The 143,823-nt window shown below is 41.6% G+C and overlaps 7 protein-coding genes across 11 annotated transcripts in view; 2 read left to right on the top strand and 5 right to left on the bottom strand.

The window, feature by feature from the left end:
• Positions 1–49,700, bottom strand: part of LOC135504168 (diacylglycerol kinase alpha-like) — a 50,190-nt gene extending 490 nt beyond the window's left edge. Inside the window, exons 1-24 of the mRNA XM_064922507.1 lie at positions 49,436–49,700; positions 43,759–43,845; positions 43,359–43,435; positions 37,283–37,415; positions 37,001–37,075; positions 36,837–36,886; positions 35,023–35,097; positions 34,751–34,867; positions 30,879–30,996; positions 30,421–30,509; positions 30,126–30,245; positions 24,107–24,205; positions 23,750–23,836; positions 21,819–21,892; positions 21,636–21,710; positions 16,635–16,720; positions 15,581–15,670; positions 12,973–13,133; positions 12,716–12,780; positions 12,503–12,593; positions 4,768–4,957; positions 4,442–4,559; positions 2,955–3,015; positions 1–2,748 (exon numbers count right to left, since the gene is read on the bottom strand). The exon at positions 1–2,748 is cut by the window's left edge and continues 490 nt beyond it. Coding sequence (XP_064778579.1) covers positions 2,671–2,748; positions 2,955–3,015; positions 4,442–4,559; positions 4,768–4,957; positions 12,503–12,593; positions 12,716–12,780; positions 12,973–13,133; positions 15,581–15,670; positions 16,635–16,720; positions 21,636–21,710; positions 21,819–21,892; positions 23,750–23,836; positions 24,107–24,205; positions 30,126–30,245; positions 30,421–30,509; positions 30,879–30,996; positions 34,751–34,867; positions 35,023–35,097; positions 36,837–36,886; positions 37,001–37,075; positions 37,283–37,415; positions 43,359–43,435; positions 43,759–43,834 — 2,205 coding nt within the window. The 5' untranslated portion in view covers positions 43,835–43,845; positions 49,436–49,700 and the 3' untranslated portion in view covers positions 1–2,670. The remainder of the gene's footprint in view (positions 2,749–2,954; positions 3,016–4,441; positions 4,560–4,767; positions 4,958–12,502; positions 12,594–12,715; positions 12,781–12,972; positions 13,134–15,580; positions 15,671–16,634; positions 16,721–21,635; positions 21,711–21,818; positions 21,893–23,749; positions 23,837–24,106; positions 24,206–30,125; positions 30,246–30,420; positions 30,510–30,878; positions 30,997–34,750; positions 34,868–35,022; positions 35,098–36,836; positions 36,887–37,000; positions 37,076–37,282; positions 37,416–43,358; positions 43,436–43,758; positions 43,846–49,435) is intronic.
• A 1,692-nt stretch (positions 49,701–51,392) lies between these two features.
• Positions 51,393–60,829, bottom strand: LOC135504167 (E3 ubiquitin-protein ligase NRDP1-like). 4 transcript variants are annotated; one of them, XM_064922506.1, is made up of 8 exons: positions 60,362–60,829; positions 56,253–56,328; positions 55,864–55,979; positions 55,406–55,677; positions 55,067–55,202; positions 53,163–53,266; positions 52,661–52,929; positions 51,393–51,883 (listed from the first exon to the last, which is right to left on the bottom strand). In XM_064922506.1, exons 3-8 carry the CDS (start codon positions 55,951–55,953, stop codon positions 51,831–51,833), a joined length of 924 nt encoding a protein of 307 aa, XP_064778578.1. In that variant the 5' UTR covers positions 55,954–55,979; positions 56,253–56,328; positions 60,362–60,829; the 3' UTR covers positions 51,393–51,830. The 4 variants fall into 4 exon arrangements, with proteins under 4 accessions (XP_064778578.1, XP_064778574.1, XP_064778577.1 ...); XM_064922502.1 differs by having other exon boundaries at positions 51,393–52,929; positions 60,362–60,828; XM_064922505.1 differs by having other exon boundaries at positions 51,393–52,929; positions 56,262–56,328; positions 60,362–60,828.
• Positions 60,830–62,690: 1,861 nt separating this feature from the next.
• On the top strand, positions 62,691–75,378 carry LOC135504164 (zinc transporter ZIP5-like). The gene is made up of 10 exons (XM_064922499.1): positions 62,691–62,818; positions 63,027–63,210; positions 65,365–65,618; positions 66,510–66,699; positions 67,016–67,193; positions 67,381–67,550; positions 67,710–67,838; positions 72,448–72,730; positions 73,378–73,568; positions 74,463–75,378. The coding sequence occupies exons 2-10, from the start codon at positions 63,028–63,030 to the stop codon at positions 74,610–74,612; spliced, it is 1,728 nt and encodes a 575-aa protein (XP_064778571.1). The 5' UTR covers positions 62,691–62,818; position 63,027; the 3' UTR covers positions 74,613–75,378.
• Positions 75,379–75,443: 65 nt separating this feature from the next.
• On the bottom strand, positions 75,444–97,246 carry LOC135504163 (serine/threonine-protein phosphatase 6 regulatory ankyrin repeat subunit C-like). Of its 2 annotated transcripts, none has more exons than XM_064922497.1 (26): positions 97,026–97,246; positions 96,647–96,733; positions 96,108–96,186; positions 95,803–95,873; positions 95,480–95,680; positions 94,046–94,133; positions 93,732–93,874; positions 91,226–91,438; positions 90,907–90,985; positions 90,609–90,806; positions 89,694–89,811; positions 89,512–89,580; positions 89,193–89,333; positions 89,032–89,094; positions 88,772–88,883; positions 88,580–88,651; positions 88,232–88,433; positions 87,964–88,051; positions 87,618–87,735; positions 87,210–87,429; positions 87,001–87,088; positions 86,406–86,489; positions 86,077–86,243; positions 85,808–85,890; positions 85,481–85,655; positions 75,444–85,299 (listed from the first exon to the last, which is right to left on the bottom strand). In XM_064922497.1, the coding sequence occupies exons 1-26, from the start codon at positions 97,050–97,052 to the stop codon at positions 85,034–85,036; spliced, it is 3,252 nt and encodes a 1,083-aa protein (XP_064778569.1). In that variant the 5' UTR covers positions 97,053–97,246; the 3' UTR covers positions 75,444–85,033. The 2 variants fall into 2 exon arrangements, with proteins under 2 accessions (XP_064778569.1, XP_064778570.1); XM_064922498.1 differs by having other exon boundaries at positions 86,077–86,222.
• Positions 97,247–97,465: 219 nt separating this feature from the next.
• LOC135504166 (coenzyme Q-binding protein COQ10 homolog A, mitochondrial-like) lies at positions 97,466–109,816 on the top strand. The gene is made up of 5 exons (XM_064922501.1): positions 97,466–97,989; positions 98,665–98,817; positions 99,214–99,406; positions 99,669–99,770; positions 99,989–109,816. The coding sequence occupies exons 1-5, from the start codon at positions 97,859–97,861 to the stop codon at positions 100,154–100,156; spliced, it is 747 nt and encodes a 248-aa protein (XP_064778573.1). The 5' UTR covers positions 97,466–97,858; the 3' UTR covers positions 100,157–109,816.
• Positions 109,817–110,971: 1,155 nt separating this feature from the next.
• On the bottom strand, positions 110,972–132,505 carry LOC135504165 (citrate synthase, mitochondrial-like). Its single transcript, XM_064922500.1, has 11 exons — positions 132,321–132,505; positions 122,929–122,976; positions 122,495–122,602; positions 121,185–121,250; positions 119,477–119,608; positions 116,579–116,767; positions 115,663–115,865; positions 115,076–115,205; positions 114,810–114,911; positions 114,444–114,653; positions 110,972–114,149 (listed from the first exon to the last, which is right to left on the bottom strand). The coding sequence occupies exons 1-11, from the start codon at positions 132,375–132,377 to the stop codon at positions 113,976–113,978; spliced, it is 1,419 nt and encodes a 472-aa protein (XP_064778572.1). The 5' UTR covers positions 132,378–132,505; the 3' UTR covers positions 110,972–113,975.
• Positions 132,506–133,744: 1,239 nt separating this feature from the next.
• Positions 133,745–143,823, bottom strand: part of LOC135504162 (inactive dipeptidyl peptidase 10-like) — a 34,737-nt gene continuing 24,658 nt past the window's right edge. The window contains exons 11-25 of the mRNA XM_064922496.1: positions 143,467–143,590; positions 142,885–142,926; positions 142,655–142,759; positions 140,976–141,067; positions 139,123–139,170; positions 137,778–137,896; positions 137,588–137,635; positions 137,268–137,366; positions 136,270–136,336; positions 135,845–136,039; positions 135,688–135,742; positions 135,445–135,544; positions 135,295–135,353; positions 135,127–135,199; positions 133,745–134,983 (exon numbers count right to left, since the gene is read on the bottom strand). Of these exons, the coding sequence (XP_064778568.1) occupies positions 134,769–134,983; positions 135,127–135,199; positions 135,295–135,353; positions 135,445–135,544; positions 135,688–135,742; positions 135,845–136,039; positions 136,270–136,336; positions 137,268–137,366; positions 137,588–137,635; positions 137,778–137,896; positions 139,123–139,170; positions 140,976–141,067; positions 142,655–142,759; positions 142,885–142,926; positions 143,467–143,590 (1,441 nt within the window). The 3' untranslated portion in view covers positions 133,745–134,768. The remainder of the gene's footprint in view (positions 134,984–135,126; positions 135,200–135,294; positions 135,354–135,444; positions 135,545–135,687; positions 135,743–135,844; positions 136,040–136,269; positions 136,337–137,267; positions 137,367–137,587; positions 137,636–137,777; positions 137,897–139,122; positions 139,171–140,975; positions 141,068–142,654; positions 142,760–142,884; positions 142,927–143,466; positions 143,591–143,823) is intronic.

Genomic DNA, 143,823 nt, shown 5'->3' with positions numbered 1-143,823 from the left:
CATCAACGCTATGAAATAACATATATGGAATCATGTAGTAACCAAAAATGTGTTAAACAAATCCAAATGTATTGTATATTTGAGATTCTTCAAAGTAGCCACCCTTTGCCTTGATGACAGCTTTTCACACTCTTGGCATTCTCTCAACCAGCTTCATGAGGTAGTCACCTGGAATGCATTTCAATGAACAGGTGAGCCTTGTTAAAAGTGAATTTGTGGATTTTGTTTCCTTCTTAAATATGTTTGAGCCAAATCAGTTGTGTTGTGACAAGGTAGGGGTGGTATACAGAAGATAGCCCTATTTGGTAAAAGACCAAGTCCATATTATGACAAGAACAGCTCAAATAAGCAAAGAGAAAAGACAGTCCATCATTACTTTAAGACATGAAGGTCAGTCAATATGGAACATTTCAAGAACTTTGAAAGTTTCTTCAAGTGCAGTCACAAAAAACATACAATTCTATAATGAAACTGGCTCTCATGAGGACCGCCACAGGAAAGGAAGACCCAGAGTTACCTCTGCTGCAGAGGATAAGTTCATTAGAGTTACCAGCCGTAGAAATGGGCAATTAACTGCACCTCAGATTGCACCACAGAGTTCAAGTTCAAGACACATCTCAACATCAACTATTCAGAGGAGACTGTGTGAATCAGTTCTTCCTGGTCAAATTGCTGCAAATAAACCACTACTAAAGGACACCAATAAGAAGAGACTTGCTTGGGCCAAGAACCATTAGACCGGTGGATATCTGTCCTTTGGTCTGATGAGTCCAAATTTGTGATCTTTGGTTCCCGACCACCATGTCTTTGTGAGACGCAGAGTAGGTTAACGGATGATCTCCGCATGGCGGAGGTGTGATGGTGCTTTGCTGGTGACACATAGTCCATCTGTAAATAGCCCACCCAATCTACCTACCTCATCCCCATACCGTCTTTTTGTTTTATTTACTTTTCTGCTATTTTGCACACCAGTATCTCTACTTGCACATCATCATCTGCTCATTTATCACTCCATTGTTAATCTGCTAAATTGTAATTATTCGCTCCTATGGCCTATTTATTGCCTACCTCCTCATTCTTTTTGCACACACTGTATATAGACTCTTTTTTTCCTACTGTTCATTGACTTGTTTATTGTGTTACTGGCTTGTTTATTGTTTACTCCATGTGTAACTCTATTGTTGTCTGTGTCACTGTCACACCCTGACCATAGAGAGCCCTTATTTTCTATGGTAGAGTAGGTCAGGGCGTGACTGGGGGGTTAGTCTAGTTTATATTTTCTATGTGGTATTCTAGTTTCGTTTTCTATGTTGGTGATTGGTATGATTCCCAATTAGAGGCAGCTGGTAATCGTCTCTAATTGTGGATCATATTTAAGTAGCATTTTTCCCACCTGTATTTTATGGTATATTGTTTTGAGTAAGTGCACGTAGCATCTCTGTAGTCACGGTTTGTTGTTTGTGTTATTGTTTTGCTAAGTTTCACTTTATAATAAATTATGTGGAACTCAACATCCGCTGCGCCTTGGTCCGTCTCGACAAATATTCGTGACAGTCACACTGCTCTGCTTTATCTTGGCCAGGTCACAGTTGTAAATGAGAACTTGTTCTCAACATGTCTACCTGGTTAAATATAGTAAAAAAACACTGTGATTTATTTAGAATTCAAGGCACACTTAACCATGGCTACCACAGCATTCTGCAGCGATACACCATCCCATCGGGTTTACGCTTAGTGGGACTATCATTTGCTTTTCAACAGGACAATGACCCAACACACCTTCAGGTTGTGCAAGGGCTATTTGACAAGAACAAGAGTGCTGCATCAGATGACCTGGCCTCCACAATCCCCCAACCTCAACCCAATTGAGATGGTTTGGGAAGAGTTGGACTGCAGAGTGAAGGAAAAGCAGCCAACAAGTGCTCAGCATATGTGGGAACTCCTTCAAGACTGTTGGAAAAGCCTTCTAGGTGACTACCTCATGAAGCTGGTTGAGAGAATTCAAAGCTGTCATCAAGGCAAAGGTTGGCTACTTTGAAGAATCTAAAATGTATTTAGATTTTACACTTTTTTTGGTTACTATATGATTCCATATGTGTTTTTTCATATTTTTGATGTCTTCACTATTATTCTACAATGTAGAAAATAGTAAAATAAAGAAAAACCCTTGAATGTGAGTAGTTGTGTCCAAACTTTTGACTGGTACCGTATACATTTAAATTATCCTACAAAAATGTAATAACAATGAAGTTAAAATAATCTTGTTGAATAAACATTTAACTCAAACTTTTCAAGCGGCGGATACCAATATCTTAGACTGTGCAACCCAGCAGTCTTTGTCCCCTTGATAACGCATAAGGTGAATTTGGCAAAAAATGATGAAAAAGGCACATAAAACCCACTAAAAGCTCTTAACTTGTTGTCCAGAGTCATATATAAGGCTATCATACAGCTGTAGTTGGCAATGTTTTCATAATATCGTCTTGTATTGAGGCAGAACAAACAAAATAATGTGTTGAACTTTCTTAAAATGTTGGTCAACCTATTTCTCTAAAATATGCATATACCAACTGGTTTCACAAACCAAGCTGCTTCAGTCATTTCACAAATGTAAAATAATAAGCAAGTGCATATAGGTCATGTTACTGCGTGTAGCCAGGGAGCAGGCTTCTACTTTGAGCTGAAGAAGCTGGACCGGCTCTGGGGACCCATCAGCATACTGGCCTGGTTCTTGTGTGTGATGTGAATCTGAAGGGGGAATATGAGTGAAAGGTTGTGTTACTCAAATGACCATGTTATTACCATGTCTACGTACTTGTTACAAACATGTTACCATGTTATATTAACAACATGTTATTAGCATCAAACTCCATGGTCTCTAGCAATAGAACTTGCTTTAAAAACTCTTAAAATGCTCTGTTACACTGAACTCAATCTGGGTTCCTAGCACTCACCGTACAGGGTGGCTGCATCCAGGGCTCTCCGTCTATCTGCATTGGTAAAGGTTTCTTAGTCCTGAGAGATGGACAGAGACATAAGGGAGAACATTTTGTGTTCACAACATCTCAGAATTTTGTAAATACCAGCATACAACTGGGAAAAATATACTTAAATGCCCTTCCAACTGGTAATTATTAGTGGGGAAACTCATCTATCATCCCCATGCTCCGAGTTTCCCACTTGCACCTCTCTGACATCATTTGTCAACAAAAAAAGACAGCAAGCATGGTGGTATCTTCAGCAGTTGTACAAATGATTGATACTCAATTGATTCTGTTTATCTTCTTTCTGATTTAAAAAGTGAAAGCAGCTCTGGATATAGGGCAGGTAGCCTAATGGTGGCAGGTAGACTAGTGGTTAGAGTGTTGGGCCAGTAACTGAAAGGTTGTTGGATCGAATCCCAGAGCTGATACGGTACAAATCTGTTGTTCTGCCCCTGAACAAGGCAGTTAACCCTGGTAGGCTGTCATTATAAATAAGAATGTTCTTAACTGACTTGCCTAGTTAAATACAGGTTAAATAACAAACAATATAATATGTTCAACAGTTAGGGGCAGTTAACCCACTGTTCAACAGTTAGGGGTCACTTAGAATTTTCCTTGATTTTGAAAGAAAAACAACTTTTTTGTCCATTTAAAATAAAATAACATCAAATTGATCAGAAATACAGTTTTTAATGTTGTAAATGAAGAAGAAAGCTATTTATTTATGGCCATTTTGAGCCTGTAATTGAACCCACAAATGCTGATGCTCCAGATACTCAACTAGTCTAAAGAAGGACAGTTTTATTGCTTCTTTAATCAGAACCACAGTTTTTAGCTGTGCTAACATAATTGCAAAAGGGTTTTCTAATGCTCAGTTAGCTAATCCAAGTTGATCATTTTAAAAGGCTAACACAACGTGCCATTGGAACACAGGAGTGATGGTGACTGATAATCCACCTCTGTACCCTTATGTAGATATTACATTAAAAAACGGATGTTTCCAGCTACAATAGTCATTTACAACATTAACAAGGTCTACATTATATTTCTGATCAATTTGCTGTTATTTTAATGGACATTTTTTTAAACTTTTCTTTCAAAAACAAGGACATTTCTAAGTGACTCCAAACTGTTGAACAGTAGTGTGTGTGTGTGTGTGTGTATATATATATATATATATATACTTTTTATGGGCAAAAAAGAGCAAAATAATCTAAACCTTCTCATGACCTACACATTTGATGGAATTTCTCAGTTCAAAACGTGAATAAACCCATCTTGTATTTAAGACTTTACAATGGGTAATTACCACCTTCTCACTTGGTTATGAAGGCAGCTTTAGTAGTGAGGATGGAATATTTTTTTTAAAAGGTGTAAGGTGTACAAATAATCATCCCACATCATACTGTGATATCTTAGCTAGTCTGTACATGTCTCAACATGTCACAAACACTCACCTGATTGTAATCTGTGAGGTTTTTGCTAGTCTTATAGCACTCTTAAGTCCAGTATATATCTGCCCCATCTCCATGGCCCCTTCTAGACCAACCACTTCCAAACGCAGGTCACTGAGGTCTGTCATGGAAGATGGAAACACTGAACATGCAGTTCACACAGAGGCAGTACAGTTTTTAGTCTGAGACTAGCTGTTCAAACCTAGAACAGACCTCTTGAAATGGATACTCTAAAACATCTCACATGATATTCTATACCAGACATGGGCACAACTTTTAACATTTTGAAACCTTGAGCCCTTGGATCAAGCCAAGGGATTTCACTGTACCTTGTCCACTGAATTTCAGGATTTCAGGGTCGACAATAACCTCCGGTATTTCCTGAGGATTCATCAAGGACTTGGATTCACTCTTCTTGGCTTCTCCCCACAGGTTGGATCCACCGTGCATGCTGGGAATGTTGAGGACTGCGATCCCCTCCATAGAAAGGTCACTCAGGTCCAATGGGGTGCCGCAGCACTGTGGGACGTACAACATCAGGCAGACAGTGCAACTTAATGAGATGCCATAATCATTCATTCATACATACATTACATACATTACATTGAAAACCTGAGTTTATTCAGTAGGTCCATTGTGTTTTATTTATTTTTTATTTTACTAGGCAAGTCAGTTAAGAACAAATTCTTATTTTCAATGACGGCCTAGGAACAGTGGGTTAACTGCCTGTTCAGGGGCAGAACAACAGATTTGTACCTTGTCAGCTCGGGGGTTTGAACTTGCAACCTTACAGTTAATAGTCCAACACTCTAACCACTAGGCTACACTGCCGTGTAATGACTGGTCGTAAATATCTGGTGTAGGCTAGGTTCCATTAGGATAGGTCCCGAGTGGAGATGTTCCTCTGCGAGATCCAGGTAAAAATAAGGTGTAGGGAAGGTTCCATAAGGATAGGTCCCGAGTGGAGGTTTTCCTCTGCGAGATCCATGAGGGACAATACAGTGTAGGGTAGGTTCCATATAGGATAGGTCCCTAGTGGGGACATTCCCCTGTGAGATCTGTAAAAGGGATGAAAGTCCCAGCTGCAGTTGACAGTGAGGCAGTAGAGTGTATGTGGATAATGATAAGAAGGCTGCCTATAAATTCTGAAGATAAGCCACATGCATGGCTAAAAGAAAAGCATTAAGATATTCAAACACTGTTTGAGTTACGTGTATTAGCAGTAGCAATAAGGAGAGAGGTTGGTTTATGCCCTATGGGGAGGGGGAACCATGAAAGATTACGTGGAAATAGAAAGACAAGTCTGAATAGTTTGTGTGTGTTATTTGAGGCAACAGACAGCCCTGATTTTCCCGGTAAAGCGGAGCTAGAGGATTTTAATAAAGCCATGGAGGCACTGAAAGAAGTTGTACAAGCATTCTATCAATTCGGCTTGAATATGGGAAAATTGAGCAAACTGGATAAGATTGGTCAGCATTTCCCGGTTGACGGAAAATTCCAATCTGGCAGAAAATTCAGGGAGGCAATTATGACTTGGCACAATGACAACCATAATCAAAGCTCAATATACCAGCGTTTTGATGTCAGCATTATCTCAACAAAAAATACCAACCGATAAACCCGGAATTAGTAGATGTACTCAGCTACAGAAAGACTGGGTACGGGAGTACATTGATAGAATTTGTACTTTGGCCTTGATATCAGATTTGAAACCTGGATGAAAAAGAGCAAGATGCTATGAGAGTGGAATTTAAGTCCGCTCACTTCGCAGACGTGCGAGGGGTTAATACAGCCACAGGGAAAGTCACTAACTATAGTTTCAATGGCCAAGGTAAGAAAGAAACGTAGCGGAAAAACATCAAAGCGTAGGGAGAAAGAGTTCTGTTTTAGATGTGGGGCTGTTGGTCATTGGAAAAAGGATTGTAAAGTGGGAATGGAGCCTGCTGCAATTGGAAGAAATGCTGCCATTTGCATCTTTTTAAAAAGAGCAACAACAAATCCTCCGGAGAGTAGCAGGGCACGAACTTTCACATAGCGGTGTACGGCATCGGTACGATCGATAGTGGTTCATAGAGATTACAGTTCTATGTGAAGGAAGACATATGAGATCACCTCTTACACAACTTTTTAATAGATCCAGGGAACAAATATTGCTGATTCCTTATGATGAGAAATTGGCTACATTTGCCATAAGAAAAAGTATTTTGGGTTGAAGAATCTAGGTGAAATACCAGGGGTGTGGATTCTGAAGAGGTAACAAATTAAAATGATCTGGCCAAACACACCTTGGGAGAACACACCTTGGGAGAACACACCTTGGGAGAACACACCTTGGGAGAACACACCTTGGGAGAACACACCTTGGGAGCTTTTTTTTATCTTAGGAGACATTTTATGTGGTTTTATTATGAAATAGATATACATTTTATGTCATCTTGTTCTGAAATTGATTTCTTGAATGGACGAAAGGGTGGAGGGGTCATGAGGAATTAGCATAGGGGTTACCAAACCTAAAATTAACTTTGCATTGTTTTTGTTCATGAACATTGTGGTGCGGTGGTTATGGAGAATCATGGGGAAAAGAGACCTGTGAATCGTTGGACTCGGTGGCAAGATAAAGTCGTTGTGTCTGAGGGTAGTACATGCTAAATAAAAGATACATAAATGTTGGGGTGGATTAAAACAAATGTTTAATGATTGGAGTAAGGATAGAGGATTTACCATTATCATGTTTGATTTATAATTAATACTTTTGGATTGCTGGTTAAGATGTAGCACAGTGAATGCTTCTTTTCCAGAAGAGGGGGTTTCATTATCTCTCGTTGGAATGTTCCCGGAGACTGTGGTCTTGGGGAGAGCAGTTAGGGATATTTGGCAGTTTTAAGTATAAAAGTATCTGGAGTAAGCGATAAAAGGAGTTCCCAGATACGTAAGGCCTGTTATTTAGTGGGGTCTTTTCAATTTGGTTTTAAATTGGGTATGAAGAATGATGGAAAGATTTAAAATGTTTTTAAATGGTTTCGAAAGGAAAGGGAAAGAAAAGGGAGAGGAAATATTTCATGGTGTCGAATGCCCTGTATACTGACTTTCTGGTGAGGCCTGATCAATCTCACTAGAAATTATCGAAACGGGTGGGATTTAATTATAAATTGAATGAGAAACACCAGTCTCTATTCTATTTTACCATTACCATTACCATTTATGGGATACCATTATTTCCTTATAGAGTTATCAAGAGTTGTAACTCTAAGTTGATTGGTTATTCGAATTAGTTTATTTTTTATTTAACATGTTGTTTTTGAATCACGATGTGAATCATGTGTTCGAAGGGAAAATTACTAGTTCCCTGGTCCTTGGGTAAATATACACATTTACTTTGTTCAGTCTGCATATAGAAAAAAATATATATGTTAATGATGGTTGACTCTTACTCCAAATGGATTGTGATGTGTGTATTGTTGATTTCATTTTTGTCTTTGTTTCGATACAAATGTCACCAGATTGGGTCTACTGGAGTGTTGGGATTCCCCCAAGGGTTAGGGTGCAAAAACCCTGATCTGGTAACTCTTCTGAGAGGTCGTCGGTAAAATGAGGGAGTATAAACTACGTTTGAAAATGGTTTTAACAGTAACAGTATGTTGTTATGCTGTTTGACATTTGTTGTAGAGATGATGTTATTAAGAAATTGGGAATGTAATATTTTGTCATAGTCAATTCTTGTCTGGATTTCCTGAAACAGAACTGTTGTTCTGATCTGTCCTCTCTTGAGGTTATCATGGAAGGTGACGTCAGATGGTGTTTTAATGCATGTAGGAATAATTTGGTCACAAACGGTTTGTGTGAACTGGCTGAAGAAAGAGCAACAAAGGCGTTCAATGCGACAGTGACTTTTAAACACTCCAATCTGAGCCCGAGCCAAACCTGGGTACAGGTGGCAGGAGTGCTGAGACCGCGCATGTGGAGTGAGCATAGAGAGAGAGAACATACACATTTCTCTCATGCTCCTGGGTTGCTGGTGGGAGAAATGGACAAGAAAGAAATGGTGGAAACGGCTCAGATGAGAGACTCATGTATGTGGGAAAAACAAATGTATCTATTTATCTATATCAAAATGACAGGCAAGAGTTACATGTGCCGTTGGGAAGATGAACTGTCATGCTACCTGAAGAAGACATGCTAGAATGATAAGTGCCGGGAAAAGGGTCAAAACACAAGTCTCAACAACAACAGTGAAGAGGCGACTCCGGGATGCTGTCATTCTAGGCAGAGTTGCAAAGAAAAAGCCATATCTCAGACTGGCCAAATAAAATAAAAGACTAAGATGGGCAAAAGAACACAGACACTGGACAGAGAAGGCTTTTTCTTTGCAACTCGGAGCATCCCGGAGTGGCCTCTTCACATATGATGTTGAGACTGGTGTTTTGCGGGTACTATTTAATGAAGCTGCCAGTTGAGGACTTGTGAGGCCTCTGTTTCTCAAACTAGACACTCTAATGTACTTGTCCTCTTGTTCAGTTGTACACCGAGGCCTCCCACTCCTTTTTCTATAATGGTTAGAGCTTGTTTGCGTTGTTCTGTGAAGGGAGTAGGACACGGTGTTGTACGAGATCTTCAGTTTCTTGGCAATTTCTCGCATGGAATAGCCTGACGAGTTTCAAAAGAAAGTACTTTGTGTTTCTGACCATTTCGAGCCTGAAATCGATCCCACAAATGATGATGCTCCAGATACTCAACTAGTCTAAAGAAGGCCAGTTTTATTGCTTTTTAATCAGAACAGTTTTCAGCTGTGCTAACATAATTGCAAAAGGGTTTTCTACTGATCAATTAGCCTTTTAAAATGACACTTGGATTAGCTACCACAGCATGCCATTGGAACACAGGAGTGATGGTTGCTTACATGTTCCTCTGTACGCCTATGTAGATATTCCATTTAAAAATAAATCTGCCGTTTCCAGCTACAATAGTCATTTACTACATTAACAATGTCTACACTGTATTTCTGACCAATTTGATTGTATTTTAATGGACAAAAGCAGTTTCTTTCAAAAACAAGGACATTTCTAAGTGACCCCAAACTTTTGAACGGTAGTATATATATATGTATGTACAGTGGGGAGAACAAGTATTTGATAACCTGCAAAATCGGCAGTGTTTCCTACAAAGCATGTAGAGGTCTGTAATTTTTATCATAGGTACACTTCAACGGTGAGAGACGGAATCTAAAACAAAAATCCAGAAAATCACATTGTATGATTTTTAAGTAATTAATTTGCATTTTATTGCATGACATAAGTATTTGATACATCAGAAAAGCAGAACCTAATATTTGGTAAAGAAACCTTTGTTTGCAATTACAGAGATCATACATTTCCTGTAGTTCTTGACCAGCAGGGATTTTGGCCCACTCCTCCATACAGACCTCCAGATCCTTCAGGTTTCGGGGCTGTCGCTGGGCAATACGGACTTTCAGCTCCCTCCCAAGATTTTCTATTGGGTTCAGGTCTGGAGACTGGCTAGGCCACTCCAGGACCTTGAGATGCTTCTTATGGAGCAACTTCTTAGTTGCCCTGGCTGTGTGTTTCAGGTCATTGTCATGCTGGAAGACCCAGCCACGATCCATCTTCAATGCTCTTACTGAGGGAAGGAGGTTGTTGGCCAAGATCTCGCGATACATGGCCCCATCCATCCTCCCCTCAATACGGTGCAGTTGTCCTGACCCCTTTGCAGAAAAGCATACCCAAATAATGATGTTTCCACCTCCATGCGTCACAGTTGGGGTGGTGTTCTTGGGGTTGTACTCATCCTTCTTCTTCCTCCAAACACGGCGAGTGGAGTTGTGACCAAAAAGCTCTATTTTTGTCTCATCAGACCACATGACCTTCTCCCATTCCTCCTCTGGATCATCCAGATGGTCATTGGCAAACTTCAGACGGGCCTGGACATGCGCTGGCTTGAGCAGGGGGACCTTGCGTGCGCTGCAGGATTTTAATCCATGACGGCGTAGTGTGTTACTAATGGTTTTCTTTGAGACTGTGGACCCAGCTCTCTTCAGGTCATTGACCAGGTTCTGCCGTGTAGTTCTGGGCTGATCCCTCACCTTCCTCGTGATCATTGATGCCCCACAAGGTGAGATCTTGCATGGAGCCCCAGACCGAGGGTCATTGACCGTCATCTTGAACTTCTTCCATTTTCTAATAATTGCGCCAACAGCTGTTGCCTTCTGTTAAGGGATTTTAATCAATAATGACTAATTATGTATACATTTCAATCAGGACTGACTAATGAGAATACTATTATGTTACTGTATAGATTTATGAATTTTCTTTTTATCCTAGTACTGAATATAATGTGTGTAAATATAATCAATAATTAGAACAATGACTGTCTGTTCCTTGGTAGAAATGAATGAACTTTTCGTCAGACTGGCTAGAATGCTTATCGACACAGGAAGACCTTGGCTCATAAATTATATTAAATTGGTGTGGGACGATGTGGGAAGGCCTGAGATACTGCCTTTGCACCAGGGTGAAGAAGAGACGGGACAGTTCGAAAACTAATGACGTCATTTTCAGTTTATAACCTGTGGTAAAATGTTTCATGTTCAGTACTCTCGAGAATAAACGCTGCTGATTGATTTTGAGACTGGTCTCTGTCCATTTTATGCAAATAAGAGTCTTACAAATTCTTAGAAGTGGGCAGAGTGTTTAATTTAATTGGGTATTAAAACATGTAGGAATTTTTTTCCAGTAACACCTTCTCACCAAGCTGCTTGCCTATTGTCCTGTAGCCCATCCCAGCCTTGTGCAGGTCTACAATTTTATCCCTGATGTCCTTACACAGCTCTCTGGTTTTGGCCATTGTGGAGAGGTTGGAGTCTGTTTGATTGAGTGTGTGGACAGGTGTATTTTATACAGGTAACGAGTTCAAACAGGTGCAGTTAATACAGGTAATGATTGGAGAACAGGAGGGCTTCTTAATTAAAGAAAAACTAACAGGTCTGTGAGAGCCAGAATTCTTACTGGTTGGTAGGTGATCAAATACTTATGTCATGCAATAAAATGCTAATTAATTACTTAAAAATCATACAATGTGATTTTCTGGATTTTTGATTTAGATTCCGTCTCTCACAGTTGAAGTGTACCTATGATAAAAAAATCACAGACCTAAGTAGGAAAACCTGCAAAATCGGCAGTTTATCAAATACTTGTTCTCCCCACTGTGTATATATATATATATATATATATACATATATACATACATACATACATACATACACACACACACACACACACACACACACACACACACACACACACACACACACACACACACACACACACACACACACACACACACACACACACACACACACACACACACACACACACACACACACACACACACACACACACACACACCATTAGGGGGAGCCTGTAATAATCCATTTGTTTAGAGATACAAATTATAATCAGTTTTTAATAAAGCAATACAGATTTAAGGTAAGTGTGTTGGAGGCAACTGGCACCCCCTCCAATAGGGCAGCTTGAAAAAAAAGTGCCAACTGTAGCCACTTATTTCCCGAAGCATGACCATCATTAAAATACCACATCTTTACCAAACTTTTATTTTCTTGTGTCAGCAATTGGACATTGTTCTTAGGGGGAGCGAGTTACACCACGTTACCCTATCAAGATATAATTTAGTTGTGTGATGACACTTTGTATTGCCATTTTGAATTGTATTTATCAGACATTTTTGATTATTTTCATGAACATTTCGTAAGAACACTTGGAAATATTATTTAGGCCTATGGATCTTCGTTTATTGTCATAATATGAAGGCCTATAGATTTCTCCTCTTTCACGCATTTCTGGAACTTTGGCTACCAGCTCTGTGCCTTTGTGCACAATCTCCAGATGCTATTTCAGGTTTGATGTGGTGTTTCTAGACAAATATATTCATGCTTGCTGCCTGTGCATAGGTTAAGCAGGGGACACAACACAACTGCCATCTTTCTTTGATTTTCAGTTTCACGATGCAAAGCTGTGTGTTTGCAATCCTCACCTCAATTGTAAGACATTCATTCAGTTTCTTGCATGAAGCAGAGATGGTCTCAGAGGTGGCAAACTCAAAATACCACAACTTGTTCTTCATTCTAGAATATTGAACAACATTCTTGCATTAACTTAGGGTCGTTTACACCATGCACAAAGTCATTACACCTAAAAGTCCCCTCTGAATAACCAGACTCCAGTCCGGTTATTCAAGTTTTCTTACCTGCTATTAAATTTCTGGGGGTGTTTCTCTCTCAGCGTATGAAACCGGTGGGCAATAGAAGCATCCTGTCAACACAGAACAAGTTATAAAAAAGTTGACAAAGCATTCTGGTGTGTGCCATAACTAAGTAGCCTGGACATATCATTTTTTGCTGTCCTGCCAACTCCTATGGTCATTGCCATGTTGACGTGACAATGACCATAGGAATTGGCAAGACAGCACAAACAGATCTGGGACCATGATAGAAGTTCACTCACCACTCCGATGGAGAAGTAGTTGTTGATGATCTCATAAGGCACAGGGTCACCCATCTCCTGGGGATCCTCTAGGATCACCTCTACATTCCATCGGTCCATCAGCACCGGGGTGCTGCCCTCAATCTCCTTCAGGATCCGACACAGATCCGTCCCATCATAACCTATAGGGGAGAGTGGCTCAACTATATTCAGCATCACTCCATCAAGGGAACTTTAGTATTCTTTCTCACATAGATATCTACATATATTTCAGGATGTTCTGTTTCCCTGGAAATAATCAGAATTTATATTAACATAATAGTTTTGAAAATATACTTGTAAAAAAAAAAGAAGTGGTCTCTTTGCACAACTTACCCCAGGTTTGGGATAAGTTCAGCCGCGGGACTGTAAGTTAAGCCGCCTACAAATTTCTGTACTGAATGAAATATTACCACTACATTTTTCAAACCATTTCTATTTTTATTTCCCAAACACAATCACAATTGCTTTTTTGTTGTTTAATAATTTGAAGCATCTTTTAACACACACCTAAAAGACATGCCTAACAAACACTTTGTACTTAAAAAAAACAACATTTTTAACACAGGCCAAGCCCTATTGTTACCTCATTTCTAGCGATAATGCGCTGCATTACACCTGGGAAGAAAACACTTCAATTTGCTCAACTTAAACAAACATTGACTATATTAGCCCACACAGTTACAGTTGAAGTCGGAAGTTTACATACACTTTAGCCAAATATATTTAAACTCAGTTTTTCCACAATTCCTGAGATTTAATCCTAGTCAAAATTCCCTGTTAGGATCACCACTTTATTTTATTTTTTCACTTTATTTTTTTATTTTAAGAATGTGAAATGTCAGAATAATAGTAGAGAGAATCATTTATTTCGGCTTTTATTTCTTTCATCACATTCCCAGTGGGTCAGAAGTTTACTTACACTCAATTAGAATTTGGTATCATTGCCTTTAAATTGTTTAACTTGGGTCAAACGTTTTGGGTAGCCTTCCACAAGCTTCCCACAATAAGTTGTGTGAATTTTGGCCCATTCCTCCTGACAGAGCTGGTGTAACTGAGTCAGGTTTGTAGGCCTCCTTGCACGCAGACACTTTTTCAGTTCTGCCCACACATTTTCTATAGGATTGAGGTCAGGGCTTTGTGATGGCCACTCCAATACCTTGACTTTGTTGTCCTTAAGCCATTTTGTCACAACTTTAGAAGTATGCTTGGGGTCATTGTCCATTTGGAAGACCTATTTGTTACCAAGCTTTAACTTCCTGACTGATGTCTTGAGATGTTGCATCAATATATCCACACAATTTATCTCCCTCATGATGCCATCCATTTTGTGAAGCACCCCCACAACATGATGCTGCCCCCCCCCCATGCATCACAGTTGGGATGGTGTTCTTCGGCTTGCAAGCCTCCTACTTTTTCCTTCAAACATCAAGATGGTCATTATGGCCAAACAGTTCTATTTTTGTTTCATCAGACCAGAGGACATTTCTCCAAAAAGTACAATATTTTTCCCCATGTGCAGTTGTAAATCATAGTCTGGCTTATGTTGATATAGGACTAGGTTTACTAGGGATATAGATACTTTTGTACCTGTTTCCTCCAGCATCTTCACAAGGCCCTTTGCTGTTGTTCTGGGATTGATTTGCACTTTTTGCACCAAAGTAAGTTCATCTCTAGGAGACAGAACGCGTCTCCTTCCTGAGCGGTATGATGGTGCATGGTCCCATGGTGTTTATACTTGCGTACTATTGTTCGTATAGATGAACGTGGTACCTTCAGGCATTTGGAAATTGCTCCGAAGGATGAACCAGACTTGTGGAGGTCTACACATTTTTTTTCTGAGGTCTTGGCAGATTTATTTTGATTTTCCCATGATGTCAAGCAAAGAGGCACTGAGTTTGAAGGTAGGCCTTGAAGTACATCCACAGGTACACCTCCAATTGACTCAAATGATGTCAATTAGCCTATCAGATGCTTCTAAAGCCATTACATAACCTTCTGGAATTTTCCAAGCTGTCTAAAGGCACAGTCAACTTAGTGTATGTAAACCTCTGACCCACTGGAATTGTGATACAGATACATTGCGATAAGTGAAATAATCTGTGTGTAAACAATTGTTGGAAAAATTACTTGTGTCATGCACAAAGTAGATGTCCTAACCGACTTGCCAAAACTATAGTTTGTTAACAAGACAATTGTGGAATGGTTGAATGACTAGTTTTAATGACTTCAACCTTACATGGATGCACTTTCATGCTAGGTTTAGGACCTCATAATGAAGATTACATAAACCCAAACTGATGTATAGAACAATCTTAAAATAATATTATTTGGTTTAGATACGAACATCATGAAACCTCTTACAACATTTTTTTTACCTAACTTGCTTACCACTTTTCCCATGTGGTTTCTTCCTTCACAATGATGACCTTTTCCTAAATATTTAGTTAAATTATACATTTTGTGTATGGATTCCTATAAACAAGGGTGGCTCAACTTACCCCTTTGGCTAAACTTACCCCGTTATACAGGAAATATGATACGTGAACACACAACAGAATGAAAAAAGACAAAAGACAACCCTTCTCACCTCCTCCCCATCTAAGACAACGTGCAAGGTCATTTCCTGTGCCCAGGGGTAACACAGCCACAGGTGGCCGCACTTGAAGATTGGCTTTTTCTGATTGCACCAGAATTGGAGAAAGAGAGATGGTCAGCATTACTCATGTCTAGGTTACTACATGGAATCCATTTCTGTAACATGTTTGATCAGAAAATGAATAGTTTTTACTCATATACTAAAGTTGACTTGTCTATTGGCATGTACACTCAGTGGCCAGTTTATGGTACACCCATCTAGTCCTGGGTCGGATCCCCCTTTGCCTCCAGAACAGCCTGAATTATTTCGGGGCATGACCACTTTCTCCACACCGTTACACTACTGCCAACAGTCAGTATCGTTGACACCAGGCAGGATGGGGCCATGGACCCGTGCTGCTTACACTAAATCCTGACTGCCATCAGCATGACGGAACAGGAACCGGATTCGTCGGACCAGGCAATGTTTTTCCACTACTCAATTGTCCAGTGTTGGTGATCGCGTGCCCACCGGAGCCACTTCTTGTTTTTAGCGGTTAGGATTGGAACATGGTGTGGTCGTCTGCTGCAATAACCCATCTGTGACAAGGCCCGACGAGTTGTGCATTCCGAGATGCTGTTGTGACCCACCGGTTAGCTTGCACGATTCTTACCATTCTCCTTCGACCTCTCATCAATGAGCTGTTTTCTTCCACAGGACTGCCGCTGACGGGATGTTTTTTGTTCATCGCAACATTCTCGGCAAACACTAGACACTGTTGTGCGTGAAAAGGCCCAGAAGGGTGGCCGTTTCTGAGATACTAGAACCGGCACGCCTGGCATCAACAATCATACCACGTTCAAAGTCACTCGTTTTTTCCCATTCTAATGTTCAATCGAACAGTAATTGTATGCCTCGAGGCCTGTCTGCCTGCTTTATTTTGCAAGCCACAGCCACGTGACTCACTGTAGGAGCGAACCATTTTCCTGAACGGGGAGGTGTACCTAATAAACTGTCCACTATGTGTATAGTACATGGTCTACCAATATTGTGGACTGGACCCCACCTATGGCATCAAGTATCCAGCCCACAGTGCCGTCCCCTCCGCAAACCAATATCCTGTAATCCTTCAGATTTCTGAAGAAGCACAGCCTGAAACACAGAGTGTGTATTATGTTGGGGGTGCAGTACAAGATCTAACAGTGACGTTCACTAATGGTTATGACATCTCAGAGAGAAATAAGCCGTTCAAGTTTACTTGAAGTATGAGTGTACAAAGTGGTCAGTCAACAGTGTAAAAAAAAAGAAGAAAGAAGGCGTTATTTATATTTATTATTTCTAAACATAATTTTTAAACCAAAAGTAGAGAAATCTATCAGATATAAAAATGCTGAACAAAGTCTTCCAAACATGGAGATCAACTATGATTAACATCATGGTTGTGATGATAAGTTTATAACAAAAAGGTTAAACATAAAAAGATTAGTGAAGAGAGGATATCGCTAACTAGGATATCGCTAACAGGTCGCTAACTTTATTTTTAGGCCAATATCGGTATAAATGTAATAATTTTACAACTGCGACCTGGCCAACAACACAGAGTTACACATAAATGTACAGTCAATAACACAATAGAAAATATATGTACAGTGTGTGCAAATGTAGAAGAGGAGGGAGGTAAGGCAATAAATAGGCCATAGAGGTGAAAAAAATTCTAATTTAGCATTAACACTGGAGTGATAGATGTGCAGATGACGATATGCAAGTAGAGATACTGGTGTGCAAAAGAGCAAGAGGATAAATAACAATATGAGGATGAGGTAGTTGGGTGTGCTATTTACAGATTGGCTGTGTATAGGTACAGTGATCGGTAAGCTGCTCTGACAGCTGATGCTTAGAGAGGGCGCAAAAGACTCCAGCTTCAGTGATTTTTGCAATTCGTTCAAGTCATTGGCAGCAGAGAACTGGAAGGAAAGGCGGCCAAAGAAAGTGTTGGCTTTGGGGATGGCCAGTGAAATATACCTGCTGGAGCACATGCTACAGGTGGGTGCTGCTATGGTGACCAGTGAGCTGAGATAAGGCGGGGCTTTACCTAGCAAAGTTTTATAGATGACCTGGAGCCAGTGGGTTTGGCGATAAATATGTAGTGAGGACCAGCCAACGAGAGCATACAGGTCGCAGTGGTGGGTAGTATATGGGGCTTTGGTGGCAAAACAGATGGCATTGTGTTAGACTACATCCAGTTTGCTGAGTAGAGTGTTGGAGGCTATTTTGTAAATGACATCGCCAAAGTCAAGGATCGGTAGCATAGTCAGTTTTACGAGGGTATGTTTGGCATCATGAATGAAGGAGGCTTTGTTGTGAAATAGGAAGCCGATTCTAGATTTAATATTGGTTGGAAATGCTTAATATGAGTAACAGTCAAGGCCATGTCAGTCAAGGCCATGCCTTGATTTTCAGGAGAATGACATAGTTTCACTTCTGTTGGGAAGTAGGAGGGAGACCAGCATTTCTCATCTCCACAGCTTTGGCTATTCTATTCTGGACACATCAACATATTTTGACTGTGTTAAACCTGCCGCTGCATCATGTCATTAACAGTCAAGGCCATGTCACTGAAGGCACTGAGTAGGCTGGAGCTGTTGGGCAGCCCTTGGCACATTGACTGTAGTGTTTTCAGCTTCCCATAAGGTGGGAGTGGATGATGATACTTTGCGTTTTCTTTGTGTGAGGTGGGTTTCTGATAGGGGGTCATTATTCTCCAAAATGAGGGAAAACGTTGCACTTATGCCGGGGCCCAACAGTGGTGAAACTGATGAAGCATCAGGTAGTGTCAGTGGGACTGGAGTCACCAAATCAGGAGTAACCGAAGACCCTCCAAGAGATGGAGGAGATGAAGTGATACAATTAATGCAATGCAAAATCCCATATCTAACGTAATAAAACTAAAGTCATGTTTTTAACACAACTCACCCTCAGATTTCACAACAGGGACTGATGTTTCTGTCACAAAGGGGCCGGTGTGTTTACGGACATATTCAATCAATCCCTATACCAGTCTGCTGTTCCCACATGCTTCAAGAGGGCCACCATTGTTCCTGTTCCCAAGAAAGCTAAGGTAACTGAGCTAAACGACTACCGCCCCGTAGCACTCACTTCCGTCATCATGAAGTGCTTTGAGAGACTAGTCAAGGACCATATCACCTCCACCCTACCTGACACCCTAGACCCACTCCAATTTGCTTACCGCCCAAATAGGTCCACAGACGATGCAATCTCAACCACACTGCACACTGCCCTAACCCATCTGGACAAGAGGAATACCTATGTGAGAATGCTGTTCATCGACTACAGCTCGGCATTCAACACCATAGTACCCTCCAAGCTCGTCCTCAAGCTCGAGACCCTGGGTCTCGACCCCGCCCTGTGCAACTGGGTACTGGACTTCCTGACGGGCCGCCCCCAGGTGGTGAGGGTAGGTAACAACATCTCCTCCCCGCTGATCCTCAACACTGGGGCCCCACAAGGGTGCATTCTGAGCCCTCTCCTGTACCCTCTGTTCACCCACGACTGCGTGGTCACGCACGCCTCCAACTCAATCATCAAGTTTGCGGACGACACAACAGTGGTAGGCTTGATTACCAACAACGACGAGACGGCCTACAGGGAGGAGGTGAGGGCCCTCGGAGTGTGGTGTCAGGAAAATAACCTCACACTTAACGTCAACAAAACTAAGGAGATGATTGTGGACTTCAGGAAACAGCAGAGGGAACACCCCCCTATCCACATCGATGGAACAGTAGTGGAGAGGGTAGCAAGTTTTAAGTTCCTCGGCATACACATCACAGACAAACTGAATTGGTCCACTCACACAGACAGCATCGTGAAGAAGGCGCAGCAGCGCCTCTTCAACCTCAGGAGGCTGAAGAAATTTGGCTTGTCACCAAAAGCACTCACAAACTTCTACAGATGCACAATCGAGAGCATCCTGGCGGGCTGTATCACCGCCTGGTACGGCAACTGCTCCGCCCTCAACCGTAAGGCTCTCCAGAGGGTAGTGAGGTCTGCACAACGCATCACCGGGGGCAAACTACCTGCCCTCCAGGACACCTACACCACCCGATGTTACAGGAAGGCCATAAAGATCATCAAGGACATCAACCACCCGAGCCACTGCCTGTTCACCCCGCTATCATCCAGAAGGCGAGGTCAGTACAGGTGCATCAAAGCTGGGACCGAGAGACTGAAAAACAGCTTCTATCTCAAGGCCATCAGACTGTTAAACAGCCACCACTAACATTGAGTGGCTGCTGCCAACACACTGACACTGACTCAACTCCAGCCACTTTAATAATGGGAATTGATGGGAAATTATGTAAATATATCACTAGCCACTTTAAACAATGCTACCTTATATAATGTTACTTACCCTACATTATTCATCTCATATGCATATGCATATACTGTACTCTATATCATCGACTGCATCCTTATGTAATACATGTATCACTAGCCACTTTAACTATGCCACTTTGTTTACATACTCATCTCATATGTATATACTTACTCGATACCATCTACTGTATCTTGCCTATGCTGCTCTGTACCATCACTCATTCATATATCCTTATGTACATATTCTTTATCCCCTTACACTGTGTATGAGACAGTAGTTTAGGAATTGTTAGTTAGATTACTTGTTGGTTATTACTGCATTGTCGGAACTAGAAGCACAAGCATTTCGCTACACTCGCATTAACATCTGGTAACCATGTGTATGTGACAAATAAAATTTGATTTGATTTGATCCCCCTTGCCTGACAACTCACCCTGAATTGAATTCTGCTGCTCTATTGTTACATACATTCAGTCTAAACTGCCAACCTAGAAGTACTTTGACTTTAAAATAAGGGGCATTGTACAAAACATATTCATCAGCAATTGGATCGTAAAATTTAACCAGAGTATAAAAGTTGATAATGCCATCATGTAGGCCGGCTCTGGCCTAACCAATTGTTTTTTAGAAATTCTAGAAATCGTCGGGGGGGAGGCAAATCCAGACTCATCACGGAGAAGAAACATCAGTTGGCTGGAACTACGCCTTTATTACACGGCAATAGCACCCCCAACCCAAAAACATCTTCCCGCGGCCATGGTCGCTTACTGTTCGTCTAGCACCCCCCACTGCATTGATTTTCTGTGTAATGTCAAAAATTTGCTGCCTTTCACCACTCCCTGTATTTACCATGTGCAACATATTTTTGTGGCGCATGACCTCCCTGTTCATCACTTTCCCTTTCGCTGAAATTATTTTTCCGTCTGTGTTTGTCTGCTTTCTTTTGAACATACAGAGCTGCATTGCCTCGCATTTTTGACAGCCTGCGACTGAGCGATATTTGACCAGAATCCATCAAATTTATTGGGGAATTTATTTGTGAAACTTTAACGCGAGATACTGTAGTAAAACTCTTACAACTATTAACTTTTTTCCCAACTGCCACCAGTTTGGCGGAAAAAACAAACATTAACATAGTAAAATGTTTTACAGCTTTGTCACCCTATTTTTTATTTTAAAATGATCTTATTTGATTATTTTATATATATTACACGTGATAAGGCCACAGACAGCCAGAGGTAATTACAGATACCTGTGATCATCTAAAGTACCAACAAAAAAAACACTAAATGTCATCTGCTAAAATTCCCATAAAAAAATGTGAACGTTTACTGGTAAACTTTGAACGTTTCCAGTAATATACCCTCCCTTTGCAACCATTTTATTGGCTTTGATGTTCCAACTATCCCAATACCATTGCATATTCAAGCAGTAAATAAGAGAACTGGTAATGAATTTATATTAAAGCCCAGATACACACACAATAACAAATCTCAGACTTCTCAAAATGTAAAATGTCTTAAATGTAATTTTCGAGATTTAAAGCTGCTAAATACACCCCAGTTGTCCAATTAGTGATGCAGGTAAAACAGAGTGCAGTTTTTCATTTTATACTAATAGTGGTCTATACTTAGATACATCATATGCAGTTATCCATATGGGAAACCTTACCCTGGTCCAGGTCCACCATTGGATAGGTTATACACCTGCCGTGGATTCAGCAAATACTGGAATTTACGCAGAACTCTGAAATGAATAAAATAGGACTTGAAATTGTAAAATAGAAACATTGACATTGTTTATTATTCAACCATAAATGCCCATTTGTGTAGGAGTGTTCACTTGTAGCATCACCTTTCTCCCTGCTTGCCTCCACTTTTAGGGTTCACAAACACTAAAAGAGGATGAGTGTCTGGGACCGGATCAATCTGATCAGAGATAAATAGTTCAAAGATTACAGCAGTTTCACAAATGGATACAATGATATTGTCAGTATATTCAGTCTATATTGTCAGTATATTCAGATGACATATACAGTGGGGCAAAAAAGTATTTAGTCAGCCACCAATTGTGCAAGTTGAAAAAATGAGAGAGGCCTGTAATTTTCATCATAGGTACACTTCAACTATGACAGACGAAATGGAGGAAAAAAAATCCAGAAAATAACATTGTAGGATTTTTCATGAATTTATTTGCAAATTATGGTGGAAAATAAGTATTTGGTCACCTACAAACAAGCAAGATTTCTGGCTCTCACAGACCTGTAACTTCTTCTTTAAGAGGCTCCTCTGTCCTCCACTCGTTACCTGTATTAATGGCACCTGTTAGAACTTGTTATCAGTATAAAATACACCTGTCCACAACCTCAAACAGTCACACTCCAAACTCCACTATGGCCAAGACCAAAGAGCTGTCAAAGGACACCAGAAACAAAATTGTAGACCTGCACCAGGCTGGGAAGACTGAATCTGCAATAGGTAAGCAGCTTGGTTTGAAGAAATCAACTGTGCGAGCAATTATTAGGAAATGGAAGACATACAAGACCACTGATAATCTCCCTCGATCTGGGGCTCCACGCAAAATCTCACCCCGTGGGGTCAAAATGATCACAAGAGCGGTGAGCAAAAATCCCAGAACCACACAGGGGGACCTAGTGAATGACCTGCAGAGAGCTGGGACCGAAGTAACAAAGCCTACCATCAGTAACACACTACGCCGCCAGGGACTCAAATCCTGCAGTGCCAGATGTGTCCCCCTGCTTAAGCCAGTACATGTCCAGGCCCGTCTGAAGTTTGCTAGAGAGCATTTGGATGATCCAGAAGAAGTTTGGGAGAATGTCATATGGTCAGATGAAACCAAAATATAACTTTTTGGTAAAAACTCAACTTGTCGTGTTTGGAGGACAAAGAATGCTGAGTTGCATCCAAAGAACACCATACCTACTGTGAAGCATGGGTGTGGAAACATCATGCTTTGGGGCTGTTTTTCTACAAAGGGACCAGGACGACTGATCCGTGTATAGGAAAGAATGAATGAGGCCATGTATAGTGAGATTTTGAGTGAAAACCTCCTTCCATCAGCAAGGGCATTGAAGATGAAACGTGGCTGGGTCTTTCAGCATGACAATGATCCCAAACACACCGCCCGGGCAACGAAGGAGTGGCTTCGTAAGAAGCATTTCAAGGTCCTGGAGTGGCCTAGCCAGTCTCCAGATCTCAACCCCATAGAAAATCTTTGGAGGGAGTTGAAAGTCCGTGTTGCCCAACAACAGCCCCAAAACATCGCTGCTCTAGAGATCTGCATGGAGGAATGGGCCAAAATACCAGCAACAGTGTGTGAAAACCTTGTGAAGACTTACAGAAAACGCTTGACCTCTGTCATTGCCAACAAAGGGTATATAACAAAGTATTGAGATAAACTTTTGTTATTGACCAAAAACTTATTTTCCACCATAATTTGCAAATAAATTCATTAAAAATCCTACAATGTGATTTTCTGGATTTTTTCTCTCATTTTGTCTGTCATAGTTGAAGTGTACCTATGATGAAAATTACAGGCCTCTCTCATCTTTTTAAGTGGGAGAATTTGCACAATTGGTGGCTGACTAAATACTTTTTGCCCCACTGTAGTCTAAATGGAATATGGCTGTGAGGCACTTCCTAGTGACAGTTCTCTAGACTCTAAACAAGGTAAAATAGTTAGACACGGTTTCTTATTTACTCACACCAATTACTATCCAGCAGTCCTGTAATAGGGAAAGGCCTAGACAGGGTACAAGTACGTACCTGAAGCACCTTTCCGTCAGGAGTGGTGTTGTGGTCACTGTCGCCGGCTGAGCTCGAGGAGCCGTTCTTCATGCTGTTAGGCTTCTCCTGATGGGGTCAAGAGAGAGATGAACAGTCAACTTAGCAAATCCAGAGATCATATAAAACAACAAGCAATAACCGTATAATAGTCAAATACAGATGTATTGTTTCTCAAACTAGACATCTTAGCTATCCTACTATAACCATTGCATGTGAGTGAATGTTGTTAAGAGAATAAAAAAAGTAATTTCACTAAGTTGAGGTTCCTTAAAATATATACTTATGTGAGCTTTATAGTATTAGACACCTGTCATAGGGCAGTAGGTTATCCTGTACCTTCATAACAGGGTAGATGGCCCAAGGGGGGAGGATATGGTCTCTGAGAGTTCCACAGTTACAGTCAGAGGGCTCCTGGGAGGCACAGTCATCATGGCGCTGGAATACAGTAACAGCCAGTGATATCTATTATCAAATTATTCATTTATAAAGCTAACCACATTTGATTTATAAAGCATTTTTATATCAAAGTAGTCACAAAGTGCTGTATTGTTCACAGACGTACAGTACCAGTCAAAAGTTTGGACACACCTACTCATTCAAGGGTTTTTCTTTATATTGACTATTTTCTACATTGTAGAATAATAATGAATCAAATCAAATCACATTTTATTAGTCACATGCGTCGAACACAACAGTGAAATGCTTACTTACGAGCCCCTAACCGACAGTGCAGTTTCAAAGAATACGGATAAGAATAAGAGATAAAAGTAACAGAGTCAATGTGCGGGGCGGGGCGCTGGTTAGTTGAAGTAGTATAAGTCGGAAGTTTACTTACACCTTAGCCAAATACATTTAAACTCCGTTTTTCACAATTCCTGACATTTAATCCTAGTAAAAATTCAATTTTAGGTCAGTTAGGATAACCACTTTTTTTTAAAGAATGTGAAATGTCAGAATAATAGTAGAGAGAATTATTTATTGATTCAACACATTCCTAGAAGTTTACATACACTCAATTAGTATTTGGTAGCATTGCCATTAAATTGTTTAACTTGTGTCAAACGTTTCGGGTAGCCTCCCACAATAAGTTGTGGTGAATTTTGGACCATTCCTCCTGACAGAGCTGGTGTAACTGAGTCAGGTTTGTAGGCCTCCTTGAACGCACACTCTTTTTCAGTTCTGCCCACAAATTTTCTATAGGATTGAGGTCAGGGCTTTGTGATGGCCACTCCAATACCTTTAATTTGTTGCCCTTAGCCATTTTGCCACAACCCTAGAAGTATGCTTGGGGTCATTGTCCATTTGGAAGACCCATTTGCGACCAAGCTTTAACTTCCTGACTGATGTCTTGAGATGTTGCTTCAATATATCCACATAATTTTCCAGCCTCATGATGCCATCCATTTTGTGACGTCAACCAGTCCCTCCTGCAGCAAAGCACCCCCACAACATGATGCTGCCACCCCCATGCTTCACAGTTGGGGTAGTGTTCTTCGGCTTGCAAGCCTCCCCTTGTCCCTCCAAACATAACGATGGTCATTATGGCCAAACAGTTTTATTTTTGTTTCGTCAGACCAGAGGACATTTATCCAAAAAGTGCAGTGGCTGTTTTGGAGCAGTGGCTTCTTCCTTTCTGAGCGGCCTTTCAGGTTATGTCGATATAGGACTCGTTCTACTGTGAATATAGATACTTTGTACTTGTTTACTCCAGCATCTTCATAATGTCCTTTGCTGTTGTTCTGGGATTGATTTTCACTTTTCGCACCAAAGTACGTTCATGTCTAGGAGACAGAAAGGATCTTCTTCCTGATGGCTGCACGGTCCCATGGTGTTTAGACAGATGAACGTGGTACCTTCAGGCATTTGGAAATTGCTCCCAAGGATGAACCAGACTTGTGGAGGTCTACACATTTTTTTCTGAGGTCTTGGCTGATTTATTTTCCCATGATGTCAAGCAAAGAGGCACTGAGTTTGAAGGTAGGCCTTGAAATACATCCACAAATACACCTCCAATTGACTCAAATGATGTCAATTAGCCTATAAGAAGCTTCTAAAGACATGACATAATTTTCTGGAATGTTCCAAGCTGTTTAAAGGCACAGTCAACTTAGTGTATGTAAACTTCTGACCCACTGGAATTGTGATACAGTGAATCATAAATGAAATAATCTGTCTGTACATAATTTTTGGAAAAATTACTTGTCATGCACAAAGTGATGTCCTAACCAACTTCACAAAACATAGTTCGTTAACAAGAAATTTGTGGAGTGGTTGAAAAACGAGTTTTAATGACTCCAACCTAAGTAAACTTCCGACTTCAGCTGTACATGTAGGTATAGTTATTTGAAGTGAGTATGCATAGATGACAACAGAGAGTGACAGTGGCGTGGAGAGGGGAGGGCAATGTGAATAGTCTGGGTAGCCATTTGACTAGACGATCAAGAGTCTTATGGCTTGGGGGTAGAAGCTGTTCAGAAGCCTCTTGGACCTAGACTTGGCGCTCTGGTACCGCTTGCGGTGTGGTAGCAGAGAGAACAGTAAATGACTAGGGTGGCTGGAGTCTTTGACAATTTTCAGGGCCTTCCTCTGACACCGCCTGGCATAGAGGTCCTGGATGGCAGGAAGCTTGGCCCCAGTGATGTACTGGGCCGTTCACACTACCCTCTGTTGTGCCTTGCGGTCAGAGGCCGAGCAGTTGCCATACCAGGCAGTGATGCATCCAGTCAAGATGCTCTCGATGGTGCAGCTGTAGAACCTTTTGAGGATCTGAGGACACATGCCAAATCTTTTCAGTCCCCTGAGGGGGAATAGGTTTTGTCATGCCCGCTTCACGACTGTCATGGTCTGCTTGGACCATTTTAGTTTGTTGGTAATGTGGACACCAAAGAACTTGAAGCTCTCAACCTGCTCCACTGCAGCCCCGTCAATGAGAATGGGGGCGTGCTCAGTCCTCTTTTTCCTGTAGTCCACAATCATCTACTTTGTCTTGACCACGTTGAGGGAGAGGTTGTTGTCCTGGCACCACACGGCCAGGTCTCTGACCTCCTCCCTATAGGCTGTCTCGTTGTTGTCGGTGATCAGGCCTACCACTGTCGGCAAATTTAATGATAGTGTTGGAGTCGTGCCTGGCCTTGCAGTCATGAGTGAACAGGGAGTACAGGATGGGGCAGAGCACACACCCCTGAGTGGCCCCTGTGTTGAGGATCAGCGTGGCGGATGTGTTGCAAAGAGAGGTGTTCAGTCCCAGGGTCCTTAGCTTTTTCATTAGTATTGAGGGCACTATGGTGTTGAACGCGGAGCTTTAGTCAATGAATAGCTTTCTCACATAGGTGTTAATTTTGCCCAGGTGGGAAAGGGCACTGTGGAGTGCAATAGAGACTGCATCATCTGTGGATCTGTTGAGGCGGTATGCAAATTGGAGTGGGTCTAGGGTTTCTGGGATGATGGTGTTGATGTGAGCCATGACCATCCTTTCAAAGCACTTCATGGCTACAGACGTGAGTGCTACGGGTCGGTAGTCATTTAGGCAGGTTACCTTAGTGTTCTTGTCCACAGGCACTATGGTGGTCTGCTTAAAACATGTTGGTATTACAGACTCGGACAGGGAGAGGTTGAATATTTCAGTGAAGACTTGCTAGTTGGCCAGTGCATGCTCGCAGTCCATGTCTTGGTAATCCGTCCGGCCCTACGACCTTGTGAATGTTGACCTGTCTAAAGGGCAGGCAGGGTGGCAGGGTAGTCTAGTGGTTAGAGCATTGGACTAGTAACCGGGAGGTTGTGAGTTCAAACCCCCGAGTTGACAAGGTACAAATCTGTCGTTCTGCCCCTGAACAGGCAGTTAACCCACTAGGCCGTCATTGAAAATAAGAATTTGTTCTTAACTGACTTTCCTGGTAAAATATATATATTTTTAAAAAGGTCTTACTCACACTGGCTGCGGAGAGTGTGATCACTCAGAGCAGGTGTAGTACGACTCGATCTTAGTCCTGTATTGATGCTTGCCTGTTTGATGGTTCGTCGGAGGGCATAGCGGGATTTATTATTAAATTCCGGGTTAGTGTCCGGCTCCTTGAAAGCGGCCGCTCTAGCCTTTAGCTCAGTGCGGATGTTGCCTGTAATCCATGGTTTCTGGTTGGGGTATGTACGTACGGTCACTGTGGGGACGACGTCATCGATGCACTTATTGATGAAGCCAATGGCAGATGTGGTGTACTCCTCAATGCCATTGGAGGAATCCTGGAACATATTCCAGTCTGTACTAGCAAAGCAGTCCTGTAGCTTAGCATCTGCTTCATCTGACCACTTTTTATTGATCTAGTCACTGGTGGTTCCTGCTTTAATCTTTGCTTGTAAGCAGGAATCAGGAGGATAGAATTATGGTAAAATTTGCCAAATGGAGGGCAAGGGAGAGCTATGTATGCATCTCTGTGTGTAGAGTAGTGGAGTATAGGTGGTCCAGAGTTATTTTCCCTCTGGTTGCACATTTAACATGTTGATAGAAATGAGGTAAAACTGACATTAAAACTATGAAATAACACATATGGAATCATTTAGTAAACAAAAAAGTGTTAAAATCTTCAAAGTAGCCACCCTTTGCCTTGATGACAACTTGGCGCAGTCTTGGCATTCTCTCAACCAGCTTCACCTGGAATGCTTTTCCAACAGACTTCAAGGAGTTCCCATATATGCTGAGCACCTGTTGGCTGCTTTTCCTTTACTCTGCGGTCCAACTCATCCCAAACCATCTCAACTGGGTTGAGGTCGGGTGATTGTGGAGTGGAGGCCAGGTAATCTGATGGAGCACTCTATCATTCTCCTTCTTCGTCAAATAGCCCTTTTAAAATATTATTTTAAAAAACAACAATTTAACTAGGCAAGTCAGTTAAGAACAAATTCTTACTTACAATGATGGCCTACCCCGGCCAAACCCAGACGGCACTGGGCCAATTGTGTGCCGACCTATGGGACCCCCAATCACAGCCAGATGTGATTGCAGTCACTGGATTTGAACCAGTGACTGCAGTGCACCTCTTGCACTGAGATGCAGTGCCTTAGACCGCTGCACCGCTCAGGAGCCAACCTGAAGGTGTGTTGGGTAATTGTCCTGTTGAAAAACAAATGATAGTCCCACTAAGCACAAACCAGATGGGATGGCATATTGCTGCAGAATACTGTGGTAGACATGCTGGTGAAGTGTGCCTTGAATTCTAAAGAAATCACAGACAGTGTCACCAGCAAAGCACCGCTACACCTCCTCCTCCATGCTTCACCGTGGGAACCACACATGCAGAGATCATCCGTTCACCTTCTCTGCGTCTCACAAAGACACAGCGGTTGGAACCAAAAATCTCCAATTTGGACTTTCCACCAGTCTAATGTCCATTGCTCGTGTTTCTTGGCTCAAGCAAGTCTCTTCTTATTATTGGTGTCCCTTAGTAGTGGTTTCTTTACAGCAATTCGACCATGAAGGCCTGATTCACGCAGTTTCCTCTGAACAATTGATGTTGAGATGTGTCTTGTTACTTGAACTCTGAAGAATTTATTTGGGCTGCAATTTCTGTGGCTGGTAACTCTAATGAACTTATCCTCTGCAGCAGATGGAACTCTGGGTGTTCCTTTCCTGTGCTGGTCCTCATGAGAGCCAGTTCCATAATAGCACCTAATTTTGTTTTTGCGAGAGCACTTGAAGAAACTTTCAAAGTTCTTGAAATTTTCCGGATAGACTGACTTTCATGTCCTAAAGTAATAATGGATGTTTCTTTTTGCTTATTTGAGCTGTTCTTGCCATAATATGGACTTATGGTATTTTACAAAATAGGGCTATCTTGTGTATACCACCCCTACCTTGTCACAACACTGATGGGCTCAAATGCATTAAGGAAAGAAATCCCACAAATTAACTTTTAACAAGGCACACCTGTTAATTGAAATGCATTCCAGGTGACTACCTCATAAAGCTGGTTGAGAGAATGCCAAGAGTGTGCAAAGCTGTCATCAAGGAAAAGGGTGCTACTTTGAAGAATCTCTAATTTGATTTGTTTAACACTTGTTTGGTTACTACATGATTCCATATGTGTTATTTTATAGTTTTGATGTCTTCACTACTATTCTACAACATAGAAAACAGTAGAAATAAAGAAAAACCCTTGAATGAGTAGGTGTGTCCAAACTTTTGACTGGTACTGTAGATCCAGACGTAGTTCCAGACATAGCTCTTGCAAGACCACTCCATTTACAGATTGAACAACAGATTGTATTATGTAAATATTCTGCGTGGAAGAAAAGACTGTCCTAATAACTTAAAGGGGCCTAACTCTCCCCACCACAGGGCTACTCAGGAGCCCTCCCTCATCACCATGGAGTGGCACCAGACACAGTGTTTGCCCGTCAGCCCGTGATAACTCTTGATCTTCTTCTGACACTTGTCACACTTCCCAGAATCACAGTTCCCACTGACCCAGTCATGGGTTGGAACCTGAGGCAGGAGACACAGGCAGAGTCAGATGCAAGACTGACATACATGCACCGGGACAAAGAGAGTGGCTTAGGAATTCACATTACAACATACACTAAGAATGAGGAGGCATTGGAAATATTAATATAACTGCAAATGCCATTGTAAAATGTTGTTTGAAAAAAAACTCTCTTACTCCCGTGTCTTTCTTAGACTTGACATAGGTCCTTGTACAGGGAGCTGGGTTTCTGTTGGCACAGCGTCCATGGACCGTGTATTTACAACCTTGAAAACAAAGACAAGTAAACAATGCGTTACGTGTCTCCATTGTGTTTTCAACTATTATTGTTATTCTCTCGTTTAATGAATCATGTTAATCAAGACAAGATATACAAGGCTGACAATTAAGTAAACAATAAACACCACCACAACAGTTTTTCCTATGGAAATATGTGGGGATGTCATAGGTCATTATGGTTATCTAATGGTACATGTTGACATCATCTGATTATGAGAATGAGATTCCACTAACTTGCTTTTAATTGTAAGTTCAGGATAGGTGTCTTCCTGGTAATTTTTTGTTGTTGCTTTGAGTGGATTGAGGAAGTTAAATTGTATTTCCCTCTAGTGGTGAGACCAGACAATGACACTCACAGGTGCAGCAAAGCCCCTGTTTCCTCAGTCCTAGCAGCATGCTCTGACACACGTTGCAGTAGACAGGCTTGTTGTAATTTTTCATCCTCCATAGGTGCTGCCCATCCTTCTGAGTCATCTGGGGGTAGATGGTGGGGGAGAAAATTATGGTATAATAAACAAAACATAAAAACGTTGTGCTTTTTTATCTTTTATGTCAAAAACTATTTTGACCATTTCTGCACACTCCTAAAACAAACACTGACTCTAAGGGTAAATGTTGGATCTCATATTTGGAAAACATTATGTAAGCAATGCAACATTGACACACATTTCATTTTAATATTGTCTCATGGTTGGAGATTGGGGCTATTAGTGATGCTGTTAGCAACAAACATAAATCGCCTCTGAGATGACTCTCCTGGAATGACAGTTCAGTGTTGACTTTTACAGTTGGCTTTACAATGGCCTTTGCATGCCATGATCCCATCTATCAAAATATCAGAATTATGCTGACAGGAATCTATGCTGCATAATTAAATGAGGAATGGAATGTACATTTCTACTCAAACATAATAACTTACTCTTTATACTGTAACAATGAATGTTTATGTTCTTCCTTTCCATTGCAGTTGCTACTAATTGATGCAGAGGGTGAGGTTAGATGGAGTTGTGAATGAGAATAATAGATAGGCTTTTCCCCACTTCCTCTAACTCACTCTGGTGGTGCAGAGATAGATGTGTATGTGAAACAGGTAACATTAGCACACATGCATGAGTGAGTCAACAAAAGGGTGGTGCACAGAGGTAAGAGCAGAAGGAGAGCAACATACAGAGTGACAGAAAGAGAGAGAGAGCATGTATGTGTGTGAGTGAGGAAGACAAAAGGGTGGTGCACAGAGGTAAGAGCAGAAGGAGAGCAACATACAGAGTGACAGAAAGAGAGAGAGAGCATGTATGTGTGTGAGTGAGGAAGACAAAAGGGTGGTGCACAGAGGTAAGAGCAGAAGGAGAGCAACATACAGAGTGACAGAAAGAGAGAGAGAGCATGTATGTGTGTGAGTGAGGAAGACAAAAGGGTGGTGCACAGAGGTAAGAGCAGAAGGAGAGCAACATACAGAGTGACAGAAAGAGAGAGAGAGCATGTATGTGTGTGAGTGAGGAAGACAAAAGGGTGGTGCACAGAGGTAAGAGCAGAAGGAGAGCAACATACAGAGTGACAGAAAGAGAGAGAGAGCATGTATGTGTGTGAGTGAGGAAGACAAAAGGGTGGTGCACAGAGGTAAGAGCAGAAGGAGAGCAACATACAGAGTGACAGAAAGAGAGAGAGAGCATGTATGTGTGTGAGTGAGGAAGACAAAAGGGTGGTGCACAGAGGTAAGAGCAGAAGGAGAGCAACATACAGAGTGACAGAAAGAGAGAGAGAGCATGTATGTGTGTGAGTGAGGAAGACAAAAGGAGGAACTGCAGACACCGGCTGAGCATATTTCTAAAGATATTATCATTACAAAGACGCTATAGGAAATGTACTGCGTGATCAAAATATTAAGAACCCCCCCATATCTTTGGGGCATGGAGTCTACAAGGTGTCGAAAGCGTTCCACAGGGATGCTGGCCCATGTTGACTTTCATGGATGTCCTTGGGGTGGTGGACCAATCTTGATACACACAGGAAATTGTTGAGCGTGAAACACCCAGCAGCATTGCAGTTCTTGACACAAACCGGTGCACCTGGTACCTACAGTGCCTTGCGAAAATATTCGGCCCCCTTGATCTTTGCGACCTTTTGCCACATTTCAGGCTTCAACATAAAGATATAAAACTGTATTTTTTTGTGAAGAATCAACAACAAGTGGGACACAATCATGAAGTGGAACAACATTTATTGCATATTTCAAACTTTTTTAACAAATCAAAAACTGAAAAAATTGGGCGTGCAAAATTATTCAGCCCCTTTACTTTCAGTGCAGTAAACTCTCTCCAGAAGTTCAGTGAGGATCTCTGAATGATCCAATGTTGACCTAAATGACTAATGATGATAAATACAATCCACCTGTGTGTAATCAAGTCTCCGTATAAATGCACCTGCACTGTGATAGTCACAGAGGTCCGTTAAAAGCGCAGAGAGCATCATGAAGAACAAGGAACACACCAGGCAGGTCCGAGATACTGTTGTGAAGAAGTTTAAAGCCGGATTTGGATACAAAAGATTTCCCAAGCTTTAAACATCCCGAGGAACACTGTGTAAGCGATAATATTGAAATGGAAGGAGTATCAGACCACTGCAAACCTACCAAGACCTGGCCATCCCTCTAAACTTTCAGCTCATACAAGGTGAAGACTGATCAGAGATGCAGCCAAGAGGCCCATGATCACTCTGGATGAACTGCAGATATCTAAAGCTGAGGTGGGAGACTCTGTCCATAGGACAACAATCAGTCGTATATTGCACAAATCTGGCCTTTATGGAAGAGTGGCAAGAAGACAGCCATTTCTTAAAGATATCCATAAAGATATCCATAAAAAAGTGTTGTTTAAAGTTTGCCACAAGCCACCTGGGAGACACACCAAACATGTGGAAGAAGGTGCTCTGGTCAGATGAAATCAAAATGTAACTTTTTGGCAACAATGCGAAACGTTATGTTTGGCGTAAAAGCAACAAACCTCATCACCCTGAACACACCATACCCACTGTCAAACATGGTGGTGGCAGCATCATGGCTTGGGCCTGCTTTTCTTCAGCAGGGACAGGTAAGATGGTTAAAATTGATGGGAAGATGGATGGAGCCAAATACAGGACCATTCTGGAAGAAAACTAGATGGAGTGTGCCAAAGACTGGGACAGAGATTTGTCTTCCAACAAGACAATGATCCAAAACATAAAGCAAAATCTACAATGGAATGGTTCAAAAATAAACATATCCAGGTGTTAGAATGGCCAAGTCAAAGTCCAGACCTGAATCCAATCGAGAATCTGTGGAAAGAACTGTAAACTGCTGTTCACAAATGCTCTCCATCCAACCTCACTGACCTCGAGCTGTTTTGCAAGGAGGAATGGGAAAAAAATGTCAGTCTCTCGATGTGCAAAACTGATAGAGACATACCCCAAGCGACTTACAGCTGTAATCGCAGCAAAAGGTGGCGCTACAAAGTATTAACTTAAGGGGGCTGAATAATTTTGCACGCCCAATTTTTCAGTTTTTGATTTGTTAAAAAAGTTTGAAATATGCAATAAATGTCGTTCCACTTCATGATTGTGTCCCACTTGTTGTTGATTCTTCACAAAAAAATACAGTTTTATATCTTTCTGTTTGAAGCCTGAAATGTGGCAAAAGGTCGCAAAGTTCAAGGGGGCCGAATACTTTCGCAAGGCACTGTACAACCATACCCAGTTCAACAACACTTAAATGTTTTATCTTGCCCATTCAACCTCTGAATGGCACACATACACAATCCCCCATGTCTCAACTGTCTCAAAAACTCCTTCTTTAACCATCTCCTCCCCTTCATCTACACTGATTGAAGTGGATTTAACTGGTGACATCAATAAAGTATCAGCGCTTTCACCTGGTCAGTCTATACCATAGAAAGAGCAGGTGTCCTTAATGTTTTGTACACTTAGCGTATAACACAAAGAGGATGTATCATGTGTATCCTCCCGGCCTGCACAGGAAACATTTGTTGACGCAATAAAAGGGGAAGGAATGATGGATGGTCCCTTTTCCACCTTCTGCCCCAGTGACATTAGGGTCTTATTCATTTGGGCAAAATATATCAAACCATTTTTGTAACAGCAACCAGCATTTCTTATTGGAAATCCAAGTAGTCCCTCCCTGTTTCTTCCATTTTGTTCCTAATGAACACAACCCAGAAGGGGAACATGGTTCACCCACCTTCAGCCCAAGTAATACCAGCAGAGGAACGTTGTTCATTCCGCCTTCCACCCACTCATCCAGAGAGACCGTGTTACTGCTGTCTGCGTCGATGGCTGTCATCATGTCCTTCAGCACCTGAACAAACCAAAGTGCATTCTAGCTTAGCATCTAAATTAGTATTCTTGGGAGGTTTTGTTCAGCAGATATTTGTAGAATGCTTCATTAAAATATGTATTTTCTCCTCTGATATCAGTAATTGTAAGGGACATCCCACATTTGGCCACACTTACTGGTCTCAGCTCAGACACATCCCAGTCCAGGTAATCTGCAGCATGCATCATCTGAGCAATGATCCGGTCCACCTCCTGTAGGAAGAAGAGTATTAGTTATTCTTATGAGAAGACCTGATATACATTACCAGTCAAAAGTTTGGACACAGCTACTCATTCAAGGGGTTTTCTTTATTTGTACTATTCTCTACATTGTTAAATAATAGTGAAGACATCAAAACTATGAAATAACACACATGGAATCATGTAGCAACCAAAAAAGTGTTAAACAAATGAAAATATATTTTATATTTGAGATTCTTCAAAGTAGCCACCCTATGCCTTGATGACAGCTTTGCACACTCTTGGCATTCTTTCAACCAGCTTCATGAGGTAGACGCCTGGAATGCATTTAAATTAACAGGTGTGCCTTGTTAAAAGTTTATTTGTGGAATTTCTTTCCTTCTTAATGCATTTGAGACAATCAGTTGTGCTGTGACAAGGTAGGGGTGGTATACAGAAGATAGCCTTATTTGGTAAAAGACCAAGTCCATATTATGGCAAGAACAGCTCAAATAAGCAAAGAGAAACGACAGTCCATCATTACTTTAAGACATGAAGGTCAGTCAATCCGGAAAATTTCCAAAACTTTGAAAGTTTCTTCAAGTGCTCTCGCTAAAACCATCAAGCGCTATGATGAAACTGTCTCTCATGAGGACCGCCACAGGAAAGGAAGACCCAGAGTTACATCTGATGCAGAGGATAAGTTCATTAGAGTTACCAGCCTCAGAAATTGCAGCCCAAATAAATTCTTCACAGAGTTCAAGTAACAGACACATCTCAACATCAACTGTTCAGAGGAAATTGCATGAATCAGGCCTTAATGGTCGAATTGCTGCAAAGAAACCACTACTAGAGGACACCAATAAGAAGAAGAGACTTGCTTGGGCCAAGAAACACGACCAATGGACAATAGACCGTTGGAAATCTGTCCTTGAGTCCAAATTGGAGATTTGTGGTTCCAACCACTGTGTCTTTGTGAGACGCAGAGTAGGTGAACGGATGATTTACGCATGTGTGGTTCCCACCGTGAAGCATGGAGGAGGAGGTGTGATGGTGCTTTGCTGGTGACACTGTCTGTGATTTATTTAGAATTCAAGGCACACTTAACCAGCATGGCTACCACAGCATTCTGCAGCGATATGCCATCCCATCTGGTTTGCGCTTAGTGGGACTAAAATTGATTTTTCAACAAGACAGTGACCCAACACACCTCCAGGCTGTATAAGGGCTATTTGACTGCATCAGATGACCAACCCAATTGAGATGGTTTGGGGTGAGTTGGACTACAAAGTGAAGGAAAAGCAGCCAACAAGTGCTCAGCATATATGGGAATTCCTTCAAGACTGTTGGAAAAGAGTTCCAGGTGAAGCTGGTTGAGAGAATGCCAAGCATGTGCAAAGCTGTCATCAAGGCAAAGGATGGCTACTTTGAAGAATCTCAAATATAAAATATATTTTGATTTGTTTAGCACTTTTTTGTTACTACATGATTCCATATGTTATTTAATAGCTTTGATGTCGTCACGATTATTCTACAATGTAGAAAATAGTAAAAATACATAAAAACCCTTGAATGAGTAAGTGTGTCAACTTTTGACTGGTACTGTAAAAATGAAAGGGTATGAGGTGATGTCTCCTGCAACAACAGGCAGTCATTACATGTTATTACATTGTTATTATTTTGAAATGGGTAATGGGGAAACTGGGATAATACCTAGGGGGATGTAGTTATTCTTTGTAGTTCACAAAAAAAAATATTACAAATTGACTTACAGAGCTGTCAAGGACTCCATTGCCATCTCTGTCATACAGTTTGAAAGCAACTGAGGGAAAAATGTGCATATAAAAATCTTGAAAAGGCAATCAAACAAATATCTATACAAATAGACTGCAACAAGAAGCTGCTACTCAGTGGAGAAAATATGATAAAGACTCACACTCCAGCTTGTCTCTGGGCTGGCCATCCTCCAACAGAGAGAAGTAACACGAAACATCCTTCAGAAAGACCTCTTCTAAAGGAGAGGAGGAGGACAAGGAGGGTGAGGAGGATGGTGAAGAGGATACACACAGTATAGCTACATATTCAGGTTCAGTCTGTGGACTTTGATTTAAAAAAACAACACATAGCAATAGTGAAACTGATGACTAAACTATAGACAACAAAATAAGCCAACACATGGTATTCGAGAGGTATTCTACACATGGGCAAATAAACATACTGGCGTTGTCCTGCCCGGCCAGTTGGGTTCCGCTCTGGAAGGAACGGAACAGGCGCTGGCAGAGATCCTTAGGGAAGTCCTCAACCTCCAAATAGGTCTTCAGGAAGAGACGGAAGCCTTCCTCATTGATACACTGGAACAGAAGATGGGATATCAATCAGTAAATTGATGGGAGATGGATGGTTTCTAAAATAGTCATCAAAACAGTCGGATTCAGAGCAGAGTGATTTAGGTGAGAAGACTAATTCCTAGAGCAGGGATCATCAACTACATATTTCCTTAAGCAGATGGTCAGTGGGCCGGAACATAATTACAAATACAGTGCATTCGGAAAGTATTCAGACCCCTTGACTTTTTCCACATTTTGTTACGTTACAGCCTCATTCTAAAACTGATTGAATAAATGTTTTCCATCATCAATCTACACACAATAGCCCACAATGACAAGGCAAAAACAGGTTTAGACATTTTTGCACATTTATTACAAATAAAAAACAGAAATACCTTATTTACATAAGTATTCAGACCCTTTGCTATGAGACTTGAAATGGAGCTCAGGTGCATCATGTTTCCATTGATCTTCTTTGAGATGTTTCTACAACTTGATTGTAGTCCACCTGCGGTAAATTCAATTGACTGGACATTCATTTTAAAAGGAGGACACCTGTCTATATAAGGTCCCACAGTTGACAGCGCATGTCAGAGCAAAATCCAAGCCATGAGGTTGAAGGAATTGTACGTAGAGCTCCGAGACAGGATTGTGTCGAGGCACAGATCTGGCGAAGGGTCCAAAAACATTCTGCAGCATTGAAGGTCCCCAAGAACACAGTGGCCTCAATCATTCTTAAATGGATGAAGTTTGAAACCACCAATACTCTTCCTAGAGCTGGCCGCCCGGCCAAACTGAGCAATCAAGGGAGAAGGGCCTTGGTCAGGGAGGTGACCAAGAACCTGATGGTCACGCTTACATGGCTCCAGAGTCCCTCTTCCTCTGTGGAGATGGGAGAACAGACCAGAAGGTTAACCATCTCTGCAGAACTCCACCAAATCAGGCCTTCATGGTAGAGTGTCCAGACGGAAGCAATTCCTCAGTAGAAGGCACATGACAGCCCGCTTGGAGTTTGCCAAAAGGCACCTAAAGGACTCAGACCATGAGAAACAAGATTCTCTGTTCTGAATAAACCAAGATTGAACTCTTTGGACTGAATGCCAAGCGTCACGTCTGGATGAAACCTGGCACCATCGCTACGGTGAAGCATGGTGGTGGCAGCATCATGCTGCGGGGATGTTTTTCAGCAGCAGAGACTGGGAGACTGGTCAGGATCGAGGGAAAGATGAACAGAGCAAAGTACACAGAGATCATTGATGAAAACCTGCTCCAGAGCGATCAGGACCTCAGACTGGGGCAAAGGTTCACCTTCCAACAGGACAACGACCCTAAACACACAGCCAAGACAACACAGGAGTGGCTTCAGGACAAGTTTCTGAATGTCCATGAGTGGCCCAGCCAGAGCGCGGACCAGATCGAACTGGAGAGACCTGAGAATAGCTGTGCAGTGATGCTCCCCATCCAACCTGGCAGAGCTTGAGAAGACTGGGAGAAACTCCCCAAATACAGGCGTGCCAAGCTTGTAGCGTCATACTCAAGAAGAGTCAAGGCTGTAATCGCTGCCAAAGCTGCTTCAAAGTACTGAGTAAAGGGTCGGAATAAGCATGTAAAAGTGATATATATATATATTTTTTAATACATTTGCAAAAATGTCTACAAACCTGTTTTTGCTTTGTCATTATGGGGTATTGTGTGTAGATTAATGAGAATTTTAAAAAAAGTTTAAAAAATTATTTTTTTTTGAAAAAGGCTGTAACGTAATAATAGTGTTTAACATGATTTTTGAATTACTACCTCCTCTCTGTACCACACACGTACAATTTTCTGTGAGGTCCCTCAGTCGAGCAGTGCTTTCAAACACAGATTCAACCACAAAGACCAGAGAGAAGAAGGGCACTTATTGGTAAATGGGTAAAAAAATACAAATCATATCACTGAGTAGAGCCAAGCAGACACAATCCTAGAGGAAAACCTGGTTCAGTCTGCTTTCCAAAATACACTGGGAAATTCCCCTTTCAGCAGGACAATAACCTAAAAGATCAAATATACTGTACACGGGTTTGCGCCCAGGCTCTGTCGTAACCGGCCGCGACCGGGAGGTCCGTGGGGCGACGCACAATTGGCCTAGCGTCGTCCGGGTTATGGAGGGCTTGGTCGGTAGGGATGTCCTTGTCTCATCGCGCACCAGCGACTCCTGTGGCGGGCCGGGCGCAGTGCACGCTAACCAAGGTTGCCAGGTGCACGGTGTACCCTCCGACACATTGGTGCGGCTGGCTTCCGGGTTGGATGCGCGCTGTGTTAAGAAGCAGTACGGCTGGTTGGGTTGTGTATCGGAGGACGCATGCGTTTCAACCTTCGTCTCTCCCGAGCCCGTACGGGAGTTGTAGCGATGAGACAAGATAGTAACTACAACAATTGGATACCACGAAATTGGGGAGAAAAAAGGGGTAAAATTCACACAAAAAAAAAATATATATATACTGTACACTGGAGTTGCTTACCAAGACGACATTGAATGTTCCTGAGTGGCCTAGTTACAGTTTTTACTGTATGGCAGTAAAATCTATGGCAGAATCTATGGCAAGACTTGAAAATGGATGTCTAGCAATGATCAACAACCAACTTAACAGAGCTTGAAGAATTTAAAAAATAATAATGTGCAAATATTGTACAATCCAGGTGTGCAAAGCTCTTAGACTTCCCCAGAAAGACTAACAGACTAATCGCTGCCAAATGTGATTCTAAAATGTATTGACTCAGGGGTGTGAATACTTATGTAAATAAGATATTTCTGTATTTCATTTTCAATAAATTTGCAAAAAATATATGTTTTTACTTTTTCATTATGGGGTATGGTGTGTAGATGGGTAAGAACAAAATCAATTTAATCCATTTGAATTCAGGCCATAAAAACAAAATGTGGACGTTTTCAAAGGTCAAGTGGTGTGAATACTCTCTGAAGACACTGTATCTCTATTATACGCGGGAATACTTTGGAACAGATTTCCAAAATTAAAATCACTTGGAGTTAATTTGCTGGCGGTTTTACAGTCTTTCATATCCAACCATAAGAAATATATACAGTGCCTTCAGAAAGTATTCATACCCCTTGACTTATTCCGCATTTTTGTTGTGTTACAACCTGAATTCTAAATTGATTAAATGAATTGTTCCCCCTGACCCATTTACACACAATACCTCATAATGACAAAGTGAAAACATGTATTGAACATTTTTGGAAAAGTATTCACACCCCTGAGTCAATACATGTTGTTACAGGTTTTGGTTTTTCCATTTATGTTTTGAGGTTGGACTTTTAGCACGTATAGCATTATAGCACAAAAGACAAAGGACGCACAGATTGGTGACACCTCGTCAGTCGTTATGTGTTACACCTGTGCTGGTTTCCATCTCGTTAGTGGGAAGGTGTTTCACCTGTGTTGGCCCAGGTGCTATTTTAGGAGTAGCTGGCCCAGTGCTCTTGTTGAGCTTGAGAGATGTTGGGAGAGCTAAACTTTATGACTGCTGATGTGTGAGCCAAGTGCAACCTATATACATTTGAAAGAAGCTTATTTTTTGGTTTCCCCTGTTTGTTTTGCTCCATATTCTTTTTACTTGACATCCTAAGTTTTTGTGGGGTTTTCTTTGTCTTTTTGGAGGCAAACCTAGTGGGAATCCATGGTGGGTGTCTTTCAGAACCCCTTATGAGTGGCTTTGGCAACTTTCAGTGGGCACCCATGTGTGTTTCAGAACTCCTTTTTGTTTGGTTGTCAGTGATTTTCTTTGTTCCCTTAGTGACATTTTTTGAGTTTCATGTTCCCACAAGACAGTGTTAGAATCCCCTTTTGGCAGTGACTACGGCTGAGGCTTACTGGGTAAGTTTAAGAGTTTTCCACACCTGGATTGTACAACATTTGTCCATTTTCAAAATTCTTCAAGCTCTGTCAAATTGGATGATCATAGCTTGACAATTATTTAAGTAGTGTCATAGATTTTCAAACAGATTTAAGTCAGAACTAACACTGCCACTGAGGAACATTCACTATCTTCTTGGTATGCAGCTTGTGTAGATGTAGCCTTGTTTTAGGCTATTGTCCTGCTGAAAGGTTAATTACTCTCCCAGTGTCTGGTGGAAAGCAGACTGAACCAGGTTTTCCTCTAGGATTTTGCCTGTGTTTAGCAAAACAATTTATCCAGGAAAAACTCCCCAGTCCTTGATTATAAGCATACCCATAACATGATGCAGCCACCACTATGCTTGAAAAAATGGAGGTACACTGTAATGTTATGTTTGAGGCAAATCAATACTTTGTATTCAGGACAAAGTTAATTGCTTTGCCCCTTTTTTTGCAATATTACTTTAGTGCGGTTGCAAACAGGATGCATGTTTTGGAATATTTTTATTCTACAGCCTTGTTCTCACTGTCAATAGTTTAGTATTGTGGAGTAACTATAATGTTGATCCATCTTCAATTGTCTATCACAGCCATTAAACTAAAGTCCCCATTGGCCTCATGCTGAAATCCCTGAGCAGTGTCCTTTCTCTCCAGTATTGATTCAGGAAGGATGCCTGTATCTTTGTAGCTACTGGGTGTATTGATGCACCATCCAAAGTGTAAATAGTGTTCTATTTGTTTTTTTAACCCATCTACCAATAGGTGCCCTTTGCGAGGCATTGGAAAACCTTCCTGGTCTTTGTTGTTGAATCCGTTTGATTCAGGGACCTTACAGATAATGTGAGGAGTACAGATAAGGTAGTCATTGTAAAATCATGTTGAAGACTTGTTGCACTCTGAGTCCAGTATACATGTGACTTGTTAAGCTACATTTTACTCCTGAACTTATTCAGGTTTTCCATGAAAGGGGGTGAATAGTTATTGACTAGAGACATTTCAGATTAGGTTTTCACCACTTTGACATTATGGGGTATTGTGTGTAGGCCGGGGACAAAAAAAACTTGAATCCATTTTTAAATTAAGGCTGTAACAATGTGGAAAATCCAAGGCATGTGAATCCTTTCTGAAGGCAGCAGGGACTGGAAGACTATTTATAATGTGGGGACAAATAAAATATAGCCAAAGGCTGCCAGTTGGCAAACCCTGTTCTAGATTGTACAATAAGGGGTTTGGTGCATAACTTCCTGAAGTTGTCAGATACCCAATAAAGACCCCATTTCAATAAATTGTGCCACCTGACTTTTTTCTGGAAATATGTAGGGGGACTAATTTGCTTAAGGGCCTCAAATCAGAATTCCCCCTGGAATACTGAACCACAAACCCATTTATGGTTGCGGTTGCTTTTCCCTGGGTGATACTTTATTACTGTGGCAGTTATGTAGTATATGACACCACTATTCAGCCCAACCTCAATGTTAAGGAGACTGGTGTGGAGGAGAGAAGGGGATTAGATAACCACGCCAAAAATGTTCGTCAGATTTTCCACTTCCTTGATAATTACAGTACTTTGAGAGGGTGTGGCTTTGTCATTATCCTTGTTGCAAAATGTATTTTTCTGTAACCCATGGTTGCCCTTAAATTACTGCTAGTCTACCACTTTTATTCCTCTTAGACGGCAATTACCCTAATCAATATTGCCGATATCGGCAATATTGATAACTGTCCAGTTAAAATCCCCTCATGGCTTACTCTGCATGAGGCCAACACATCACACAGACCTTACAGAATTGGCACAACTGAAAAGGTAATTTCTTTTAGCAACTTCAGCTGCTTGTAAATTCATCAATCCCTGAAGCCATGTCTCTTAGAATTGATTGGCTTTATATAGAAGTCACATCTATAAACACGATAAATGTTTGTTAGTGGATTTACTATTAGGAAACCAATTATTTGTTTTTGATGGGGTATCACATGAGCACAAACTAATATGTACCCCGAACATTTAAGATAGACTGAAGCAGACATGAGTTGTGGTGGGGTCAGTATCAACCTGGCCATTGTTTCCTCTCACCTCTCCATGTCTGTGCTGGGCCAGCCTGCCATCTGCATCAAATTCCCTCAGCACATCTTTAACCCTCAGCCTGCAGTCTAGGAGGAGAAGAAACGCACAACAAACATCTGTCGAAGTAATGATTCTAACAATGTGTAATCACAAATGATCAAATTATAGCCGGAAAACTGCATATATTCTACATAGCAACATTCATACATGGCCGGTGACGACATTGAAATTCCGTTCTTAAAATGTTCCTTAACATTGATGTTCAAAATGTCTAAATCCAGAGATCTACCAAGAAAGATAATGTGGGCGCAATGGTGCAACGTTTTGCAGATACTTAGAAATATACAGATATGACAGCGTGTGGGTGTAAATGGAAAGGGGTGCAAGGAAACTGCCAGCCTGTACTCACAGTCAATGTACTGCTGTAGCTGGATGAAGTCAACTGGGTTCAGCTCTTTCAACTCTGTGACTGTGGAGGTGGACATGCTGCCTGCGTCTGCACAAACCGCCAGAGGGCGAGAGGAGGAGGAACACAAGTCGTCAGTCTTCTGTGTGAACGTGAAATGGAGGCGGCTCAGACATCAAACCAGAATTGTAAGCTGAACAGTCCTAGGTAGTAACTCGTGAGGTTTTGTTTAGAAATGTCACAAGACGCTTCAGATCATAACCCCATGCAAACCAGTTAGAAACGGCCTGTTTATACCCACAAGATTTACATCTGCAAATTGGCAAGAACCACAGTTCAACGCCAGATCTGGCTTGCAAATACCCCTCAATACCCTTTAGTCATCTCCAGTCATGATGTTAATAGGGTTGTGAGAAAATGTTTGTCAGAATTCCCACTCCAAAATTACAACAATGAGCAAAAACGATGTAGCCTCATAACTTCTAAGCATAAACGGTTTCAAGCAACACTTCACACCTCTGACCACTGTACTTCAAAGTAAGCTCTAAATAAGCAGTATCAGGCCACAGACACACCAGAGACATACGTCTCAAGAGTATGTCTCCCCAAAGCTTTGTTCTTTGTGTTCTTGAAATGTCTGACCCAGTTTTCCAAATTATACAATTATTTTATTACCCATAATCTCCATTTAAAAATGGGTTACTGTTCCAGTCCCTAATAACACTGCAGGAGTATAGGTCGACCAGTCAGTATATACCTACAGCAGTCAGAAGTCAACAGTCAGTCATGGAGTAGTACTGAAACCTAATTAAACTCCTAAACGCCCACTCCTTTACATGTGACGCGGAACCACTGTCTCTCTCTGTGCCAACAAAAGGGTCACGCCGTCCCAACTCAATTCTCCTCAAAAGGTTAGCAGCGTTGCCTAGCAATTTTGTTCAGGCAGCCAATCAGCTGAGGGAGTAGAGACTTGACAGGAAAGTGCCACTTGTTGAGCAGGTTATTGTTTTTTGTCATGAATCTGGGAGGCAGCTCTGCAGAGGGCACTAGCTAGCACAGACACAAAGTCATAAAATCAGATTTTAAACCTAACCACACTGCTAACCCTAATTGTAAATTAAGACCAAAAGAATGTGTTTTCATTACATTTTTACAATTTATTTTCCTAGGCAAGTCAGTTAAGAACTAATTCTTATTTTCAATGACAGCCTAGGAACAGTGGGTTAACTGCCTGTTCAGGGGCAGAACGACAGATTTGTACCTTGTCAGCTCAGAGATTTGAACTTGCAACCTTTTGGTAACTAGTCCAACTCTCTAACCACTAGGCTACCCTGCCTAACAGACAATTTTGACTTTGCAGCTGGCCTATCTAAGGGGGAAAAAAATCACTCAGTTCTGTCTCTAGGACAAAACTCATGACAAATGTCAACCTGCACTTGTTGATGGAAAAAGTGGAATATGGCAGGCAAGTGCCTTTAAATAAGAATCTTGATAACTACCAACTCCAATGACTAGTTTTATATTGCACATAATGCTACATTTTGGGATTCCTGTTAGGGCCTTAACCATACAATTCAAATAAGTAATCAAATCAGAACTGCTCATTTCTGCTAACGTGAACATAAAAAATACATTTCTAAGAGCATAATAAAGATGTGCTTCTAAACAAGACAAATCTAGTTTTAGGCTACTTCTAGATGTGTACCCTTGCCTGTGGCAATATGGCAGATGGCCATTCTTCATGTCCTTCAAAGAAACATGCTGACATCTGCATGTTTCCATTCCCTCATGTCGGACAGACGGTATACCATCCTTGTCTGCCATTATTTAAGACCGAGCAACCTGGGTAAAATCTGATTCTCGACTTCCTGATCAGATATGACATTTGCATGCAGGATTTTTACACGCAGACTGGAAATTACTACCAGACAGAACAATGTGTACTATATATAAAAAGGCACGTGAAGTCAAAAAAGGGCACCAAACTGGCCTCCCTCATGACCCCAATTCACACATGGTTATAATACACTTGTGCATGTGTTTAAATAGGACAAATATAAGCACCCAGCTAAATGACATCAGGTAGGTTAGCAGACAGAAGGAAGGACATGCTTGGTTGCTATGGAAAGTGTTTCCCTACATCAGCTTTGCTCCATCAGAGCATTGCCACGAGTGACTAACGGGAGGGAGGACAGGGGGAGCCCTCAGCCAAGCCAGCCAGCCAGCCAGCCAGCCAGCCGCTATGAGTCTTCCCCGGCGCTACCACCCTCTCTCCTCCCACGCCACTGTGACTCATCCTGTGAATGGGGGAACCTCTCTAAATCAGGGGTGTTAAACATACGTGTTAAACATCCTGTGAATGGGGGAACCTCTCTCTAAATCAGGGGTGTTAAACATACGTGTTAAACATCCTGTGAATGGGGGAACCTCTCTCTAAATCAGGGGTGTTAAACATCCTGTGAATGGGGGAACCTCTCTCTAAATCAGGGGTGTTAAACATACGTGTTAAACATCCTGTGAATGGGGGAACCTCTCTCTAAATCAGGGGTGTTAAACATCCTGTGAATGGGGGAACCTCTCTCTAAATCAGGGGTGTTAAACATACGTGTTAAACATCCTGTGAATGGGGGAACCTCTCTCTAAATCAGGGGTGTTAAACATCCTGTGAATGGGGGAACCTCTCTAAATCAGGGGTGTTAAACATCCTGTTAAACATCCTGTGAATGGGGAACCTCTCTCTAAATCAGGGGTGTTAAACATCCTGTGAATGGGGGAACCTCTCTCTAAATCAGGGGTGTTAAACATCCTGTGAATGGGGGAACCTCTCTAAATCAGGGGTGTTAAACATCCTGTGAATGGGGGAACCTCTCTCTAAATCAGGGGTGTTAAACATCCTGTGAATGGGGGAACCTCTCTAAATCATAAACATACGTGTTAAACATCCTGTGAATGGGGGAACCTCTCTCTAAATCAGGGGTGTTAAACATCCTGTGAATGGGGGAACCTCTCTCTAAATCAGGGGTGTTAAACATACGTGTTAAACATCCTGTGAATGGGGGAACCTCTCTCTAAATCAGGGGTGTTAAACATCCTGTGAATGGGGGAACCTCTCTCTAAATCAGGGGTGTTAAACATCCTGTGAATGGGGGAACCTCTCTCTAAATCAGGGGTGTTAAACATCCTGTGAATGGGGGAACCTCTCTCTAAATCAGGGGTGTTAAACATACGTGTTAAACATCCTGTGAATGGGGGAACCTCTCTCTAAATCAGGGGTGTTAAACATACGGGGTCTAATCCGGCCCACAGGTGCTTGAGAAGAAGAAAAAAATGACTAAAGGGACAAAATAACTCAAACCAAATAAACTGTAGAAATGATAATGGACCTACAAACAAAGGTGTCCAACTGGGTAATAATCACTCAAATGAAAGCTAGACAGGGAGCATTGAACATTCCAAAATCTATGGTTAGAGGACTATTTTTTTGCACAGGAAATATAACCAATTTTCAGTGCGGCCCTCCAGACCTCATTGAAGACTGAATGCGCCCCCTGGGGCTAAATGAGTTTGATATCCTTGCTCTAAAATGGACCCTTTGCTCAGAAGGTCACTTCTCAAGGTTCATCCAAAATAAAACAAAGCCTATGACATGAGTTTTGCGACATCTTTTAATTATTTTTTTTAATTGAGTGTTGACCGCAGTTGACCACAGAGCTGGAGTGCAACTCCTTGATAACACAGTTTGGATCACTGGAAGTTCACCCATTACCTGGTTAATGACATTTGAGACGTAAACAACAAATGCCAGATGTTAGGCAGGGTTTGTCTGAGTGGAGAGACTTTGGCTCCTATGCATGAATCACACATTTCTGGCAAATGTGGGCGAGGCACAGCTTGTTGCCTTTTTTATTAACCAAACAATGTGTATGACGTAAAAAAAATCCTATTCAGCAGGCTGTGTTGAGTTAGTCCCGTGGAACACTGTGGTGCGTACAATACAGAAAACAACACAAACCCGCCTGGACTTGTGAGGGTGCACCCTTCCCTCCAGTAACCACGCCACTTTCACGCTGAGCATTGGCACATGTTTGGAGGAACGGTTTACTCTTACTGTACTGCCATTGTAAAACCATTGTAATGTACAATCTGTGTATAGGGCAAAGGGAGTAAATTATCAAATGTTTAGATTGTGCGATTGCATGATTGTAAACACACACAATCCCTCTAGAAGCTCTATAGATCCCTATTAGATTAATTTAATTAATTACATTTAAATTCTCTGCAGCAATAGTGTGACCCGCTTCCTGATCCGTCTGTAGAGATGTCTGTTTCCTTACCGACAGGTTGACCTGCCCAGGAATGCCTCTCTCGGTGTTTCCCTGTGATTACTTAGCTGTGCAGGTTAAGTATGACTTTTTCATTAAGAGACGGTCTTTCCCAGAACGAGGATAACATTTCTGTTTTTTGGCAACCAATTTTCCAGTGGGGAGGGAAACCAGGAAATGGTATAGATTTAAAAAGGAACTGATGACCTCACTTGACTTGAATGGAAATGCAAAAACTACACTAGCAATGAAAAATGACCATCTCGTTTCAAATCCCTAAAATGTTCTGGGTAATCTGTTGTTCAAATAATGGAATAGTTATTTGCAGGGTTATCAAGGCACCCTTTAGGCCACATCATGCTAGCAATATGTCCAGCCAGAAATACACTCAAAAGACAAAATTAAAAGTTTCAGAACCATCCCTGTGACTGTTTGTGGTTGCATGACCCAGAAAAATGTAAAATGTTAAAGGAAACCTGGTGAAAGCCCAAAATGTAGTTCAACTCTGATTGCTACTTGCCAACATGTTCTAAATGCATGGCCAGAAGACCTACTTTACCCATAGGTAACTTAATTAAGGAGACACATACCAAGGGAAATAAGCACACAGTGAAGTAAATATATCAGAAGGGACAAACATGTCTTAAATGGTGCACTATGGTTATTGTGTGTTGAGCAATGTGTTGCTTTGTCAGTTGTTTGAATAATACAGTTACTTGCCATCTAAATGATTAAAAGTCAAAAGTTATTTGCAAGGATGTCACATTGCTAATGAAAATCATATAAACCAAAATTGCATTTTCCATCCAGACAGAGCTCCTTGCATCAAGGACCATAGGTCCAACATTGTCTGTAGGCAGTTGTAAAACGTGTCTCCAACCTGTCTGGTCTACAATATTGAGCCATAAGGGTGACAGTTTATCACTATGTAAAACCTTAAACAGTATATTCAATTTATATGCTTATCTCTCCTTCTAGGCTATAAAACATGCCCTATGTTAACTATAGTCTAAAGAGGAGCATGTCTAAAGGTTAGGCTATAGGTTTCAAAGGGGAGAAATATGGGAACAGAAGCTGCAGATATAGCCAATGTATATAGAAACCCTTCATTGGACGTATCAGTAGGATCCCACTCAAAAGTAGCCTGTTTTGCCCAACCAGGGAACCAACTGAGATCCGTTGGGCGAGGCGAGGGATACCGTCTCTCCCATGAAATATGTATCTTACCCAAACTTGGCAGCGGCGCAACGAAATTCACAGGCAATATCTGTATGCAAAGTTGTGAACAAGCATACACGATTCGTTGAACTTCAGGCAGTAGTACTAAATGAGGCTGTTTTGAGCATCAATTAGCCTACCTATATTTCGCGATGGTGAGCGTGGTCTGTCTGTCGTCCTTAAGCGGAGTGTCGTGCCGTCCGTCCGGTAAGATATTTCCTCGGCGAGGATCGAGGCACAATTCAACGTTTTTACACCCAGCAAATCGACGGAAATTGTCTGTGGACGCTGCAAGAAAGGTAGTCTAGCTGTCAGCTTTCATTTACCCAGAGATAACAAGAAAGATTGGCTGACTGCCACGCCCGACTCAGCGATTTCCCCCTCCCTAGCTATTAAAAAAAGAAGCAAAGCACCGCCTCGAACTGTCATCTGCGGGCACTTTGACTAACGCGGGGATGTAGTCTACATTGGGCTTGCCCCATTTTCCCCAGTCTACTCTAGTATATGGATGTGCGTTCTTCTCTTATCGTTTATGTGCCCTAGGCTATAATAGAGCAGCGATGGACAAATTCAGTTGCAATCGATATGACATTTTTCCTACATTTGATTTTCAATGCTCTGTGAGCCTATAGCGAACTACAGTACATCTTCCGCCAAGAAGTCTGGACCAGTTTCGCCTCGTTCACACGGATAGGGTTATTGATTTTTGGTACACCAGAGGTACATTCATTTTCAATGGAACGCTGCGTTTGCCTTACAGCATTGAGTTGCAGAGGCAGTTGCAGTGCGCTCTATGTAGTGCAAACGTTGGATTTATCTCACTGTATGCGCAGACGGCTTGACAGAACTGGTAGCAGAAGGTGACGGTTGAACTTTTGTTATACACATCTAGATTATGCTGCGTGCCATTTTGTGAAATGACACTGTCGGTGTGATCAAGGCGTTTGGCACAGGTGGGTGTGCTGTGTAAAAGAAATAGCAAGCCTCGATCACACCTACAGTGTCATGCGCAAAATGGTACGCAGCATCATCTGGATAGTGTGCAACAAAAGTTCAACATTCACCTTCTGCTACCATTTCTGTCAAGCCATCTACACATACAGTGTAACGAATAACGCCTCGATCACAGACAGTTTTTTGCATTTTGATGCACCAAAAGTACATTCATTTCTAATTGAACACTGCATTTCCTTGCAACATTGCTTGCAGAGGCAGTTGCAGTGCGTTCTCTGTGGTGCTTACATTGGATTTATCGAAAGTATGCGTCAAACTGTAGACCGCTTGACAGAAATGGTAGTAGAAGGGGAATGTTGAAGTGTTATTGCACTTATCCAGGTGCTGCTGCTCACCATTTTGCGCAAAACACCATCGGTGTGATCAAGGCGTAAGTTCGAGAAATCCAATGTATGGACCACACAGAACGCACTATAAAAGCCGCTGCAGTCAAACGTAGCTGGTGTAACAAAATGCAATGACACTGTCAGTGTGCTCGAGACATTAGGCCTATGAGCTCCCAACTGCTTTGTTACATTAGTAGCTTATATTATGGAACATCTATAGATAATCGAATGTGACAGCAGTCCCATAAGTGTGTTGAGGCAATGATGGACTGACAGTAGCCTAATTATTGATTCTGACCCTTTGATGGTGTGAATTTGAGTTTGAATCACTGAACAAACAGTTGTGCATTGTAAAATCCAGTCCAACAGTACAATTATTGACATACAAGTAAAAAGGTGTCTCAATCCATTAGATCATTTAATACCAGATGATGAACCAGAGGATTTTCAGGCACAATAACAGAAGCATGCCCTTTGGCAAATCACATGATATTCCAACCATTCACAACAAAGGCAAAGATTTAAAAGGAAAGGCCTCAATAGAGTATGGGCTGCTGGCAAGAGCTCACTAGACACTGCTGCTGTAGACATGCACAATGTCTGACCATGTGGGTGTTTGTGTGGGTGGACAGAGAGAGCATTGCCAGATAGGCTGCTGCTTAGAGTGCTAATCATCAGAAATCATGATGTATAGAGGCCCTGCATGTAGGAATGACTCAATGGCATAAGAAAAAAGCCATGCAGTACTGTACCATGATGACAATCAAGATCACAATTTTATTTTTTCCTTCATCTTTACCCCACAGCACAAAAGATAAAAGGACACAAAATGACAAAACTCAATCCAAATGTATCTCATTATGGTGAAACTAATGAAGTAGCATTGAAGTTAGATTTCGACATGGTTGTTTTCGACAGCATGTCTTTAGATCAAGTCCCTTGTCACTATCATTCAGTAATTCAAAGCTTTTAGATAAAATAGTTTGGTAAAAATAAGAAATTGTCAATTAATATCAACACAAACAAGCATCAACCATTTATAAAATAAAACAGGTAAAACTACACAATGTTACATTCCAATGGTTTAACGTCAATTGGACCCAACTTCATGTTCACTAAGTACAACGGAAGCAATGAACAATGAGCTTAAATTTTCTAAAATGACAAATGTATTTACATAACACAAAAAACATCTTCAAGCATACTGCTTCTGGTGTGGAGATCCCCGCCCCAGCAGGTCTTCAAAATCTATAAATAAAATGCATGGCACAACAAAAATGTAATAAACGAGAAGCAAAACATCATGGAGTACAATTGTCATGACATGATTAGCAAATAATAATGCTGAAGTGAGCAAAATGTCCAGAGCATTATCCTGAAACACATGGATGCCGACTGACAAAATCCACATAAGTCTAATTACTGTATAACAAGAATAGCTTGAGTGTATTTTTTTTCAATATAATATTTGTATTTACATGATTTTTTGATATGAATTCATTTATACACGGTGTAGGATGGGGGGAACCAGAGCCTAGGAGATCAGGCATAGCTTTTTATTATGCGACTCTCAAACATTCATCTTAGAATATCCTGGGTATTATCAGTTAAGTTCTCTTTTTCCAGGTGTATTTGAAATGTCCTTTTAAGGCAAAGATATGAAATAAGCTCATATGTAAAGTAATACTCTTCTGTTCATTTTAGGAGCCATTGAGATCTTTTCATTTCCCCTACAACCGCTTATCTTTAGAGACAAAAACTGACATATCAACTGTCATTAAGAAATAGACCCATAATTACCATTCAATTGAGAAGGAGTATTTTTTAATTATATTTTTTAGAGATGAGTAATAACTCAAGACTCAAAATGTCCAGTTTGCACTCCTCTCTGCTATGCTAGACCCCCCTGCTCCTAGTGTTGGGTTATTATAAGATCTACTTATAAGATCTCTTCCACTCCATGGGCAAAGATCATGACCAGGCCAGGCTCTAGGATCATGTCCTCTCCCATGTGTTGGTTCTCACAGGCCATCACCACCACCGCCTGTTTCCCAGGGATCCGCTTGGCCACGTAGTTTTCATAGTAGCGCCGGTTCATCTGCCGCGTCTCCAGCGTGGCCAGGCCCTGCGGCCAGTTCCTTTCGTGGGCATTCTCAATCAGCTCGTTAATGATGGACAGAGGACAGCCGCTGTCGATGAGCGAACGCTTGATGACCGCCTGGAGAACTGCATCTGGCGTGGAGATCATCCCGCCCCAGCGCGTCACCCGCACAGGTTGGAGGGAGTTGACCCATCTGTTGGGCAGGTCAGGAACAGGTGAGATGTGGAATAGGATCTTTAGCTCTAAAGCATTGTGACAACAGGCTAATGTAAAAAGGGCTTATTAAATTTGATTTTTAAAGTGAGTTTGAATGATTGTAGCAGTCAAACAATATCCAACATAATAGACTTGAGGCTGAAATTAAGTGCTAAAACTCCTGAAAATATTCTAGAGGAGAAGGCCAAAGGGACAGGAGAGTAAACTCACTCCAGGATCTCGTTGTACTCAATGCTCTCCTCCAGGTTCTGCATGTTGGGGTTTGCACTGCGTATTGCTCTCATGTTTGCTTTTAGCAGCTGGATGTCCCGTTTCTGACAATGGAAGAAACACACACATACCAGATCCCTGAACATTGAGGAACAGAGCACTAATGGATTTGCATACACGTATATCACAGGAGGTTGGTGGAGCCTTAATTGGGGAGGACGGGCTCATGATAAAATAACATATCCCAGATCTGAATGAATGAAATATTCTTATTAAATACTTTTTTCTTTACATAGTTGAATGCGCTGACAACAATCACACAAAAATGATCAATGGAAATCAAATTTATCAACCCATGGAGGTCTGGATTTGGAGTCACACTCAAAATTAAAGTGGAAAGAAAACCACACTACAGGCTATCCAACTTTGATGTAATGTCCTTAAAACAAGTCAAAATGAGGCTCAGTAGTGTGTATGGCTTCCACGTGCCTTTATGACCTCCCTACAACACCTGGGCATGCTCCTGATGAGGTGGCGGATGGTCTCCTGAGGGATCTCCTCCCAGACCTGGACTAAAGCATCCGCCAACTCCTGGACAGTCTGTGGTGCAACGTGGCATTGGTGGATGGAGCGAGACATGATGTCCCAGATGTGCTCAATTGATTCAGGTCTGGGGAACGGGCGGGCCAGTCCATAGCATCAATGCCTTCCTCTTGCAGGAACCGCTGACACACTCCAGCCACATGAGGTCTAGCATTGTCTTGCATTAGGAGGAACCCAGGGCCAACCGCACCAGCATATGGTCTCACAAGGGGTCTGAGGATCTCATCTCGGTACCTAATGGCAGTCCGGCTACCTCTGGCGAGCACATGGAGGGCTATGCGGCCCCCCAAAGAAATGCCACCCCACACCATGACTGACCCACCGCCAAACCGGTCATGCTGGAGGATGTTGCAGGCAGCAGAACGTTCTCCAAGGAGTCTCCAGACTCTGTCATGTCTGTCACATGTGCTCAGTGTGAACCTGCTTTCATCTGTGAAGAGCACAGGGCGCCAGTGGCGAATTTGCCAATCTTGGTGTTCTCTGGCAAATGCCAAACGTCCTGCACGCTGTTGGGCTGTAAGCACAACCCCCACCTGTGAACGTCGGGCCCTCATACCACACTCATGGAGTCTGTTTCTGATCGTTTGAGCAGACGCATGCGCATTTGTGGCCTGCTGGAGGTCATTTTGCAGGGCTCTGGCAGTGCTCCTCCTGCTCCTTCTTGCACAAAGGCGGAGGTAGTGGTCCTGCTGCTGGGTTGTTGCCCTCCTACGGCCTTCTCCACGTCTCCTGATGTACTGGCCCGTCTCCTGGTAGCGCCTCTATGCTCTGGACACTACACTGACAGACACAGCAAACCTTCTTGCCACAGCTCGCATTGATGTGCCATCCTGGATGAGCTGCACTACCTGAGCCACTTGTGTGGGTTGTAGACTCCGTCTCATGCTACCACTAGAGTGAAAGCACCACCAGCATTCAAAAGTGATCAAAACATCAGCCAGGAAGCATAGGAACTGAGAAGTGGTCTGTGGTCACCACCTGCAGAACCACTTCTTTATTGGGGGTGTCTTGCTAATTGCCTATAATTTCCACCTGATGTCTATTCCATTTGCACAACAGCATGTGAAATTTATTGTCAATCAGTGTTGCTTCCTAAGTGGACAGTTTGATTTCACAGAAGTGTGATTGACTTGGAGTTACATTGTTGTTTAAGTGTTCCCTTTATTTTTTGGAGCAGTGTACATCAAACACATGGTTTCCATACCATTCCATTCATGCCGTTCCAGCCATTTATGAGCCGTTCTCCCCTCAGCAGCCTCTACTGGGGTATATGTATGCAACGTGAGAGTGTGTGTGCTTACTTGTTCCCCCAGCTGGTGTTTGTGCTCTGCAGCATTTTTCTCTAGTTCAGAGATCTTGGTCTGCTGCTGCTGTACCACGCCACGTAAGTGCTTGATGCAGTTGTGGTTGCACATCTCATCTTTCGGCATCTCCAGCCTGCGGCGAAATTGTGACATTATGAAATTAAAGCCACTACGTCACTCTAGAGACCACTACAATACTAAATAATAAATACAAGACTAGGTAATGTCACATTCTGCAGTGGTGGTGCGGCATGCCCAGCAACTCAAAAGTCACAGCCATGTTTTCCCATTCTGTCTGGTCTACTCTGCTGTGTAATGTGCTCTAATGTCACCTACCCACAGCCCTCCTCACAGTTGACAGGTCTTTTGGGGTTGTGCTCGCAGTCCTTCAGGTGAGACTGCAGTTGATCTAGCCGCAGTGTGGCTGGGCAGCCGAAGCCAGCGTTGTCACAAGCGATTTGGAGTTTGGAGAGCATGTTGCGCATGATGCGGGGCACAGGCCGGAGGTGAGCCAGTGTCACCACGCTGCGGTCCACAGGACAGATCTGCTGCTGGTTGAACCACTGGGTGATGCAGGCGTTGCAGAAGGCATGTTCACAGTGTGGGGCCTAGACATAGGAGAAAAAGGAGTGAAGATGGGAAAAGGGAAGATGGAAAAATAAGTATATTGTTTGAAATCGGTGAAAGGTCTATATTAAGAACTCAGTGACAACCTGTCTAAATAAAGGATAAATAAAATAAGTCCTTGTAATAGATCTGGTCCAGAGGTATAGGAGGTATAGTAGGCCATTAACCTGCACTGGCTCCTCCAGTACCATGCTGCAGATGGGACACAGCAGGTCTTCATCCACCTCCCCTTGGAACCTGGTGACGTCGTACCCCATGGCACATCACTGATACACACCAATTTCTGCAGAATACAAGGCTAGGTGAGTCAATGCCTGGAGAAAATCCATCTCACCAATGCAAACCTGTCCAGGATTGTTTATGTGATATCTCCAGAAGAAATGCAGCAAAATGAACATACCCACTTTATCCTGTGCAATTAACATAACTTCAAGGTCAAGCCTTGTTACCATATTAAACAACTTCAGCTATATCATCATACTAAACCATTTGGAGTGGCTCAAGCCAGTAGCTTGAGAGAATTAGTGAGAGAACAAAAGAAAAGCAGTAGTAGTACCTCACTCACAAATGGTCCTCATTTCTCCTATTCAGCAGGACTGTTAAAGGTCACATGGAGTGGTTTGGATGGCACACTGTATGGAGAGACAGACTCAATCAGACACATAGCTAAGTCTAACTGGGAAGCAAACTTCCAGGCATTTACTACATTTACTGGACCTTACTTACTGACTTTATTGTCCCCATGGGGAAATTTTGTTGCAGTGTCATGTACACGTATAAAGTGGTGTTTAAATACAAAAAAATTGGCAATACAACTTTCATAAGTTACATACCAATAAAAAACATTTTTTTAATAATTAAAAAAAGACTAGCCTGTGGGCCTTACTGAGTCGATAGGTATATTAGCCCGAGCTATTTAGGAGGGATATCACACCTGGCACAAATTATTGTCTAGTTCTGTTTTTCCCGCTGAGGGGTGCCCTATACCTGCGCCCAGAGGGGAGTAGTTCAAAGTCTGGGTACAGGGGGTGGCTTGGGTCTTATGACAATTACACAGTAATTAGGCCTACACAATATCCTTGGGATTAATCACGACATGCATCTTCATCTTAGCAACAAAGCCTCCTTCACTCACGCCACCACACTTACCCTAGTAAAACTGACAATCCTACCGATCCTAGACGATGTCCTCTCCAAAATAGCTTCCAATACTCTACTCAGCAAACTGGATGCAGTCTAACAGTGACATCCGTTTTGTTACCAAAGCCCCTTATACCACCCACCACTGCGAACTGTATGCTCTTGTCGGCTGGCCCTCGCTACATATTTGTCGCCAGACCCACTTGCTCCAGGTCATCTATAAGTCTATGCTAGGTAAAGTTCCACCTTATCTCAGCTCACTGGTCACGATAACAACACCCACCCGTAGCACGTGCTCCAGCAGGTACAGTGGGGCAAAAAAAGTATTTAGTATTTAGTCAGCCACCAATTGTGCAAGTTCTCCCACTTAAAAAGATGAGAGGCCTGTAATTTATCATAGGTGCACTTCAACTATGACAGACAAAATGAGGGAAAAAAATCCAGAAAATCACATTGTAGGATTTTTAATGAATTTATTTGCAAATTATGGTGGAAAATAAGTATTTGGTCACCTACAAACAAGCAAGATTTCTGGCTCTCACAGACCTGTAACTTCTTCTTTAAGAGGCTCCTCTGTCCTCCACTCGTACTTTTTTGCCCCACTGTATATCTCACTGGTCATCCCCAAAGCCAACACCTCCTTTGACTGCCTTTCCTTCCAGTTCTCTGCTGCCAGTGACTGGAACGAATTGCAAAAATCGATGAAGCTGGAGACTTATATTTCCCTCACTAACTTTAAACCTCAGCTATCTGAGCAGCTAACCGATCTCTGCAGCTGTACATAGTCCATCTGTAAATAGCCCACCCAATCAACCAACCTCATCCCCATATTGTTTTTAATTTACTTTTCTGCTCTTTTGCACACCAGTATCTCTACTTGCACATCATCATCCGCTTATTTATCACTCCAGTGTTAATCTGCAAATTGTAATTATTTAGCTACTATGGCCTATTTATTGCCTACCTTCTCACGCCATTTGCACACACTGCATATAGACTGTCTTTTTTTCTATTGTGTTATTGACTGTACACTTGTTTATTGCATGTGTAACTCTGTGTTGTTGTTTGTGTCGCACTGCTTTGCTTTATCTTGGCCAGGTCGCAGTTGTAAATGAGAACTTGTTCAACTAGCTTACCTGGTTAAATAAAGGTAAAATTAAAAAAGAATTATGCTTCTCAACCCAGGCACAGTGCAGGTACACACATCTGTAATAATGTCACCTGAAGTGCATGACAATGAAATCAATGATTGGTAGATCAGCTGTAAAATAAGTGGGGCACTGCGATAACATCTAGCTAGTATCTAAATATATGGTCTTTCTGGCATACTGAAGATGATGAAACAGGGCATCAGCGTAGTTCGATCTGACTATGGTTTATCTTCTCAAGTGGTGGTTGAGAGTTGAAAGTATGTGGACACCCCTTCAAATTACTGGATTTGGCTATTTTGGGGCGGCAGGGTAGCCTAGTGGTTAGAGCGTTGGACCGAAAGGTTGCAAGTTCAAATCCCCGAGCTTACAAGGTACAAATCTATCGTTCTTGCCACCGAACAGGCAGTTAACCCACTGTTCCTAGGCCGTCATTGAAAATAAGAATTTGTTCTTAACTGACTTGCCTAGTGAAATAAAGGTAAAATACATTTTTAAAAATTAGCCACCTGTTGCTGACAGGTGTATAAAATCGAGCACACAGCCATGCAATCTCAATAGACAAACATTGGCAGTAGAATGGCATTATTGAAGAGCTCAGTGACTTTCAACGTGGCACTGTTATAGGATGCCACCTTTCCAACAAGTCAGTTGGTCAAATTCCTGCCCTGCTAGAGCTGCCCCGGTTAACTGTAAGTGCTGTTATTGTGAAGTGGAAACGTCTAGGAGCAACAACGGCTCAGCCGTGAAGTGGTAGGTCACACAAGCTCACAGAACGGGACAGAGTGCTGAAGTGCGTAAAAATGGTCTGTCCTCAGTTGCAACACTCATTGCTGAGTTCCAAACTGCCTCTGGAAGTAACATCAGCACAATAACTGTTTGTCGGGAGCTTCATGAAATGGGTTTCTATGGCCAAACAGAAGTCACAAGCCCAAGATCACCATACCAAGCATCGCAATGCCAAGCATCAGCTGGAGTGGTGTAAAGCTCTCCGCCAATGGATTTTGGAGCAGTGGAAACCTGTTCTCTGGAGTGATGAATCATGCTTCACAAGCTGGTAGTCTGACAGACAAATCTGGGTTTGGCGGATGCATAGTGCCAAATGCATAGTGCCAACTGTAAAGTTCTGTGGAGGAGGAATAATGGTCTGGGGCTGTTTTATGGTTTGGGCTAGGCCCCTTAGTTCCAGTGAGGGGAAATCTTAACGCTACTGCGTTATTTTCAGAAATGTTATGTACAATGACATCCTAGACAATTCTTTGCTTCCAACTATGTGGCAACAGTTTAGGGAAGGTCCTTTCCTGTTTCAGCATGACAATGGCCCCATGCACAAAGCGAGGTCCATACAGAAATGGTTTGTCGAGATCTGTGTGGAAGAACTTGACTGGCCTGCACAGAGCCCTGACCTTAACCCTAATGAACACTTTTGTGATTAATTGGTACGCTGACTGCGAGCCAGGCCTAATCGCCCAACCTCACTAATGCTCTTGTGGCTGAATGGAAGCAAGTCCCCACAGCAATGTTCTAACATCTAATTGACATCCTTCCCAGAAGAGTGGGAAGGAGAGTATTAATGAGTATTAATGACCATGATTTTGGAATGAGATGTTCCACGAACAGGTGTCCACATACTTTTGGTAATGTAGTGTAGCTACTATAGATGATATACTGTAGTTTAAATCCAATTAGGCTGTTCATTAGGCTATTATGTTTTCCTAGATACAGGTGAAGACTGATCAAGGCATGTGGGGAAAGCTAGAACGACATAACTATAATATTAGATTAAAAAACTACTTCCTAATAGTAGATAAAAATGACAATATTTCTGAAATTGAGAATCTGTTTTACACCCTTGCTGTCTAATCTTTATGCCAACTGTGTAGCTTCCCATTATATGAGTGGAAGCTCGTGTTGTTCAAGCTGACCAGTGACCTATTTTCAGTAACGTTATGGCAGGGGGTGGGTTTGAGGAGTGGTTAAAAAGAGATCCTTTTCGCATATCTAGCTATCTGATATTACAGGGCATTTTACAGACTGTGATAGCCAGCTCAATCTAGCTAGCTAATGTTAGTTGGTTAGCAATCTAACGTCAGCCACTACTAGATATACGAATGCACTGCAGCTTAAATATATTTTTGTTTTACTAGCTAGCTGCTAGTTAGTTAGCAAGTTGCCACCAAGGAGTCAACATTCGTTTTTTTATTTAGAAAATAGCTAACGTTAAACCCAACTAGCTAGTTAATGCTGGCTACCTAGCTAGCACTGCAGCTGACTAGCTAACATTAGCTAGCCAACTGTTGTTGACTTGCTAGCTATATCAGACTGTAACCATTTAAAAAAATATATATAATAATCTGTGATCGGAATGAAAACTTACGTGTTTGAGGCACAAGCAAAATTGCTGCGACAATTTCACACCTCTCTGCTAACTAGGTATAGTAGCCGGTTTAGCAAGCAAGCCACTCCTACATCTCCTCGCGGTGCTATGCAACCAGAGCTTGGGGGTGTCCGAAATTATTGAAATCAAATGACATTAAAACATTTAAAACAGGATAAAAATATTTTCTTTCGTTTTTCTGTTGACATACTTGGGGGGGGGGTCACAAAATCTTCTTTGTAATTCAGCTTTGGATACGGGCCCTCAAGTTTGGGGCCATTCGAGGGGGCTCCATTTTCCTGTGCAAGTGGCAGACTCCTAGAGTCCTCTGGGAGATTACACACAGGGGGACCACTCACTGTCCTCTTTTTTTCAGGGTGTCACTGCCTCTTGTGGGGTCAAGACAAACATCATCTTTTGGCTCCCAAAGGCCATCGATGAACCAGCCAGGAGAGGGTGTCTTCTTCTCGAATGAGGTTTAACGTAGGTTGGCATCCAATAAATGCTGCATTACCGCCACCTACTAGACTGGAGTAAAACTCAATTATACTTTGCTTGAAAAAAATAACGAATAAAAAAAAAAATACACTACCATCAAAAAGAAATACACGTAAAAAAATGTTTTATGCCATACTCCACTATTTAAAATCGATGTATTCCTACTTCAGCCCAACAACCTGAAAGGATGGGACACCACCACTTAACACACCCTGCAACTCTTCTGACATCAAATCTCGCACACCCCAATACCTCTCTGCAGCTGCCACCAAAACCTCTATTTTCTGCGACTTACGTTCCATCCCTGCAGTACAGTTGATAAACATTGCTGTAAATGCCAAAAATCCAATCATACTGAAACATGTATTACTTGTTTTATCCCTATGTACTGGTTCATATATACTACTCACACCACTCCTCTCAGGATCCACCCCCCTTGACCCATCTTCCTCTACTTTCTTCACTGCCTCCGCTTGTGACAACTTCTACTCTAACCCTGGAAACATCAACCTACCTCTCTCGCACAGGATATTTTTGATCCCCAGCCCCAATGGGCACTCCTACAATTAACACATACAACTAATTTCCCCAATGCTACACATTCCTTTGTCCTTCTGCACACTTCTCACTCCTAGGAACCTCCCTTCTACAGACTGCCGCCACATGCCCATAAGCTTGACACCTGTAACAACATAATGTATTCGGCACAAAAGATTGTACAGGATAACGTATTTCCTAACATCACTTTGTCGGGCAAAGACAAAATCAAAATGCAAAAGAACAGACAATGACTGTTCTGTTTCACCAGTCACGCCACCCTGTCTGCATCACTTCAAATGACGAGCATCACAAACACAGAGAATCTTCCCCTATACTTGGTCAGCTTTCAGTTGGTACCTCTCTCTCTCTTAGACCTGCTCTGCCTCTTTTCCTTCCATTCCTCCTCCGAATTCCAAGTATTAGTCTCCTTAGGATAATACTGCACTTCCCCCGACGTACATATTGTTCTTGCCTTCTCAAGGGATGCCATTTAACCGGCTGTCACAATCTCCGTACAATCAGCACAAACGCCTCGGGATGTAGCGCTCAACAGTGCATCCCACTTATAAAGCCCAGGAGAGGGTGTGGTGGCTCTGGGGTTCAAGAGTTCTCTTCTTTGGACTTCTGTTAAAATAAGACTCATAATCTATTACCCCATTAGGCCCACTCATCCCTCTCTTTCATGAATGATTGTGAGATATTACTACTTACCTGTAATGTATTCTTCAACATTTAAAAGGGGCAATCTGTGGTTGAAACAATAAGAAAAGGGTCACCCCACCTCTGTTTTTGGTAAAAAGCTGAGCTGCGGGCCGAGAGACATGTAACCACTCTCAAATTAATAGACAGGGCAATGGATGCAAGGACTGCCCAGCCAATAAATCAAGGTTATAGTTCTAAGTATGTTTTAAGCCTGTGCAGTGTTTGTTTGCATGTACAATGTTTACAAACATTGGAGTAACAAGCTTAGCAACTGCAGCTTGCCCCTTTAAAGTGATAACAATTTGCATAGGGTAGGCCTATCACAAGAAAGGTTGAGAATTCAGCTAATTATCATTTTTGTGGATATTCATTCAATTCAACCCTTTTTAGGCTACATTGTTAGATCCTCCAACTATTATTATACTGGTTGAAGATGTTGCAGTAGCCCAGTTATTGCAACAACTCTGTTCCAGGACATGGATATTAAGAACACTTCTCACGTGCCTTGAGCAGGGCAAACCATCCTGCTGTATTGGAAAAGGTAGGTCAATTGCCTTGAGTAATGCTTTGCGGCCTCCCTTATCTGTTTCATGACTCAGTTAACATGTCGTTATAATATTAACACAGAAAACCAAAAGACAATAACCCCAGGCTCTCCAACCCTCAGATCAGCAGGGCAAGAGAAGATGTACTTCAGGACTGGGAAAAACAACCCGTGTGAGTAGCCTGAAGGCATAATACAATCTGTACGATTTTGTTGTTTCGCGGACTGTGTAAAGTTTGGCAATTTTGTAGCGTTTCGCTGCGTGCTACAATTTGGCAGACTAAATGATAAACAAACTGGAAGCATTAGAAGTTGACTGTTCACGGTACGTGACTTTTGAATAAACTTGCCTCCATATTGCTTTCTGCAAATAATTTCTAGGATGTCACCTCTACTGACGCTCGCAGTATTTGTCTGTCTGCCTCTGCTGGAGTTCGGGACAAGCGCTCGACCATCTCTCAGTGGCACAGTGGAAACGCCATCGAATACGACAGACAGGATATCAAATGGAAGCCGACAAGAGGTATCAACAGCCGAACATTTAGACGAGGCTTTTGAGGAGCAGGTGAGAATATTATGGAAGGCCGTCTATGCCATTAGTTTTGCAAAATTTTCTAATTTGATCATTCCGAATATTTCGAGAGTGCTCTTCTCGACGATTTGATGGCCTGATAAATCCTACCCCCTCTAACCTATATGAACTTTCCTCCAATTCTAAATGTGATGAGTTTACGGCATATTTCAGAGACAAGAGACAACCAACATTAGGCTTAGTATCAGACTTGATTAACGTTTGATTTGTGCCCAAGCCTGCCAGGTAAAGGCACTATGGATTTATTTTCCCTGGTTGACACAGACATGCTCAGGAAAGTAATTTCACTCTTAAACTTTCCTTCTCGATCCAAGCGCCCCCTTTTCAAAACCGTTTTTAATTGCATATCTGAAGAAGTGAAAGCTATTGTTAACTACTCCTTGTTCACAGGCACTTTCCCCACTGCACAAAACGTATATGGTGAAATGCCTTCTGAAGAAATGTATTCTAGATTCTTCAGTTTTTAGAAATCTTCAGCCAATCTCCAAAATTCGGGATAAATTGATTTTCAAACAGTTAAATTATTTATTTTTTTAAATGCCAACTGTATAAAAAAAAAATCCAATCTGGTTTTCGTGCCCACTACAACACAGAAATAGTGGTAAATGATCTTAGAGCCAACACAGACGCCAAACAGCTCTCTGTCCTAGTACTCTTGGATTTAAACGCTGCATTCAACACTGTTGAACATGATGCCCTTCTGGACAGACTGGAGAGGTGGGTTAGCCAATTTCTAAATTGGTTTAGGACCTTTTTAACTGGTCGAGAGTTTTTGTCACCCTTCTTGAACATAACTCAGAGAAAATACATATCACATGACACGTTCCACAATGTTTGATTTTTGGTCCGTTGCTGTTCAGTTGATATGTGTTACCCCTTGACAGCGTTATTAGAAAGCACAACAGATTTTCACTGCTACGCAGATGATACACAACTTTAAAATTTCTGCGTCGCCAGAGGATTTTAGCTCAATAATTTAGACTGTATTAGTGATTTAAATACTTGGATGGCTCACAATTACCTCCAGCTAAATCAAGACAAGGCTGTTGGAGCCAAAGCACAGAGATAATCTGGCCGCACATTTTAATTCACGGGTGATTTAAAGATAAAACACCAAGTAAGAGACCTAGGTGGTGTTTTAGATTCTGAACTAAACTTCGAATCCCACATTAGGAATGTGACCATAATAGCTTTTTACCATCTGAGGAACATTGCCAAGGTGCGGCCGTTTCTTTCTCAGGCTGATACAGAGACTCAATGCTATTATTACAAGCAGGCTTGACTACTGTAATGCTCTCCTGTCTGGTCTACCCAAGAAAGCCATTGATCAACTGCAAAACATACAGAATGCTGCAGCATGGGTAATGACCAAGACCAGACAGAGAGCACACATTACACCGGTTTTAAGGTCTCTGCACTGGCTGCCTGTGAGTTTGAGATGATTCAATTGGTTTTTAAATCAATCCACGTTTGTGCATTAGTAAATATTTTAGCTTTTATTTTCATTGTTAACTTTTTTCCTGTGAAGCACATCGCATGGCATTCCATGTCAAATGTGCTGTATAAATAAAGATTTATTTTTATATTCTCCGGGCATCTCAAATATCTGAATTTGGCCTCAATATATCAGTGATACAACTTAATTTCACAGCGACATTATGGATATCATAGTTGATAAGGTTACAACTTAATTTCACAGCGACATTATGGATATCATAGTTGATAAGGTTACAACTTAATTTCACAACGACTTTATGGATATCATAGTTGATAAGGTTACAACTTAATTTCACAGCGACATTATGGATATCATAGTTGATAAGGTTACAACTTAAACTTTCAGAAGAGACGCTGATGTCAACAAGACACTAAACCTCAATTGCATCGGTAAAAAGGGGTTGCACTAAATTGCATCAGTTGAAAATTAGCTGGCTGGCTAAAACTATCACTTTTACAGTAATATTCATTAATGTGCGCTATCCCTGTAAAACAAAATTGAATAAAGTACAAATATAAAGTAGCCAAGCTATTATAAGTCTCATAATAGCAGTGTTTTAACACTAATGATTATCCTTCTTGCCGACAATTTCAGCTGACAATTTACTCTTGTCAATACCCTTTTTCCAGGTCTACTACTTGCACCGTCTGTTCCATCAGTATGGAGACAACGGGACCTTGAACTATAAGGGCCTTCAGATGTTACTGGGCAGCCTGGGACTAGGGCAGGTCAGTGTGTTGGAGATCAGCCACCAAGGGTTGAGGCACAACCATAACACTCTGACACCCCCTCACCCACAATCTCATGACCATCAAGATCAGGAAACGGACACCCCCAGTCCTAGTAGGCCTATTCAACCACCCCCCTCTGTAAAAGCATCCAGGTGAGACAGATATGGCAACTGATTTGATTCCACGATTGTTAGAGATGTGCAATATACAGTGCCTTCAGAATGTATTCACACCCCTTGACTTTTTCTACATTTAAATTTGATTAGTTGATTATTTTTTTTTGTCACTGGCCTACATACTGTACAATAACCCATAATGTCAAAGTGGAATGTTTTTTTTACATTTTTAATTTTAACTAATTAATACAAAATGAAAGCTGAAATGTCTTGAGTCAAAAAGTATTCAACCCCTGTGTTGTGGCAAGCCTAAATAAGTTCAGGAGTAAAACATTTGCTGAACGAGACACTTAAGTTGCATGGACTCGGTTGTGCAAAAATATTGTTTAGCATGAGTTTTCTACCCCACACATACAATTATCTGTAAGGTCCCTCAGTTGAGCAGTGAAATGAAAACTTGTTCTCAACTAAATAAAGGTGAAATAAAAATTTGAACACATTCAACCACAAAGACCAGGGTGGTTTTCCAATGCTTCAACAAAGAAGGGCACCTATTGGTAGATGGGTAAAAAACAGACATTGAATATCCCTTTGAGCATGGTGAAGTTATTAATTACACTTTGGATGGTGTGACAATAAACCCAGTCTCTACAAAGATACAGGTGTCCTTCCTAACTCATTTTCCAGAGAGGAAGGAAACCGCTCAGGGATTTCACCATATGGTGACTTTAAAACGGTTACAGAGTTTAATGGCTGTGATAGGAGAACTGAGGATGGATCAAGGGGTGTGAATACTTTCTGAAGGCACTGCATGTAGCCACTTTTGAAGTACTGAGGTTTTGGCATTCTAGTGTTCATTAAGCTATGAATAGTTCCACAATGACACCTGAATAAACTGTGCTGCATCTTCTCAACACCCTCTGAAAGAACTCCACAGCCTGGGATATCAGGACTTGCTGGATCTGGGTCTGAAGAGGGCAGCACATTATCCTCTGATCATGTGATTAAAGAAGAAATTCTTCTATGGTCGTCCGCTATTGCACACTCTATTCCTGTCCAAGGAATGTTTGACTCCCTTGTGTCAAATCACCCCACTACGAGGCATCTTCATGGGAATGTGAGTAGTCAATAAATAAATGTTGATCTAGCTAATGTTTTGTGCCAAATGCACAATGTTAACAACTGAATTCTGCTTACTGTTCTTGGCTAAATGTCATCCTCTCAGGTGATGGTTTTTATTCAAATTGGTAAGATAAGGAGGAAGTTAAAGGAAAATGGTGTTCTGTTGTACATGCCTGGCCAATGAATGTTTTGGGTCCCTTTTGTCAAAATAAACCACTCTGAGAGTTAATGAGAGAATCGACTATCAAAACATTCCCCATACATAAACAGTTTCTGTGGACAGTGATGACTTTTAACCCTTTCCTTTTCAGTGTCTGAACGTTACTCAGCTGTTGTGGAATTTCGGTCTGGAAAAGGCATCCCACATCACTCCTGCCCACTTCACCCTCCTGTGCCCAGCTCTGTTGTACCAGATTGAGAGTGGCGTGTGTCTACGCCACCCAGAAACCTATGGTGCGGAGTCAGAAAGGAGTGTGACTTTCCTCAAAGGTGCATTAATGAAACTACCAGCTATGACAGGAAATTATTTATCGATATAGTATGTTTTAAAACTCGTTGCATAACTTTACATTTATGACACCTAAACTTAACATAACCCTGGAAACTACAATACCCTATTGACCAAGCAGAATGAATGCAACATCTAAATGAATACAATATATTGTTTGTTTTGCAGCTCTGGGATGGAGCTCCTTGGCTCTGGTTGTGATCAGCCTGCCGTCTCTGCTGGCTCTGAGCCTGGTACCCCTCCTGCCACCCACCCGCCTCCGTTCCTTCCTCTGCCCAATGACAGCCCTGGCTGTGGGGACGCTGTGTGGAGATGCCTTGCTGCATCTCCTGCCTCACGTAAGTACTCATCCAAACTGTCAAACACTAAATAAATACCGTGCTGCTGTTTCTGTTTAGTCATGGAGGGTGAATTTGTAAAATCTATTAGTAAATGTTGTAAGGTAAAACCTGTTGCTGATAGTGAAAACCGTGTCTTGTTGTATCTGTGTCCTGCAGGCCAAGACTGGGCCACACTCAAACCACTCTGAAGAACAGGACTCTATTCTGAAGGGCCTTTGCGTGCTGGGAGGTTGCTACCTCCTTTTCATCTTTGAGAGCCTTCTAGGACTGAAGACCCATTACAAGGTTAGCTGGATTAAGATAATAAAGGGGCGAGTTTAATGCTGTTGTCACTGTTTTATAATACACTGTGCATAGTATATTGAACAAAAATATAAATGCAACAATTTTAAAGATTTAGCTGAGTTAGTCAATTTAAATAAATTAATTGGGCCCTAATCTATGGATGGGTGAGCCTGGGAGGGCATAGGTCCACCCACGTTGGAGCCAGGCTGACCCACTGAGGAGCTAGGCCCAGCTGGCGCCGAGCCAAACTCGGCTAAGTGAACCGAATGAATGTGCTCACATATCCCCTTTAAAAGACATTAGCTAGAAAAGTGGCAATAGTATTGTTTGTCCTTCTTGAGATGCCGTAGCCAGTATACACTTCCTCATAAATCAGAATTAATCTAAGATGAGAAATCTGTCATTAATTTTTACATTTTTGCAGAGATCTCAGTTGCGCAATTTTTTTAATCTTACCAAGATGTGTTGTGCAGTATTTTTCAAGTACATTTTTTTGCATTAAAACTTGCCGTCTGTTGTTGAACGACAACAAACACTTAATTGAAGAATCCCTACTGTTGACCAATCACCGACAAAGGGGTGTAGACTTCGGCTTCTGATCTTTGGCTTGTCTCAAGAATGTTTTTGTGTGTGTACAAAAAGCCCCCAAAAAACCCTGCGGAAGACCAAAACAAACAAACACGTCACAAAATGTCATAATATATGCCCAAACTGTTTCGGATGGGAAGCATGAGGACGCCTTTAGGCCCTATTCTCACTATGTGATATGAAGACGTCTGAGGAGCAGGGGTGGCGAAAGAGAATTCTATTTTTCAATTCACATTACATCCTTGCCTAACATTTTGTTGTAGCTGGCCACATTACATCCTTGCCTAACATTTTGTTGTAGCTGGCCACATTACATCCTTGCCTAACATTTTGATGTAGCTGGCCACATTACATCCTTGCCTAACATTTTGTTGTAGCTGGCCACATTACATCCTTGCCTAACATTTTGTTGTAGCTGGCCATATTACATTCTTGCCTAACATTTTGTTGTAGCTGGCCATATTACATCTTTGCCTAACATTTTGATGTAGCTGGCCACATTACATCCTTGCCTAACATTTTGATGTAGCTGGCCACATTACATCCTTACCTAACATTTTGTTGTAGCTGGCCACATTACATCTTTGCCTAACATTTTGTTGTAGCTGGCCACATTACATCCTTGCCTAACATTTTGTTGTAGCTGGCCACATTACATCCTTGCCTAACATTTTGTTGTAGCTGGCCACATTACATCTCTGCCTAACATTTTGTTGTGGCTGACCACATTACATCCTTGCCTAACATTTTGTTGTTGCTGGCCACATGACATTCTTGGTCTGCAGCTCAAATTGACCTTAAATATTTCTGTAGCCAGTCAGCACAAACTATTCAACAATGATAGAAACATTTCTTCTAAAACACAATACATTATTGTATAATGCAACATTTTACAAGCATGTATCTGCAGACAATTAGTGTTATTTTCTTATCTGTAGGCTTCACTCATTAAACGTTATCTTCAAGACATAAGCACAGAGTTGCTATAACAGCATGTCTTCAAGTGACAGCCTATCGAAGAAAAATGAGCGATTTAAACCTCATACGAATATAAAGGTACATTAGGCCTACCTTACAACAAAGCAGGCTTCATCATGCAAATCATTACATGAGGTAAAAGCACATTGCGACAAAGTGGGTATAAGTGAATTCACTGCGAGGAGCTGTTTTATATGGAAGTCCATAAACGCCACAAAATAAATAAAATAAAATGCCTCGATTTGTCAACGTGCACAATTAGTCTGTTCTTCAGTCTGATCAGCAGTAGCCTTCTGATAACAACCGCAGCTTCAGGTAGCCTAGAGAAGCCTATGCAATCTGATCCCATTTGGGCTTGGCCAGGAGAAAAAGAATCATGTTTTTTATAGCCTCAGCTTTGTATTTATAGCCTAAAATAGGTCCATTTTATTTGTATTCTGAGAAAATGTGAATTTGATCAAATTTGGGTTATGTTCACACTTCGGGTGGCTAGGCTACTTAGGCCTTTTTAATAAAAAATTACTGACTGGAATGGTGATGACATACTCATAGTATCTTTTTCAATGCAGATGCAAAGACCTACACGATGCAACCAGCCATACAGCGAGCTCGGCACTGTTCTTTTTTTTTTTGTCCAATCGTAGTTCTCTGTGTAAGGGGTTTTAAAGTTGTCATCATCCCTAGGGCCAGAAGTTATATGACGTGATTAGAAAATGATCTGGTCCCATTTATAGGCCATGTGAAACAGCTTTTTTATTTTTATTTTTTACAGCTGATTTATTACTATGTCATACACTACAACTAGGGTCCAGTGTTGGTTAGGTTAGCCTACTACCAGATCAGGAAACACTCTGGGCCACGGGAAAACGATCCCCCCTCCCACTCTAAGACCTGTGGTGCTTACTTGTTTTTGATCCCCATTAGCTTTTGCAGAAGCAGCAGCTACTCTTCCTGGGGTTCACACAAAACATAACAAGTAACAAAACACTGATACACTGAGAGAAGGAAAGTCACACAAACTAAAAATTCAACAATATACAACAAAATGTATACAAACAATACAACAAAGTGTCTGTGTGTGCGCCACCTCTGAAATTACCACACAATGCTACAAATGAAAAAAACATATCCCATCTACATTTCTACATTTGTATGATCTTCCATAGTTGTATGTAGCTCAGTGCATATAGCTGACAGCTACTGTGAAAATGTGAGAATATAACAGGCTGTTACTGCAATTTCAGGTAAAAATCTCTAAAATATTAGGAAAATGTCTACATTTCAGCTTTTTCAAAAACATTGCTCTGCTATTTACATTTTATACCGTAGGAGTGTTGGTTCAACAAGACAACTGTGTTTACATTGCTCTGCTTCAAGGGGCCAACTGTCGGGGGACTGTTGTGCACGAGAGGTAGTGGTTGACACGTAGCAAGTTCACATTTTAATATGTGTAGCCGACGGTATTTTTACAAAGTGTGAAGAGGTTCTATATAGTCTTTGTTAGGAAAGCAGGGTGGATTGTTTGGCCTTGTAGTTTAGTTTATTAATTTGACCATTTAAAAAAAACAAGCACACAACTTGAAAAAGCCATACATGCACATGAATAAAATCATCTCGGAGGATCACACAAATTCTGGGACTTATTTCCATTGTGGTCCTCTTGAGACAAGATGGCTAGACAAGATCCAACACAGTATGGCAGGGAAATAATAAAACAAAAACAGAGAAGAACATCTATCTCATTGCAGTTCCATCATAGGGGTTATTCATATGGGCACAGAAGACATCAAATGTATTTTTTAAGCTGCCCAGAGAGGATGTTTTTATGGGAAGAGGCAACTCATTTCATTCTGAGGCTCCAGTATACAAGAAAGTACCTTTCTCAGCATTACTCCTGAACCTGTATAAGCACACATCAGCAACACCTGCTCTGATGCTGTGATTGTGTGCATCCCTAACATGAGGAAAGTAATCACTTAGATATCTGGATGCAGGACCATAAATACTCCTGTAAACCAAACCTAGTCTAATCTGGGACATCCTAGCCTCAACAGGCAGCCAGTTTAGTTCCTGAAAGCAGCTCCTGCCTATGCGAGCATGTGGACTCACCTTCAATACTACCCTGATCAGCGTATTCTGGGCAATCTGGAGCTTCCCCTTCATAAGTTTAGATAAGCCCCCAAACAAGGAAGTACTAGCGCAGTCAAAATGGCATTGAATGAGGGCAGTAGCTAGCAGTTTCATGGAGTCCTTATCAAGCAGCTTGGACTTTCTAGCCAAATACCTAGTCCTGGCATTAACCTTCCCTAGCACTTTATTGGCCATGCTCACACCTCCCAAGCTTCCATCAAGGATACATCCCAAGTAGCTAATAGAGGTTTTAGTAGTTAGCACCTCACCCCCTAACTCCACTCTGATTTCAGAAGACCTGCACAATTTAGGTCTGGATCCATAAATAATTGCTTCAGTTTTCCCTAAGTGCAGAGATGTCTTATCTCCAAGCCATTTGCTAATGTTAATAAGCTCTGTGCTAAGTATGCTCTCCAACATAGTTTTACTTTTGTGAGACACCAGAAGTGTAGAGTCATCCACATAAAGAAAAAGACTGCAAGAACAAGCATCTTTCATATCATTAAACAATAAAAACAGCAGAGGCCCAAGCACGCTCCCCTACAGAACGCCACAATTCATTGGTTTTGCCTGAGACAGTGAACCATTAACATATACTACTAGCTCCCTTCCTGATAAATAGGACTTTACCCAGCCTAGAGGGATACTGCTTAGCCCCAGTGCCTCCAGTTTGGAGATTAGGAGACAGTGGTGAACTGTATCAAAGGCCTCTGTAGGTCAAGCAGTACCATTTCACACAGATTTCTCTCAATCTCTTTCCTGATGAAGTCAGTCAAGTAAAGTAGACATGACTCAGTGGAGTATGTTTTTCTAAAACCCACTGAAAATCATACATTAGACCCATTAGTATTCAGTTGTGAATGTTTCACTCATATGGACAAATTTATTTTAATGCTCTTTCTTTTGTCATCAGAAGGCTAAGAGGAAGGAGCAGAACACCAGTATAGAGCTGTATCCAGAGAGGGAGCTTACTGCTCTGCAGAGTGAGACACAATCCTCTGGTCACGGCCATTCACATGGCCCACCTTCCAAGGAGGAAGCTGGGATAGGAAGCTTGGTGTGGATGGTGGTTATGGGAGACGGAATCCACAACCTTACTGACGGTCTGGCAATTGGTGCAGCTTTTTCTCAGAGTCTGGCTGGAGGTCTCAGCACCACGATAGCGGTGTTCTGTCATGAGCTTCCTCACGAGCTAGGTACACAAGAAAACCTTCCCTTTCAACTGAGTGTACAAAACATTAAAAACAGCTTCTCTTTCCATGATAGACTGACCTGGTGAATCCAGGTTAAAGATATGATCACGTGTTAAATCCACTTCAATCAGTGAAGATGAAGGGGAGGAGATAGGTTAAAGAAGGATTTTTAAGCCTTGACACAAATTGTGTTTGTGTGCCATTTGAGGGTGAATGGGCAAGACAAAAGATTGAAATGCCTTTGAACAAGTTATGATAGTACGTGCCAGGCGAACCAGTTTGAATGTGTCAAGAACTGCAACACTGCTGGGATTTTCACCAACAGTTTCCCGTGTGTATCAAGAATGTTCCACCACCAAAAGGACATCTAATCAACTTGACCACTGTGGGAAGCATTGGAGTCAACATGGGCCAGAATCCCTGTGGAACACTTTTGACACCTTGTAGATTCCATGCGCTGTTGATTTGAGGGCGAAAAGAGGAGGATGTAACTCAATATTAGATTTGGCGTTCTTAATGTTTTGTACACTCAGTATGTACTGTAGGCTACAAAGCATCATAAAATCCATGTTCAAATTTTCAGGTATACCTCTGATCTGTAATGTTCCATGGAGTATACGGTTCATTCAATGTGTTGACTGTCAGTGTAGGTGACCTGGCCGTGCTGCTAGGAGCAGGGTGGCCTGTTCGCCGACTAGTCCTCTTCAGTGCTGTTTCAGCCTTGCTGGGCTTCGTGGGACTGCTGACTGGCTCTGTCCTGGGCCACCAGTCTGCTCAGATCTCCCCCTGGATCCTCACCCTCACCGCTGGGGTCTTCCTCTACGTGGCCCTTGCTGACATGGTGAGCCACTAGAGTGGATCGATTTCCACACGTACATTTTCACACTAAACACACTGACAACTGCTGATGTAAATAGGGCTTTATAAGTACCATTGGATCAGCTTTCTCCCTTAAAATCTTACCTTAACATTAGAATTATTCCACAATACTGACAATGTATCAACTCCTAGAGCAATATCACCTATGGCTTTAAATATTGAGGCGGCTTATTCTAATGCTTATCCTACAACAGGGGTGTCAAATTCATTCCGTGGAGTCCTAGTGTATGCTGGTTTTTGTTTTTTTCCTTTCAAATAAGACCTAGACAACCAGGTGAGGGGAGTTCCTTACTAATTAGTTACCTTAATTCATCAATCAAGTACAAGGGAGGAGCAAAAACCCGCAAACACTCGGCCCTCTTTGAAATTAGTTTGACACGTGCCCTATAATAATGCACAAAATCAAGATTTGGCCTTTTTTTTTGACAGTAGCCAAATGGCAAAATAGAACAAACATGTATTTAAATAAATGTCAGTATATAGGCCTATGTAGCCTATACTGTAGGCTATTTATCAGTTTTCATTTGAAAGATATTTTTATCCTTTGGGAATTTATCAGCGGTTAGAGACCGAGAATTAAGATGTTTATATGTTTAGTGAAAATCTGTGTATAATGTGACAGTTGGGGAAAAAACACATCTAACACTGACCTTTTCTGAGTGGTCAGTAAATAACAAGCGATTTAAGTGCAACTTTAGTAACAATAGTTTTGGTTAACAGCTTGGAGATTTAACCTCCTATGAAAGGTTCAAATGATGAACTTAGCCTTAAGATGCTTTTGGGAAACCAGGCCCAGCTCAGTACAACTCTGCTGGGCTCCGTGGTGTGAAAAAGTCACATTCTCTCCCCTCAATAGTTACCTGAGATGCTTCATGGTGATCCTGGCCCGATGGGACCCTGGACTCGCTTCCTGCTACAGAACCTGGGCCTGTTGGCAGGGGGAGCCATCATGTTGTGTATCGCTTTGTTTGAGGACCATATCGCATTCAACCTGGGTGACATCTGACTCAATGGGAAGGATATGAGTGGATCAAATTCTAAACCACCTGAGGTTCAAATGGTGATTCAAACAAACTGGATTGGCTACTCTTAATTCAAGTTCAAAACGGGCAATATCAAGACCTCAAAGTAGACTTCATTTACAGTACTTTACTACTAAAGACCTGAAAAACATGATTTGAGATGACCTCAATTAAGCACCAGCTTCACTTTTAGAGCACTCTGAGGCACGATATTCCACATTCACATTTTTAGTAATTTAGCAGACATTCTTATCCAGAGTGATTTACAGGAGCAAGTGTCTTGCTCGATGGCAGACAGGTTTTTTCCCCCCATCTAGTTGGCTTGGGGATTCAAACCATCAACCTTTCGGTTACTGGCCCAAACGCTAGGCTACCTGCTGCCCTACTGACACAATTTGATGGTTAATGTAAACAACACGAGTCACTCGTCCTGCCGGGCAAGATGATTATCACATGGCCAAGAGAATGGCACTGTACTGCACACATTTTTGCTTTCTTATTACCATGTTCTATGAAACTACATTCTCTTAATGTAGTGTGCAACTTGTTTTTTCCTATATCATGAATGTATTTTTATGGGAATGGAAAAAAAAATCTAGTCAATTATTTCAGAATGTTTTGCATGGGTTGAACCACACTGGCAGGAAGTACAAAACATATGTAGATTTTCAATATGTACTTTGTTTTTAAAAATCTTATACTGAATAACCATGTCAAATTCACCAATAAAGGTATCCCTTTTATATCTGACCATGACTCCAGAGCACTTCACTAGTTGTACTTCTAGGAATCAAATCATAACACATGATGCAGTGAATATTTATCAATAGCACTTTATTTAAAACACAACCAACCCTAAGCCACAATACTGAATGACAAGACCAATTGGCTGCAGCAAACATTGTATAAAATAGATTTAGGTTCAATGTTTAAATCATTATTATTTTAATGACAAAGATTGATGCAGATTAGTCCGAAATTGTGAATGAATGATCTTACACACATCCGTAACATTTTGTAACAAATTACAATTTACATAGTTCACACAATGGAAAAACAAGGCAAAGTGCTTTTGGGATCAATTGCATTGTTGTCAACTAAAGAAATGGCTTGAGGTTTTGGATGGGGAGTGAGGGGGGGTTCCTCTCCTTGTGTGGGAATGAGGGGCAGGGTGAGAGTGTGTCTGGTCAGAAACCAGACTTCTCACCCTGTCTTCTATTGCCATGGAATTAAAGCTAGAATCTTTAGTTCCTACATTCATTTTTGGACTTAAATTAATGTTATGGCCATTTATTATTGAAGAATCTAATTTGACTCAAACTAAGTTCAACGATCATACTCCATTAAAACCCCAAATTCGTTTTACAATGTTGGTAAACAAACACTGTATAGCCTCAACATGGTTAACTATATTTTATATCATGGGTGGTCAGTCCTTGCATCCATAGCTCTTTCCATGAATTTGAGTGGTTCCTTTTCTCCAGGCCCAGCCGTCAGCTTTTTAGCAAAACAGAGGTGGGGTATCCGCTTTTGTTTCAATTAAGGATTCTAGCTTTAAAGCTGATGCACAATGACAGTGGGAAGGCAAACACCTAGCAAGTTGAGTGGATTAGTGTTTCTGAAGGCATACGGCTTGAGGGGAATAAAATTCAACCTCGTACAGAATATAATAATGCATATAACCGGTCTCCACTGTTAAAAATATGATAGTACCAAATCCAGCTGTACGTACATATGCAATAACTAACCCAACCAAAATTCACATATTCCAGGAAGCTGTAAACGTTAAGAGACTAGAGCATAACATGAAAGCAGAAGAATGGAGAAATTAGGTTTTAAAAAGACATCAGTCTGGCTTCACATCCCAGTGGTATTTTGTTGTAGAAATGCGTATAATAAATCTCATGAACACACACAATTATACATACAATCAAGCACACTTCATCAATTTGAATTATTGTTCATGGTAAAATTCTCAGTTCCCATAGGCTATTGTGTATATATTTGTTTGTCAAAACAGGTGCAGATTAACTCTAGCTGTAATGTATGGGAGGTAGGAAAAATGCTACTATTGAAAAAGACAAGTGTATTTACATGGATAATACCATTATATGCATCAGCCTTACAGAATTAAGTGAGAGGCGTTGACTATTCATGTTTACTCAAATGTTGAAATCGCGCTACGTCATTGGTCCTGTTGCCATTGTCATCACAGGTCTAGAGCACATGCTGGTGATGGCATTTTCTACTCACAGTAGAATAGTACTTGCAGGTTTGTAAATGAGGTAAGAGTTAAATAGGGAAAATTTCCTTTCTCTGACAAACACACAGCATGTAGACTAGGCCTATGCCAGATGTCAGTTATTACTATTCAACAGCAAAGCAGTTTAGACTGTTCTGTTACCCAACAGCAAAGCTTGCAAAACTTTTGGAATGTTTAGCTGACAAACCAAATTTTTTTTAAGGTACACTGAAAAACCATTTCATTGTAACTATTGATGTGCCCTGATTTAGACTCCTCCTCCTTTCCTGGTATGGGGTCCATAGTATTTACAATACATAAGCCACGGAGTGAAACGGACAACTAACCCGTAGTCGGTCTTCATCAGTTCATTCAGTTAAGGTGCTGCAGAATAAACTAAGAAATCAGCAAAGGGACCAACAAGTCACAGGATATGCCAATGAATGCATCCATTATTCTGTATTGCTCAGAGCACATTACCATCGTGTACCTCCAACGGATGGTATCAAAGAGACTATGTGAATTACCATTGTGGTCCCTTACGGAGTCCAATGATAATATCTGGCCCCAGACTTCATTGTGGGTGACCGCATCTCAAGGCAATTCCCAATAGGAGGCTACACTCTAAGCTAATAAATGGGCAATTGGCATTGATCCTGTGCTTATTCTAAGAGTACGTCTATGTGCTTTTACAGCAAATTACTGCCAATAGTGGCAAACAATGTTTAAGAACATTTCCTTCCACTGCTGGTTAAAAAGGTTGTTTCAAGGGGAATGTTATTCTACAACTAATATCACAGGGCTTCCAACAATGTCAACACATTATACCCTAAGCACTAGGCTGTTCTCATGATACACCTTTCATTCCCATTGTCATCTATATGTCTGATTTAGACAGGCTTGGTTACTTGCCCAAAGTAACAAAAACATACATGTGCAACACTGTTTCTTTTAAGTAGTTGCTTGTAATGTGTAATAATTCTTACGTAGTTTTGTTAATGTAACCCATGGGTCACCATTTCAACACACCTCCATTATTGATACTAATAAAACATACATGATCAGAACAGCTGCAGAAAGCTTAACGTAACACATATTTTAAGATTAGTGAGGGGGAATGAATGGGAGGTCTCCCTTAATGTTTTCTGAAAACGAGGCATTTCATAATTCCTTTAATACACTTAATTTACGTCCAGACAATATTTCATTTGATACGGAGGAAGATGCATACATACACACCTTGACATGCAATCAAAATATTCACATTCAAGGAGATTGAATCCCAAAAATGCCTCTAACACAATACACACAGTTAATGTATCAGTCAAATTATCTTGTGGATGGTCCCACTTATGAGAAAGCAGCTTTGATACTTGAATATCACAGTTCTAAGAATGCAGTTCTTCACATCCTAGTGCCACTTCTCTGGATGCGAAGCAGCAAGGAGAGTTTACAATCCCACTGCATTAACCAGCTACAGAAAGTTAATTAATTTTTTTTACATGAGGAAGCAAATGATAAATAAGTTTATTGCACTCGTCTTTTTCATCCACTTCAAAAGGGAGGTCAGCTTAAAAAGCGAGGATGATTCATCACGCCCTAATGCTACTAGAATACGACGCATGTTATATTAGACCACTTCAACAGAATGATCACATGCTTAACACTGCACACCGCTACTGAGGAACCACTACTTTTAATAATGCAAAAACACCACACGATTACGACCAAAACATTATCATTATTACTGTTATGTACCCTAATGACTCCACAACCTGAACTATTCTGTACAGTTAGCACATCTAAGTATAAATACATCAAAATTGATATGCTCAGACTACAGTTACTGGTAATGACTATCCAATCCCATGCTTTCCTTCTTTGTGACCCCCTCGTTCTAATTATTTTGGGCTCTAACCGCCACAGCATTGCGAGACACATCTTTGCTTGGAGGTATCGTCAAAAAATATGGTTCCATGTTTGGATTTGTGCTTTCAAAAAAAAATACTCCAATATTAGTGTTCAACATCAGGTATGACGGTACACTCGGATTCACCATATGACAGGACTCACGCGCAGAGATCCATAGCATGCACACGGAATAGGCCAAGAACATAAACAACAGTTGCTTATTTTAGCAAACATCACAAAGGTTGAGTGTTCTTTTCAGAGAGATGTGCTCTTATTTTACATGGAATTCATAAGACTTCCGGAAGGTATAAATGGAAGACCATGCCGTAGCTACAACATTCATTTAGAAACACATGAAAAGGCACCATGCCACCTCTGTGCTGGTTATCACACAGGTCCAACTGATGGAGAACAAAATACCAAGCAAGGATGAAGGGAAAAAAAATGAGACCACAAGCAGGGGGAAAGCTAGAAAAATCCTCCCATATTTACTAACCCACATTCACCAACTTGAGGGGGTAAATAATTACTGCATAGTACTCCCCCCCCCCCACACACTATAGATTGTGTTATCACACTATTTTTCCTCATGACCTTCATTAAATTACACATTTCTGCCCTTCACGTACCAGAACTTAAATCTTTAGAATCAAATTGACAACTGTTTGCATTTATAACAAGGTAGACTCTATTTTTGCCCTTTCTCTTCTCTCCAACTGGTACTTAAATTAATAGCGTTATTTGGTTTTGGAGATTACAGTCAAACTGAACTAGACCGGTAATAAGTCAAATCCAATTAATGTTTTTCACTCAATGTAGCAAATAAGGAAAAATCCCAAAACAATCTCAGGGAAACCTTGAGTTGTTCGCCATCAACATTGGATGTGTGCTTCCAGACACCCAAGGATATGTGTGTGCTCATCCAAAATGGCACCCTATTCTCTAAACAGTGTACTGCTTTTGACCAAGGACCAACTTTGGTCAAAGGTTGTACACTATGTAGAGAATACGGTATCATTTGGGATGCACACCATAATAGCAAAATCAGTAGAGATTTGATCAGTTCCACTGAGAAATGGAGCTCCAGAGGGGTCACGTGTCAACTTAGTACTGCAAGATATTGGTTCCTTTGCTTTAAAGTTAAGGCTTGGCTGTGAATGAAAATGTAACATTTTCCTTCTATGAAAGATACTTCAAGTAAGAATAGGGGCATCCATCGAGGTAAATCTATTCCCTGTTAACCACACATCTGCCAACATTAAAAACTGTTCCTATAATAATTACAAAACCAGCTCTTACAAAGAAATAAACATACATTTTGATCATTGCCGACTTGTTACAAAGTCTGTCCAATTATAAATATTTTAACAAATCTTGCATCCATTCTTTTTTCCAGACTACCATGTCTGTTCTGATTGCTTTCCTCTTCCTAGTTTCCACCCTACGATCAGTACTAAGTAGTAATGCAAACCATTAGTCACCACTGACATTAGGACCTGTATCTGTGACAGCAATGTTTCAAATCAGAGCTTAATACCATTGTTATTTTACTTTCTAACCATGGCTATCTGGGTAAATGAGTCCCAACAAACACAACAAAGAAATGAGTTACTGACCAAATATGACTATTATGCTTGAAGGCAAATAAAGGTTTCTATGGCACTAAATGGATGTAGCTAGGTGTATTTTCCTTTTAAAAAACAGGCTATCAATTAATGCAAAAAAATTAAAGCAACTACAGCGTAGTCTAATTTTCTGTTCAAAATTTATTGTAAGGCTATATGAATATTCAAACCCTCTAACCTGCTGTTTCCATTGTCAATGCATGACAAACACATAGGGACCTATAGGTATAGCTCGATCACATTCAAGAGACAAGACCCATAACAGGAAGACTAAACTTACATGACAGTTATTTCATGCTGATATTTGGTAAATTTAATGAATGCCAGAGCAGTAGTTCAAAAGGTCAGGAGAAAATAATTGTTCCAATTTGACCCCATATTAACATTTGCCAGTGAAGTCATGGGTCATATTTGGAGTCAGTGTGTACATTCCATGTTCTCTGAATTTATCTTTTTGTTTTTTAATCCAATATACTTTGGCAAATAAGGCCTTAACTGTGACCTAAGATTTGCACAATAACTCACGCAAATCTTCAATTGGCATGCATGTAAGTCGCTCTGGATAAGAGCATCTGATAAATTACTAAAATGCTTTGTTGGATTAGTTTAAATACAGTAGAAGGCAGTGCAATATTTGTGCTGCACACATTGTTCACACGCTCTTTATTGCTACAAATGAGAAATGTCCCATTTAATTGTTTCTTTAAAAGTCAGAAGAATGATCTCAAGCTCCTTTATAATGAGTTATTTGTCAAGCAATGGAACACATATATATGGATAAGAGGTCCAGATGGGATATATGCAGAGAACTGGTGCCATCTGCTGAACAAGGGCATTGCAAGAAGAAAACTATTTCTGACCTGCTTGCCAGACACACCTGCTGTTGGATTATTGATGTAATCTGTGTCTGTTATACAACATACAGATGTTGCTCAATGTGGAGTCATGGGAAGAGGATGCAAGCATGGTGAAAACAAGCCTAACTAAATCACTGGACTAACCAGAAGGACTAGTAAACATACCCTGGACTGGCATCGAACAAACCACATTGTGATAACTGGATTTTGGACCATGTGTGGACTGACCATTTTAGACCCTGAGAGTTTTGAAGTTAAATCTGTCAATGAAGCAACAGTACATACATACCTTGCAATCTTTGCCATGACCTGTTTTTCACCTCTTCTCTCCCACAAAGCAGACTTGCTCATGTAGCTACAACACATATGCACTATTCAGAGTGATAATGCACACGAAGACACTGAACGTGTTAAAGTGCATAACTACCTCAATAAGTGCCTTGGATCAGGGTTGACTGAATAACTATAGAACTGTATGCATATCACAAAATGTCAATATGACTTGCATGTTATCAATCCATGTGATATGCTTACTGGCTCCACACAGCCTGAGACCATTAACGGTTTACACATGACCCCAAAGACTAAACACTCCCTTTGTTCCTCCTCTACCCCAGACAACACAGAGAACACCGACTGTTGGGCACCACATGACTTGTTAGTCCATTAGATTAGGTCCTCATCTTTATCATCCAGAAAGAACTAAGGCATGTCATTTAGCCATCATCAAGAGATGTTATGGTGAAGCATTAAATAAATATGTAAATTAGTCCGGAATCTGTGAAATGTAGCTGTCCACTGATGATGCAATAGAAATGGTAGTGTAAAAAATATTTAAATTAAGTTGAGCAATGAGCTCCAGTGGTCTGATACAATCTACAATGTAGTACCACCAGACAAGATACACGTGTAACAAAAGGAATACCACATAGCAAAAAGGAATTACACTTTTTGGCTTTACTAAAAACACAAGTACTACTACTGCCCATATGAGTGTAACATTTGTTTTTTCAGTTCATTCCTACAGTAACCCTGCCAACCTACCGGGCTTTCAATTATCTCTAGTAAGTCATGACTTCTATCTGGAGACATGACCAATCAAGCCCAACTAAGGAATCCTCTTCTTACCAGATTCACAGGTCTAATTAAGTGGGTGAGATCCTAGGGTTCGTCTTATTTTGCCATCCTGCATTCATACTGCCAAGATGTCATATGGTTCTAAATGAGATGCCATGGTGGCAATCAACTTAAATGTTTTCTTGGCACAGAAAAATGCCTCGACACAGCGACTACAGCCTTTAGTCTAGAACAGATCATGTCCATGTAGCTAGGCCTAGTGTCAGAACTAAAATAAAGTGAACATCAAACAAGATTACCAAGGAAACAAAAGCCCTTGAGACTATGATTGTCTTTTCAATAACGTTCAAATGCCAGAAAGTAAATATTGCTTATATTATACAAAAACGAAAGAGCATTTCAATCTCATACCAGGACTGACCATTGTACTAGTCAAGATACAAGCGTTGAGAGGAACAGTGGTATTGTTCCATCTCTTAATTTCTGAAGAACACAGAACAAAAATATTAAACGCAACATGTAAAGTGTTGGTCCCATGTTTCATGAGCAGAAAAATTAGATCCCCAAAATGTTCCAATCGCACAAAAAGTATTCCTCAATTTTTGGGCACAAATTTGTTTACATCCCTGTTAGTGACCATTTATTCTTTGCTAACATAATGCATCCAACTGACTGGTGTGGCATATCAAGAAGTTGATTAAACAGCATGATCATTACACATATGCACCTTGTGCTAGGGACAATAAAAGGCCATGAAAATGTGCAGTTGTGTCACACAACACAATGCCACAGATGTTTTTTTCAGGGACTGTGCAATTGGCATGCTGACTGCAGGAATGTCCATGAGCTGTTGCCAAAGAATTTAATATTAACTTCTCTACCATAAGCCACCAACATCGTTTTAGAGAATTTGGCAATATGTCCAACCGGCCTCACAACCACAGACCACGTGTAACCATCTCAGCCCAGCACCTCCCCATTTGGGTTCTTTACCTGCGGTATCGTCTGAGACCACACGTTGATGTCAACGTTGTGAACAAAGTGCCCCATGGTGGTGGTGGGGTTATGGTATGGCAGGCATAAGCTACGGACAACGAACACGATTGTATTTTATCGATGGCAATTAGAATACACAGAGACAGCGTGACGAGATCCTGAGGCGCATCGGGGTGCCATATCTCAAGAATCTGTACACAATTCTTGGAAGCTGCAAAATGTCCCAGTTCTTCCATGACCTGCATACTCACTAGACATGTCACCCATTGAACATTGTACACCCAGTCATGAAATCCACAGATCGGGGCCTAATGAATTGATTTAAATTGACGGATTTCCTTATGTGAACTGTAAAATATTAATTTATATGACCTCAGTAAAATCTTTGAAATTGTTGCATGTTGCATTTATATTTTTGTTCAGTATGAATTCAATTTCAGATTGACCAAGGCCAAATTTGGGGAAATAATCCCATTCAATGTACCAAAGTCTTTAGAGAATGATAAAAAAAGAGAGAAATCAATTGAAATGGCTGGTAAAATGACTGAGCAGTAATCTCAGAATACAAGAGAAAGTGCTCACAATACAAGAGGCTTCACTGAGGTGCAATGGGGCGAGCCCGCTCCCAAAGGCAAACTAAATAACCAAGGCCTCATTGCTACTACTCTCCCTGTCTAATCGTTCAGCAGCTGCAAAATTATTTATCGAGGTATCTCAAGATCGATCTATCGCCTTTCTCTATACAGTACATCTCAAATAAATATTTTTGTTTTGCCATAGTAGTGATGATCACCTTTGGTCATAACTGATATGCTTTGAACCACATTCTAGCTTAGTAAACACAAAACTGTGTTGTAGACAATACTTCAGCATTGAGAATAAATTGATGCTAAAATCCCAACCCGAGCACTGTACTCCTTTGCAAGGAGACATGCTTACATATACATTTTTCAAACTTTAGCAGCTCTATGAAATTGACAAACTATTTTAGGCTAAAAGTTTAAATATAGGCTACTACACAAGATACATATTATAATCATTAAAAAAGAGTCAGAATAGATATATTTTAGCATTGCACTCTTGGGCAGGACTTTCTTCTGTATGGTTCCTTCATCAAGTCCTCTACCCTACTTTAACCCGTTTGATCATTCTCCTTTGGGGAAGGCTGGGCATTCCTATTCAAGGCCACCACTACTAGTCCTAGTTTCTGATATAATATTAAATACTGAATGATAATGACAAGTGACTAAACAAGAGACTACAAACAAACACAAAAAGGAGAATAAAAAGTCCTTTAAGCTGTCAGTCATTTTTCTGTGCTGACAAGTACCTATTTGCGGGACATTTTTTAAAGGGATTGATTATTTAGATGATTTTTGTGGTTGGTTATTAGCAACCATTTAGGGACAAACAGCGGTATTCCAGTGACATTACAGAAAGAGAGATCAGTCTCTCTGTGTTAAGCACTAACTACTACAGAGCTGAGATAGATGCTGTGGGCTCTATTTGCATATAGGTTTGACTGCACTTCAGGAGAAGACCATAAGCGCACACATACGCACAGGCGTGTAGGTGGGTGTACTCAAGGGATTCACCCTGTGGTGGTGGTTGTAGTGGTGTCAGATTGTAGGTGTAGGATGACCTCACTCAGAAAGGCACCCGTCTAGGCCGATGGCGGCGCCATGGTGGTCTTTGACTTAGCCGTGGTGATGGTGAAGGCTTCCGTTGGGCAGGGGTGTGCAGGCTGCGGTGATGCCGCAGTGCTTCAGTAGGTTGAGACCGGGGGACATGGAGGAGGAGACAGAGATGGAGGAGACAGAGATGGAGGTGCAGGGGCAGGAGGAAGAGGAGCAGGAGCACGAGGAAGGGTCCAGAGGTGGGAAAGGTTTCATGGTAGAGAGGATCAGAGCCAGGCAGTCAGCCACGTCCTTGTTGGGGGCGCAGGCCAGGGCTGGAGTGTGGCCTGGTCAACAACAAAAACACCATCAGACCAGATACACTGGAAAGCTGTTGTCTGTGGCCTATGCTCGAGGAGGAGAAAAATGCCTAAGTAAGTAACAATCAGAAATCAATTAGAAAGCCCATAGCATTATGTTAAAATGAAGACAAAGTTTTGAGAAAGATGGAATAGTGTCTCTCCTTACCCTCCTCATCCACTGCCAGCACTGTGGCTCCTCGACTTAGCAGTGCCTGGACCACGGTGGCCATACCGTTGCGTGCTGCTAGATGCAGGGGCATTTGCAGTGCAGCGTTGGTTGCATTGACGAGGGTAGCATTATGGATCTCCCCCAGAATCAGCAGGGCACACATCTCATGAGCCTGCAAGACAAATACAGAAACATGCTTACATCAACCATCAATACATGCACTTCATTAATCTCCGTTCATCAGAGAGGTGCAGAAAGCTTGAATGCCATGTTATTATGCTCCACTTCTTTCTGAGCTCTGATGATATTGTGAGGGCTGCTTACTTTGCTGCAGGCCAGATGCAGGGCAGTGTTTCCATTGTCGTCCAGCAGTGTCAGGTCAGCCTTGGCCCGTTGCAGGAGGATGGCTAGGGACACCAGGGGAGAATCAAGAGATAAATGACACAGGATTCCTCTTTACAGATCTACCCAACACATCATGAATTCACTCCAATCAAGTGGTAGTTCATTCTTTTTCAGAGACTGATGAGAGAGAATATGCTAAACTCTATCCTTTATCAAAACATCAACAAAAATGTGTTCCGTAGACTTACCCACGGTGCCACTCTGTCCGTTGTCAGCAGCAACCATGAGAGCAGAGCGTCCGGTGTGGTCCACGGCGTTGATCTCAGCGCCGTGGCGTAGGACCAGCTGCAGCCCCGACACGTCCTCGGCGCACGCTGCGGCATGAAGCGGGGTCCTACAGGTAAAGAGAGGCAGCCTGACCTTGGTGAGCTCAGTCTCACATGACAATGAAACAGGAGATCAAATCTGGAGTCCACACTGAGCGCAGAGGAACAGCTCAGAAGACATACCAATGAAACAGGAGATACCCAAGTAAACATTTAGTAAGGTAATGACACCTTGCCCTCAATTGACTTACCTTCCTTTAGTATCCCTGGTGTTAACCATCTGTACACCAGCAGATTCCAACAGCATCTCTGCAGCTCCACTACGGCCATTCATTCTGCAGCATCACACAACATCAAAAGATCACCACATAGATGGGTTGACTGATAACGTCACAAAAAAGATGCGCACGTCGATGTGGCTGGAAGGCGTGCGTTGTTACGATTCTGAAAGGTCAGATAGCTAGCAACAATGACAAGAAGCTGCCCCGTGGGGAATCATTGGTGGCTCATTTCATCATTATTGATACCATGTCTTGTTTTGAGGTGTTTTGACTGATGTCTATGCTAATATGGCTAAAATTAGCTAGCTAGCTAACCAACAATTGTAACGATGTATTTGAGACAAGTGCTCATTGTGCAAATGTATTTATGTTTTCAATAAACATTTGGAAACTAAATATAGTTCACGTTGCCAACAGTCTAAGCCAACCCTGTAGTTTAGCAACTGTCAGTTTTGTTGCTAAACAACCAACCCATTTATAGAACCCATCATTACTGATCCTTTCCCAAACACATTGTCGTAATAATGTATTATCATGTTTAAAACATTGATTAGAGAATACTCACAGAGCACAGTGCAATGGGGTAAAGCGGTTTCCCTCCTGGCTACTACATGTTTTGTGTTCAAGTAAAACCTCCAAACAGCCTTCATGCCCTGATAGGAGAAAAAAAGACACTACAAATTAACTGTTTTCCCCCCACATTTCATTTATACATGTAATATACATCCTTCTTGAAAGAGGGTGTTTTGGTATGTAACCAATAACCACACAGACCTTGGTAGGCGGCCCAGTGTGACGGCGTGTACTCTTCGTGGTCCAATAGGGAGTCCAGAGGATCGGAACGTGTGGCGGCACGCAGCAGACTGGCCAGGATGTCAGTGTAGCGGTGGGAGGCAGCGTAATGCAGGGGGGTACGACCCTGGCCATCCCGACACAGGGCAGATGCCTCGTGATCCAGCAGGGCTGTCACACAGTCCTCACGGCCCACCACCGCCTATGGGACAGGTTCCAAAGAGTTACACAGCTATATTTCTAACTTTCACAGTGCTTAATAATTATTTCAAACTAATGTTGCAGTGTTCCTCTGTACCGCACAACAACCAGACAGGCTTAGGTGTAGCTGAAGAATTTGATCTTTTTCTCAGCTGAGTAATGTGAAAAGCCTCTAGGCGTGTAGCTCACCCCTCTGTGCAAGGCTGTGCTGCCCCCCTTGTCCTTGGCGTCAGGCCAGGCCCCCTTCTCCAACAGCAGGTGGACACAGTCTGTATGGCCACCTAGCACGGCCAGCATCAGAGGGGTCCTGAGGAGGAAGACAGGGAAGACCACACATACACTGTCATTTATATTACAACGTCAACAACAATGCATTCTAGCAGACAGGATGTGCGATTCTGTGAATCTTCCGTGAACAGCCTAAACTGTATTGCTAACACTGTATCTATATGGAGTTATTAAAAGTAAATAACAACACGTTTACATTACAAAAACAAAGTTTCCTGCCAGGTAGCAAGAAAGAGAGACCACTCACTGTCCCTGTGTGTCTGTGACGTTGGTAAGGTCTGCCTCCTCCCCGCTTTCCACCAGCATGTGGAGACATTCCGTGTGGCCGTTGGCAGCTGATATGAAACAAATATTCAATCACACATTCAACCCTGACTGCTTTGTTTCTAAGCTATTCCATACTTACTAATATCGAACAATATACAGGGACACATACTTACATGTATTCATTACACATGGCAAATAAACTTTAACTAATTTCAACCCACATCTGGTTCTGAGGGTGGGGGCCGTACCTGCGACGTGTAGAGGGGTCCACATGTGTCTGTTCTCGTTGAGGAGGCAGGAGGCCCCCTGGGCTAGCAGGACCTCTACACAGCGGGCGTAACCTCTCTGGGAAGCCAAGTAGAGCACAGAGCGGCCCGAGGCATCTTGCACATCTACGTAGGCAGCAGTCTCTGTCAGCACACTCAGCGCCTGCCAGTGGCCATTATCAGCCTGAGGGGGAGAGGAGATGGGATACGACAGGAAGCTGTCATGTTTTGGCTGCTCTATATGAACATGGCATCTTCTCCATACGAAACACACACTCAGTCTCAAGCTACAAAGTAACAGAGGATTTTAGGAATGAAAAGCACACTTACAGCTAAATGCAACGGACTCACTGGAATACTGCTCTCAATGTCTCCTAGGGCATTAAAGGACATTTCCAGGAGCTAAAGGGACAAGAGTCATGATGTAATACTATCCACAGATAGAGCAAAGTCATGATGAAAAACAATTTACCTAAATGGCTGGAGCTATACAAGTTACTGAACACAAACAGAAGGACTTACCAGTTCCAGGTTCTGCTTGTTGCCGTGGGAAGCAGCATAATGAACAGCACTGTAACCTTTAGAGTTGACCAGGGATGGGTCTGCACCGTTGTCCAACAGATGCTCCAAGCAACTAGTAACAAAAACAGGCAAAAGCCACAGTCAAGTAGGGGTCATGAAATAAACAACATTTTGAGTTCTTTAAGTGGATCTTTAACTCAGTAGAAAATTATACAAATTTTTAAAAGATACAAAATAATGGTTGCAGACAGTAAACTAACAAATAGGACTCCTTATCTCCATCCTCCTCGCTCTGAAGAGTCCCAGGGAAATGTCGGTCCATTCTGGAAGTGCAGAATGAACACGTTTATTCACAAATTCAACACAGCTATGTTTCCTGAAAGCTTCTTGGTGTATTTGTCGATGGAGTGAGAGTTCCTACCTGCAGAAGGCCTGGGAGGCAGCAGAGTAGTGCAGGGGAGTGCAGCCTGTACGGTCTGGCTCATTGACCTCAGCGCCAGCACTCACTAGGGTCACAGTGCATTGGTACCTCCCATTAGCAGCTGCATAGTGCAACGGAGTCCTGAGAGACCAAGAGAAGGCCCAACCAATCAGTGCATCAATCAAATGTATTCATAAAGCACTATTTACATCAGCCGTTCACAAAGAGCTTTTACAGTACCCAGGCATTTAACATTACTATCTCGTACTCACACCAGCATGAGTACAAACACAGAAAATAATCGGTGGCAAAAACTCACCTTCCCGATTGGTCCCTCTGATTCAAGTCAGTACCACTGCTTAAGAGCAAGTTGAGACATTCAACGTTTCTGTCAGCAGCGGAGAAGTGAGTAATAACATGATGAGAATGACAGACTCATTTGGGTATATTATCCAATAGTTCAGAATGGGTCCAGTTTTGGAGTGTGATTCTGTGTCTTACCCTCCAGAAGCAGCAGCATGTAGACAGGTCCTTCCAAAGTTGTCTGGAGTGTTTATGTCAAACCCGGCTGATAGTACGTGCTCCTTACTCATAGATGAAACAATACTGTACAGCTGACCTGAGGGGAGAGGAAGAGGCAACCAGGAGTGATCCATCAAATACAGATATAATGTACACCACCGTTCAAAAGTTTGGGGTCACTTTGAAATGTCCTTGTTTTTGAAAGAAAAGCAAATTTTTTGTCCATTTAAAATAACATCAAATTGATCAGAAATACAGCGTAGACATTGTTAATGTTATAAATGGCTATTTAACATGTTTTTTAATGTAATATCTACATAAGGGTACAGAGGCCCATTATCAGCAACCATCACTCCTGTGTTCCAATGGCATGTTGTGTTAGCTAATCCAAGTTTATAATTTTAAAGGGCCAATTGATCATTAGAAAACTCTTTTGCAATTGTTAGCACAGCTGAAAAATGTTGTTCTGATTAAATAAGCAATAAAACTGGCCTTCTTTAGACTAGTTGAGTATCTGGAGCATCAGCATATGTGGGTTTGATAACAGGCTCAAAATGGCCAGAAACAAAGACTTTCTTCTGAAACAAAAGGGTTTTCAAATGATCAACTAACCCTTCAAAATTATCAACTTGGATTAGCTGACACAACGTGCCATTGGAACACAGGAGTGATGGTTGCTGAAAATTGGCTTCTGTACACCTATGTAGATATTCCTAAATCAGCCATTACCAGCTACAGTAGTCATTTACAACATTAACAATGTCTACACTGTATTTCTGATCAATTTGATGTTATTTTAAATGGACAAAAAAAGTGTTTTCCTTTCAAAAACAAGGACATTTTGTAAGTGACCCAAAAACTTTTGAACGGTAGTGTATGTATGTAAGTACCAACCTGAGGAGAGTAGCTTGCGACAACAGTCTGAAAACCCATAGAGCACAGCCAGGTGCAGCGGGAACATCCCATGAATCCCTTGTCTGGCTGTATCTGCACCGTTGGTCATCAGAGTACTGATCAGTAGTTCATGACCGTACTTAGCAGCAACATGGAGGGGGGTATTGCCATATTTATCCACACTGTCAATCTCTCCACCTAACAACAAACAAGAAACATAGAATCAGAGACCCAGTGGGACAGGGCTTGTATAAAGCATCCTGACATGTCATTCAGTCAGAAGGGTTGTCATGGTTACCGTTTTGGATGAGGATCTGAGAGCGTGTGAAGCGTCCATGAATGGCTGCCATGTGCAGGGGGCTCTTCCCTGCATTACTCTAGCGAAGGGAGAAGAGAAATATGACAAACTAGTCTGGCAGAGAACAGATCAATCTTCCCATCGCCACCCATTAAACAACATCTAAGGCTACTGATTGCATTAGCCTCAGAGTAGAGCTGCTGATCTAGGATCAGTTTTTCATTTTAGATCATAATGAATAAGATTACATGGACAGGTGGGGACATAATCCGAGATCAGTATTCCTACTCATTGACACTTTATGAATAAGGGCACAGACCTGCTGGTTGACGTCGGCCCCATTGTTGACCAGCAGCTCCAGGCAGAGGGCCCCGTTGGTGGACACAGCAGCCAGGTGCAGTGGGGTATAGCCACTCCTGTTGGGCTGGTTGACGTTAGCTCCTTGGTTCACCAGCTCATTAGCCACAGCCTCTTGGCCTGTGTAGCAGGCCACATGCAGAGCAGTGTTCCCAAAGGCATTGGGCTCATCCAGCTGAAAGAGTACAAGATCACACAAGACATAAGGAGCTTGCTAAGCAACAAACACACACACACACGAAGGTGGAAGTTTACATAAACTGATTTTAATGACTCCAACCTAAGTGTATCATCCACTCCACAAATGTCTTGTTAATTAACAAACTTTAGTTTTGGCAAGTCAGTTAAGACATCTACTTTGTGCATGACACAAGTCATTTTTCCAACAATTGTTTACAGACAGATTATTTAACTTATAATTCCCTGTATCACAATTCCAGTGGGTCAGAAGTTGACTGTACCTTTAAATAGCTTGGAAAATTCCAGAAAATTATGTCATGTCCATCATTTGAGTCAATTGGAGGTGTACCCGTGGATGTATTTCAAGGCCTACCTTCAAACTCAGTGCCTCTTTGCTTGACATCATGGGAAAATATAAAGAAATCAGCCTAGACCTCAGAAAAGAAATTGTAGACCTCCACAAGTCTGGTTCATCCTTGGGAGCAAGGTCCAAACGCCTGAAGGTACCACGTTCATTTGTACAAACTATAGTACGCAAGTGTAAACACCATGGGACCACGCAGCCGTCATACAGCTCAGGAAGGAGACGCCTTCTGTCTCCTAGAGATGAATGTACTTTGATGTGAAAAGTGCAATTCAATCCCAGAACAACAGCAAAGGACCTTGTGAAGATGCTGGAGGAAACAGGTACAAAAGTATTGATATCCACAGTAAAACGATTCCTATATCGACTTAACCTGAAAGGCCGCTAAGCAAGGAAGAAGCCACTGCCATAAAAAAAGCCAGACTATGGTTTGCAACTGCACATGGGGACAAAGATGATACTTTTTGGTGAAACAAAAATAGAGCTATTTGGCCATAAATACCACCGATATGTTTGGAGGAAAATAGGGGAGGCTTGCAAGCCGAAGAACACTATCCCAACTGTGAACCACGGGGGTGGCAGCATCATGTTGCGGGGATGCTTTGCTGCAGGAGGGACTGGTGCACTTCACAAAATAGATTGCATCATGAGGAAGCTAAATTATGTGGATATATTGAAGCAACATCAAGGCATCAGTCAGGAAGTTAAAGCTTGGTCGCAAATGGGTCTTCCAAATGGACAATGACCCCCAAGCACAATTCCAAAGTTGTGGCAAAGGAAAACAAAGTCAAGGTATTGGAGTGGCCATCACAAAGCCCTGACCTCAATCCTATAGAACATTTGTGAGCAGAACTGAAAGTGTGTGTGTGAGCAAGGAGGCCTACAAACCTGACTCAGTTACACCAGCTATGTCAGGAGGAATGGGCCAAAATTCACCCAACTTATTGTGGGAAGCTTGTGGGACGTTACCCAAAACGTCTGACCCACGTTAAACAATTTAAAGGCAATGCTACCAAATTCAAATTGAGTGTATGGAAACTTCTGACCCACTGAGAATGTGATGAAAGAAATAAAAGCTGAAATAAATAATTATATTACTACATACTATTATTCTGACATTTCACATTCTTAAAATAAAGTGGTGATCCTAACTGACCTAAGACAGTGACTTTTTACTAGGATTAAATGTCAGGAATTGTGAAAGTCTGAGTTTAAATGTATTTGGCTATGGTATGTAAACTTCCGACTTCAACTGTACGCATATATGCATATATATGGTCAAACTATATATATATGTGTACAGTTGAAGTCGGAAGTTTACATTTATATATGCATAAAGAGAGAAAACTAAATTGAATTCTATTCAAAGATAATCCTCTGTCTCTTCTGGTAATGGTCAAACTAAAACTCAATTAATATTACTTCCTATGGCTATCTTGAGCATCTGTTTACCCATAAGGCCATATTGAGACAGCTCCCAAGTATGTGCATTGTCCAGCTGACTAATGACAAATATCGCCTACGCTCACAGATCTGTATCTCGTTGACAGTGCCTAAGGCCCGTACAGAGCTAGGTGAAAAAGCATTCCAGTACCCTGCCTCCTCTACTTGGAATGAGCAACAAAAGGACTTGAAACTACAGGAGCTCATCCCCTATAATCATTTTAAAGCCAGGGTAAAATCTTTGGTGGAAAATGAATTGGGCAGCAGTCAATGGTTTGACCCCTAGCTGAACCGCTCCTCCCAAAACCAATGTGCCTATTCAAATGTGTCAGATGTTTTTTTTTTAAATGTAGTACTTTGTTTTGTAAATGTTTGAAACTTTGTGTACTGCTATATTTGCCAGGCTTCTCTTGTAAAAGAGATGTTTAATCTCAATGAGAATAACCTGGTCAAATAAATACAATTTGACCTCTACACTCACCTCAGCCCCGAGCCTCAGTAGGTACTTGACTATGTCAATGTGTCCGCTGGCAGCGGCAGCATGGAGAGGGGTGTAGCCCTGCTTGTCCTTGCAGCCCTTGTCTGCACTCCGAGACACTAGCAGCTTCAACACCTCCAGATGCCCTATAAGTCACATAGGAGAGGCAGTGTGAGTACTGTTTTAACGTCACCCTTAAAATTGAGAAACACTGAATATTTATCACCTGCCATTCAAGACAGTTTTATGAAATTCTGATAATTCGGTACTCTATGAAAATCACGTTAAGAGTTTTCCCAGTGCAGAGACCAACTCACCTAAGTATGCTGCCCAGTGGATAGGCTGTCTCTCTCTCTTATCATTGGTACTCAAGTTGGCCCCTTTATTCAGCAGCAACTTCACCATCTGAGGACAGACAAGAGGAAAAATTACATATAAACAGAATTTCATTATTCACTAAAGCATCTCAGAGTAGGCATGCTGATCTATAACCAGGTTTTCCTTCAAAATTATAATGAACAAGATGGGAGAACTGATCCTAGAGTTGGAAGAGTGCGCTTACTTGAAATGTAAAAGTGCTGCGGTAGCTTTTGATAAAGAATAACATGAAGATGAAGCAGCTGCTTTATAAGTGGGATGCAGTGTTGAGTGCTACAATCCAAGGGGTTTGTACACAACCTAGTCAGTTGTACACAACCTAGTCAGTTGTACACAACCTAGTCAGTTGTACACAACCTAGTCAGTTGTACACAACCTAGTCAGTTGTACACAACCTAGTCAGTTGTACACAACCTAGTCAGTTGTACACAACCTAGTCAGTTGTACAACTGAAATGCGTCTTCTGCATTTAACCCAACCCCTTTGAAGTAGTGGTATGTGTTAATTGTAGGAGTGCCCATGGGGCTGGGGATCAGAAAGGTCCTGTGCGAGAGAGGTAGGTTGATGTTTCCAGGGTTATAGTAGTGCAGAAGTTGTCACAAGCTGAGGCAGTGAACTAAGTAGAGGAAGATGGGTCAAGCGGGAGGGATCCTGAGAGGAGTGGTGTGAGTAGTGGGGAGGCAGGTAGCCTAGTGGTTAGAGCGTTGGGTCAGTAACCGTAAGGTTGCTTGAACGAATCTCTGAGCTGACAAGGTCAAAATCTGTCGTTCTGCCCCCGAACAAGGCAGTTAACCCACTGTTCCTAGGCTGTCATTGTAAATAAGAATTTGTTCTCAATGACTTGCCTAATAAAGGTTTATTAAAAAATGTATAAAAATAATTGTAGATATGAACCAGTACAGAGGGATAAAACAACTAATATATGTTTCAGTAAGATTGGATTTTTGGCATTTACAGCAATGGTTGTCAACTGTACTGCAGGGATGGAACATAAGTCGCAGAAAATAGAGGTTTTGGTGGCAGCTGCAGAGAGGTATTGGGGTGTGCGAGACTTGACATCAGAAGAGTTACAGGGTGTGTTAAGTGGTGGTGTCCCATCCTTTCAGGTAGTTGGCCTGAAGTAGGACTAAATCAATTTAAATAGTGGAGTAGGGTGGGAGTTTTTTGTGAATAGTGTAGTATTTGTAAAAAAAAATTCAAGCAAAGTATAAGGGAGTTTTACTCCAGTCTAGTAGGTGGCGGTAATGCAACATATTGGATGCCAACCGCCTTTAAACCGCATCAAAGTACTGATCTTAGATCAACAGTTCCACTCTGAAATGGTTTGTAAAAACAGCCCTGTTCCAAGAGCACACAGTATTTCCAGCCCTCACCTCCATGTATCCGCTCTGAGCAGCGTGGTGCAAGGCGGTTCTGCCAGTGCGGTCTGCCATGTTCAGATTGCTCAGCTGGGGGAGCAGGGCCTCTGCACAGCGCGTGGCTCTATTGGCAGCTGCAACATGCAGTGGAGTCTGCCAGAACTTGTCTCGTGCATTGGCCTCTGCTCCCTGCCGCAGAAGTAGCCCCACTGCCCTCTGGAGAGAGAAGGAATCAAACTGGGCTTGAGAAAACACTTCTTGTCAACACCCAAACAGTACCAAACATTGATACAGTGCTTTATAGTCTTCACATTAGAGAGATGATCAACACTGCTTACTTCATTCCGGGAAGCAGCAGCTCTGTGCAATGGAGTTAACCACACATGGTCCTTAGCATTTACATTTGCACCTATGAGAGTGTACAAAACAAGGAGCAATATTAGAGGGCCTTGACAAGTACAGTTGAGTCATTTCTTTCAAGTTTCAGTCAGACTAATGAACAATGAACAGACACTACACATTGTTACTACAACTGTACATAGACCAAAACCCCCTTTTCATTGCAAATATAGCAGGTCAGGCGTGGGGAGTTCTGTTTAGTTAACATAACTACCAGTGGTTGGTCAATTTTGGTCACAATCACCTGCATTGATGAGGAGGTCCATTATATGAACATCCCCCAAACAGGCAGCAGCATGTAGTGCTGTACGGCGCTCTTGGTCCTGTGGGAAAAGTTAAGGCAAATAAACCATCTACATTAAGACGCAAAATCCATCTCCCTCTTACACTGGCAGCCACGAATAAGTATATTGATGAGATACTGGGCCGGGAGGTAGCCTAGTGGTTAGAGCATTGGACTAGTAACCAAAAGGTTGCAAGATCGAATCCCGAGCTGACAAGGTAATAATCTGTCGTTCTGCCCCTGAAATGTATTAGCCCACTGTTCCTATGCTCTCATTGAAACTAAGAATTTTCTCTTAACGGACTTGCCTTAAAAAAACAAAAACATTTGGCCTTCTGTTGACATTCTACTGTTTGTAGATATATAAATTAGGTTTAGGGAAATACAAAAGAATAACCTCTCTACTTGCAATAACTGGAGAAATGTTGCGATACAGTAGCTAACGTTACAATATCAACACACAATATACCAGAGCCAGTGCTGTGGCACCACAAACATACCAGTGCATTGACGTCCTCTTTCATGTTGTGCAATAGTAGTTGAATTTCATCGGCATTTCGATTAAAAACTGCTTGGACCAGTGGAAGCTGGAGATAAGCACAGGAGAACGTCAGACTGTGTGGTTAGCAAGGAATCGCAGCTAGTTAACGTTAGCTAAGTAAAGTGAACCGTTGGCAGACAGCATCAGGCCGCGCCGAGGTTCAGCTAACAATCCTACGACACATTGCTTGCAGATACTTGCATCAGTAACGTTATGGAACTGGTCAACTTACAGGAAAATGCAATCAAAACATTTGATTAGCTAACAAGCCAGCCAAATAGCCAGGCTTTTCATCTAACGTTAGCTAGTTATAGCATGCTAACTACTTGCTAGATCACCTGGTCTGTAATATTGTGTACTCCCATCTCCCAAAGTCAGCCAGGACGGAGCTCCTTCATTAGAGTGGAACTGCAAGGTATATTAAACGATAGTTAACTCATGTAGATAGTTAGTTATTAATACGAAAGTTCGTGATCTGTGTTCGCTGTCCGTCTCTGCTTGATGTTTGTTTGTTAGTTAGTTCTGCTATCACACACATGCGCAGTTCCACATCCCCCGTTTTGCCCTCCCAGGCAATGTGAAAGCCTGGCAATGTTTGAGGAGAATTACAATTATATACTAAATGCATCTCAAAATAATCTCACCATTTCAAAATTGTACTCGTTAATTATAAAAGAAATCATTGCTTACTCCCAGTAATGTTCTTTGGGTGCAGAGCGGTTGGGATTGTAATACCTCCGACACAGTTGGTGGCAGCAATGCACTGATAGGACAGTTGCTCTGTTTTAGAACAGTGTGTCCCTGGCCATGAGCCTGACCAATACCGGTGTTTATTTTACTAAACAGATACGGTCGAGATAAAGAGTTGTCGCCGTATGGGGAAAAACTTGAACGCGCATTTTATGCACCTTCAGCGTCCCAGGACATCGAGCTTGGAATAAATAAACGACTTATGTAAACGCGGCCTTTTTGGTTGCGTCTACTTGGATAAGTGAACTGAAGCTTATCAACACCGTGTCTGACGTTGATGGATGCCTTGAAATAGGACTGGGAAAGGCTTCAAATTGCCAATCCGAAATTGGCTAAAGTCGGTGTTTAACAGAAACCTACAGATCCGGTCTCCGTGAACCGTTATTCTACTTGAGGTTCTGATAAAGTAACCCAAAATACAATGGCAGCAACTGCCCGGCGAATACCGATGGGTGTGCGGACATTCAGTGAGTTTTTGGAGATTGCTGTCGGCTCTGGGCGTTCACCATGTCACACTGCGGGGTCAAGAGAACATATGACACAGACTATCAGGTGAGATTCATAAATTGATAACTTTATGTGACACAATTAACCAATCAGTGCTGTGCATGCGCATTGTGCATATCTTTGAATCCCCTTTGGTGCAGGTTTATGTTCCAGCAAAGCACTTACACATCTGGTTCAAATAGGTCCACACTGAAGAACATTCTGTTTTTTCAGAGAATATAAACAATTAGTAACTTGTGTTCTTCCTATTAATCATCAAATTGGCATTAAGGCCTAAAAAGTTCCCTTTTCAATCCTATCAATGTCACTATTGTTGTATATGCATATTGTGGCTTTCTTCGTGTTGGTTTCACTTTCTCAGTAGTGCTCTGTAATTTTGTCTACGACTGTAATTAAACTTTTTATGACTGTCACACAGTTATTTGTAGTGAGCACATTCAGACCCCAATAGCAAAACATGCCAGCTCTGCAAGCCACCTCACGTAACCTGACTGAGTGGGTCGCATTACACATAGTTCCATTCATGTGTTTACTCAGAATATAGTAGCTTGTCCTCGACATTGAAGGTTAGGACACTACTGGCAACCTTTTCCCCCTGCAGGCAATATATTATTTCTGCCCTGACTCTAAAGGCAGGAAGCCCGTCTGGAAAAGTGTGTTTGTTAGAGATGTTACACTCCAGTATTTTTAACATGATCCTTTCTCTCCCTTCCCTATCAGACACTTGTCGTCATGTGGTATTGTAATGACTAGGACTCCCAGAGTGCTTTGCCATCAGCAGAATTGGGACACAATGACATCAGTTCCCCACAGCAGAACCTTCATGGGGTTCACAAATAAGAGAAAGGAGTACTCTGAGCGAAGGATACTGGGGTAAGATGTACCATACATGAAATATAATATATTGTAGGACTTGCTATTTCTGTATGTAGTTTTTAAAATGTATTTTACCTTTTATTTAACTAGGCAAGTCAGTTAAGAACAAATTCTTATTTTCAATGACGGCCTAGGAACAGTGGGTTAACGGCCTGTCCAGGGGCAGAACGACAGATTTGTACCTTGTTGAACTTGTAACCTTCCGGTTACTAGTCTAACGCTCTAACCACTAGGCTACCCTGCCCGTTACAAGCTTGAACGAGTGCTTGAACGAGAGCTTGAATGCATAGATAGATTTCATATTAAAGGAAAAAATAGGGCTTAGCCTATTTGAAACACGAAGTGGAAGGGATGTCATGTTGTTTTCAAACTCCGTTTGCTATGCTGCTTCAGGTACTCTATGCTGGAGATGTATGATGTGGTAGCCAACGTGGATGACTACAAACTCTTTGTCCCCTGGTGTAAGAAGTCCCAGACCATCATGAAGAGGGCAGGCCACTCCAAAGCTCAGCTAGAGGTGGGATTCCCACCCATCGTAGAGCGATACACATCCATGATCAGCGTGGTGCGACCCCACATGGTCAAAGTAAGTCCCTCCTGTTTAATTATGGTTTAAAAATCCCAGTAACTTCCAGATTTCCTGCTTATTCCCTCCTGGTTTCAGGAATCTTCCAACTAGGATTTCTTGAAAACCTGGGATTCTTGAGAAAGTTACCAGATTTTTTGCAATCCCATTTAGTCCCGCTTAATTGAGGATTCATGAATTATGATGAGATATGTGATGATCATTGTTGGTTTGATGATAGATTACTCTAAGTAACCCTTTCTTATTGGATTACATTTTTTAGGCGGTGTGCACAGATGGAACACTTTTTAACCACCTGGAGACGATATGGCGCTTCAGTCCTGGAATCCCTGGTTATCCCCGCACCTGCACTGTGGACGTTTCGGTGAATATGACAGCCCCAGCTTGCAGCCCTTTTGTTTATCTCATGCTGCCAACCTCTCAGTTTCTTCTCATCTTGCTCTCTATTTGTGCATAGACCTTGTGCATGTGAATAGTCTAAGTTATATCCGTTAACAGAGCTTATCCTTTGCTTATCCTCTTTCTCTTTTGTATGTCTTCTCCGACTGACATCCTGACCTCTCCTTCCTTCCTGCCACACAGATCTCGTTTGAGTTCCGCTCCTTGCTCCACTCTCAGTTAGCAACTGTGTTTTTTGACGAGGTGGTAAAGAAAAATGTGTCTGCCTTCGAGCGCCGGGCCGGCACGCTCTACGGCCCACAGACACGCGTCCCACGGGAGTTAATGTTCCATGAGGTACACCAAACGTGAGGTCCATCTGCCATTGTGTGCCCTTGTCCCAAAACAGCCTGCACCTTCACCCTGGCTGTTCCCTGTATCACCTAGCTGGACCTGCATGACACTACACCACCAACCATCTCCATTGCCACCCAGGTGCCATTAGCCTGGTCCCAGAACTGTTTGTGCCATCTTGACAACTCCTAGGGTCACACTGGCGTGAGACAGCACTTCTGAGATCTTGGACCATCTGGGACCAGGCTAAGATGCCACTTCGTGCAACCTCACATCAGAGTAAGGACCAAGCAATCAGTGTGGGCAATCAGCCCAGCTAAACACCCTTCACAACTAGTTGAAAGTCCCATATCTTAGCCTGGATCATGTCTTGTAAAAATCTGCCATCTACCTCCTCACAAGGGTTAATCTTCAATGTTGCATTGGTGCTTGTGCACAATTTAAATAGAAGAATCCTTCTTCCAAATCTAGTTGTAAAACAAAAAAGCCACTACACATATTGGAACAGATTTAATGTATTGCTGTGTAAGCGTGAGTGAACAGGACACAATATTGAGTCAACCAATGACATGGTCCATTTTGAGTCTGTCATACAGTATGTCTGTTGATGCTTCAGATTGTTGAAGAATGGATGCAGGTGCACTCCACTTACCTGCCACATTAAAGTCGTACATTCATGTCAAATTAATTTATCTTAGAAATATATTTTAAATGTACAGTATTGCTTATACCAATAAGTGCTTCTTTAAAATGTATTTGTTTTGAAGTTATTGATTATAAATATACACTGAGTATACAAAACATTAGGAACACCTACTCTTTCCATGAGAGTTTTCACCTGGTCAGTCTATGATCCCTTATTGATGGAACCTGTTAAATTCACTTCAATCAGTGTAGATGAAGGGGAGGAGAGAGGTTAAAGAATGATTTTTAAGCCTTGAGACAATTGAAACATGGATTGTGTATGTGTGTCATTCAGAGGGTGAATGGGCAAGACAAAAAAGTGAAGTGCCTTTGAACGGGGTATGGTAGTAGGTACACCAGTTGGTGTCAAGAACTGCAACACTGCTGGGTTTTTCACACTCAAGTTTCCGTGTGTATCGAGAATGGTCCACCAACCCAAGGACATCCAGCCAACTTGACACAACTGTGGGAAGCATCGGAGTCAACATGGGCCAGCATCCCTGTGGAATGCTTTTGACATCTTGTAGAGTCCATGCCCTGACAAATTGAGTCTGTTCTGAGGGCAAAGGGGGGGTTGGGGGGTGCAACTCAATATTAGGAAGGTGTTCCTAATATGTTATAATTGTGTGTGTGTGTACAGTCGTGGCCAAAAGTTTTGAGAATGTCTTTCAAAGTCTGCTGCCTCAGTTTGTATGATGGCAATTTGCATATACTCCAGAATGTTATGAAGAGTGATCAGATTAATTGAAAATGAACTGAAACCCCAAAAAACATTTCCACTGCATTTCAGCCCTGCCACAACAAGACCAGCTGACATGTCAGTGATTCTCTCGTTAACACAGGTGTGAGTGTTGACGAGGACAAGGCTGGAGATCACTCTGTCATTCTGATTGAGTTTGAATAACATACTGGAAGCTTCAAAAGGAGGATGGTGCTTGGAATCATTGTTCTTCCTCTGTCAATCATGGTTACCTGCAAGGAAACACGTGCCGTCATCATTGCTTTGCACAAAAAGGGCTTCACAAGCAAGGATATTGTTGCCAGTAAGATTGCACCCTAATCAACCATTTATCGGATCATCAAGAACTTCAAAGAGAGCGGTTCAATTGTTGTGAAGAAGGCTTCAGGGTGCCCAAGAAAGTCCAGCAAGCGCCAGAACCGTCTCCTAAAGTTGATTCAGCTGTGGGATTGGGGCACTACCAGTACTGAGCGAATGGCAGGTGTGGGTGCATCTGCACGCACAGTGAGGCAAAGACTTTGAGGATGGCTTGGTGTCAAGAAGGGCAGCAAAGAAGCCACTTCTCTCCAGGAAAAACATCAGGGACAGACTGATATTCTGCAAAAAGGTACAGGGATTGGACTGCTGAGGACTGGGGTAAAGCAATTTTCTCTGATGAATCCCCTTTCCGATTGTTTGGGGCATCCGGGAAAAAAAGCAAAGCCGGAGAAAACAAGGTGTGCGCTGCCATCAGTCCTGTGTCATGTCAAAAGTAAAGCATCCCGAGACCATTCATATGTGGGGTTACTTCTCAGCCAAGGGAGTGGGCTCACTTACAATTTTGCCTAAGAACACAGCCATGACTAAAGAATGGTACCAACACATCCTCCGAGAGCAATTTCTCCCAACCATCCAGGAACAGTTTAGTGATGAACAATGCCTTTTCCAGCATGATGGAGTACATTGCCATAAGGCAAAAGTGATTACGAAATGGCTCGGGGAACAAAACATCAATATTTTGGGTCCAGTGCCAGGAAACTCCCCAGACCTTTAATCCCATTGACAACTTGTGGTCAATCCTCAAGAGGCGGGTGGACAAACAAAACCCCACAAATTCTGACAAACTCCAAACATTGACTATACAAGAATGGGCTGCCATCAGTCAGGATGTGGCCCAGAAGTTAATTGACAGCATGCCAGGGCGGATTGCTTGTCTTGAAAAAGAAGGGTCAAAAACGGCAAATATTGACTCTTTGCATCAACTTCATGTAATTGTCAATAAGCCGTTGACACTTATGAATTGCTTGTAATTTACTTCAGTATTCCATAGTAACATCTGACAAAAATGTCTTAAGACACTGAAGCAGCAAACTGTGGAAATTAATATTTGTGTTATTTTCAAAACTTTTGACCACGACTGTATTGTGGTCACATAGAAATGTCCTTTTCTTTATGTCCATTTAAAATGGCATCAAATTGATCAGAAATACAGTGTTGACATTGTTAATGTTGTAACTGACTATTGTAGCTAGACATATAGGCAGAGTTGCAAAGAAAAAGCCAAATCTCAAACTGGTCAATAAAAAGATTAAGATGAGCAAAAGAACAAACACTGGACAGAGGAACTCTGCCTAGAAGGCCAGCATCCCAGAGTTGCCTCTTCACTGTTGATGTTGAGACTGGTGTTTTGCGGTACTATTTAATGAAGCTGCCAGTTGAGGACTTGTAAGGCGCCTGTTTCTCAAACTAAACACTCTAAAATACTTGTCCTCTTGCTCAGTTGTGCACCGGGGCCTCCCATCCCTCTTTCTATTCTGGTTAGAGACAGTTTGCACTGTTCTGTGAAGGGAATAGTACACACCGTTGTACGAGATCTTCAGTTTGACAATTTCTCAACTAGTCTAAAGAAGGCCAGTATTATTGCTTATTTAATCAGGACGACAGTTTTCAGCTGTGCTAACATATTTGCAAAAGTGTGCCATGTGCCATTGGAACACATGAGTGATGGTTGCTGATAATGAGCCTCTAGATATTTTTGCTGATAATGGCCTCTAGATATTCCATAAAAAATCTGACAATAGTCATTTACAACATTAACAATGTCTACACTGTATTTCTGATCAATTTGATGTTTTTAATGGACAAAAGTGTTTTCCTTTCAAAAACAAGGACATTTCTAAGTGACCCCAAACTTTTGAACGGTAATGTGTGTGTGTGTGTGTGTGTGTGTAATTAATATATATATATGTGTATATGTATACATACATACAGTTGAAGTCAGAAGTTTACATACCTTAGCCAAATACATTTAAACTCAGTTTTAAAGAATTCCTGACATTTAATCCTAGTAAAAATTCCTTGTCTTGGGTCAGTTAGGATCACCACTTTATTTTAAGAATGTGAAATGTCAGAATAATAGTGGGGAGAATGATTTATTTCAGCTTTTATTTTTTTCATCACATTCCCAGTGGGTCAGAAGTTTACACACACTCAATTAGTATTTGGTAGCATTGCCTTTTAAATTGTTTAACGTGGGTCAAACGTTTCAGGTAGCCTTCCACAAGCTCCCACAATAAGTTGGGTGAATTTTGGCCCATTCCTCCTGACATAGCCGGTGTAACTGAGTCAGGTTTGTAGGCCTTCTTGCTCGCACACGCTTTATCAGTTCTGCCCACAAATGTTCTATAGGATTGAGGTCAGGGCTTTGTGATGGCCATCAAATTCCTTGACTTTGTTGTCCTTAAGCCATTTTGCTACAACTTTGGAATTGTGCTTGGGGGTAATTGTCCATTTGGAAGACCCATTTGCGAGCAAGCTTTTTTTTCACCTTTATTTAACCAGGTAGGCAAGTTGAGAACAAGTTCTCATTTACAATTGCGACCTGGCCAAGATAAATAAAGCAGTTCGACACATACAACGACACAGAGTTACACATGGAGTAAAACAAACATACAGTCAATAATACAGTATCAACAAGTCTATATACGATGTGAGCAAATGAGGTGAGATAAGGGAGGTAAAGGCAAAAGGCCATGGTGGCAAAGTAAATACAATATAGCAAGTAAAACACTGGAATGGTAGATTTGCAATGGAAGAATGTGCAAAGTAGAAATAAAAATAATGGGGTGCAAAGGAGCAAAATAAATAAAATTAAATACAGTAGGGAAAGAGGTAGTTGTTTGGGCTAAAATATAGGTGGGCTATGTACAGGTGCAGTAATCTGTGAGCTGCTCTGACAGTTGGTGCTTAAAGCTAGTGAGGGAGATGTGTTTCCAGTTTCAGAAATTTTTGTAGTTCGTTCCAGTCATTGGCAGCAGAGAACTGGAAGGAGAGGCGGCCAAAGAAAGAATTGGTTTTGGGGGTGACTAGAGAGATATACCTGCTGGAGCGTGTGCTACATGTGGGAGATGCTATGGTGACCAGCGAGCTGAGATAAGGGGGGACTTTACCTAGCAGGGTCTTGTAGATGACATGGAGCCAGTGGGTTTGGCGACGAGTATGAAGCAAGGGCCAGCTAACGAGAGCGTACAGATCGCAATGGTGGGTAGTATATGGGGCTTTGGTGACAAAACAGATTGCACTGTGATAGACTGCATCCAATTTGTTGAGTAGGGTATTGGAGGCTATTTTGTAAATGACATCGCCAAAGTCGAGGATTGGTAGGATGGTCAGTTTTACAAGGGTATGTTTGGCAGCATGAGTGAAGGATGCTTTGTTGCGAAATAGGAAGCCAATTCTAGATTGAACTTTGGATTGGAGATGTTTGGTATGGGTCTGGAAGGAGAGTTTACAGTCTAACCAGACACCTAAGTATTTGTAGTTGTCCACGTATTCTAAATCAGAGCCATCCAGAGTAGTGATGTTGGACAGGTGGGTAGGAGCGGGTAGCGATCGGTTGAAGAGCATGCATTTAGTTTTACTTGTATTTAAGAGCAATTGGAGGCCACGGAAGGAGAGTTGTATTGCATTGAAGCTTGCCTGGAGGGTTGTTAACAGTGTCCGAAGAAGGGCCAGAAGTATACAGAATGGTGTCGTCTGCGTAGAGGTGGATCAGAGACTCACCAGCAGCAAGAGCGACCTCATTGATGTATACAGAGAAGAGTCGGTCCAAGAATTGAACCCGGTGGCACCCCCATAGAGACTGCCAGAGGTCCGGACAGCAGACCCTCCGATTTGACACACTGAACTCTATCAGAGAAGTAGTTGGTGAACCAGGCGAGGCAATCATTTGAGAAACCAAGGCTGTCGAGTCTGCCGATGTGGTGATTGACAGAGTCGAAAGCCTTGGCCAGATCAATGAACACGGCTGCACAGTAATGTTTCTTATCGATGGCGGTTAAGATATCGTTTAGGACCTTGAGCGTGGCTGAGGTGCCCCATGACCAGCTCTGAAACCAGATTGCATAGCAGAGAAGGTATGGTGAGATTCGAAATGGTCGGTAATCTGTTTGTTGACTTTGCTTTCGAAGACCTTAGAAAGGCATGGTAGGATAGATAGTCTGTAGCAGTTTGGGTCAAGAGTGTCCCCCCCTTTGAAGAGGGGGATGACCGCAGCTGCTTTCCAATCTTTGGGAATCTCAGACGACATGAAAGAGAGGTTGAACAGGCTGGTAATAGGGGTGGCAACAATTTAGGCAGATATTTTTAGAAAGAAAGGGTCCAGATTGTCTAGCCCGGCTGATTTGTAGGGGTCCAGATTTTGCAGCTCTTTCAGAACATCAGCTGAACGGTTTTGGGAGAAGGAGAAATGGGGAAGGCTTGGGCGAGTTGCTGTGGGGGGTGCAATTTAAATAAATAAATTGTCCAATTGTCTATTCTGATAGCAGCCGATAAGACAGCTAACGGTTAGCAGGCCGCAGATGGGTGTTCAGGTAACGTCACGACGGAGGAGCCAGCCGGATAACTCCTTCGGGTAGATAACGTCGGCAGTCCAGTTATGAAGGCCCGGTGGGGCTCTGCGTAGGCAGTAAAACGGGTCCGGATAGGTGACTGCAGCCCAGGAGTGATTGATGGAACTCTTCAGCTGGCTAGCTCCGGAATAATTGATGTTTGCTCCGGAATCGACGAAAACCGATAGTCACACGGATAGCAGCTAGCTAGCTGTGAGATCCAGGTATGAATATCCAGAGTTAGTGGTAGAAATCCAGGGACATGGAGAGAAATTGGTCCGGTATGTTCCGTTCTGAGCCGAGCCGTGCCGTACAAAACTGTTGATAGATTTTCGAGCTAAAGGATAGCTGATGACCACAAACCATGGTAGCTGAATACTAACGATTTGCCAGTAAAGAAGCTAACTGGCTTCTGACCTAGCTTCTGGATTAGCTTCTGGCTAGCTTCAGGCTAGTTTCTGGCTAGCTTCTTGGAGGATTACAGATTTGAGGTAAATAATACTTTTTTATAAATATAAATTGGTGAGGCGGGTTGCAGGAGAGTGTTTTGAAGATGAGTTTATGGAAAATTTATAAAAATTATGAAAAAAAAGTTGTGTATATATATATATATATATATATATATATATATATATATATATATGTGTGTGTGTGTGTGTGTGTGTATGTATATATATATATATGTGTATGTGTGTGTGTGTATATATATATATATATATATATGTGTGTGTGTGTGTGTGTATATATATATATATGTGTGTGTATATGTGTGTGTGTGTGTATGTATGTATGTATGTATGTATGTATGTATATATGTATGTGTGTGTATATATGTGTATGGGACAAGACGAGGACAAAAGACGTCTAAACTGCTATGCCATCATGGATGTATATGCTTTAACTTCCTGACTGATGTCTTTGAGACGTTACTTAAATATATCCACATAATTTTCCTCCCTCATGATGCCATCCATTTTGTGAAGTGCACCAGTCCCTCCTGCAGCAAAGCACCCCCACAACATGATGCTGCCACCCCTGTGCTTCACGGTTGGGATGGTGTTCTTTGGCTTGCAAGCCTCCCCCTTTTTCCTCTAAACAGAACGATGGTCATTATGGACAAACAGTTCTATTTTTGATTTATCAAAGTAGATGTTCTGACTTGCCAAAACTATAGTTTGTTAACAAGAAATTTGTGGAGTGGTTGCAAAACGAGTTAACGACTGCAACCTCAGTGTATGTAAACTTCCGACTTCAACTGTGTGTGTGTGTGTATATCAACACACAGTACATGTCAAAAGTTGACACACCTACTCATTTGCAGGTTTTTCTTTATTTTTATTAATAGTAAAGACATCACAATTATGAAATAACACATATGGAATCATGTAGTAACCAAAAGTGTTAAACAAATCAAAATATATTTTTTATTTGAGATTCTTCAAAGTAGCCACCCTTTGCCTTGATGACAGCTTTGCACATTCTTGGAATTCTCTCAACCAGCTTCACCTGTAATGCTTTTTCAACAGTTTTGAAGGAGTTCCCACATATGGTTAGCACTTCTTGGCTCCTTCTCCTTCACTCTGCGTTCCAACTAATCCCAAACCATCTCAATTGGGTTGAGGTCGGTTGATTGTGGAGGCCAGGTCATCTGATGCAGCACTATCATTCTCCTTGGTCAAATAGCCCTTACACATCCTGCAGGTGTGTTGGGTCATTGTCCTGTTGAAAAACAAATGATAGTCCCACTAAGAGCAAACCAGAGGTGATGGCGTATCGCTGCAGAATGCTGTGGTAGCCATGCTGGTTAAGTGTGCTTTGAATGCTAAATAAATCACGAACAGTGGCACCAGCAAATAACCATCACACCTCCTCCATGCTTCGCAGTGGGAACCACACATGCAGAGATCATCCATTCATCTACTCTGCGTCTCACAGACACAGCGGCTGGAACCAAAACTCTCACATTTGGACTCATCAGCCCGAAGTACAGATCTCCTTCAGTCTAATGTCCAATGCGTATGCTTCTTGGCCCAAGCAAGTCTCTCTTCTTATTATTGGTGTCCTGTTTAGTAGTGGTTTCTTTGCAGAAATTCAACCATTTAGGCCTGATTCGCGGAGTCTCCTCTGAACAGTTGTTGAGATGTCTGTTTCCTGTGGCGGTCCTCAAGAGAGCCAGTTTCTTCATAGCGCTTGATAGGTTTTATGACTGCACTTGAAGAAACTTTAAATTTTCCAAATGGACTGTCGTTTCTCTTTGCTTATTTGAGCTGTTCTTGCCATAATATGGACTTGGTATTTTACCAAATAGGGCTATCTTTTGTATACCACCCCTACCTTGTCACAACAACTGATTGGCTCAAATGCATGAAAAAGGAAAGAAATTCCACATTAACGTTTTACAAGGCACACTTATTACTTGAAATGTATTCCAGATTACTATCTCATGAAGTTGGTTGAGAGAATGCCAAGAGTGTGCAAAGCTGTCATCAATGCAAAGGGTGGCTACTTTGAAGAAACTCAATATTTTGATTTGTTTAACACTGATTACATGATCCCATGTGTTATTTCATAGTGTTGAAGTCTTTACTATTATTCTATAATGTAGAAAATTTATTTATAAAGAAAAACCCTGGAATGTGTAGGTGTGTCAACTTTTGACTGGTACTGTTGAGATATATAAAATAGCTTTTCTTCACTTTTGTGTGTGCAGAAAGAATGTTGTTCAAGTGCTTTATTTTTCTTGGAGAAAAAAAAGGTTTTAAATGTAGTCTGCGCCTTTTAAATGTTGAGCTTGTATGTAAATATGGAGAAAAGGAGCTTTGTCTATGCTGTGAAAATTCTATAAAGTGTGTCAAGATGGCTGTGTCAAGACAAGCTACCGAGTGTGTTCATAAATTAGACAAGACAAAGTTATTTTATTGCAGTATTTATGCTTGAAAGATATGGCTACTTGTGTAGGATGTTTTCTTTTGAATTGTATTTGTTGGGTTTGCCTACGTTTTAATGGGAAAACATGCACATATTTTAGTTGTGTAATAAAGGACTATGATGGTGGAATTTACTCTAGGGAGGTCATGAAAGGTTAACATAGGAAGCTATTTTAAGTGTCTTTTAGATTCAATACTATTCTTTTGTTCTCATGCAAGACTCCCAAGACTTAACCACTGTCGCAATACTTCAAATCAACTTCTTTTGTATTTTTTTTATGTTCAAAAGCAACCAATAAGTTGCTAGTGGTCATCCAGTTTGATGTAACAGTATTGCACCTCTAGCCTTCCTAAGAACTGCTGTATTCATTGCTTTTCATTTTCCGTCGGGTGTTGACATATGGCAATTGTATTTCTGTGCATGATGTGTATTGTAAATAAAGATAGGTGGAATTGTGAATCATGTTACCGTATTCCTAATTAGGCCTCTTACTTATTCTGCCAATTAGATCTAAAGTGAGCAGTAATGGACAAACGGGTGTTGAGAAGCAGTGTATGAGCATATGTTTGAGTTTGGCGTGCTGATCAAATTGGTTTTACCTAAGTTAAGTTTAATGTGTTCATTTACACTTCTGTAACCATGGTATCAGTTGGAGAACAAACACTACTCGTGCTCTTTTCAATTAGAATTTCAGCAAAATGTTACATTCTGGTTGACCATGAGCAGCTGGTCACTGCTCACTACAAAATCACAATTATCAGTGCAATGGAATATTGGGAATGTGCATCCATACAATGTAGTCCAAATACATATTGCCATAACTCCTTATCGAGTCGTTTCCTTTGCAGTGTCAAGCACAGAAGCTGTAGAGGGTAAAAAATAAAATAATAGAATCACATTTTGTCACGTGCCGAATGAGGGGGGGGGGGGGTTCCGCTATGTGTGGATGCTGCCTTTTCAAAGGGAAACCAGAGTAGGGTGGTGGTATCTGGGCCAGTTATTAATAACAGCACAGAGAGATGGGTCCTTTAACCATCTGCCAGTTATTACACATCTCCCAAACACCACCATACCTATACAAATGAAATCACAACGTAAATGTAAAGACTACCACGTTGGGTAATACTGTACTTAAACTGATTGTAGGACATTAACTAAAGTTCACTAAACAAAGCCCCACTTCCTTGTGATTCAGCTGTCTAGCCATGTATACAGAAACAGAGAAGGCCTGGTGCAGTGGGGGCTCATGCAACAGCGGCTGAGTGGTTGTGTCAGTGTGTAACATTATCCCCGGTCGGGTCTCATGACTGCAGTTCTCCAGAGCCAAAAACAAGAAAGCCAGAGGTGAGACTGCTGGGCTTATTTGACATAAGGTAAGCTGGCTGGTTGTGTATTTTTAACATGCACAAGGGTATTCTCATTCCTTAATTTCAAAACTTGGAAATGCCAGTCCAAATCTGATTATGTACAGTTCATCCAGGACATTGAGACAGGAGGACAATCTGCCAGGACTAGATTACCAGCAACTTTGCAATTTTCCATTTGTTATTGAAATAACCTTGTCAGTTTTCAATCTCTTTTCACACCATGAGTAAACATGAACATGACACCAAGTGTTAATAAAAACATTTATTGGTTTCCCATTTGTTCTAAGCACCTTTGACCCATCCCGTCTTTCCCTGGTTCCACACGTTCTTTAGACCCTCTATGATCAGAAATAACCACGCTCCACAAGACAAACCAAGAAGAATGAACACAGAAAAACATCAAGCCAAGAGGCGTAGAAATCGGAGGGGACTGACGTCAGTGAATTCTGACAGACATTGAATAAGTTGTTCCAGAAAGCAGTGGTAGAAGTGCAACAGCTGCTATATAGTATGTTGTGTTGATAAACATAAGCACAGGAAAAGCTGCTATGTGCCTGCAACCAATATCTGCTGCCTGAGAGCAAGCTTGAAAACAGTCAAAGCAAACACCCCCTAAACAGCAGAAAAAGCCCATATAAAAACAGGCAATAGATTTATTTACAAGAATAACTTTCAAAACGACATGTAAAACAGAAAGATGTAATGAGCGAGGTTGGAATCACACAGCTGTATGACTGAGCCAATACTTTTTGAAAATAGCTCATTCTTTCAAGCTATACATAACTATATACAAAGTATACATTAAAACCACAAATTATTATCTTTATACATTAGAGGTTTATCATTCAACACCCAAAAAAGGACAAATCTAACAGAGGTTTTACTATTGCTAAGAACTAAGGATTATAAACCAACAAGTGCTCATTTTGAAGTAGCAGCAGCTCGATCACTGTATTGGCTCAGTCATACAGCTGTGTGATTCCAACCTCGCTCATTACATCTTTCTGTTTTACATGTCGTTTTGAAAGTTATTCTTGTAAATAAATCTATGTGCTTATGTTTATCAACACAACATACTATATAGCAGCACTGAACATAACCTCTCAGGCCTTATTGCTTAAGTATAGTGTATGCTATATGACCATTATACTACGGCTAAGGGCTGTTCTTAGGCCCAACATAATGCCTATACAACAAACCACCAAGGTGCCTTATTACTATTAAAACTGGTTACCAACGGAATAATAGCAGTAAAAACAAATGTTTTGTCATACGCGTGATATACCACGGCTGTCAGCCAATCAGCATTCATAGCTCGAACCACCCAGTTTATCAACAAAATTAAGACAGGACCTCAGATACACAGCCCCGACTGCACACTTATGTCCAAGCTTGCATTCATGTACATACTAAAATCAGAATACCTTGTCCTCCCAATCCTTCAAAGATGACAGGTCTATGTTATTATTAAATCAGACCTTTGGGTACTCCAAGCTTCAATTCAGAGCTCTATCATATACATCCTACCCACACAAATCCCACATTACAAAAGGTGCCCAGACAGAAATTGAAAGGAAAGAATGTAAGACACGATTGAAAAACAAAAAGGTTATTTTGATCATAGAGGTGTGTTCAAGGTTGAATCCATTGAAGTCTGGGAATCAAGCCAGACAAATGAATGAAATCTATATATATTAATTTTAAATAAAAGGGGGCAGCACCCTTTCTTTCCTGATTTGCATCCTTCTTCAGCGAAATTAAACATCTTCCGTGGAAGTTAAATACTTTTACAGAGAATGACCTTTTTCTTTACTGGAGTGTTCTTGGGAGTGAAATCAGAATGGTTAGTGACATTGGGGGAAATGTATAGATAAATGGGGTGAGGGTTTCAGGCAAAAAAATATATATGTTTCCCGATTTTAGATTTGGCCAGGCTTTCCAGTCAATCAAAGCTTCAGCAACTAATACCAGCAGAATGTGACCAAAATTAAAAGTAACTTGCTTCCTTATTAATTGTGCTTGCATTTTGAAGGGGTTCATCTTGATGTCAAACTACCACAATTTAAAATCTCAATTGATGACCATTTGGCATGTCAATAACTCCCCACATAATTCTATGTTTACGTGGTCTGGAAACCAAATGGATATGCTCCAATAGTAAAACAATAGTAAAACAGTATACGAGTTTGGATTTCATGCTACTTTTTATGCCCCTTCACATCTTCAATCTGTTGGTGGCCCTGTCCTCCCAGGCACATGGGGAAATCTGATGATGCTACAAGACCACATTAACCTACTGTGCTGTTATTGTCTTGAGTCAGGAACAGAGGTAGGTGGGAGCTCTGTAGTAATGAGGTGGAGTGACAGACTGGGCAACCCAGGCCTGGCCAGCATACGAGAGGCATGGGGTTAGCAAACACTGGACATAAATTAAAGTAGCTGTAATCTCTAAGCAGGTGAATTGTATATACACTGAGTGTACGAAACATTAAGGACACATGCTCTTTCCATGACAGACTGACCAGGTGAAAGCTATTATCCCTTATTGATTAACTTGTTGAATTCGCTTCAATCAATGTAGATGAAGGAGATGAGACAAGGTAAAGGATTTTTAAGCCTTGAGACAATTGATACATGGATTGTGAATGTGTGCCATTCATAGGGTGCATGGCCAAGACAAAAGATTAAATGCCTTTGAACGGGGTATGGTAGTAGGTACCCGGTGCACTGGTTTGAGTGTGTCAAGAACTGCAACACTGCCGGATTTCTCTCGCTCAACAGTTTCCTGTGTGTATCAAGAATGGTCCACAACCCAAAGGACATCCAGGCAACTTGACACAACTGTGGGAAGCATTGGAGTCAGCATGGGCCAGCCTCCCTGTGGAATGCTTTCGACACCTTGTAGAGTCCATGCCCTGACAAATTGAGGCTGTTCTGAGGGAAAAGGGGGTGGGGGGGGGGGGGGGGCAAACTTAATATTAGGAAGGATTTCTTGTTTTTTTACACTCAGTGTATGAGTTTCGCATCTCTCTTTATCTTCCAAATGTGGAGGCATAGCAGGGATATATAATATAGGATATCTATGAATACCTAACAGTCTCACACCAAACAATGTAAATATCAAATGCCCTTTTTGGGGATTTTTGATTAATAATAATAAATTAAAAATGTGTACTGTCTCTTTGAATCTCTTTCATGGGGATGGGGGCGAGGTCAGCTTTTATTTGTTATTTCCTCCCTTCTCTCCCTCTTCAGCCTGACTTGCTGGCCCCCACCAGGGTCATGAGTCCGTCCGTGCTCATGGACTTGGGGCGTTCCAGGGGGAAGCCCAGGGCTCGGCTCCAGATCAGCTGGGCCAGCACTCCCAGGGCTCGGGACACGCCGAACAACACAGTGTAGTAGTTCATCTCTGTCATCCCATAATACTGTAGTGGAGAGAGGTCACGGGGAAGGCCAGGGAGAGGTCAAATATGTTTTGTTACAGAGGGTCAACAAAAATGGAATGATTAAAAGACTAAACTAAAACACACAGGTGCTGTGTTTTGTGATGCTTATAATTGAAGTATAATTGTAATGCTGACTAGTCAAAATACATTTAGAATGCACTTTCAAATTCAACTTCCATCAAAGTTTCAGAATGGATCTGCATTACATTGCAATACGTAACATTACAATAGGACATTGTTGAGCAGAATGCCTGAATAAAGAATATTGCTTACCTGCAGCAGCACTCCACTGTGGGCATCTACGTTGGGCCAGGGGTTCTTGGCCTTACCCTGCTCTAGCAGCACTGGGGGCACGATCTTGTAGAGCTGGTGCACCAGCTTGAACATGGGGTCATTGGGCAGGTGCTTAAAGGCAAACTCCTGCTGGCATTGGTACCTGGGGTCAGTCTTCCTCAGGACAGCATGCCCGTAGCCTGGCACCACCTACGGCAGAGAGAGAGGGTGTGAGGAGTAGGGTTGAAAACTTCCCCCAAATCTCCTGTGTTCTTCAGAATCCCCGTTCCTGATTCCCAGAATCCTGGAGAACTAGGGACTTTTTGGTAAGATGCGTCGTAATAGTGAAGCCAGACGCACTCTTACCCTGCCAGACTTGAGTGTGTTCCAGATGTAATCCCTCATCTTCTCATCAGACACCTCCCCTCCCATCTCCTTCTGCAGGGCCGTCAGCCATACCAGTACCTCCTGTAGGGCACACAGAACACACTGTTATAACCTCAGCAAGTCAAACAGAAACTCTATAAAAGCACTGTTGTGCTAATGTTAAGGAAAAGCCAGTTACGCCAACATGATTATCGTTCTGTCCATCCATGTGACTGTGCAGAGCAAAGGACAGGATTGACACAGACCTGGTTGGCCAGCCCATGCAGAGGTCCAGCCAGCCCGTTCAGAGCAGCACTGAAGGACAGGTAAGGGTCGGACAGAGCACTGCCCACCAGGTGACTTGTGTGGGCGCTGACGTTGCCTCCCTCATGGTCACTGAAACCAAAAGGGCCACATTCATTTGAATATATAGTAATTCATTACAAAGTTGTACCTCACATTATTGATTACTACTAACAAACATTTATACAGAGCCATATTGAAATACAGACTTATCCCCCCCAAAACTGTAGAATAATTCTAATGCAACATAAACACTAGGGGGCAGAGAATTTTTATATTTGAGGGTTTCACAATTCTCAGAATTTAGTGGCAAAGGGGAAGGAACTACAGCCAAAAAAATAGACAAAATGGCAACCCCCCCCAAAAGTAAAATAAATCAATGACTTATAATGGTTAATAATATGAATACCTGGGATTTATAGAGTGCTTTTCAATGACGCAAAGGCACTTAAACTGTAATTATGCTTAATATATAAATCCTTCAAGGCTGGTTTCAATGGAGATTCTTCAGTGGAGATTCTTAACCTGAAACTGGCCCATAGTAAAATACCTGTGGATGGTGAGGTAGAGCCTCATAAGTTCAGTGAACTCAGCAGAGTTGCTGTAGCCCAGCATGTTGGCGAAGTTAGCGGACCAGTCCTGGTTGGAGTCAATAGCGCCAATGCTGCTGCCCTCACGGTACAGGTTACGGTAGATCTTAGCAGCAACACATGGCAACTTGGCAATTAAGTCCATGGAGTCCTCATAGATGAACTGGAATAGAGTAGATTAACTGAATAGATGAACAGGAATGGAGTAGATCAACTGAATAGAGAAGGGTAGGTGGTTTAATCAATAGTCAGTAGACTGTCTCCCACAGGATCTCACTGAAAGACATGATAAATCCCACACACGATTACCTCGGTAGGTGATTTCCTGTTGATGTTTTGGTCTGAGTTTTTTCAAGTCTGTTGAACTCTGGGGCTGTAATTCCCTGCTCTACACAAACAGTGTGGTTGTGTTTCTATTTACTTAAATTTAGCCTCATCTTTAACCAGGAAGTCGAGGAAGAGATGAATATGCTCTTGTTCAAGGAAGACCTGGTGTGCGTGTTAAAATTCATATTTAAAAGAACAGACACTTGAAAGGTACTTTAAAATAAGTCAAGGTTTAGTGAAGACGACTCATTGATCTGGCATCACACACTGGTTTAATGCCTTTTACCACACCTCTGCCTGTACTGCATTGTCGTGTGAGGAATGCAGACCAAGGTTCAAATCATATTTAAAATCTTTCAAATACTTTGAGCGTCGACTTTAGCCTGCCTGAAGCGCCAGATGTGCAAGGTTTACACCTTAATGGATATTCTGTTTGTTCCATTTCACCAGTCACGCTCAAACACAGAAAGCATTTTTTTAAATGTCAAATACCATTTGAACCCAGGTCTGTGAAGAATACATGATGAGATCTGTCTGTGTGTGACTTACCTCCCAGTACTTGGCCTTGTTGACGCCCTCGGAGTAGGCCCGGGCAAAGCTGCTCTCACTGTTCAGAGCTGTGATAGCGGCGCTGAACTGGGACATTGGGTGAAGGTTGGTAGGGAAGTTATCTAGCATGGTGACGACGTGGGAGGGGAGTGCTGCCCGCTTAGCCCATTCTTTGGACAACCAGCTCACCTGGAGAGATGCAAACATGATCGGTGAGTACAAGTAGGGCCTATAAAAAAAAATTGAGCCAGGAAATGTTCTTCAAACCCAAACATTATAAATCCCCACCACTTTGCTATGGTTGTAGAACTTCAATGCCTTCCTCCTAAACCATAAAGAGTAGGTGTCCAAACTTTTAACTGGTACCATAAAAATTGTAATATAGGAATTCCCTCCAGCTGAGCCATATTAGGGTGGAATTAGACCTCATCTCATGGTGGCTTCAAGAAAGAGCTGCAGCAAACACCAAATGCCAAGGATGTGTATTGGAGTTGAGTTGTTGCAGTAATACCCACAATTTGTGGCCCAAAAACGAGAAGCCAGCTTTGTAGTGGGAACGGTTTGTCCAGTTGGAGCGAGTGGATTGGATGAAGGGGACATCTACTGTATGCAGTGCTCATTTAACCACGGAGGACTTTGATAGCTATAACCAGTGGAAGGCAGGCTTCGGAATGAGTGACTGAAACCAGGTGCTGTGCCGAGCGTGAATGTTAAGTCAGCAACCTCTGTTCCCTACCGGTACATCACGAGAGTCAGCAGTAATGAGATAAACCGGGTAAATTCAATGTGGATTTACCTCCCTATATCGCTATTGGATTAGCGGACTCCCTCAGGCTGGTGAAAAGGCCTTTTCCTCGGCTCTTCTTTGGTCGTTAACTCAGCTGTCAATCGGTAAGTCGCCACGCTCTACTTTATACAGTGGGGCAAAAAAAGTATTTAGTCAGCCACCAATAGTGCAAGTTCTCCCAATTAAAAAGATGAGGCCTGCAATTTTCATCATAGGTACACTTCAACTATGACAGACAAAATGAGAGAAAAAAAATCCAGAAAAATCACATTGTAGGATTTTTTATGAATTTATTTGCAAATTATGGTGGAAAATAATTATTTGGTCACCTACAAACAAGCAAGATTTCTGGCTCTCAGACCTGTAACAACTTCTTTAAGAGGCTCCTCTGTCCTCCACTCGTTACCTGTATTAATGGCACCTGTTTGAACTTGTTATCAGTATAAAAGACACCTGTCCACAACGTCAAACAGTCACACTCCAAACTCCACTATGGCCAAGACCAAAGAGCTGTCAAAGGACACCAGAAACAAAATTGTAGACCTGCACCAGGCTGGGAAGACTGAATCTGCAATAGGTAAGCAGCTTGGTTTGAAGAAATCAACTGTGGGAGCAATTATTAGGAAATGGAAGACATACAAGACCACTAATAATCTCCCTCGATCTGGGGCTCCACAACAAAGAATGCCGAGTTGCATCCAAAGAACACCATACCTACTGTGAAGCATGGGGGTGGAAACATCATGCTTTGGGGCTGTTTTTCTGCAAAGGGACCAGGACAACTGATCCGTGTAAAGGAAAGAATGAATTGGGCCATGTATTGTGAGATTGAGTGAAAACCTCCTTCCATCAGCAAGGGCATTCAAGATGAAACGTGGCTGGGTCTTTCAGCATGACAATGATCCCAAACACACCGCCCGGGCAACGAAGGAGTGGCTTCGTAAGAAGCATTTCAAGGTCCTGGAGTGGCCAAGCCAGTCTACAGATCTCAACCTCATAGAAAATCTTTGGAGAGAGTTGAAAGTCAGTGTTGCCCAGCAACAGCCCCAAAACATCACTGCTCTAGAGGAGATCTGCATGGAGGAATGGGCCAAAATACCAGCAACAGTGTGTGAAGACTTACAGAAAACGTTTGACCTTTGTCATTGCCAACAAAGGGTATATAACATAGTATTGAGAAACTTTTGTTATTGACCAAATACTTATTTTCCACCATCATTTGCAAATAAATAAATTAAAAATCCTACAATGTGATTGTGTACCTATGATGAAAATGACAGGCCTCATCTTTATAAGTGGGAGAACTTGCACAATTGGTGGCTGACTAAATACTTTTTTGCCCCACTGTATCTGTTAGATTTATATATATTTTTCCTGCTTGTGCTAGAATAGTTGGTGTTGTTCTCTGGCTTACCACTTAGCTATGTTGACCGTGGTGGTTGTCCAACTAGACTAGTTAGCTGGCTATGCTAGCAAGCAGGCTAAATAAGTAACCTTAGCTGGCTGGCTAAGATAACTGCATATATGGCAACATTATTTGATAATTGTTTAGATGGTGTTATATTTGTTCAAAACTTGTTTACTTTAAATGTTTCTGTTAGCTAGGTGTTGATTGCAACTGGCTGACTCATGCAGTGCTAACCTAACGTTAGCAGGCTAGTAGGGCTAACGTTAGCAGGCTAGTTGGCTAGCATCTTTGCAAGCTGATTTCTATCAATAAATTCATACATTAATTGAGTTTGAAGTTTTTTTTATTGAAACATTTTATTGAAACCAGTAGTTATGAAGGTGCAAACGATTAGATTTCATTTGAAGTTATTTCTGTTGAAGTTTACATTATAGGGAATCGGCTGACTGGCTGGGTCCTCCATATAAAACGTCACAACCCACAAAAAACACTTTACCGGCATGACTTCAGCATTCTGATCAGTTTTATGTAATAACTTAAAAAAATAAAAGTGAGGTCTAACATTGTATTAGAACTTTACGTGCGTATACTAATGCAAATCCATCTTACATGTGGTTATGTTTATGCTACCCTTTAACCTCCTTTCCACTTGACCAGACTAAATCTTTACATTCAGTTTAAATTAGCCCTAGCCCCATCTCACCTGTTCCTCTGTGGGGACCTGTCCTGTGACCAGCAGCCAAAAGAGGCCCTCAGGCAATGGCTCCTGACCTCCTGGAGCCTTGGGCAACAGCTGCTGACACTCTGGAATGCTGTAGCCACGGAAGCGGATGCCCTAAAGACAAATTTGACACAATTTAGATAGTACTTTCTCAAGGCACTGACACCCCTTGACTTTTTCCACATTTTTTTGTCTTACAGCCTGAATTTAAAATGGATTAAATGTAGATGTTTTGTCACTGGCCTACACACACAATATATATAGAAGAGGAAATATGTTTTTCGAAATTTACACAAAATCATTTAATAAAGAAAAACCAAAATGTTATACGTATTCAACCCGTTTGTTATGGCAAGCCTAAATAAGTTCAGGAGTAAAAAATAAAAAATTTGCTTAACAAGTCACATAATAAGTTGCATGGACTCACTATGTGCAACAAGTACAATTATCTATAAGGTCCCTCAGTCAAGCAGTGAATTACAAGCACCGATTCAACCACAAAGACCAGGGAGGTTGTTCAATGCCTTGCAAAGAATGGCACCTATTGGTAGATGGGTAAAAAATAAAAATAAAAATTAAAGAAGACCCTTTGAGTATAGGTTAGTTATTAATTACACTTTGGATGGTAACTCAGTTGCCGGAGGACGGAAACTGCTCATGGCTGTCACCCTAAGGCCAATGGCTGTGATAGGTGAAAACTGAGGATGGACCAACAAAATTGTAGTTACTCAACAATACTAACCTAATTGACAGGGTGAAAAGGAAGCTGTACAGAATTTAAAAAATCCAAAACATGCATCCTGTTTGCAACAAGACATTAAAGTAATACTAGAAAAAAAATATGTCAAAGCAATTACCTTTTTGTCCCGAATACAAAGTTGTTTGGGGAAAACGCAATACAACTAATTACTGAGTACCACACTATGTTTAAAGCTGCATCATGTTATGGGTGTGCTTGTAATTGTTTATTTTTTATCCTGAAAAACTCCCCAGTCCTTAACAGAATGGAGCTAAGCACAGGCAAAATCCTTAAGGAAAACCTGGTTCAGTCTGCTTTCCAACAGACACTGGGAGATTAATTCACCTTTCAGCAGGACAATGACCTAACAGACAAGGCCAAATCTACACTGGAGTTGCTTACCAAGAAGACAGTGAATGTTCCGAGTGGTCGAGTTACAGTTTTGACTTAAATATACATGAAAATCTATGGCAAGACCTGAAAGTGGTTGTCTAGCAATGAACAACAAACAATTTGACATAGCTTGAAGAATTTTTTAAATAATAAAGGGCAACTGGTATACAATCCAGGTGTGGAAAGCTCTTAGAGACTTACCCAGAAAGACTGTTGTCACTGCCAAAGGTGCTTCTACAAAGTATTGACTCGAGTGTGAATACTTATTTCTGTATTTCATTTTCAATAAAATGTGCAAAAATTACTAAAAACATGTTTTCACCTTGTCATTAAGGGGTATTGTGTGTAGATGGGTGAGAATAATTGTTTATCAATTTTGAATTCAGGCTTTAACACAAAATGTGGAATAAGTCAAGAAGTCTGAATACATTCTGAAGGCACTGTAAGTAACCATATGGCTTATCTACGAGGTCCAAGATTGCTCAGCTTGACACATCAATTATTCTGTGGGTGATACTGTTTAGTGGATTATTTGTGTTGTGACGGCAGGAAACACACCTCATCAGGATCCAGCACTGAGGTCTCATACACCAGACCCTTCATGCCCCTCATCCCACCATAGACCTATGAAACAACAGAAATTACACTCTGTACAGAAAGCTCAATATAGGTTAGATTATTTCTCTCTGATCAAAGTCCAGAAATAAGTGTCTCAATTCAAAATGTGTAAAGATGACCCTGATCTTAATTAATCTGCATTCTTCATAGTCATAAAAACTAGGCGAAGATGTCATGTGAATGATAAACGTGTGGATGACATTCACTGTAAGAGCTAAGGTGTGTGTAACCCTGGAGTGAGTCTGCTGTGATTTCTGGTGTGGGAGGCAAGAGCTGTGACTCAGCTTTATATTTCAGTTATTTTTTGTTGCATTAGTCCGCTGTTGGTACACGTTAATAATGATATTCAAAATGTTTTGAATATCAGCAATCAAGTTTTCAAGAAGCAAAGTGTTATCGGACACATGTGGCTGTGCTTAGCTGGCAGGGAACAGGCTGAGTAGTGGTACATTACATGACCGCTAGTATGCTAAAAGGGGGATAGATGAGGGGCAACATCAGACCCAATCACGTAGCAGCCGGTTTATAATACAGTAATGTGAATCCCTTTCTACATATTGATAAACTAAAGACCCTCACCACACATAATTTTGTTAATGGAATTTTGAAAATGATTTTACCATTGCTTTTCTGATCTTTGTGGTGTATCACAAAAGTCAGAGTTAAACTAAATCTTTAAACCACTTATTAATATTTGGAGCATGATGGCTGGTCGACAAATCACCCTCAGATGATTCGTTGAGAGCCCAGAGACAAAAGTACAAAGGTCTTTTATAGCCAAGATAGAACCCTTTCAACCCACATGACGAACAGATGTATTGAATGGGTCACAAGGTTAAGATTTGTATAAAAGATACTTATAATTCACAGCAGACAATATCTGCTGTAAAAACAGTTTTCATTGTGTAGAGACCAGTGTCTGGCCCCCTAACTCCATACTGGAGCCATGTTTCTATTCTATACTGTACCAGTGAGACATTAACTCATGCTCTAATGCAGTATCCCCAAAGACATCATAAATCTCCTGTCAGTTATCTCCCAGAGGCCCATCCTCAGTAGAACACACAGACGAGTATTCTAACAACCCCTTAATCTATTGCATAAACAACCATGATGCAATAAAAGTATAATAACATAATCTTGCAATTTCTCTCAAAGTGGTTTATTTCTACATTAAAAGCCTTTGATTCTCTTGTATGGTTTTTACCAACATTATGTTCTGAGATAATGAATATGGCTCAATTACTTACCATATCAACAGTGATCGATCCAATGTTGGTTTTACCATACTGCTGTTTGAAGCTCTTGATCCTACTTTGCTCTTTTGGGATGAGGTCTGATAGAACATCCTTTAAATTCTGCAAAAACAGACGTGTCTCTGAAAGCTCAGTCAAAATAAAATTAGCTGAAAACCAGCCTATTAAAAAAAAAAGGTTAACTTCAGAGAACCTAGTGAAAACTGTGTGATAACACTGCCAAGTCTGTGTTAGTTAAAACAACCATTATATCCAAAACATTTGAAAAACACAGGCTTATAAAGTTATCAGCATGGTCCATAATAGCAAAGAGAACAAAGAAGGAAATGTTTTGTCAATCCCTATCAATATCATGCTTCACCAACAATTACGTTAATAATGAGCAAACTGACAATGAGTGGCCTGGAAGAGGTGGTCAGAGTACTTACTGTTGATGAGCTGGCATGTCTGGATGCCACAATGACACATGAGGCATTCTGCAGAGAGGAAAATGCAAGCATCAGAAAACATGAGCCTGATGGAGGGTCTGTGGTCAAAACAGAGACTTGGTTAGCACGGAGTGTAAAGGAGGTATTAGAGAAGCTTCAAATTAGCTGCGTAGCACAACTGCACTCTGATTTCCAATACCTGCAGCTAGACTACTAGAAATAGGCCTAATTTAATCATTGAGCTGATAGCACCATGAAATCGTGATTTCTCGCCGCTTCTCAGTTAGCCTAAATATCCAACCCCATAGACTCAACATCAACGACAGAGTGGGAAGATCGGGTAATTGGTTCTGTATAGATAACTGCTATCTGGTCCGGCAATCCGCAATGTCTGCCTTGACTGCAGATAACAGAGGAGACCATTATACTGTTGTCAGAGGTAAATGGGAGCAGCTGGTATAATGAAAGAAAATGAACCTAGAGGGTTTATAGCAAAAAGCTAGCAATATTTCTCAATTTCAATTAACCATAATGTATTTGTTTCTCCAGCTATGGCAGATGACCCTAAGGACTTGGTCACTAGAACTAGGAGATTGAGTCGGATTAACAGGAATGCTCGAGTAAATAAATAAAAATACAAAAAAATCAGCCCAGGCAGGGTATGAAAGTTCTTGACTGGATGCCAGTAATCTTGTAGCTTAGCAGGTGATTACTACCAGTAGTCTGAAACCAGACCAGAGAGGAAGAGGCGAAGAGAGAGGTTTCACTCTCGCAAAAATAAGTCCAAAATAAGCCCAATGCGTTTCTATGGGTTTGTTTTTTTATTTAAGCTTGTCACCTGCCTTCCTGCCTTTGGGACAACGGCTCCCATTGTTAGGGCAAAGACATGAGCATCTCGTCATTATATACAGATCTCTGACCAGACTCAGTCAGATTGTCAATGGAAGGGGGATGGAGCCAGGGCGTCAACGCAAGGGACATCTGGCAACAAGATTCCCAAAAAACACGCCACTTCGATACAGCCACAACCGGAAGTGACTTTTCATAGTAGGTTAGGATAATTACATTTGGCAGATTAGTAAAAGTAGGTTAACTCTTTTGGGGAAGGAGGCAGCATTTTCACTTTTGGATGAATAGCGTGCCCAGAGTAACTGCCTCCTACTCTGTCCCAGATGCTAATATATGCATATTATTATGAGTATTGGATAGAAAACACTGATGTTTCTAAAACTGTTTGAATGACGTCTGAGTATAACAGAACTCATATGGCAGGCAAAAACATGAGAAAAATCCAACCAGGAAGTGGGATATCTGAGGTTTGTAGTTTTTCAAAGCTTGGCCTACCGAATACACAGTGGGATATGGATAAAGTTGCACTTCCTACGGCTTCCTACGGCGCCTCATGAAGATGGATTACTGGGCTGAACACACTAACAACAAGTGGCTATTTGGACAGCAATTATGGACTTTATGGAACAAATCAGTCATTTGTCGTCGAACTGGGATTCCTGGGAGTACCTTCTGATGAAGATCAAAGGTAAGTGAATATTTATGGTGTAATTTCTAACTTCTGTTGACTCCAAAATGGCAGATATTACTCTGGCTGTTTTGGGTTCTGAGCACCGTTCTCAGATTATGCTTTTTCCGTAAAGTAAAAGAAAAATCTGACAGTGGTTGCATTAATTAGAGCTAAGGCTACTTTTTTCAACATTTTGTTAAAAATCGCGCAACATTTCAACGTCCTGCTACTCATGCCAGGAATATGCATATACTATATGATTAGTATGTGTGGATAGAAAACACTGAAGTTTCTAAAACTGGTTAAACCACGGCTGTGACTATAACAGAACATGTGTCTCGGGGAAAATCCCAAGGAAAACTGATCACCCAAAAGAAAAAAAATATCAATGCGCCAGTTGCCTGTATTGTGTATGGGAAGAGAAAATAGATGGCTCCCAGTTGACAATTCCTACAGCTTCCACACGATGTCTCCAGTTTTGGCAATTGGTGTGACGTTATTCCTTGGTTCAACGAAGAAGAGGCACTTCCTGTCATCACTGCATCACAAAGGAAGTTTTGGTAGAGAGAATATCGACCATCGTCTCAAGACTTAATGCTATTTAATACAGATCGCCCCGTAATGAATTTGATCGTGTATTAACGTTTACTAATACCTAAAGTTGGATTACAAAAGTAGTTTGAAGTGTTTTGTCAAAGTTTATAGGCAACTTTTTTAATTTTTAAAAATAATGTTGCGTTTAGAAACTGTGTTTTTCCTGGATCACACAGTCTTCATAAATGGACATTTTGGGTATACAAGGACCGATTTAATCGAAAAAAAGACCCAATTGTGATGTTTATGGGACATATAGGAGTGCCAACAAAGAAGCTCGTCAAAGGTAATGAATGTTTTATATTTTATTTCTGCGTTGTGTAGCGCCGGCTACGCTAATTATTTTGTTTACGTCCCCTTCAGGTATTTCGGGGTGTTGCATGCTATCAGATAATAGCTTCTCATGCTTTCGCCTAAAAGCATTTTAAAAATCTGACTTGTTGGCTAGATTCACGAGTGTAGCTTGAATTGAGTACCCTGCATGTGTGTTTTAATGAACGTTTGAGTTTTAACGAGTGCTATTAGCATTTGGCGTAGCGCATTTGCATTTATTGTTGGCAAGGTGGGACGCTAGCGCGTCGGGTTGCCCAGAGAGGTTAAGGAGCAGAATCTTTAATTCTGTGAATAACAGTTGTATCTTTTATCAATGTTTATGAGTATTTCTGCAAAAATCACCGGATGTTTTCAAATCAAACATTACTGCACGTAACGCACCAATGTAAACAGATTTTTGGATATAAATATGCACTTTATCGAACATATGTATTGTGTAACATACTGTATTGTGTAACATGAGGTCCTATGAGTGTCATCTTATGAAGATCAAAGGTTAGTGATTCATTTTATCTATATTTCTGCTTTTTGTGACTCCTCTCTTCGGCTGGGAAAACGGCTTTGTTTACTTGGCTATGACCTATCATAATCATATGTTGTGCTTTCGCTGTAAAGCATTTTTTTTTTTTTATAAATCGGACACGATGGGTAGATTACAGCAAATGAAAGATAAACATCTTGTTAATGTGTGAAAGTCACATATTTCTAAAATATTTTGTTAGCGGAACGCCTGCCCTAGAAAAGGATTTATTAAGGTTAACAAAAAGGGTTAGGAAAAGTTTTCGGTTTAGCAAAAACCTGGGACGAAAAGTCACTACCGGGCGTAGCATGTGTTTTTAGGGAGTCCCATCTGGCTACGTTCCCTCTGGGTGGAACTCTACTTCAGGTGTGGGTAGCCTACCTTCCCATAGCAGCTATAATCCAACGTTAAAACAGTGATCAATCATTAGATTTTTAATGGAAGGCCAGCATCCCAAAGTCACCTATTCACTATTGACGTTGAGACTGGTGTTTTGCATGTACCATTTAATTAAGCTGCCAGTTGAGGACTTGTTTCTGTTTCTCAAACTAGACACTAATGTACTTGTCCTCAGTTGTGCATCGGGACCTCACTCTTTCTATTCTGGTTAGAGACAGTTTGCGCTGGTCTGTGAAGGGAGTAGTACACAGCGTTGTACGAGATCTTCAGTTTCTTGGCAATTTCTTGCATGGAATAGCCTTCATTTCTCAGAACATGAATAGACTGACGAGTTTTAGAAGAAAGTTTTGTTTCTGGCCATTTTGAGCCTGTAATCAAACCCACAAATGTTGATGCTCCAGATACTCAACTGGTCTAAAGATGGCCAGTTTTATTGCTTATTTAAAATCAGGATGACATTTTTCAGCTGTGCTAACATATTTGCAAAAGGGTTTTAATAAATCTTGATGGGGCTATGGGAAATACTGCCCCCTTTTGGATGAATTGTGTGCCCAAAGTAAACTAAAAGAAAAACTGTCAAAAATTGCTAATATATGCATATACTAATTATTATTGAATAGAAAACACTCTAAAGCTTCTAAAACCGTTCGAATTATGTCTGTATGTAAAGCAGAACTCACAGGGCAGCCTTAGTCCCAAACTCTCTCCCCCTCCTTAGAAAATTCCTCCAACTTTGACGTCATCGCCCCCACCCTTGCCAACCAGCTATGGCTCTGGGAACAGTTTCTATTTCTTCAGCGCGCTCCCGTCTTACAGTGAGACGTGCAACGGAGAAAATAGCACAAGCTTTGACTGCTTGGTGGGCCAAATACTGAGGTGTCACGAGTTTTCAGGAGCGCGCTCTGGAAAAACGGACGTTTTTTTCCAAACTGGTTGAAGTGAGTTCATTACGTTTGATTTAATCGCCAATTGTTTTGTACGTTAAAAAACATCCTAAAGCTTGATTCTGCATTTAGTTTGACCAGTTTAATCGACATATAATATGTAAATTTGAAGTTTTGATGCGCAATTTTCGTGATCAGAAGTCCTTTTTGGGGTAATTCACCTGAAGATGTTAGCTTTCGCTAATACAAAGACACACCAACTGCAACCAAACGTTATATTAGGTAAGTATAACTCCTTCCACGGCATTCTTGTTGAAGACCATCAAAGGTAAGGGAATATTTATGTTATAAAATTGTATTTTTGTCGAATCCAACATAGTAGAGAAATAATGTTAATGGCTGAGCGCCGTCTCTGATTATTGAATAGTGAACGTATTCTGTAACGTTAAAAATAAATGTAACACAGCGTTTGCATTAAGAAGAAGTGTATCTTTCTAAATATATGTAGAACATGTATATTTAGTCAAAGTTTATGATGTTTATTGCTGTTATCTGGCGTTAGCTGCTGGAGATATTTATAATTTCTCCGGTCATTTCTGCTGCATTTTCTGAACATGGCTCAATGTAAATGGAGATTTATGGATATAAATTGCATATTATTGAAAAAAACATAAATGTACTGTGTAACATGTGCTATTACTGTCATCTGATGAAGATTTTCAAAAGGTTAGTGAATTATTTTTCTTTTAATCCTGCGTTTGTGATTGTGCTAATTTGCATAGCCATGTGGCTACATATTGTATGTTTCCCTAGTGGTGGTTTAACATAAATATGTGCTATGTTTTCGCTGTAAAACATTTTAAAATTCTGACATGCTGGGTAGATGAACAAGGTGTTTATCTTTCATTTAAGCTATTGGACTTGTTAATGTGTGGAGGTTAAATATTTTTAAGAATATTTTTGCTTTCCCTGCGCCACCGTTGTGGGCTGAAGGGGGGGGGGGGGGGGGGTTCCCAGTTGGGAACCCGTAGCCCCATCAGGTTTTAATAGTAATTTACTACATTAACAATATCCACACTGTATTTCTGATCAATGATATTTGAATGGACAAAAAAATAAACAGCTTATAAAATAAATTAAAACAAGGACATTTCTAAGTGACACCAAACTTTTGAACGGTAGCGTGTGATTAATATATATTTTAAATGGCACAGGAGACACCCGCCTTAGTCACACCCATCTCAGTGAACCAATCCTTTGCGGAGGCCGCTTGGATGGCACAGTCCAAGAAGGGGACTGTACAATTCACATTCATGTGAATTCATGTTTCATAAGTCAAGTGTGTGAATTGTTTGCTATCACCAGTAGTACATTTACCTAGTGGTTAGCGTCTGGCCAGTAACCGAAAGATCGAATCCCCGAGCTGTCATTCTGCCCCTGAGCAAGGTAGTTAACCCACTGCTCCCCAGGTGCCGAAAACGTGGATGTCGATTAAACCTGTTACGGCTAGACGTTCCGGAACATCCGGTGAAATTGCAGAGCGCGATATTCAAATTAAATTTTAAATATTTAACTTTCATAAAATCACAAGTGCAATACACCAAAATAAAGCTCAACTTCTTGTTAATCCAGCCTCCGTGTCAGATTTCAAAAAGGCTTTACGGCGAAAGCAAACCATGCGATTATCTGAGGACAGCGCCTCATCATACAACCCGGGAGGTGCGACACAAGTCAAAAATAACTATATAATTCATGCCTTACCATTGAAGATCTTCTGTTGGCACTCCAAAATGTCCCATAATCATCACAAATGGTCCTTTTGTTCGATAAATTCCTTCGTTATATCCCGAAGTGTAAATTTATTTGTCGCGTTTGATTCAGAAATACACCGGTTCCAACTCGCCCAACATGACCTAATAAGTTACCTGTACACTTGGTCCAAAAAAACTTTCCTAATCCAACTTTAGGTATCCCCCTTTCCGTTACCATTAATTCCTAGGAAAGCTAAATATACACTAACTGTACACTATTTTTATCGGTTTTATCACATTTGCAGCCAATAGTATTTTTCAGTTACAACACTTTTCTGGCATCCTCCTTCTGATAGTTGTTCATAGATGCTAGATTGCCATGTTACAGCGGTTCTAATTGGCTATATGGCCGTGTGTGAATCCTAACGCTATAAAAAGGTGTATTCATTTAACCTTTTATTTTATGAAAAATAATTATAGATTGTACAGTACAGAAGCAAACTTCCAAAAGGTTACCAAAACCGTATCGCAAGCAAGGATTATTAACGTGTCGACAAAGTGCTGGGACTATTGTACACAGTTCCACAATGTCATCAATGCTTCAACTGATAATCAAAGAGGGAGCCTTCTTTGGTGAACGAGAGGTACATCTGTCTGAGGATTGAAAATTAACAGTCCCTCAAATAAGAAGTCACAAGTTGATGTGATTTGTCAGGTTACAATCTAGTTACAGCCGGTGTTCCAAGGACACTCAGACAGTCTTACTACTAACCAGGGAGGTAGTTGCTTGGAAACCCAATGGGCAGAAATGAGTATTTGAATCAGGAAAGTTCTCAACTTCCAGAATGTCAAATAAAATTAGATTTTAACGTACTTTGCCTGTTGTCCTTGCAGTTGGTCCTTTTGGCGGTAAGAGACAATATATCCACAGGAAAGTATAATTACATCAACTTTTGAAAGTGCTGGTAGTGCTCAGACTTCTATCACCTGAAGCATATGCACGAGCCTCATGTCTACTTGCCAAGCTCCTGCACGTATTTACATGGTTCTGTACATGCTTCAGGTGATAGAAACCTGAGCACACTACCAGCTTTGAAAAGTTAATGTAATTCATATTTCTTGTGGATATTGCTTCACATTCCTACCGCCAAAAGGACCAACTGTACAGACAACCGGTAAAGTTTGTTAGAATATAATTGTGTTCAACATTCTGGCTTGTAGAGGTCGTTAAAGGAAACTTTCCTGATTCAAAACACTAATTTCTGCCCGACATTGCATTGAATTCTATTTAACGTTGGGTTTCCAGGCAAGAGGTAGCAGTGGCACCCAGGAATCAACAGACCTCTGTGGAATGCATGAAATCAAGAAAGAATTCAAAACAGTGTGTGTTATTGAAACTTCAGTGTTGCACATGCATAGACTTATTACATAATTGGATAGTTAACTGGCTAGGTATACTGAATAAAGATCAACACAATATGCAACAACTTCAAATATTTTACTGAGTTACAGTTCATAAGGAAATCAGTCAATTAAAAATAAATTAGGCTCTGATTGATGGATTTCACATGACCGGGAATACAGATGGTCACAGATACCTTCAAAAAAAAAGTAGGGGCATGAATCAGAAAAACAGTCAGTATCTGGTGTGAACACCATTTGCCTCATGCAACACGACATCTCCTTCGCATAGTTGACCAGGCTGTTGATTGTGGCCTGTGGAATGTTCTCCCATTCCTCTTCAATGGCTGTGCTAAGTTGCTGGATATTGGCGGGAACTGGAACGCGCTGTCGACACATCGATTAAGAGCATCCCAAACATGCTCAATGGGTGACATGTCTGGTGAGTATGCAGGCCATTTTCAGCTTCCAGGAATTGTGTACAGATCCTTGCGACATGGGGCCGTGCATTATCATGCAGAAATATGAGTTGATGGTGGCGGATGAATGGCATGACAATAGGTCTCAGTATCTCTTCACAGCATCTCTGTGCTTTCAAATGGCCATAGATAAAAATGCAATTGTGTTCATTGGCAGTAACTTATGCCTGCCCATACCATAACCACACCGCCACCATGGGGCACTCTATTCACAACGTTGACATCAGCAAACTGTTTGCACATAACATACACATTGTCTGCGGTTGAGGAGTTGGACGTATTGCAGAATATTTTAAAACGACATTGGATGCGGCTTATGGTAGAGAAATTAACATTCAATTTTCCAGTAACAGCTCTGGTGGACATTCCTGCAGTCAGCATGCCAATTGCACACTCCCTCAAAACTTAGCATTGTGTGACAAAACTGCACATTTTAAAGTGGTCTTTTATTGCCCCCAACAAGATGCACCCGTGTAATGATCCTGCTGTTTAATCAAGTTCTTGATATGACACACCTGTCAGCTGGATGAATTATCTTGGCAAAGGAGAAATGCTCACTAACAGGGATGTAAATACATCTTTTTAAATAAAATAAGTGTCCACAAAATTTGAGAGAGAAGCTTTGTGCATATGGAACATTTCTGGGATCTTTTATTTAAACTCATGAAACACAGGACCAACACTTTACAAGTTGCGTATATGTATGTATATATATATATTTTTTTTTTTCCAGTGTAGATTGCGACATAAATGGAGACTTGGCAACAATACAGCAACCGGAAATGAACAAACCTATATAGCCAATACAACAAACTAACGTTAATAGTTAAGACATGTACTTATGAATGGAAATGTTAGCGCTGAAGGTCAAATGAGGGGAAGTGGAGGAGCAGGTCAGCTAGCCAGCCAATTAACTTGCCACTGCTGACAGTAGGTAGCTAATAAGACTATGCATTATGTTGGATTATTTAAACAAGCAGTTTAAAATAACTTCCATGTGAGAGGAGGGATAGCTAACAAACGTTAGGGGCGGCAGGTTAGCCTAGTGGTTAGAGCGTTGGACTAGTGACCGGAAGGTTGCAAGTTCAAACCCCCGAGCTGACAAGGTACAAATCTGTCGTTCTGCCCCTGAACAGGCAGTTAACCCACTGTTCCTAGGCCGTCATTGAAAATAATAATTTGTTCTTAACTGACTTGCCTGGTTAAATAAAGGTAAAATAATTTTTTTTAAATCTCCTGTTAACGTTATCCGTCACTGTCAACTGGCTAGCTCGCAGCTAACCTAAAAAACGTCGAGAAACAGTAGTGCCAACCATCGTTGGTAAGCTTCAAAACAGTCTGGCGATGTGTAGCCACTAGCATACATGAATGCGCTTAACTACAACCGACATTTTTCCTGGAGAGCGAGCAAGCCGGCTAGCTAGTTGTTGAAGTTTACTTGATAGTTTCTAGCAAATTAACGTTTGCAATGACGCCCACTCTACTTCGAAGAGGCTCCTTGCCTCGGCTTACCTTTGACTGAAGGAGTCTTGGCGCAAGCCTGCTGATACTGGTAGCCAGAAAGGACATGATGTCTGTGGGAAAATATATTTATTCTGAAAGACAGTGCCCAGCGAAGCTAGTTGAAGGTGCCCCTACAGAAAAAGCACGACTGAAGGTTGAAGAGGGATTCGGGCCCGCAAGTAAGCGTATCGTTGATTGGATGGTGGTTGCAGGGAAATGTATCCTCATTGGCCAGTTGAAACGAAACGATTGGCTAAGGCAAACTGAAGACTGGGATGGAAACTCATTTCCGTTTCATCCGTCACACAATTTAAATGAATTATTTCTGGACATGACCATAAAAATTACAGGTGTAGATCGGAAATAATTTGATAAATATCATCAATATTTTACTTTTGATACTTAGTATATTTTAGCGATTACATTTAGTTTTGATCCTTAACTATATTTAAATCCCAAATACTTTAAGTGAAGTAGTATTTTACGGGCTGACTTGGTTGGCCCTGTCCGGGGGTATCGTCGGTCGGGGCCACAGTGTCTCCCGACCCCTCCTGTCTCAGCCTCCAGTATTTGTGCTGCAATAGTTCATGTGTCGGGGGCTACGGTCAGTCTGTTATATCTGGAGTATTTCTCCTGTCTTATACGGTGTCCTGTGTGAATTTAAGTATGCTCCCTCTAATTCTCTCTCCCTCTCCCTCCCAGAGGACCTGAGCCCTGGGACCATGCCTCAGGACAACCTGGCCTGATGATTCCTTTCTGTCCCCAGTCTACCTAGTTGTGCTGCTGCTCCAGTTTCAACTGTTATGCCTGCGGCGATGGAACCCTGACCTGTTCACCGGACGTGCTACCTTGTCCCGGACCTGCTGTTTTTCGACTCTCTCTACCGCACCTGCTATCTCTAACTCTGAATGCTTGGCTATGAAAAGCCAACTGACATTTACTCCTGAGGTGCTGACCTGTTGCACCCTCTACAACCACTGTGATTAATATTATTTGACCCTGGTGGACATCTTTGAACTTCTTGGCCATGTCCTGTTATAAACTCCACCCAGCACAGCCAGAAGAGGACTGGCCACCACTTTGGTCCTGGTTTCCTCATAGGTTCTTGCCTTTCTCGGAAGTTTTTCCTAGCCACCGTGCTTATACATCTGCATTGCTTGCTGTTTGGGGTTTTATGCTGGGTTTCTGTATAGTACTTTGTGACATCGGCTGATGTAAAAAGGGCTTTATTTGATTGATTGATTGATTGATTAACTTTCACTTTAGTAACTTTCTATTAAGGTATCTATACTTTTACTCAATTATGAGAATTGGGTACTTTTTCAACCACTGGACATATTGCACTTATCCAATTCTTGCCAAATCTATTGGGTCTAGGTTAAAAACACCTGGTACCAACGAGACCGGTTCAAGAAATTATACTTGACACAACAGACAGTTATTCATTCATTATTTCAATTCTGATACTTTGGCCGAGGCTCCAACTTTCCTCTCCAAAGCAGCCAGTGATGGAACACACACAACAATATTTCTGTAAAACAAGGAATTGATTCTTTATCGTAAAGGATTTAGTAAATCAAAAAAAAGGAAAAATGTAAAGTTGGCTATTCAATTGCAAACAGACTACATGCAGTGCACCATAGATGTTCCACAACTTTGATTGGGAGTCCACGTTGCTGGGGGAGATGTATACTTTTCAGTGAGGTGTTAAATGTTTGCAGTACACATGAACAAAGTATGCGTGACTATCAAAGGAAATTAATTTAAGAAAACAAACAAAAACATAACTACTGAAATAAACTTCAAACAAATGTGCTTCATATTATATTTGTTGGGTTTGTTCATTCTTATTATATCCATCCAAAGATACCAAATACAACATGGAACTGTTGAAAATAATCATGCAAGAGGCATGTAAAATACAGTCTATAAGTCTGGATACATCTCTGAATTGGCATGGTGAACACACTTGTAAACATACCATGTATTTGGCACATTGAAAGTGACACTATTACCTAACAGCGTAGCAGGCTGATTTTAGCTGTAATAAATTAAGCAAAGTTAAGATATGCAGGATAACAAAACATAGAAGAATGCATTGTAAACCACTCCGCTTCATGCAGCCATTACCACATGCATGTTCAGGCTATTTTGTCAACTTTAAGAAGAATCAACATTTGGCCTGGCCATGGTCACTTCTTGGATAATGGATCCACACAGTTTAAACAATCAGGGACAACACAATTCAAACAGTACAAACCATGGTGGGAAGAAATTGTATATTTCCAAAGTTGCTGTGAACTGATAAAAGTAGGCTGTGATCTGATATTCTTGGTCCACACTCCCGTGCTCTTGTGTCTAGTCAGTGGCTGTGGGAAGAGACTAGTGTTTAGTAGTAGTCTGACTGAGTAGTCGTCACTTCTCAGTATGTTTCTCCAGCACCAGAGGTGGGAGTACTCAGTCATCCTCATCTGGCTCCTCTATGGAGGCCAGGAGGGGGTTGTGTCTCAGGCAGGTCTGGAGGTAGTGCACCAAGGTCCGTTGGGAATGCTGGATGCTGCGCCGCTCCTTCAGGATGTGGCCCTCGTCTGGGTACAGCTGCAGGGAGTAGTTGGCCTGCACCTTCACCAAGCGGCTCAGGAGCTCTGCACTGTGCTGGAAGTGGACCCGTGCTGCGTCACGCAAAGCCAAAAAACACACACATAAGACATAAACAAACACATACAAGTTATTATTAATACGTTCAGCAGTTGAATTGCATATTGATAAAAAAAAGTGGACAAATTTAGCTGTTAAAATCATAGCCAAATCTCACCGTCTGCAGTCCCATGCAGTAAGAGGAAATTCTCGTCTTTAAGCTTGTGAACATCCTCCAATACAGATGCCGTCTGAGGAGACAAAACAGAGACAGAAAGCCCTTACAATAACCTATTGCCTTATACTTCCTACCATGCATGATCACACAAGGTATGAGGATCCTCACCAGGTAAGTGTGCTCCTCCTTTGCTGGGAGACCTAGATACCTCTCTGAGAAGGCAGCACCTATACATGAAAGCAAAATAGATTATTTTTAATGGTTTCCTTTTCAACATAGGCTCGTGTGTTTTTTCACTATTGTATAGTCTTCACTTACTGTAGAGTTTGAAATCTGTTATGGGAGCCACAGCGGCTGCACATTTAAACAGCTGATCAGTCGCAGCGAGCATCTTGAGGGATAAATAAGCACCAAATGCCTGTAGGGAAAAACACAAGTGCCATTAAACAGAGAGTCTTTATAATATATGCTTTTGCAACAGTATACTTTTGAAACTCATGTGATCATGTGGTCGTGGCCAGAATATAGGTTAATTGTTGCCATAGGAAAAATAATAGTAACCTTGCCATACAGGGCAATCCGCTGATCGTCAATGTAAGGCAATTGCATCAACCACCTGTGGAGAAAAAACAAAATAGGTCATACATTTATTTATGGATCATTTCTACAATATGTCAACAAAATGTAATGGCCAATAATAACACTGTAGAAAACTAACTCTACGACTCCTAGTTGATCTTTGACTCTGAGGGAGCTGAGCTTGCGGGGATCCACACTGCTGATCTTCTGCCCCCGGCCGACCCCACTTCTTCCATCCACCCAGGCTAACGCCATGTCATGTGTGCTGGCGAGCACCTCAGGCCATCCCATAGTAAACTCCTCCGTCACCGACTGACTGCCTGGAACTCCGTCTCTGCATGACAACAGGAGGAACAGGATCAGCTGAGCAAAGGGCAAAGGTTAAACAACTAAGCTGTGGTTTAGCCTGCTGGTAAACTATGGGGAAATCAATGTCTGTTAAAAGTTATGTAACAGGCCGTAAAACTGTAAAAGTGAATCCTTGATATAGGCTCACATTAAGAGGCTTCATACAATGGTATAAGCATGTTATAACACGATTGATCACCTGTGTTTATAACTTACACAATGATGAGTAGAGGGAGAAGGTGGGCTTCATAACCCTGGGGCAGAGACAGCTTCAGGTGTAGATCTAAAGGAAAACGTACAGAGGGCCCACACTCAGTCTCAGATAAGATATACAGTGATATACACTGAACCAGAGCTCATCAGTAGTCTCAGCCCTGAAACACCTGTAGGCATCAAACTAAAGCACCAGTAAATGAGCTCCCCTGAGTCCTATGTGTGACACTTAAACAATGAGTTAACGGTAGCTCATTGAGAATGTGTAGGCCTACAGTTGACACCCACACACACACAAAGCACACATACACGTGCGCATGCACACACTTTGTTCTCCTCCCAAAGGAAGAGTATGAATCATGCTCTCGCTACCATGGAGACCTAATCACTAAATGAAACAATTACTTTCTTTATGGATATGCTGCTATATTTGGCTTGTTATTTACATGCCTGGCCAGGCAGAACCAGTCTGTTCTGTGACTGTTTGAACCCAAAGCAGTCTCTGTTCTGTGACTGTTTGAACCTAAAGCAGCCTCTGTTCTGTGACTGTTTGAACCTTAAGCAGTCTCTGTTTTGTGACTGTTTGAACCCAAAGCAGTCTCTGTTTTGTGACTGTTTGAACCCAAAGCAGTCTCTGTTTTGTGACTGTTTGACCCCAAAGCAGTCTCTGTTTTGTGACTGTTTGAACCCAAAGCAGTCTCTGTTTTGTGACTGTTTGACCCCAAAGCATTCTCTGTTTTGTGACTGTTTGACCCCAAAGCAGTCTCTGTTTTGTGACTGTTTGAACCCAAAGTAGTCTCTGTTTTGTGACTGTTTGAACCCAAAGCAGTCTCTGTTCTGTGACTGTTTGAACCAAAAGCAGTCTCTGTTTTGTGACTGTTTGAACCTAAGGCCCTCTCTATTTTGTGACTGAAGCGAATGTCAAATTACGTCAGTGAATGCCTTATTATAATTTTAGACTGCTCTGTGTGTGTGGGCCCAGAGTGGTTTCACACACTTACCATGGTTGTCAGCTGCGAGGGTCTTGAAGACAGTCTCTGGGAGTCTCTTCCCTTCTAGGGTCTCAGAGAGAGGTGTGTTGTCCTCCAGAACTATGTATCCTAAAGGTGATCAAACAAAATACATTTACACAGTCTATTCACGGTCATGCAGCTATCCTTTCTGAATTCCAATACCTGTCTGAAACTGCTCTACATTATGTTTGTTTGCCCATGTTGCCCTCTACTGGCCATTGTTGAAAGTGTCTGATGGTAAAAAGTGGAAAAGGTTCAAGATTAAGATTCAGAGTGTTTAATAGATTAGTCAGACAAACCAGACTCACTGGAGGGGTCCTTCGTGTTGTGTACTGTCACCTTGGGGACTCCGGGGCCTAGGGAAACATGGGCCAAAGCGATAGAAAAAGTATACATGTTCGATTATTGTTAAAATGCTGTTTTAATTCAAGCGGTAGGGTGTGTGCGTGTGGTGTGCGAGCATGCCTGCGTTTGAGTGCATGTGTACAGAGCTCCTACCTAGGCAATAAAGTGTGAAATATGTCTGATTGGGGCTGAACACAGCTTTGAAAAAGCTACAGTCATCTAGAAGGTTGCAGGTCAGACACTGGCGTTGGAAGATCCCTTCAAAGTCCGCACTGAAAGAGAGAATTTTTTTTATTTTTTTATTTTACCTTTATTTAACCAGGCAAGTCAGTTAAGAACACATTCTTATTTTCAATGACGGCCTGGGAACAGTGGGTTAACTGCCTGTTCAGGGGCAGAACGACAGATTTGTACCTTGTCAGCTCGGGGGTTTGAACTCACAACCTTCCGGTTACTAGTCCAACGCTCTAACCACTAGGCTACCCTGGTCACTCTGGTCACTCTGAAAGACAACAGAGTGACCAAACACACCTTAAAGAATAGTGGATGAAGAAGGTTTGGGTCTGAAACTATTTGGCTGTCCCAATCAATACATTAAGGTTGTAAATTACACCTTAATTAAACAAATAATACAATGATAGCTATGCTAAAATACATTACGGGGTTGACTCCTCAACACAAATAGGACTGAGTCCTCAACACAAATAGGACTGACTTCTCAACACAAATAAGACTGACTTCTCAAACAAGAATAGGACTCTTCAAAGGTGAAAAAAAGACAACTATGTAAATAAAACCACTATCTCCGGCCTCTCAGTAACTCTCTCTCTCCAAGGGAAGTACCAAAAAAGAATGCACAGAATAATCACCTTTAAACCAGACACCAATCTCTCCCTCTACTCTATCATCTGGTGAGGCCAAAAGCAGACTAATTAAAAAACACAATATAAAACATAAGGCGAATGACTGGGGACTGAGCACATTAATCACAGGTCGTGGATCAGTTTTTATGCCTGTGTCCCAAATGGCACCCTATTCCCTATATACTGTAGGGCAATATAGGGAATAAGGTGCCACTTGGGATGCTGTCGTTACGTCCCAGTGACTCATCCTCTAGCACAGCACCATCCCATCCACTGCGTTGGCTTGGTCACCTCTGATTAACATGTTAGGTGGTCTGCCTGGAGCGCCCTTCGAGAGGAACGGCTTCGGCTGCTGCACAATTTAACCCTTCAGCTCACGCTTCACTTCTCTGATCATCTACCTTCTCATGAAACCAGAACATTGTTGAGCCACCATTCCTTTGACTTGAATTAGGAATAGATAGTTTTGTTTCATTGGCTGATAAACTAATATTTTCATCTTAAAAATTGGAAATTACATTCAGTAAAAAAATGGTGGGAGATAAAAAATACAATTTAACTTCAGTCAAGTCAAAGTCAGCACGCATACGAAGGATGAAATTCTGGATAAAGTAGTTTTGACAGGATGGCCTCACCTGTACAGGTGTCTGCTCTGTCTGGATTCTTCTGTGCTGAGGAAGTAGCTGCAAACAGAGAGGACAAAGTGATGCAGTCAATAGAAGACATTCAATCGAAGTTGGTCCCCCTTTGCTGCTATAATAGCCTCCACTCTTCTGGGAAGGCTTTCCACTAGATGGTGGAACATTGCTGATGGAACTTGCTTCCATTCAGCTACAAGAGCATTAGTGAGGTCGGACACTGATGTTGGGCGATTAGGCCTAACTCGCAGACGACGTCCCAATTCATCCCAAAGGTGTTCTTTGGGGTTGAGGTCAGGGCACAGTCAAGTCATTCCACACCGATCTCAACAAACCATTTCTGTATGGACCTTGCTTTGTGCATCGGGGCATTGTCATGCTGAAACCGGAAAGGGCTTTCCCCAAACTGTTGCCACAAAGTTGGAAGCACAGAATCGTCAAGAATGTCATTGTATGCTGTAGCGTTGAGATTTATCTTCACTAGAACCAAGGGGCCTAGATAGAACCATGAAAAACAGCCTCAGAATGATTTCTCCTCCACCAAACTTTACAGTTAGCACTATGCATTCGGGCAGGTAGAATTCTCCTGGCATCCGCCAAACCCAGATTTGTCTGTCGGACTGCCAGATGGTGAAGCGTGATTAATCACTCCAGAGAACGCGTTTCCACTGTTCCAGAGTCCAGTGGTGGCAAGCTTTACACCACTCCAGCCGATGCTTGGAATTCCGCATAGTGATCCTAGGCTTGTGTGCGGCTGCTCGGCCACGGAAACCCATTTCATGAAGCTCCCGACGAACAGTTATTGTGGCGACGTTGCTTCCAGAGGCCGTTTGGAACTTGGTAGTGAGTGTTGCAACCGAGGACAGACCATTTTTATGCACTACGCGCTTCAGCACTGTGTGGCTCACACATCTACACAATAACAGCATTTACAGTTGACCGAGGCAGCTCTAGCAGGGCAGAAATTTGACAAATTGACTTGTTGGAAAGGTAGCATCCTATGACAGTGCCATGTTGAAATTCACTGAACTCTTCAGTAAGGCCATTCTACTGCTAATGTTTGTCTATGGAGATCGCATGGCTGTGTGCAAGAGTTTATACACCTGTCGGCAACAGGCGGGGCTGAAAGAACTGAATCCACTCATTTGAAAGGTTGTCCACATACTTTTGTATAAATGTTAGTTAGTCCATATGGACACTATGCTATCTCTGATTTATTTACACACTTCACTCAACACATTCATGGCATCAGTTGATTCTCAGACAATGTCGATAAGGCTGAATTACAGAACTTTTCCAGTGATTTGAGTTTGACTCCATTGTCGAATCAGCAAAATTAGTATGAAAGCTGTGCTATATGAGTGTCTTGCTTGGAGGAAAACGGCCGTGCCAGCCACCACATGGGCAATTGAGACTGCCTGCATCCGTTTGGTTCCCATCATACTCTGTGATGAGGATGATGATGATGATGATGCTGCCACACACACACACAACTCAATTTATCTAAGCATGAATGACTTGTGACTCTGCCCTGCTCAGTCTATGACCATCTAATCATGTCTTGTTCAGTTTCAGCTGACTTGCCCTGAGCAAAGTCAGATATTGTTCAAGAGAATACTACATTGCCTCCTTTAGTTAAGGATCAAGGGCTAGTTATTTTAAAAGGCAATAATACCTTTGTGTTTTTGTGTCTAAAACATCATTCTACAACAGTAGCCTACTTGTCATTTCTGCTAATTATATCAACACACACAGTTGCTCTCCACAGAGCATCACATGCAGAGGCTCTCTATATAGCATCACATGCAGAGGCTCTCTATATAGCATCACATGCAGAGGCTCTCACATACATTTTCCTATTGTCCTCATCCAGGGCACACAGCACAGTGACATCCCAGTTCCCGGACGTCAGAAAGCGAGGAGGGACAGGGGGGATGGCAGGCTGTGTCACATAGAATGAGAGAGAAAAAGAGGGGGATGAATACAGAAACAGACAGACTGCCAGTGGAATGCAGAGTCATCCAGAGAAAGATGTAATAAGATGTGAAGGGCCTCCCGAGTGGTACAGAGGTCTAAGGTGCTGCATCACAGTGCTAGCTGTGCCACGAGAGATCCTGGTTCGAGTCCAGGCTCTGTTGCAGCCAGCCATGACCGGGAGACCCATGGGGCAGCGCACAATAGGCCCAGCGTCGTCTGGGTTAGGGAAGGGTTTGGCTGGCAGGGATGTCCTTGTCCAATCGCGTTCTAGCGACTCCTGTGGCGGGCCGGGTGCAATGCATGCTGATAGGGTCGCCAGGTGCAATGTGTTTCCTCCGACACATTGGTGTGGCTGGCTTCCGGGTTAATTAAGTGGGCATTGTGTCAAGAAGCAGTGCGGCATGGCGGGTCGTTTTTCGGAGGATGCATGGCTCTCAACCTTCGCCTCTCCCGAGTCCGTACGGGAGTTGCAGCGATGACTGCAACTACCAATTGGATACCACGAAAAGGGGTCAAAACAACACAAAAAAAGATGTGAAGAGAGTAACCGACAGATACAGAGAGGGAGATGTAGATAAGAAAATTGTCAGGGAAACATAGCTATTCAGAAACAGTTACAGATGCCTAAAATAATCACTGCCAAGACTTCCGCTCTCTGACATTAAGATCTGTATAATCACATGTTGTTTTATGCCACCCTGACCTTGCCGGATGAATCAAACTGAATTCTTCCACTGCTCTATGTTTGCTACATACTTCAGTCTGAGACTACCATCGTTGAAGTAATTTGTGGTGACGTCAAAATGACATCACCACAAACTAATCAGAGTACCAAATCTAATGACGAATTTTCAAAACGCCCACATGGTTTCTAGCTCTGGCCCAACCCATCGGTTCCTGTGACTAATCAGAAAGGTTAGAATATCTTCAGAGTGACACAGCAGTCTAAGGCACTGCTTCGAAGTTCTAGTGGCGTCACTACAGTTCCGGGTTTGATCCCAGGCTGTGTCGCATGCGGCCATGACTGAGAGACTCATGAGGCGGAGCACAATTGGCCCAGCGTAGTCCAGGTTAGAGAAGGGTTTGGCTGGCTGGCATGTCCTTGTCGCATCGCGCTCTAGAGACTCCTGTGGCGGGCCGGGCGAATGCATGCTGACACAGTCGCCAGTGGCTTCCGGGTTAAGCAAGCGGTGTGTCTAGAAGTTGTGCGGCTTGGCAGGGTTGTGTTTCAGAGGATACATGGCTCTCAACCTTCGCCTCTCCCGAGTTGCAGCGATGGGATTAGACTAACTACCAATTGGATATCACGAAATTGGGGAAACAATGGGGTAAAAAGTAGAAATATAATATGTTTGTGTTCTAGAAATGGTTAGGGAGGTACTTATATCCACACTCATTGTAGAGAAGAAACAAACGTCAGTGGGCGTGGCAGAGCAAGGAGTTTGGGTAGCCAGGCAAACCCTGACCCTATTGAAGATTTAACAAGCAGTCTGGCATTAAACCATTGGAGGATGACACAGGGGTATAAAAGTTTGAGTGCCCTCACACTGACCTGGGCTGGCAGACTGGCAATGTGGCGGAACTCTCCCCGGGCACCCTGCTTGGCTGGCAACGTCAAATAAAACCAAGAGCCATCAGATGAAAACAATGGCACCTCCTGTTGGACAAATGAGACAGGCATGGTCAACAATACCAATCCAGGAAATATCACAGGACAATAAGACTGGGTCAAGTATACCAGTTTCAATTAGTAGCAGCTTTTATGAAATGAGAAATGCCTACCTGTCGTTGGTTTTGCATTAAGTCCATGACCATTGTGTGTTTCTGTGGATTTGATATGGAGATACGAAATAAAGAAAATGTTTCAGCATAACTAAACAGCCAAAGTTAATATTATATAGTGAATCCATAAGGACTGGCTGGAGAGAGGTGGCAAATAAATGCTGCAGCGAATCATTGGAAATGTATCACAAGCAGTATAATTGACCTTATTCAAGCTGGAAGGAGAGAATATGACATCTTAAAGGAAAAAGGTTGGTATTAGTTTCATTAGTCCATTGTTGATTTAGTCCCAAAATGTTCTCCTTGTCAGCAATCTAGTGTTCAAGCTATGCAAGTTTCAAAATACAGAAAGCAATTAGCGTCGTATGATGCTGTGTTTTGCATCATACGTGGATGATTTCTGTATTTTTTTTAAAGTGACATACGTTGAAAATTTGAGTGCTGACAAGCAAAACATTTTGGGACTATGTCAACAATTGACTAATTAAACAAATACCAAAAAATTGTTTTTGGGTGGAGTTTGGCAGAGAGAAGGGTCAGGACACCCATTGGATTACTGTGGAGTAACCTTTGACCTCTCACCTTTGAGCATGCCCCAGTGGTGGCCTCACACACACAGAGCTCTGATTGGTTCTGGGCCCGGTTCAACCAACGTACCGCCAACTGAGTGCTGCTGATCCATGTCACCATGGAGATGTAGCGGTCTCTAGGGAGACATTTAGGGAAACAGACAGAAAGAGAAAGTCTATTGGATGGCACAACACAGATGCAAAGGGGATTTTCTAGGTGAAACAAATAGGAAAGCAGTCATTGGTAAAGGCAATCAAAAATGAATCTGGTTTAATACAAGTTGCAACAGGGAGACAACCTCCAGCATGGGAGCACAGAAACATAACGAGCCGTCTCTGAGCAGGCCCTTATTAAATCCTAATCACATAT

The sequence above is a fragment of the Oncorhynchus masou genome, chromosome 18, assembly GCF_036934945.1.
Source record: "Oncorhynchus masou masou isolate Uvic2021 chromosome 18, UVic_Omas_1.1, whole genome shotgun sequence".
NCBI classification, from domain to species: Eukaryota; Metazoa; Chordata; class Actinopteri; order Salmoniformes; family Salmonidae; genus Oncorhynchus; species Oncorhynchus masou.
Note: the sequence above shows the minus strand (reverse complement) of the source record. Positions and strands in the feature narration are given on the sequence as shown.

Coding starts and splice junctions, on each gene's coding strand:
- LOC135504167 (XM_064922502.1), bottom strand. CDS start 55,953: ATGGGGTACGACGTCACCAGGTTCCAAGGGGAGGTGGATGAAGACCTG. Junction 55,678..55,863: donor TACTGGAGGAGCCAGTGCAG/GTTAATGGCCTA, acceptor TCCTATGTCTAG/GCCCCACACTGTGAACATGC. Junction 55,203..55,405: donor AACTGTGAGGAGGGCTGTGG/GTAGGTGACATT, acceptor ATTTCGCCGCAG/GCTGGAGATGCCGAAAGATG.
- LOC135504164 (XM_064922499.1), top strand. CDS start 63,028: ATGTCACCTCTACTGACGCTCGCAGTATTTGTCTGTCTGCCTCTGCTG. Junction 63,211..65,364: donor ACGAGGCTTTTGAGGAGCAG/GTGAGAATATTA, acceptor CCCTTTTTCCAG/GTCTACTACTTGCACCGTCT. Junction 67,194..67,380: donor GAGTGTGACTTTCCTCAAAG/GTGCATTAATGA, acceptor TTTGTTTTGCAG/CTCTGGGATGGAGCTCCTTG.
- LOC135504163 (XM_064922497.1), bottom strand. CDS start 97,052: ATGGGAGTACACAATATTACAGACCAG. Junction 89,581..89,693: donor CATGCTGCTGCTTCTGGAGG/GTAAGACACAGA, acceptor CGCTGCTGACAG/AAACGTTGAATGTCTCAACT. Junction 85,656..85,807: donor TGCATCTGGCCTGCAGCAAA/GTAAGCAGCCCT, acceptor TTTGTCTTGCAG/GCTCATGAGATGTGTGCCCT.
- LOC135504166 (XM_064922501.1), top strand. CDS start 97,859: ATGGCAGCAACTGCCCGGCGAATACCGATGGGTGTGCGGACATTCAGT. Junction 97,990..98,664: donor CATATGACACAGACTATCAG/GTGAGATTCATA, acceptor CTTCCCTATCAG/ACACTTGTCGTCATGTGGTA. Junction 99,771..99,988: donor CCTGCACTGTGGACGTTTCG/GTGAATATGACA, acceptor CCTGCCACACAG/ATCTCGTTTGAGTTCCGCTC.
- LOC135504165 (XM_064922500.1), bottom strand. CDS start 132,377: ATGTCCTTTCTGGCTACCAGTATCAGCAGGCTTGCGCCAAGACTCCTT. Junction 119,609..121,184: donor CAGTGCTGGATCCTGATGAG/GTGTGTTTCCTG, acceptor ATTTGTCTTTAG/GGCATCCGCTTCCGTGGCTA. Junction 115,866..116,578: donor ACAAGGCCAAGTACTGGGAG/GTAAGTCACACA, acceptor ACTCTATTCCAG/TTCATCTATGAGGACTCCAT.